This window comes from Dryobates pubescens, chromosome 31 (genome assembly GCF_014839835.1).
Source record: "Dryobates pubescens isolate bDryPub1 chromosome 31, bDryPub1.pri, whole genome shotgun sequence".
Classification (NCBI taxonomy): Eukaryota; Metazoa; Chordata; class Aves; order Piciformes; family Picidae; genus Dryobates; species Dryobates pubescens.
Window position 1 is genome coordinate 11,253,490 of NC_071642.1, and position 101,467 is coordinate 11,354,956.

Here is a 101,467-nt window from a genome sequence, read left to right on the forward strand (position 1 = left end):
GCTGGGAAGAGCTCAGCAGGGCAGGGAGCATCTGGAGGCACTGCAGGCAGAGCAAGACCCCAGAGCCTCACCAGCAGGTCCCAGATGAAGCCAGACTGAAGAGGACAGCTGCCCACAGCCACACATCAGCCAAGTGATACACACAAGGCACCATCCCCCCCCGCCCCAGTAACTGACAGCTGCCAGATCCCCCCTGGCACCAAGAGCTCACACCAAGGAGTGAAAACCAAGGCTGCCAGGGCCTCAGTTTTGCTGCATCAGTACAGACCTGGTGGAGGAAGAGCAGGATGGAGATGGGGCACAGCACCAAGAACCAGGGGAAGCAGCATCTGCCTGCCCTGGCACTGGGGCAGGGCTGTGCCCGCAGACAGGACCTGTGCTGGACTCTGCAGTGGAAGAAAAATGCCAGGTTTGATGTTGTACCAAGCATGCCAGTGCCTGGGGGTGGGGAGCAGGAGAAGCTGCCAGCCCCCTGCCATGGCTCATTGTGCTTCTGTGAGAGCATCTGGCCAGCTGTGCAGTCATCTGTGGCCAAACCCTTGCTCCCCTGGCCACAGAACTGGGCAAAGGCCAAAGGGTAAAGGGCAAACCACGGGAGCAGAAACAAAGCTTGATCAGCTCATTCATGCAAACCTTTTCAAGAGCTTTTGGGTGGCTGGACAGACAGACATGGGAGCGCAGGACCTGCTGCCCCTGTCTGAATCACCACAGGGACACACAGGCTGCCAGCTCCCCATGCAGCAGCTGAAAAGGAGCTGCAGGATCCTGCACTCACAGTGGGCTTTGAAGCAGAATGAGGCTGCAAGGACTGCTCCCAGCTCAAGGCAGAGCTCAGAAAAGCAGGGAGGAGAGTAAAAACCCAGCAGGAAAAGCAACTGCATCCTGCCCTGTTCCTGCCTACCTGCAGGGCAGCTCCCCAGCCTGCTGCAGGGACAGCCCAGCCCTCCCCAGTGCAGCATCAGCCCCTGTCTGCAGGGCCAGTGGAGGCAGCTGCCAGGGCTGGAGCATCTGCCAGGGCTGGGGCAGCTACAGATGGTGAAAGCCATCAGGTGAGGGCAGGGGGAATCACAGGAGAGCAAAGGCAGAAGGAAAGGAGGAGAGTCCCTGAGGGCATCCTCATCCCACTCTATGCTGATGGACACTGGGTGACATGGGGACCAGCCCCAAAGCAGCTCTGCCTCGGGGTGGGAAGGGAAGAGGCTGGGCACTCTCCCTCCACCCCTGCTGTACCCAGCTGGTGCCAGCTTCTGAGAGAGACTGGGAGACACTGCCCTGCAGTAGATTTCCTGGGGCACAACGGCCTCTGAGTTCCAGGTTTTTAATGGGCTGGCAGGGCACCCAGGAGGGAGGAGAGGGAAATAAGACTTTTCCTTCCTCCATAAAACCAAAACTTTATGGAAGATTTTAAGAGAGATTTAAAGAAGAGCCTCTGCCCTCCCTGCCCCCTCTCCAACTGTACTCTGCACGTGAAAGCCTTTGCGGAAGGGAATTAATTAAGGCAGGCAGCAGAGCCCAAAGCTCTGCAGCAGCCTCGTCCTCTGCACAATGCAGAGCCCACTTTTCCCTCCCTGGGCCTGAGAAACACAGCCCCAAAGTCCAACTGCATCAAGTTTTGCTTTTGTTTTGTTTTGTTTTCTTCCCTCTAACCCAACTCATTTTGGAGATTGATGGAGAAAAATCCATAGCAAATATTTATGGCTTCCCAATAAATAACCTTCCTCACAGGAGTCACAAAGAGCTCTGGCGAGTCTCAAGGTAACTTTCAGCGAGTTCCAGGGGTCAGGGCAGAGTGGGATACTGAGTCCACAGTGTTCCAGCCTCCAGCTCATCTGTTTTGAATTATTGGTATTACTCAGCTGAGCAGCACTCTCAATGGAGTAGCTGTGCTGGGAGTCCATGCCATATTTTATTTCTGTGGTGGGAGAGAGGCTTCATTAATTATTAGCTGTACTCTGTTGCAGCCAGCAAAAAGGGGGGAAAAAAGGCAAAACAGCCCCCAGTGAACAGGGGTTAGGCCTGCTGGAAAAGGAAGGTGTCCATGCCTGAGCAAGACCTGGGTGGGGTGGGATTTAGGGCTGGATGTTGTGCATTGTGCTGCCAGCTCAAATCTTAGAATTGTAGAATCTCAGAATCTAGGCTCACAGAATCATAGTGCCAGAGAATCACGGGGTCATGGAATCATAGAATTGGTTGGGGAAGCCCCCCGAGATCATCCAGCCCAACCATCAACCCAGCACCACCACGGCAAGAGCTGGGGTTGTGCAGCCTGGAGAAGGTCCCAGAGATGTCTCTGAGTCCTTAGAAGTGGCCTACAGGAAAGCTGGGGAGGGACTGCAGTGATAGGACGAGGGGTAACAGTTTCATACTGAGAGAGGGCAGATTGAGACTGGAGATTAAGGAGAAATTCCTTAGAGTGATGGTAGGGAGGCACTGGCACAGGCTGCCCAGGGAGGCCCTTGGAGGTGTTCAGGGCCAGGCTGGGTGAGGCCTTGAGCATCCTGGGCTGGAGAGAGGTGTCCCTGCCCGTGGCAGGGGGTTGGAACTTGGTGGGCTGTAAGTTCCCTTCCAACTCAACCCAACCCATTTGATGACTCCATGGCCACCACCCACCTCCAGCGTGGTCGGACAGAGCCGTGGCCAGCAGCCAGCCACGCTCGGGGCACCGCTGGGGCCAGCCGGGGGCAGCCGGAGGTGAGGCAGGACAGAGCCCGCCCTGGCGGCACCCTGTGCCCGCAGCACACAGCTCCAAGCCAGCGCCAAGCCAGCGCCCACCGCCCGGGAGCCAGGGGCAGGGCGCGCCCGGAGCGCAGCCATCCCTGCGCCCTCTCAGCCGGCTGGGGAGGGGGGAGCCGCGCAGCCGCCGGCGCTGGCTCCTTTCAGGGCTTTCAGCAGGCAGGGTCAGCTCTGTCTTCTGACCTGTGACCTGTCGCTTCCCTCCTCACCGTAATTATCTAACACAGCGTTCCCCCTGCCGGCTACAATGGAACAATTTGTCACTTCAATTGTCTGTCAGTCAACACTGGGGCCTTTTCAACGGGCCAACACATGTTTCTGGAGAGCTTGTCAGCAAGGGCTGTCTGGCCAGGCACATAAGCATGGAAAATGGAACCTTTGTTAATTCTGGTTCTTAGAAAAGTAAATCCATTCACTTGGGGGTTTTGGAGGGGGTTTGGGGTGGTGGGTTTTTTTTTTTCCAGGCCTTCAGTTTGGAATTTGCACAAGAAGCTGAATTGCCCCTGATCCCTAAATGATTGGCCAGAGGATTTGCATGAGGAAGCAGAAATTAATGATTCTTTTCTCTTTATTTTCTGTAATTGTGTGTTTAGAAATGAGATTACACTCTGCAGCAGCACGAGGGGCTGGGAGGGGAATTGCTTTGCATTTGTTTAGCTCCTGGAGAGTTAAGATCACCTAATCGTTCCAAGCATTTCCTAAGGTTCCCTCTCTCTCTTTTTTTTCCCCTGCTTTAATGACCAAACAAAGGTTGTGCTGCTTCCCGGGGAACTCTGCTGGCAGCTCAGCTCAGCAGTGGGAGCCAGGGGCTGATCCCCCTGCTGAAATGGTCTGCTCGCTGCTTTTGGCTTGCGGGGCACAGAATGCATCCCAGAGCTCACGGGCTTGGGAGCCATGGTGCATGCAGAAAGGAGGGCATGGATTCCCAGCAGCCCAGGAGGAAGATGCTGAGCAGCATGAGATGGAGCATGCCAGGGCTCCTGGCTCAGGCAAGTGCACCTCAGGGGGGTCCCTGCCCTGGGCTGGGCAGCAGCAGAGCTGGGAGAGTCACCCAACACGAGGGCTGCGTGGAAGGAAAGCCTGCGGTGTGGGGCACTGCCAGGCCACCTTTTGGCTGTGTGATCTGGTAGGGGTCTGGCTCTTGGGCAGTGGCTGCATGGCACAGAGGCAGGGGCAGCCAAAACACAGTCCCAGGACAAAGTGGCTGCACCCTGCACGTGGCCTGGGGGAAGCAGCTCCCCACTGGACCCTGTGCCCTGCCCAGCAAAGCTCCACTGGTGAGGTTTCCACAGCAGCTCCCTACAGCTTTCAGGTTTTGCAGAGCCACAGACAACAAAGCTGAGAACCTTCAGAGCACAAACTGCTGAAGAGAGGCTCTGGTTTTGGTGCTGTTTAGAGCTTCCTTCCTCTTGTTTTCCTTTTTATAGCAGCACCCTTTGAAACCCTCACTTTCTCTCTTGATACTCTTGTGGGATCTCAGTCCTAAATATTTCACAGGAGGCAGATGCCTCCCTCCTCAGGTATTCCTAATTTAGCAGCCATGTGGGAGCTCCTGTTTGGGGCAGACAGGGAATGGCTGGTTTGAAAGCACTGCAGAAAGGGTAGATGGCCTCTACTGGATTACAAATGCCCTGAGTGAAAAACCTCTCCAGATCCAGCTTCCCAGAACACCACTATCCAAACCTAATTCAAACCATGCAGGGAGCCCTGACTCAGAATCTTTCAAGCTTATAAAATGAAACAAATTGGCTTTGCAAGCATATCTCCCCATCTAAGCCATGCCTGTAAATTGGATTTGTCCTCTTGGATCCATACTGCAGGAGGTGGCCTGAAAGCCTCTTTGTTTCAAAGAGCTTCAGTCTCCTTGAGCCCCAAGTCTCCACCTTTGGTCAGGGCAAGCTGGAGAACTCTGCTCATTAACAGCAAGGACCTGGTGGCCCTCCAGCATCTCAGCCTGCAGGACCTTCACTGTGAGCATCAGAGCAGCTGCAGAGGGCACCTGGGAGCACCCAGCACGAATCCTCACGGGATCACTGAATGGTCTGGGTTGGAAGGGACCTTAAAGATCATCCAGTTCCAACCCCCCTGCCTTGATCAGGGACACCTCCCACCAGCCCAGGTTGCTCAAGGCCTCATCCAGCCTCTGGTCTTGAACACCTTCAGTGAGGGGACATCCACAACCTTTTCACTCTCTTCCCACCCTGTCAGGAATTTCTTCCTCCTCTGCATCTCCCCTCTTCCAGCTCAATGCTGTTCCTCCTCTTCCTATCTCTACAAGCCCTTGTAAAAAGCTCTTCCCCTGTGCAGGAGGAACCCCCACAGGAGCCAAGCTGAGGGCACAGAGGGACTGAACTGGGGGGCTGGGGCTCAGGTGGGCAACCCCTGCCCTACTCCCTGGCCTTCCCCCACACCAGCCATCAGCTGGGGGTTTCCTATGGCCTGTGCTGAGGTTGTTTGTTCAAGCAAACCCATTAGGTGTTTATTAGCCTTCATTATGGAGTGCTAGAGGGTTAATTAGTTCAGCCTGTTCCTGGAGGAGGGGGCAAGATCAGCAGCAGCTGAATACCCAGGTTCCTAGGGCAGCCACCACTTTGCCTGCTTTCCTTCTTTTCTTGCCTTCCCCCTCCCCCCCCCCGCCCTTATCTCTTCCCTAAGCAAATTAGGAATGTCATTATCACCTCTGCAAACTGCTCAACACAAGGCATTGTGCCTGGGGGAGAGCAGCCCGGGGTGCCCAGCTCCTCTGGAGGCAGCAGTTAGGGCATGGGGAGGCAGCTTGGCCAACAGGGGAGCAGATTCTGCCCCTCTCCTTACACCCCACCTACAGCACTGCATCCAGTTCTGGTGCCCCCAACACAGGGACATGGAACTGTTGGAGAAGATCCAGAGGAGACCACAAAGATCAAAGGCTGGTGCACCTCCCCTGATGGGAAAGGCTGAGAGAGTTGGGGAGAAGAGAGGGCTCCAGGGAGACCTTAGAGCAGCCTTCCAGTACCTGAAGGGGCTCCAAGAGAGCTGGGGAGGGACTTGTGACCATGGCTGGGAGTGACAGGATGAGGGACAATGGCTTTGAGCTGGAGGGGGGAGACTGAGACTGGAGATTAGGACTATACAGCCTGGGCTCACCCAGGGACAGCCAAAAGGGAGGCTGTAGAGCCATGGGGAGCCCTGTCACCCCAACCAGGGTCCCCTTGGTGACTGCTTGGTGACTTCCCTAGCTGTGGATTAAGTGTTAATGCTTCTTGCTGCTCAGCAGCATTGAATTCCTCTTGGCCATCAACAGCCCTCTCGCAGAGGAGGGACAATGCTGCAGCAGACCCTGGTGTGATGTGAATGAAGCAGCCTGGCTCTGTCAGGGTGTAAAGGGAAGTTGCTAATGCTGAAAGGCTTGGGCTGATGGAAGCCTTTACAAGCTCCCAGGCTGGGCCCCCAGCTCTCTCAAGCCGTGCTCAGCATACGAGCAGAGAGGGGTGGTGGAATCCCCCCGTGCTGGCTGCATCCCCTCCCTTCCCAGCCCCCCAGCCCCATTAGAGCAGTTTCCACTTCAAGAGGAAAAAGACAGAGGCTAAATGCAAATGGAAAAGGTATCTTTAAAAAGGTGTTGGGCTGCTTCCTTTCCACCCAGACAACCACACCCCCTGTCTGCCACCCCTCTGCATATTCACTCTCTGGCCTAGCAGCCACTCCTGGGATTCATTTGGCCACAAACTTCCACAGACTGACTTCAGGTGCAAGAGGGCCTCCTCTGAGAAGAGGTTTCTATACCCCCTGTGATGTGAGGAGCAAACCTTATCAGTGCTTCAGCAAAAGAAAACCAGAAACTCAGCAGAAGAGCACAATGAAGGAGCCCTGCCAGACTCAACTCTGGCAAGCAGGTACAAGATAACAATGGCTGTGGCCCTGCTTAATTGTTTCTGCTCCAGCTAATTGTGAAAAAGCAGTCATTTCCACTTTAAAGACACTCTGTGTGATCTTTAGGAGGAGGATTCCACTGTGGAGCTGCAGCCCCACGAGGGCTTTGAAGAGGATTCCCTGGGGGGTGGCCATGAGGAATTAGCATTTTCCACTTACTGTCTGCAGAAGGCCATCTCTGCCCCCCACATCCGACTGCCTCTGTCCCATATCTTGGGAGCTGCTGGCAGGAAGAGAGGATTGGATCTGGACACCACTGGGGCTGCACTCACTGTGTCCTTCCTCCCTCCCTGATGCTCATGCAGGTCCGGGGAGGCCTCCCAGCCAGCACAGCAGCCTCGGGCCCCGAGTGTGTGTGGGAAGCAGGTCAGGCCCTCTGGTCTGCTCTGACACTGACCCGCTGGAGGCAGAGCATGGCCCAAGCCAGAACGTCTGCACTTGAGTTCATTCCTCCTTGGGACGCCTGGGAACCCTCCTGCTGTAGGTCAGCTTCTAAGTGGAAGCCTCACCAGACTGAGATGGCACAGCTGCAGTAAACAAATGAACTAACTGTCCCAAATTCTTTGCCTCCCTTTGCTTTCTGCTCACCAAGTGTTGGTCTGCAGTAGCTGTTCAAATAAACATGTCACTGATTAGCTAACCTCTGCAGCCTGGCACAGTAACTTCTGGTCCTCCACTATTTCGCAACTTCCAGATGAAGGAAAGATTCCCAGGAATGCTGAGGGCTTCATCTGCACAAGACACAGAGTCAGGGGCAAGGATTACGCAGGCAGGATCCAACCAAGCCCTGTTCCCTCACTCTGGCTGACGGTGCAAGACTGCACTGCCAGAGGAGCTCAAGCTCCTGCAGCACTTCTGTGAAGTACTTCATTAATTAACACAGGCATACACTAAACAGCTCACTGACAGCTTGTGCAGAGAGCCTTGCTCCTTGGCTCTCCTGTGACCTCACAAAACACTCGCTGAGCACTGTGCTGGCTGCAGCCCAGGCTCAGTAATTGTGCCCATAATTAGTGTCTGCTTTTTTTTTTTTCCTCTTCTTTTTCATAATCCTGTGGGCACAGCTTGCCATAAAGCCCTCAGCAATCTTCAATTAGTTGTATCCTTCTCCAGTTGCCCTGGTTTCTGAATCAGCTGAAAGGGTGCTGTCATTTTTCAGCAGTTGTGTGGAGCCCATGGCACTTGTGAAGCTGAAACATTCCACCTCCCACAGTCCAGGGCGCTGGGAGCTGGAAGGGACCTCTGAAGGTCGAGGCAGGGGACAGCAGCAGCCCAGGGTGGCTGGTTGGCTCTGCAGGGTGCAGGGACCAGCAGCAGGGCCGTCCACAGCCGCCCAGGGGCTGTTTGCCCAGCCAGCTGCATCCCAGCTGACAGCATCCCCGGACGGGAGAGCAGGGCAGGCACAGAGCTCTGTTTGGCGACCGTCGGTGACTTCCCACACTGCTCCTCCTGCTCTGCCAACAACGGCTTGCAGCTCTTCCTTAACTGAATGGTCTTTGCCCTCGCTTACGCCTTGTAGCAGCTGGGCTCCTGAGGTCAAAGGCTGACGAGCCTGGAAACGATCCTAAGTTTATCAGCAGCAGGATCAGCTGGGATGACGCCGGCCGGACCACTGCTGCGCTCCCAGCGGCTCGAGTTCCTGAGAAAACATCGGGGAATAACACCGGGCAAAGGAGGCTGCTTTGCACAGACCCCCACGGGGCTCCTCGTGCCCACACCGCCGGTAGCACGGGCAGGCCGGGCACCGGCAAAGCCCCAGGGCCGCAAACTCCCGGGCAAGCAATGGAGAAGGCGGAACAGCGGCGCCCCGTAGAGGCGCGGGCAGCACCCCGGCAGCTGGGCACTGTCCCCAGCCGCTAGACTCGACCGGTGACCCGCCTGCAAGGCTCCGGGCTGCGCTGCTCGCCGGGGCGCTCAGGGCAGCTGCACCCCGGCGCGGGGCGCCCCGGGAGCGGGACCCTGGGCACGGCCGCAGCCAATGGCAGGCGAGCTGTGCGGGCGCATGCGCAGAACGTGCGGCGCGGCTTCCCTCACGCCCCTGCGCCTGCGCGGTGCTGTTCCCCGTGGCGCGGCGCGTGCGCCAGACGCCACTTCCGCCCTCTCCGCAGCCCGGAGCCTTTACGGCGTTTTTGCGACAGCCGTAAGTGAGCGGCGGCGCCCGGCGCAGCGGAGCGGTGTGGGCGGCGGCGGCGCGATGAGGCCGCAGCAGGCGCCAGTGTCGGGAAAGGTGTTCATCCAGCGCGACTACAGCGGTGGGACGCGGTGTCAGTTCCAGAGCAAGTTTCCGGCTGAGCTGGAGAACAGGGTAAGGTGGGGCGGTCCCCCTCCGGGCAGCCCGGGACCGGTCCCTGCCGCCGCCTCGCCGCGGCCGCTGGGCCTGGGGGCTCGCTCTGTGCGTGGCAGTGGGGAAGAGCTGGACCCCGCGGACCATTGAGCGTGAGGGCCTGCGGGCAGCGACCGGCTGTCTCCTGGGTGGCGTTCCCGTGTGACTGGGCAGACTGGTGTGGCCTGGAGCCCTTTCTGTGTCTGGAGCAGGGGGCAAATCTCTTGCCCAAACCACGGCTCCTTACCGACAGCTGTCCGTTAAATGTAGAACCGTGCCCACCCTGGGAACAGTTTCCCCTCCGGCGCACCCCAAGGGTGCTAAGCTAAGGTCTCATCTCTGTCCGTTTGAGGCAGATAGGGCTCTGTAATCCTCTCTTTTGGTTGCAGCCCTATGAATAGTGTGAGGGGGGAATCATTTCGAAATTTAAAGGCATCTTCTCCTTTGGGATGTATTTTGCTTTGGTTCGATTTTTGTTTGCTCACAAGCATTGCTTGATGTCCAAGTGCCATTTTTGATCAGCTGTGGTAAGCAAATGCTTTCAGTTTGCAGTGAAAAGCCCCATGAAACAACAGTTAAAGTCATCTCTCGTTGATGTTTCTCAAATGCTGCTGTTTTGTGCTTTCATTAATCCTGAGGAAAACAGCTGCCTCCTGTAGCAGTGAACAGAATGTGTTCATTATGTCTGTGAGAATAAAGGCTGCCCTGTTGTGCTGCTGTGTAGGACCACTGTCCTCTCTCGTGGAGCCCAGCCAGCTCTGCTGAGCCTCTTCAGCAGCCTCACAAGTGCCATCTCAAGTACTTTTGTTTAATGCTGGCAGATGTAATATCTTCAGCTGATAGCACACCAAATGCTCTGTGCTAATGCCTTTTCTTTTACTCATTGCAATTCCCTTCCTGTTTCTTTGTTTTGATTTGTATTGTTTTGATGGGAGCTTGTCTGACCAGCACTGCAGCAGCAGCAAGGTACTGCTGGTATGAAGAGTTAGCTCTGTCAAGCCACTGCCAAATGGTTCTTTTCAATCTAGCAGATCTCTTTCTGTGTGATCTGAGGCTTTTGTTTTTCCCCCCAGATGAATTGCACATTGCTTTAGTTATGTTGCTTCAACCATTTTCTGTTCACCTTGTGCTGGAATTGAGGCCTGGCGACGAACTGCAAGGGTGTGTGATTCAAAGTGTCCTTCAGACTTTGGCTCTAAACACAGTGGCTGCCAAGTGTGAAAGTGCAGACAAGCCCCAGCTGAAGGTAGATGTGTGAGGCTATTGGTCAGTTCTGAAAGGTGCAGGGTGTGACAGCTGAACTTGGCTTCTCTTGCAGATTGATAGGCAGCAGTTTGAAGAGACTGTCCGGACGCTCAACAACCTCTATGCAGAAGCTGAAAAGCTTGGGGGCCAATCCTACCTGGAAGGGTGTCTTGCCTGTCTGACTGCCTATACCATCTTCTTGTGCATGGAAACACATTATGAAAAGGTACCCTGCTTGTGTTTACCTCGTTGCTTGGAAGGCAGGAAGCCTCACAGGCTTCACCCAAAGCCTGGATCTGTAGATCCAGATCTGCAGACTGGACCTCACTGCAGAGGGGTTTCACACATACATCAGACTTGTCTGCAGTTAGTTGGAGGAACATAATGATTGCCTGTACTTCACAGGACCCATGGGAGTTCTCTCTCTAGTTGTATGCTAGGTCCTCCTAATGTTGCTGCATGTGATATTCCTGGGGCTCTGTCCCTAGTGCAGGGAGACCTGTTGCAAGAAATGGAACTTCTGTGCTGCTCTCTTAACAGGTTCTAAAGAAAATTGCCAAGTTCATTCAGGAACAGAACGAGAAGATCTATGCTCCTCAGGGCCTCCTTCTGACAGACCCCATTGAAAGAGGACTAAGAGTTGTATCCTTCTGAGGTTTCTTAGATTCTCTTGTGGTTTGTCCATCTGTGATGTGCTACCTCTTTATCTTAGTGGGGCACCCTCTGGTTGTGCTTGGTCTGTAACGTGGCAGGCCTGTTCCTGTCCCTCTGCTCAGGTTTTAGTAGGTTAAGATTTGTCACATCAAAAGACAATGAAGATGCAGTGTCTGGAATCCATCCTTTGACACTTCCTGGAAAAGGCAGCGTGTCTGAACAGTACTCACACCACTTCAGATGCCTCTCTGTTTCACTGACCTCTGAAAATGCAGTTGGTGTGATCAGGGAAGAGTCACCACCTTTAGAGGATAGGAGTTGATGATGTGAAAGCAAGAGATGGATGCTGTTTAGTTTGCAAGCCTCAGTTCAGGTTCTGGTGAAGATTTCCCCGCTGTAAGTGGATCCCAGCCTAGCTCTTGGCTCTGGGATGGCTTTTTTCAACTGATCTGGCCTGCAGTACATCATCTCCTAGCTGTGCTGCTGAATCTAGCCTTGAAACAGCAGCTGTGAAGCAAAAAGACCAAAGGCTCCAGTATCTTCATGGGGTTTTTCTGCCTTCTGATTGTCTTCATGGTGTTTTTGCAGTGTGTTTCCCTAACAGCTTTCCTGTGCAGATCGAAATTACCATTTATGAAGACAGAGGTATGACCAGCGGGAGATAAAACTGTGGACTCTCAGGTACCTGTTAACCTTAGACCACACCAGTCTCAACCTCTTTTGTGTGCTCTGAGGGCTAGATTCTCTCATACTGAAACAGAACATTGATCCCACCACTGTATCAAAGTGGTTCACACTGAAGTCTGTTCATGTAAGTCTCCTCTGCAGTCACTTTTCTAGGTAGAACTATCACAGAATGATCTGCAGTAAGCAGGAGCAACCTCAACTAGAGCAGGTTGCCCAGAGCCCTGTCCAGCCTCACCATGAATATCTCCAGGGCTGGGGCCTCAACCACCTCCCTGGGCAACCTGTTCCAGTGTTGCACTGCCCTCGTGGTGCAGAACTTGTTCCTAACATCCAATCTAAATCTGCTCTGTGCAGGTTTGAAGCCGTTGCCCCTGCTCCTGTCACTGCAGGCCTTTGCAAACAGTCTCTCTCCATCCTTCTTGTAGCCCCTTTCAGGTACTGGAAGGCTGCTATTAGGTCTCTCCAGAGCCTTGCCTTCTCCAGGCTGAACAACCCCCACTCCTATTGCCTGTCTTCATACTGGAAGTGTTCCAACCCCCTGATCATTTTCGTGGCCCTCCTCTGGACCAGTCAATACTTGGCATGATGCCACTGAATGTTCACCCAGGTCAGGGAATAGCAGCGTTCCCTGTAGGGAAAGCCAGGTCCTGATGGTGTAAATGTGCATGAACTTAGCCCTGTGAAGCTTTCTGCAGGGCTTTGCACTTAGCCCTGTGAAGCTTTCTGCAGGGCTTTGCTGGGTTTGTTTCTAATCATGTGAAACTTCTTTTCTAGCAGACAGCTCACCAGTGGACTTGCTGTATCAAAGTTCCCCTACCTCCTACTTTAGAGCATCATTCCTCTCTCTGCTGCCAGATCCACAGTGCCATCTACAACAAGGACTAATTCCTAAAATTGCTCCCCATGGGGTGACCTAGCTGGCCAGCATCCATTTTGTGGCAAACTCCTAAGCAGTGAGAACACTTCTTAGGTTTTGAGTTTTTTCCAGGAAGAGCAGAAGCGCTGAAGCTGCGTGACAGAAACGGAGCGCCTCGCCCAGCTGAAGTCTAGGTTTAGTCACAGCAGTGCAGTGCTGTTCCTGCCCAGATCTTAAACACCTCTCTCCAGCCTTGGGGCTTTGGAAGGCTGCGAGTCAGAGTTGGGAGTTTTCCAGGAATGAGACCTTCCCTCTAGGTCAGTGCTGGAGTGAGGGGATGCAGTGCCCCTGCCTTGTGAGAGGGGCTCCAGGCAAGGAGCAGATTCTGTGTGAAATTGAGAAGGCAAAGTGCTCCTTCTTTTAGTGTTGTGGTTGTTCCTGGAAGAGGCAGGAAGAGCTGGACTTGAATACCGGTGTGTTTTTCCTACTACTGTGTCTGTGCTGTTGTTGCATCTGTCAGTGCTCACCAGGAGAGGGGAGTCTGCTCATTCATAAACCAGAACAAGAGTACAATAAAATGGATGCTGAACCCATAAACATAGCAATCCCTGTCCTACTCTGATTAATATGTGAAGTGTAAAACTGTTTCTTTATGGATTTGTTATATATAATTTATAGGGAAAAAGAAAACCAAACCACATTGATGAGACAAACTGTTGGGTGTTGTGTAAGATGGTTTCTGAATTCTCTCTGCTGGCACACTGTTGAAGAGTAGAACTGTGCATTAATTTCTATCCCCCCCCCATGCATCAACATTCCTCAGCAACACCTGCAAAAGTAAAGTTCCTACAAACCACACTGGCTTAATATTTTCCTCTTGTATCCTTTTCCCTCCTCAAAGCAAGGATGTCCTGGGCTGGCTCAGGTTTTGAGCATCACTGTCCAGTCGTGGAAGGAAGTTGAGAGTGAAGAGTGGCACAGAAGGCTGCTGTTCTGGCTGCTGTTCTGGCTGCTGGGGGTGCTGCAGGTGCTGCAGGTGCTGATCCTGCAGCTCGGATTCCAGGCTTCTGACTCAGCCAACAGATGCTTCCTTTTTTTGTTCTTCTTTTCTGGGAGACTTTAATTGTATAAAACTTGTCTTGGTTTTTGTTTGATTCTTGGGGGTTTTGTTGTAGTTTTGTTTTTCCTAAGCTGTAACAGTGTTTCCCTTCCCACTCTGTTGCAATATTGCCACAAGTACTAACGGACCAGTAAATCTTTTCCTAAACCCTTGTCTGTGTTGGATTTGCCAGCCCTGCCTTGCACAGCTGGATTGATTCCCCAGCCCTGCCATGCACAGCTGGATCAATTCCCCAGCCCTGCCATGGACAGCTGGATGGATTCCCTAGCTGTGCCCATGCACAGCTGTATTGATTCACCAGCCCTGCCATGCACAGCTGGATGCATTCCCTAGCCCTGCCATGCACAGCTGGATCAATTCACCAGCCCTGCCATGCACAGCTGGATGCATTCCCTAGCCCTGCCATGCACAGCTGGATGCATTCCCTAGCCCTGCCATGCACAGCTGGAGGGATTCCCTAACCCTGCCCATAAACAGCTGGAGGGATTCCCTAGCCCTGCTATGCACAGCTGTATTGATTCGCCAGCCCTGCCATGCACAGATGGATGCATTCCCTACACCTGCCTTGCACAGCTGGATCAATTCCCCAGCCCTGCCATGCACAGCTGGATGGATTCCCTAGCCCTGCCCATGCACAGCTGTATTGATTCACCAGCCCTGCCATGCACAGCTGGATGCATTCCCTAGCCCTGCCCATGCACAGCTGTATTGATTCACCAGCCCTGCCATGCACAGCTGGATGCATTCCCTAGCCCTGCCATGCACAGCTGGATGCATTCCCTAGCCCTGCCCATACACAGCTGGATGCATTCCCTAGCCCTGCCCATACACAGCTGAAGGGATTCCCTAGCCCTGCCCATAAACAGCTGGATGGAGTCCCTAGCCCTGCCGTGCACAGCTGGATGGATTCGCCAGCCCTGCCATGCACAGCTGGACGGAGTCCCTAGCCCTGCCATGGACAGCTGGATGGATTCGCCAGCCCCGCCATACACAGCTGGACGGAGTCCCTAGCCCTGCCATGCACAGCTGGATGGATTCCCTAGCCCTGCCATGCACAGCTGGATGGATTCGCCAGCCCTGCCATGCACAGCTGGATGGAGTCCCTAGCCCTGCCATGCACAGCTGGATGGAGTCCCTAGCCCTGCCATGCACAGCTGTATTGATTCGCCAGCCCCGCCATACACAGCTGGACGGAGTCCCTAGCCCTGGCATGCACTGCTGGATGGATTCCCTAGCCCTGCCATGCACAGCTGGATGGATTCTCCAGCCCTGCCTGGCACCCAGCAGCGCTGCCGCTGGTGTTTTTAACTGCTGCCGCGGCAGGCTCTTGGCCGGGAACAGAGCTAAGCACCGTCCCAAGTCGGTTCCTGGAGCCGCACCCCGTTTATTCGCTTTAAAGTTTCGTTTTTCCGCGGCTCCTCACAGCTCCGCGCACACGGAGCCCGCCCGGGCCCCGCCGCCGCCATTTCCCAGGGCCGCGGCGCCGGGGCGGGGCGGGGCGCGGGCGGGGCTGCGGCGCGCGGGCGGGGCTGCGGCGCATGCGCGGCGGGGCGGAGCCGCCCGGCGCAGGCGCAGTGAGGCACCCGCGGCCGGTGGCGGGAGGCTGAGGCGGGATGGCAGCGGCGGGCGCCGAGGGGAGGGCGGAGGAGGATTCGGATGGGGGAAGCGAGGAGTTGGTGCTCACCCCGGCGGAGCTCATCCGCAGCCTGGAGCAGGTAGTGGGGCAGGGAAACGCGGCTGAGGGTCGGACGGGTGGGGAGATCTGAGGGGAGAGAGAGCTGGGCCTGGGCTTTCCAGGCGGGGTGAGGGGCGGCGGGGGCCAGGCTGCTAGGCTCGCTGGAGGAGGTGGGGAGGGCTGCTGCTGTCCTCTGTAGGGGCTGGGGAGTATAGCAGATATGTTCTTCATTTCTATTTATAGTGTGCTTCCTTTCAGGCCTGGCTGAATGAGAAGTTTGCTCCAGAGCTGCTGGAGAGCAAACCTGAGATCATTGAGTGTGTGGTGGAGCAGCTGGACCACATGGTAGGTGCTGCAGGGCTGAGGTGGTGGTGGTACAGGCAGGCCCCTGGAGGCAGCTGTGCTTGAGTCCCTCTAGGACTGCCAGGATTGTCTGTTTCTCAGTCCCTGAGCTCAGTCTCTTCTCAGTACCTTCCCTGAGCTTCTCTCAGAGAGGGAACAGGGAGACACAAGGAAGGAGCATCCTTGTGTCACCAAAAGCAGCTGCAAGCTGGTTTTGTTTTCCCTCTGTGCATACCCCCTCTTCATTTCTTCTTGTTTGACATTTCAGCTGGTTAGTTTCTCTTTCCCTCTACCTCTCAGGAGGCAAACCTGAAGCGAGCAAAGAGAGGAGACCTGAAGGTCAGCATCCACCGGATGGAGATCGAAAGGATCCGTTACGTGCTCAGCAGCTACTTGAGGTGTAGGCTCGTGAAGGTAATGCTTGCTGTGCTGCCCAGGGCATGAGGAAGGCTGACTTCAGGGGTGAGCTTTACCCATACAATGCCTCCTTGCTTCAACAAAACAGTTAAAGCTTGTGCTCTGTGTCCTCTAAAATATGACCCAAAGGCATTCACTCCTTGGGCATGCCTTTCGTTGGGAGGAAGGAGGATCATGCACAAATGGTTGTGCAGCTTGCAGACCCCAGCTGCAGCCCTGCCCGCAGGGGAAGCTTGGGGAGCGGGGATTGTATGCACAGAAGTGTGGGAGAGGTGTGTCATAGTCTTTGGGGTTTTGTTCCAATATCAGATAGAGAAGTTTTTCCCCCATGTCCTGGAGAAGGAGAAGTCTCGATCTGAAGGGGAGCCTTCCATTCTGTCACCAGAGGAGTTTGCCTTTGCTAAAGAGTGAGTATGTTTGGATGCATCTCCTTCCCTTCTCCTAGCTTACAGAACTCACCCAGGTGTTACTCTGAGCAGTTCTGGAGGCTGTTTGCCTTAGGCAAGTTTGCAGTACGAATCACAGCTTTCACAAGGAGGTTTCTTAATGGACAAGGAAAAGAGCTGCAATAAAATCACTCTAAGCTGTTACTGGGACAAGCCATCAGGCTCCTGTGGGACCAGGAGATACTGCTTGCTAGCATTTTGAGTCCATACTGGTCCCTCAAATCTGTACTGGATTAAACCAATAAATGCTTAATGGTTTGTTTCAGGTACATGGCAAACACAGAGACTTACCTGAAGAACGTGGCCCTAAAGCACATGCCACCCAACCTGCAGAAAGTGTCTCTCCTGAAATCAGGTGAGCACCCCCAGCCTGCAGGCTGAGCTACAGATCACAGCAGCAGGGGGTGGGGAAGGCCCTGGAGTAGCACCGAGTGTAAAGGGCCAGCTGGTCTCCAGCTGCTGTTGGAGGATGCTGCTGTTCTCATGTTCCCTTGGGGCAGTGCAGGCTCCCTCTGGTCAGAAGTGTTGTGTTCCCTTCACTGGCCTTGTGTTTGTGGTCCCTCATGCCCCCATGAGCTTGCTGACTCCTGCTCTGCACCTGTTGTCTGCAGTGCCCAAGCCCAACCTGGACTCCTTTGTGTTCCTCCGCGTGCTGGAGCCGCAGGAGAACATCCTGGTGGACCCAGACATGGATGAGCAGAGGTGGGTGGGCACTTCCCCATGTGCCACAAGATGAAAAGGGGGTGTCAGGGGTGGTGTGTGGCAGGGTGGGGAAGCAGCTAAGGTGATGTCTCTCGTGCCTGCAGGGAGTACACCATCGACCTAGAGCTGGGCTCCCAGCACCTCATCCGCTACAGGACCATTGCCCCACTGGTGGCCTCGGGAGCTGTGCAGCTCATCTGAGGGCAAGCAGTGAGTGTGGGCACCAGGCATGGTGATGGAGTGGGGCTGGTGGGTAGGGCTGGCAGGGGGGCCCAGTGTTGTGTCCCAGGCCCTCAAGCCCCTAACTGGAGCAGAGCCCTTGTCCTCTCCCTTGAGCTCCCAGGTGAGGGCAGCTGTGTCTCAGCATGGCTGTGCAGCAGCCCGTGGGAGTCCCCAGGGAGGGACCAGTGCAGGTCCTGCCTCCCAGATCCTGGACTGGTTGGACAGCAGACATGGGCAGAGCACATCTATCCCCCAGCCCTTGCAAATAGCAGGGTGCTCTCTAAACCCACAGCTGTGTGTTCATCCCTGCTCTAGCTGAGCACTGTTCTTTAAATTAGCCCCTTGGGTGTGCACTGGCTGGCCTGGTGGTGTGGCAACCAGCTGTGTAGACTCCACCTTCCCCCAGCAGCTTTGATCTCATCACAGGGGCTGTGCAACCTGGGATGTTGTGCAAGTGGCCAGCTGCTCAGAGGTGGCCTGGGGTGTGTGGGGGTTACTTTTGCACCATCTTTGCCACATGATCTATTGAGTAAAAACTACCACACTTACAGATACTTGCTGGCAGAGCAAATTCTGCCTCTTGCAGAAGGAGCAGGAGGGACAGTGTGAGGAACAGCCTGCTGTTTCTCTTGACACTCCCTTCTGCCTGGCAGGAGGTGACACAGGACATCTTGCAGTGTGACTGGCTTGGCATGTGTGGCTAATGAATCCAGTTAGGTAAAGAAGATTCCTTTAAGTACAGACGTTAAGAGGAGGCTTAGGAATCAGTAGCACATAGCCCTGGTACAGCCCCCCAGGAGGGCTGTGCATTGTGTCCTGCCCATGTCTGCATCCCAGGCAGCTCTGCAGAGGTGACTGAAGCTCCCAGCCAAAGTCATTGCTAATCTGCTGCTGCAGGAACGTGCTGCAGAAGAGCTGTTGGGGCAGTGTCTAGGTGGCTTGTCTGGAGGACTTTCTCCTTGGCCTTATTAAGTCTGAACAACTGTCCAGGCAGCAGGGATTCAGCTGACTGCTGCATCGCACATGGCTGCAGCACTGGAAGCCTAAGGGGCTCCTGTCCTCTTGCAGCAGCTGGACCTTACCTGGATGTCTTTCCAGAGTGCCTTCAGTACAGCTTCTCTCTGGAGGCTGGCAGCTAGCACCTTGGCAGCATCACCACAGGCCATGCAGGGTTTCTGGAGATGCTTGGCAGTCAGGCTCAGAGTGAGAGTCAGCTTTGCCATACCAGGAAATGCTGCTTCTGTCCTTCCATGCCTAAATACTGGGACTAGGAGCAGCCTCTCTGCTAACACTGCCTCTGTTCTGCCTGTGGTGGGGGAAGGGGAGGTGTTCACAGTTTTGCTAAGTGGTGCTTTGGGCTTGTACCCATCCACATCAATCTGTGCCTCTTGATGGGTGGGAATGAGCAGGGTGGGAATGAGCAGGGTGGGAATGAGCAGGGTGGGAATGAGCAGGGTGGGAATGAGCAGGGTGGGAATGAGCAGGGTGGGAATGAGCAGGGTGGGAATGAGCAGGGTGGGAGCAGCTTTGCCAGCTTCCATAGGCTCTGCTGTAAAGTTTGGTCTCAAATACATCCCCTGTTCTCTGCTCCCTCCAAGGTGGAGATAGCTTTGGTTTACTGAGTGATTAGCTCTAAGCCCAAAGCAGGTGCATGGTGAAAGAGGTCACAAGCAGGGCACTGGTCATGAGCTGTGATTTCCCAGCCTGAGCCGGATCTGCTCTCCTGGGCACAGGAGGAAGGTGGGGCAAGGCTTTCCTTGCTAGGAAGACTCTTTGGTGTCTGTGTGGTCTCTCCTGAGTCCCTGGGGTGAGGGAACAGGCAGTGTAAGCCCAAGAGGAGGTGATGAAAGGCTGCTTCTCAGGAAGCCAGTGCATCCAGCTCGTGGTCACCCACAGATGGCTGTCCTGCCCCTCCCCAGGCAGGAGTGTCTGGCCAGCAGTGACACCAGTGCTGTGTCCTTCTGGGGCATGGTGCTGCTCTGTCTGTCCTGCTCTTGTTCTGATGGTCTTGCTGGCTGAGGCTGGGGCTGAACCCCACCTTTGTGCCAGCCCCATGCTGGGTACAAGCTCACTCCTGGCCGTCCTGTCAGAGCTGCCTTGCCTTGCACTGGAGACATTGGGACAGAGTGGTGGTGGAAAGCGATGTGAAACCACTGATGGGTTGTGTCCTGAGCTGATGGAAATCTGTGCTGTCAGCAGGAGCCATCAGGGCTGCTTAAGGTAAATGGCTAGACAGCCCCGGGGAGATTAGCCGGCAGGGCAGGGCAGCGCTGGTCTGATCTGGGTGCCAGCCGTGCCTGTCAAGGAGTCACATGTGAGCTGAGCAGTGAAGGTGATGCTGAACGGAGGTGTCAGGGGCACCGCGGGGCGCCTTGCCTGCTCCGCCGGGAGTTTCCTCGGCTTTTCCGTGCTGCTCCTCCTGGCTCCGCCCGTTTCGCAGCCAGGCTCCGGAGGGCGCGGCCGCAGCCGGGAGCGTTACCGGTAGAGAGAGGAGGGTCCCGGTCCCCGGGGCTGGCTTGGTCCTTGTGGCCGTTTCCCGCGGGGGCTGCGGCAGGGGTGAAGGGGACCGGGGGCGGGGCGGCTCCGGGGCGTGTCCCAGGCACGGATTGGCTGCCGCCGCGGCCGCGGAGTGTCCCGGCCGGCGGCGCTCCCACGGTCCCCATTCCCCGCGGAGCGGGCGGGACACGATGAGCCGCGGCGAGTGAAGCAGGCGGGACGGCCGAGGGGAAGCCCGGTCCGGCGAGCGGGGTGCGCCACCTTGACCCCCTCTTCACCTCCAGGTGCACGGCGGCAGGCCGGTGCCCCTCCAGCCATGCCGGTGGACCTGGCCGTGCGGCTCTGCCTGAGCCACTCGCCCCCCATCTGCAAGCTGCTCAACTCCTACGAGGAGCTGCGGGGCGGCCGGGGGCGCAAACCCCTCCGGTCCTGCCTCAACCAGAAGCCGCAAGCGGAGCCCGAGCGGCGAGACAACAGCAAGGGCTGCAAGGGGCAGAAGAAGAAGAGAGTTGTGTTTGCTGACATGAAGGGGCTCTCGCTGACGGCCGTCCGCTTCTTCTCCAAGATCGAGGAGGACCTCTGTGACTTGCAGCACGCCCTGTCCGGCCTGGCCTCCCTGCGACCCGGGCCGCGGGACTCGCGCCCAGAAGCCTGCAGGTACGTGCTGGACTTCCCACAGCCCTCTGCAGACTACAAGACTTTCCGCAGCCGCCTGCAGAGCAACCTGGTGTGCCTGGAGAGCTGCCTGCTCCAGGACCGAGCCCTGTCCGGGACGGTGAAGGTCAGGAACATCGAGTACGAGAAGCGGGTGGCGGTTCGCATCAGCTCCGACGGCTGGAAGAGCTTCCGCGACGTCTGCTGCCAGTACATGCACAGCACCTACGGCTCGGCCGACACAGACATCTTCTCTTTCGAGCTGCTGCTGCCTAAGCCCTCCTGCTCCCACAGAGCCACCGAGTTCTGCATCTCCTTCCAGTGCGGACAGAAGATCCACTGGGACAACAACCAAGGGAGGAACTACAGGATCTGCCCCGTGGGCGTGACCCGCCCTCCCTCTCACGCTGTGAAGCGTGCCAATGGGGCCTGGGACCAGCTTGGCACCTCTCGGGCTGCTGCCCTGGTCCTGTCTCGCCTGCAGACCTGGCGGCAGTCTGAGGCCCAGGCTCCCTATTGGTAGGCAAGCAGCCTGTAGAAGAGGTGTAGGTCCCTTGCACACCCTGGCTGTGGTACAGGGGTTTTCGAGGAGGGGTCAGCTGCAGAAGATGCTGCTCAGAGCTTCTTTAGCTCCTCTGGTGGCTGCTGCTGTGCCAGCAGCTGCTCGCCTCTGCTGCAGCCTCCTCACTGCTGTTGCAAGGCGCAGGCTGGAAGCTGCCACAAGGTGTAACTCCTGCCTGTAGGTTCTCAAGGCGGTGCTATCACGATAGTAGGGGAGGGAGAGAGGAACGGTTGGGACCCGTGGACCGCGTCCATAGCCGTTGGCTGCACCGGGTGGGAGCTGCCGCGTGAGGCGCGGGTCCCCGGTGCTGGCCGCCCCGGTGCTGGCCAAGTGCCTTGTGTGAAGCTGCCGCGGCAGGGCCCTGCTCCCCAGGGGGATGCGGCAGGGGCGTGGCAGAGCCACCGGCGGTGTCGCTGCCCCTCCGGCGTCCCGAGGAGGGCTTACGGCGGGGGAAGGGGGCGCGCAGGCGCTGGGCGCAGCGGGGGCGCCTCCGACCGTTCGTGCTGTGACGGAGTGAATAAAGTGTCGGCACTCAGCGGCTGCTGTCTCTGCCTGCGCCGGGCGGGGCGGGCGCCCTCTGCCGGCGGCGTGGGGAAGCGAAGAGCCGCTGCGGGCGCGGCCCCGCGGCCGGCGTGATGACGTCAGGCCACGCAGCGCGGAGGGGGGGCGCGCACGGCACGTGGCGGGGGCGGAGCCGGGGCCCGGCGGAGGCGGCGGCGGCGGCGGCAGCGGCAGGTGAGTGCGTGACCGGCCCGGTTCGGCCCGGCCCGGCTCGGCCCCGCGCCCCCAGCTGCCGGCTGTCCCGGGCGCGCCTCGGGCTGCTGCGTGCGCGCGGCGGGGGCGCGGGGCAGTGCGCGCCCGCGGACCGTTACCCGGCGCCCGCCCCGGGGATCGCGGCCTCCTCGCCTGCGGCGGGGCGCGCCGCAGCGCCCTCCCGCGCCGGGTACGATTCGGCCCGGTCGGACTCCCTGCGCGGCTGCGCGGTGCCGCCGCCCCCGGTGCCGCCGCCCGGCCCTTCGGGGCACCCCCGCGCACTCCCCGGTACCGCGCCCCGCCGAGCATTCGCTCTCCGGCGCTTGCACAGCGGCCGAAAGTCGCCGGTCCGACCGGCGGCCCCGCCGTGACTCGCCGCGCCCCGCTCCCCCTGAATAAAGCTGAGCACAGCGCTCGCCGCTGCCGCCGCGCTCGGCCCCGTTGGCAGCGGTTTCCCCGCGACCGGAGGGCGCTGAGCCTGAATGCACAGCCCCGAGGCAGCCAGCGCGGGGTGCGATCGCCGCTCCTGCCCCTGGGCGGCCCGGCGGTCGGGCCCTGCCGGGCGTCCTGCCAGCCCGGGGGCGGCGGCAGCTGCGTCCTGGCCGAGCCGCAGCGGCCGTAGGCAGCAGGCAGCGCTGCTTGCGCTCGCCCGGGGCTCGGCTCTGGCGGCTGCTAGCCCTGAGTGCGGCGCGGTGCTTGTCCCCACGGGCCACCGGCGGGTGACACAGCGAAGGAATGCGGTGACCGGGCCCCTCTCCGGTGGCCGGTCTGACCAGTTTGCCACCACGAGGCCTGGCTTTGCTGGGTGACAGCTCTGACACAAGGCACAGTCACACGTGCGGCTCGGAGCAGCCTCTCCCAGGACGTGCTTTGTGCCGGCGGGCGCCTGCCTCTGAAGCACTGACGATGTTCTTGGCGTTAGCGGTGCGGCAGTGCCGAGCCGGCAGCGGGCACACGCCGTGCAGGGCGGCCAGAGGACCTTCCCAGGCTCTGTTCCTGTGTGCCGTGAGGTAGCTGCTGAACCCCATCCTCGGGTTGGCAGTCGGTGGCCAGGTGAAGGTGGCATCTGGAGGGAATTCTCCCCTGAGCAGACTCATCTCTTCCCAAGAGCCTTGTTTGACCTTGTGCTTGCCCTCGCCGTGGTGCCAGGTGCCTGACCTTTGCCTGGTCCCAGTGCCCCAGCACATGCCACCACCGTGGATCATCAGCACTCATTCTGCCCCGGGGCTGATTTCCTTCCTGACCTGCTTGTGACGCTGCCTGTGACTGGGGATGAGGTGTTGCACAGGAGCAGAGGAAGTGATGCCTGCCCAGGAATCTGGGTACCTGGCTGGCTCAGGGCTCTCGAATGCCTCTGGAGTGAGAGAGGTGGTCAGGTCTTTGTCATGAGGAAAGGTTCTCTGCCACTTCATTGGCTCCCTTCCGGTACTTTGGACCTGATTGCAGTCCTGTGCTCTAGGTGTGGTTCCACACCAGGCCATCTGAGGTGTGACTGATAGGAAAACACGGGACAAGTGGCAGCAGGGGGTGATTCCCAAGTCTGTGGCAGTGCCAGGCAGTAGCTGGAGCACCAGTGTGAGTCTGCTGTGTCTCAGGAGCTGCATTCCAGGCTCCGGAGCCCACTGTCCCTGACCTCTTGCCACCCTCTCTGGGCTGACGTCTCTCCGAGCTGCATGACTTGCCTGACTTGGGTTTCTCTTTGCTCCAGTAGTGCTGGTGACATGTGAGTGCCTCGCCTGCCAAGAAGCCTCCTCGCTGTTTGAAGAGCTCTGCTGGTGTCTGTACCCACCCCTCAGCATGAGTGGGTGCCAGGGGCATCCAGAATTAAACTGGCTGCAGGCGTCATGCCAGGAGCTGCGCTAGCGCCTGTGCCCTCCCGGAGACAGCAATAACAGCCCCTGCGAGGGCCGGCTCCCTCCATCTCCTCCAATGCAGGCTCAGGGATGGACTCCTCCTTGTCCCCGTGAAGAGACTCTGCATGCTCCCAGCAGCCAGGAGGGGATTCTGCTGCCAGCTTCTTCACAAGCTGCCCCACAGCAGGACTTGCTCAGCGGTGCCTTGGGAGGATCTCCGGTCACACACTCGTGTCCCAGCGGCGCCCACTGCCTGCCTATGGAGCAGCCGCTCTGTGTGTTCTGTCTTCTCTGAGCTGCTCAGCCCACGCCGTCCAAGCTCACCTGGGCTTCTGGCAGACTGCTTGTTTGTTGTCCCAGCTGCTCTCCCTGCTCCTGTTGCGTTCCCTCTCTCGCAGAGCCCCAGGAGGATGTGAACTTTGGCATGGGGTCTGCGAGCGGGCGGTGGACTCGGCGCGCCTGTGGGACTGCTGCTAAATAACAGGAGGGGTGGGGACGCTGTGGGCAGCCCTTCTGACTGGCTGCAGGGCACCAGCCTTGCCTGGGCCCTTCACCATGTTCCTCCTGCTCCCCTTTGACAGCCTGGTTGTTAATCTCTTGGGGATTTCCATAACTGTCCTCTTCACCCTGCTGCTGGTCTTCATCATCGTGCCGGCGATCTTTGGAGTCTCTTTCGGCATCCGCAAGGTTTACATGAAAACGCTGCTGAAGGTGTTCCAGGTGAGTCCTCTGTTCAGAAGCTGCTGTGCTGACAGGGCCCTTGTCAGGCCTGGTCGTGCTTGAGGAGAGGGGTTTGCCCCTCAGCAGAGGGTGGCAGGTGGCTGGGGTGGGTGATTGGTTTGCTGGTGCCAGTGGTCTCTTTGGGTCAGTTTCACAGAACCACAGAAAGGTTTGGGCTGGAAGGTCCCTTCCAACCCCCCTGCCATGGGCAGGGACACTTCTCACCAGCCCAGGTTGCTTAAGGCCTCATCCAGCCTGGCCTTGAACGCCTCCAGGGAGGGGGCATCCACAGCCTCCCTGGGCAGCCTGTGCCAGAGTCTCCCTTCCTGCACTGCCAAGAATGTCTTCCTCATCTCCAGTCTAAACCTCCCCTCTTCCAGTCTGCCAGACCTCTCTTTCTGGATGGTTTTTCCCTCTGATTAATCCAGTGAGACTTCAAGTGAAGGACTGGAATATTGCAAGTAGGAGCTGTGGGTGTGCTGGGAAGTGTGTGCTGGATGGGTTAATGTCCCAGGCCAGGCAGTGCAGTTACAGTTTGATGTGGAAAGAAGCCAAATGGGGTGTAGGGTGTGATGGGGAGGGACCAGGCTGCTCCTCCCCAGGACATGTTTGAGCAAAGCAAAAAAGCAGGGGATAAGGCAGGACTTTTTGTCCTGCAGGTCCCAAGTGGTCTGTGGCTAGAACCCAGAGCTCTCAACACTGTTGTGTCCCAGAGTGCCACCTGCTTATCTGCTGAGCCCAGCAGCCATGTCAGGGCCTGCAGCCTCCGAGGACAGCAGCAGCCTTTGCTGACCCTCTTGGCATAGGGAGGCCAAGTGGAATTTTCCAGCTTGGGGCCATGCTGTTCTCTTGCCTGCCTTTGGCAGAGTGATTCTGTGGACAGCCAACAGCTCTCCTTGAAGCAAGTCCCTGGTGAGAGCAGAAGTTTTGCAGCTCTTAGTAGGTAAATCCTACAGCACCAGAGAGAAGCAGAAGGGGTGCCCTGTGCTTGGTAGAGAGCTTTTAGGGTCTTAGATGTGGAGTTGGAGCTGCTAAAGGATTTCTGATGCAGTTGCTGCTGCTTGAGCAGGGCTGGTGCTCCCCAGGAGTATCTCTGTACTGTCTGACTTGGGAAAGCAGCCTTGGAGCTCTTCAAACTCCCTCCAAAAGCCTGAGGTGTGGTGAGGGAGGCCTGCCCAGTGCCTCACTTGAAGGAGTCTGGGTTTGCTGCCACCCCAGACAGGGTAAGGGCATGCTGGGCTTGCCAGGGATGCCTTCTCCCTAGGCTGCCCAGCTCCTGCTAGGTCAGAGCTCCTCTTCTGACCTATGGAATGGCAGCATCTAGACATCTTCTGCAGTCCTGCAGTTCCTTCTGCTGGCAGAGGAGGCTGTGGGGTGAGCTGAACACTTGTAATGCAGAAGAGTGTGAGGCTGAGAGGGTTACTTGGAGGGCAAGGAAGAATGGCCAGAAACCTAGGCTGCAGTTTCTGTGGTGCCCTTGAGAGCTATTTCTGTGGAGAACAGGTAGGCTGGGCATGGGATTTGGCAGCCAGCTGCCAGGGAGCTGTCTGAGGGTGCTGGCTGCTGCTGTTTTAGATGGATTGGTGAGCTGAGAAGCAGCAGCAGCTGTCAGCTGAGCTGGGGAGGGAAGGATCCCATCCCATCATAAGCCTGATGTTTTTAGCAGATACCTGGAATAACAGTCTCTGCTCTGAGCTTGGAAGAAATGAGGGCTGACAAACAGGACCAGTCCCATGGCTGGCTTCCTGTGCTGTGGACCCCCCCAGCAGGAGGCAGGGTCCACCCCAAAGCTGTGCACCCAAGGGCCTGGTGCAGCAGAGCCTGCAGAAAACCTGCACCACTGAGCACTCTGACACTGCCTGCTTCCTGCTGGGGCTGTGCTGTGCAGGGTGGCACACACCATGTGCACCCCATGGCTGTCCTGTGCCCACGCTGGTCACCTCCCCTCCCGTCCTCTTGCCCCCCTGCAGGCAGATCTCTGCTGCAGAAACCTCCCTCCTAGGCCAGCCTCTGCTTCCACCTCAGTTCAGTGGTGTTCATCACTCAGTCTTTCAGTTCTTGACAGAACCCTCCTGCTCTAGCTCCATCTTCTGCCCTTGACCACGGTCTTCCAGCTGTCAAGCTGGGCTGGGCTGAGGGGAGCTGCAGGCCTCCCCAGCCTCGTTTGCCTGTGTGTCTCTTGCAGTGGGCGACGCTGAGGATAGAGCGCGGTGCCAAGGAGAAGAACCACCCCTTGTACAAGCCCTATGCCAATGGTGAGGCCCTGCCCTGCATGGGTGCATGGGGAGTTCAAAACCCAGCCTGGCAGGTGTGGTGAAGGTGGTGCTCTCCAAGCAGCTGAGGCACACCGTGTGGATGGGCTGGAGGGAGCTGCGGAGAGCACCCAGGAAGTGCTTCGTCCGAGGGAGCTGGGAGGGCTGGAGAAAGGAGGGGACCCTGTGGAGGGAGGGAGGGAGGGTGAGTGAAGGCTCTGGCTGTTGGCTGTCACAGCAGGCTGAGCTCAGGGCTGCCGGCACGTTGCAGGCATCATTGCCAAGGAGCCAACGTCGCTGGAGGAGGAGATCAAGGAGCTGCGGCGCAGCGGCAGCAGCAGGGCCCTGGACACGCCGGAGTTTGAGCTCTCAGACATCTTCTACTTCTGCCGCAAAGGCATCGAGACCATCATGGACGATGAAGTGACCAAGAGGTTCTCAGCTGAGGAGCTGGAGTCCTGGAACCTGCTCAGCAGGACCAACTACAACTTCCAGTACATCAGCCTGCGCCTCACCGTGCTCTGGGGCCTGGGTGTGCTCATCCGCTACTGCTTCCTGCTGCCCCTCCGGTGAGCGCTGCTGCAGGAAGCCCCCTGCCCGGCTCTGCCGGCAGCCTCTGCCCGCTGCAGCTGCTCCCTGAGCCCCACAGGCCCTGCTCTGCCTGCTGCAGAGGGCCTGTGACCTGCTGCTGCTAGCTCCTAGCTTCCCTCTCTCTGCAGGATAGCCCTGGCCTTCACTGGCATCAGCTTGTTGGTGACTGGTACTACAGTGCTGGGGTATTTGCCAGCTGGAAGGTGAGTTCATCTTGGAGGGGACAGGGGATGGGCACCACCCTGTGCAGACCTGATAATGCTGAAGTCTTCCTGCAAGGCCTGTCTGTTCTGCCCACTGGAGACAGGGCAGGTGGTTCTGGCACCTGTAGCCCCTCAGGAGGAGACGCTGTGTCTTATGAAACAAAGGGCCTAGGTGTGGGCTCCAAGCCCATGCTTGGCTATGGGCTCTGAAAGGGAAGATAAGAGAAAAGGAAGAAGGACATGGAACTGTTGGAGTGGGTCCAGAAGAGGCCACAAAGATGATCAGAGGGCTGGAGAACCTCCTCTATGGGGCAGGCTGAGAGAGTTGGGGCTGTTCAGCCTGGAGAAGAGAAGGCTCCAGGGGAGACCTTAGAGCAGCTTTCCAGTACCCGAAGGGCTCCAGGAGAGCCAGGGCCAGAGTTTGGTTCTCCTGAGTTCAGAATCATTGGTCACAGGCTGACAACAAAAGCCAGGACGAGACATGTCTGCAGGAGAGGTGTGATGCCCTGGTTGGATCTGGTGGCCTGGGGCAGTGGGGCTGGGTGGCAGCACTGCTGGGGCACGATGGTTTGTGTGCTGGGCTGCAGGTGCAAGGAGTTCCTGAGCAAGCACGTGCACCTGATGTGCTACCGGATCTGCGTGCGAGCCCTCACCGCCATCATCACCTACCACCACCGGTAAGGAGGCTCTGCTGCACGTGGCCCTGCCACAGCTGCTTCCTGCTCTGCCCCTGGGCTCCTCTGTCCTCACTGCCACCTTTGTTTTGCATTTAGAGAGAACAGACCCCGCAATGGAGGCATCTGTGTGGCCAACCACACATCCCCCATCGATGTGATCATCCTGGCCAGCGATGGCTACTACGCCATGGTAAGGGCTGCACCCGGCCCTGCTGCCAGGGCCTGGCCACCTCTCTGGGGGGAGTGACAGGCATGTTGCCTGGGACAGGGAGTAGGCAGCAAGAGGCTTTTCAGCATGCAGAGCTGCATGTCCTTGCATGACATCCCAGGGCACTCTCAGGCGCTGTACCCTGCTGTGTGTGGCTTCCCAGCACCAGAACCTTGGAGCACCAGAGGTCTCTGGGCACTGCTTTGCCAGTAGATCTCTGAGCTTTGCTATCCATGGAAGAGCAAAGGACCTTCCAGCAGTGTGGAAGGCACTTGGGGCTTGCTACTTCTGTTCTCCCGAGCCTGAGCCTGGGACTTCTCCTCTCAGCCTTTCCAGGGCAGTGGTAGAAAGATGAACCTCACCTTGGCAGTGAAGCTGGGAGCTGCGTTGGCTTTGCTGTGTCCTCAGCTCTGTAACTTGTGTCTCTTGTGCTGCTCAGGTGGGCCAGATCCACGGGGGGCTGATGGGGGTGATTCAGAGAGCCATGGTCAAGGCCTGCCCCCACGTCTGGTTCGAGCGCTCCGAGGTCAAGGATCGGCATCTCGTCGCCAAGAGGTGTGGCAGCCGGTGGGCAGGGGGCTGCAGCCTGGGGAGGGGGTGCCCACTGCTCAGGGCTGAGGACACTGGGTGTTGGGAGACTGCCACTCTTGCTGGCACCCAGACAGTCCCTGCTGACTGCAGGACAAGGGCTGTGTGCTGTGTGGCTGGGCAGTGGCGGTCTCTGTGCCCTGACTGGTGCCACTCCTCTGTTTAGGCTCACAGAGCACGTCCAGGACAAGAGCAAGCTGCCCATTCTTATCTTTCCTGAAGGTGAGTTGTGGAGGAGGTGCCAGGCAGGCACACTGGGGCTCTGTTCCTTCCCTTCTTGTGCAACCAAGGGCCTTGAGACCCTTCCCTGAGGCAAAGGGGACACTGCCTGTTCAGTGCTGGCTGAGCCCAGGGTGTGTCAGTCAGGTCTGTGGTGTCCTGGTGACACATCCATGAGGAATTAGTTGGGGACCTGCTGAGCCACTTGGACACTCACAAGTCCATGGGACCGGATGGGATCCATCCTAGGGTGCTGAGAGAGCTGGCAGATGAGCTGCCAAGTGCTCTCCATCATTTTCCTCCAGTCCTGGCTCCCTGGAGAGGTCCCAGGTGACTGAAACTGGCCAAGGTGGTCCCCAGCCACAAGAAGGGTCGGATGGAGGAACCTGGAAACTCCAGGCCTGGCAGCCTGACCTCAGTGCCAGGGAAAGTGATGGAGCAGATTATCCTGGGGGCAATAACTGCACCTGAAGGATGGCCAAGGGCTCAGGTCCAGCCAACATGGGTTCAGGAAGGGCAGGTCCTGCCTGACCAACCTGATCTCCTTCTATGGTCAGGTGACTGCCTGGTGGATGTGGGGAGGCCTGTGGGTGTGGTCTGCCTGGACTTCAGCAAGGCCTTTGACACCGTCCCCCACAGCAAACTGCTGGCTAAGCTGTCAGCTCGTGGCTTGGACAGCAGCACTCTGAGCTGGGTTAGGAACTGGCTGGAGGCTGAGCCCAGAGAGTGGTGGTGAATGGTGCCACAGCCAGCTGGCAGCCAGGCACCAGTGGTGTGCCCCAGGGATCAGTGCTGGGCCCCATCCTCTTTAACATCTTCATTGATGATCTGGATGAGGGGTTGAGTCAGTCATCAGCAAGTTTGCAGGTGACACCAAGCTGGGAGCAGATGTTGGTCAGTTAGAGGGCAGAAAGGCTCTGCAGAGGGACCTCGACTGACTGGGCAGATGGGCAGAGGCCAACAGGATGGCATTCAACAAGGCCCAGTGCCAGGGGCTGCACTTTGGCCACGGCAACCCCAGGCAGAGCTACAGGCTGGGGGCAGAGTGGCTGAGAGCTCCCAAACAGAGAGGGACCTGGGGGTGCTGATTGACACCTGCCTAAACATGAGCCAGCAGTGTGCCCAGGGGGCCAAGAAGGCCAATGGCATCCTGGCCTGCATTAGGAATAGTGTGGCCAGCAGGAGCAGGGAGGTCATTGTGCCCTGTACTCAGCACTGGTTAGGCCACACCTTGAGTCCTGTGTCCAGTTCTGGGCCCCTCAGTTTAGGAAGGACATTGAGAGACTTGAAGGTGTCCAGAGAAGGGCAACAAGGCTGGGGAGAGGCCTTGAGCACAGCCCTGTGAGGAGAGGCTGAGGGAGCTGGGGTTGCTTAGCCTGGAGAAGAGGAGGCTCAGGGGAGACCTCATTGCCCTCTACAACTACCTGAAAGGTGGTTGTAGCCAGGTGAGGGTTGGTCTCTTCTCCCAGGCAACCAGCATCAGAACAAGGGGACACAGTCTCAAGCTGTGCCAGGGGAAGTTTAGGCTGGAGGTGAGGAGAAAGTTCTTCACTGAGAGAGTCATTCGTCATTGGGATGTGCTGCCCAGGGAGGTGGTGGAGTCGCCGTCCCTGGAGGTGTTCAAGAGAGGATTGGATGTGGCACTTGGTGCCATGGTCTAGTCATGAGGTCTGTGGTGCCAGGTTGAACTGGATGATCTTTGAGGCCTCTTCCAACCTTGGTGAGACTGTGACCCCCTGCACACGGCAGTGAGTGCCAGGGGTGGCTGCTGGGTGCCTGTGGCCCAGCCCTGAGGTGTACAGCTTGGACTTCTGAACCACCTTGCAAAGGGAAGTTGAGAAGATTGTCCTTGCTTCCTGCAGGTACCTGCATCAACAACACCTCTGTGATGATGTTCAAAAAGGGAAGCTTTGAGATTGGAGCCACAGTTTACCCTGTAGCTATCAAGGTATGACAGGGCAAACGTGGCCATGAGAGCTGGCAGCTCAGTCTTGGCACTGCTGGGCCAACAGCCTGCTCTGAGGGCATGGGGGAGCTGAGCCCACTGCATGCTCTGGGAGGCCTGGCCTGTAGCTGGGCTTGGGGTGGGACTTGGAGCCTCAGGGGAGGGTACAACCACTGCCAGGCCTCCAGGAGCTCTTCTGCCTCTGCAGTATGACCCACAGTTTGGAGATGCCTTCTGGAACAGCAGCAAGTACGGCATGGTAACCTACCTCCTGAGGATGATGACGAGCTGGGCCATTGTCTGCAGCGTCTGGTACTTGCCCCCAATGACCAGGCAGGTGAGTGAGGAGCACCTGGCTGCCCTGGCCCTCTGCCTGTGTGTCCCTGTGCTCCTGCTGAGCACTGTCATCTTGTCACAGCCTGAAGAGGACGCTGTCCAGTTTGCCAATCGAGTGAAGTCAGCCATTGCCAGGCAGGGAGGCCTTGTGGATCTGCTCTGGTGAGTCCAGGCAGGCTTTTCTCCTGCTGGTGCCAGGGTTCCTTGTTCCTGGGTCCTGCTGTGTGCTTGTGGGCAGCAGAGCTGAGCTCTGTCCTGTGCTGGGCAGAGCAGGCCTGTGCAGAAATGGAGTACACTTGGCCTGTGGCCTCTAAGGCTGCTCTTCTGTAGCAGGGACTGAAGCCTTTGCTTCTGCTGTGTGTGTTGGGCTCCAGGCCTTCGTTCTGTGATGCCAGCTTGCACTGGGATGCCCTGGCTCTGACTTAGGGCTGCTCAGCAGAATGGATTGAGCTTGGGCACCTCCTTCTTCAGGCACTGAGGACTTCAGAGCCTGGGAAGCAGAGGGCCTTGGGAGGCAGCCTGCTGTAGTGGTATCAGAGCAGCTGATCTTTCAGGCCTGCAGCTCCTCTGACAGTATGACTCTCTCCCCAGGGATGGAGGACTGAAGAGGGAGAAGGTGAAAGACACATTCAAGGAGGAGCAACAGAAACTCTACAGCAAAATGATTGTAGGCAACCATGAAGACCGGAGCCGCTCCTGAGCCCTCTGCCTCCAGCACTGGGCCTGGGCCTGGCCAGGGCCTTGTCCCCCACACAAGCCAGGGCTTGTCTGCAGCAGCTGTGAATCTTTGGACTTTGGCTGCTCCAGAGCTACTTGGACTTGCTCCTTCATCCTCTGGCTGTTCTTTCCCAGAGGCTCTGTTGCTGCCCAGAGCGTGCAGGCCCTGGGCAGCTCGTGGCAGAGGCCTTCTCGTTACTGTTACAGTGAAGCCCCTTGCAGGGGCAATATTAAATGAAACACTTCTGGTGTCAGATGCTTCCATGTGGTGTTTACAGGCCCAGGAGTGGGCTGTTGATGTCTCTGTGTGCCATGGCACAGGAACTGGTGAGCTGCACTCAAATTGGCTGCCTTGACAACCAGGGGAGGCTTCATCAGCCTGTGCCTCTCACGCCTGCAGCACCAGCCCTTTGGGAGCTGTGTGTGGTCTCAGGCCGTTTCCAGCTTTACTTGCAGAAGGAGAAACCTTTCCTTTTCATTTCACCACCCTCCTGCCATAGCCTGACTCAGACCATTGCTTCTCCAGCATCTGAGGAGCAGCCTCTTTGCTGGGGTTCCTCCAGCAGCTGGGATCATCCTTCCTGCAGGCCTCCTTCTGGCTCCTGCAACTGCAAGCTGCCAGGCAGTTGTCGCTGGTGTGGCAGGTGGAGCTCTTGTGGGATCCATTTGTGCTGTGTTGGGAGCCCAGGGTGGGAAGGAGAGCCAGAGACTCCATGGCTGGGGCAGGAGATCCTCTTTTAAATGTCTTCTGAGGCACATGGGTGGATCTGGTCCTGTTGTGCACCAGTAGGCACAGAGATACCTCAGGTTGTGGTGAGGAAACTGCAGTCCTGTGCTATAGCTGGTAGCCCTTTCCCTTTCAGTAAACCAGCTTGGGTTTGAGCATTCATCCCAGGTACTTCCCAGTTTTCCTTATGCTCCTGTGGCCTGTGGGACGGGGACTCATCACCTCCCTGGGCAGCCTGAGCCAGTGCCTGACCACCCTTGCAGGAAAGTCTGGGCTGGAGCCATGGGCATTGCTGCCTGCCTGGGCAGGGTCTCCAGGCTCTGCTTCACCTTTCCTAGCCAGCAGCACATTCCCAAGCACATTTTCCATCCTCCTGGGCCATGCACCCAGAGCTCTCATATCTGGAGGGCATTACAGTCCCTGCAGAGCATGGGCAGGAGCTCAGCCCAGCACAGGCATCACCCCTGGGCATTCAATCACAGGAGGGGTTGGGTTGGAAGGAGACTTAAAGCTCCTCCAGTTCCAACCCCATGTCATGGGCAGGGACACCTCCCACCAGCCCAGGCTGCTCAAGGCTTCATCCAACCTGGCCTTGAACACCTCCAAGCAGGGGGCATCCACAGCCCCCCTGGGCACCCTGTGCCAGTGTCTCCCCAACCTCACTGTCAAGAGTCTCTTCCTGCTATCCAGGCCTGGCTGCAAGCACTCACAGCTCCCTCTCCCAGCCCTCATCCCCAATGCTGTGCTGACATGCAGGAGCTCTCCCTGCCGGCCTGCCCAGCTCTGCAGGACTTCCAACCGCCCTGCCCTGCCCGGGGACCGTCCCTGGCAGCGGCTGTGCTGCCAGGCTGCTCGGCACAGGCAGGGAGCCGGCTCGGCCGGGTTAGGAGGCACACATCCATCTCTGCTCAGCTCCCCCTCCCCATGCCCCTAGTCAATATGTCTCTCTTCGATGAGAAAGTTAATAAATTTAGCTCTAGATTAAAAGTATCGATCATTTCATTTGTAAACCATAAATAACGGGGGGGGGCAGCGGGCGGCCCGCGGGGCAGGGGCTGCCGGCTCCGGCTGCAGCAGCCATGCAGCCCGCTGGGGCCGGGGGCCCTCATATGCATTCTGCCCGGCTGCTGGCATTGATTTGCTATTAGTCTCCACGCACCACCCAGTAGCACATCATTCCCGGGGCTGCTATTAATGGCCTTTTGATAAATAATCACTTGTAAGTCAATAAATTTTTATTAAACAGTGTGGCTCTTTGATTTATGGAAATCCGCGGGGGGTTGGCTGGGAGGAAAGGGATGCGGAATTGAAGCGGAGCCGCGATCCATCTGCCTGCCAGCCTTCCCGGCCCGGCCCGGCCCGGCCCTGCCTGCCAGCCCCGGACAGCCAGCACCCCGGGCAGCTAGCAACCGGGCAGGCAGCAACCGGGCAGGCAGCACCCCCGGACAGGCAGCACCCCGGGCAGCTAGCAACCGGGCAGGCAGCAACCGGGCAGGCAGCACCCCCGGACAGGCAGCACCCCGGGCAGCCAGCACCCCGGACAGCTAGCAACCGGGCAGGCAGCAACCGGGCAGGCAGCAACCGGGCAGGCAGCACCCCGGGCAGGTAGCGCCCCGGGCAGCCAGCACCCCGGACAGCTAGCAACCGGGCAGCTAGCAACTGGGCAGGCAGCAACCGGGCAGGCAGCAACCGGGCAGGCAGCACCCCGGGCAGCCAGCACCCTGGGCAGGCAGCACCCTGGGCAGGTAGCGCCCCGGGCAGGCAGCACCCCGGACAGCTAGCAACCGGGCAGGCAGCAACCGGGCAGGCAGCACCCCGGGCAGCTAGCAACCGGGCAGGCAGCAACCGGGCAGGCAGCACCCCCGGACAGGCAGCACCCCGGACAGGCAGCACCCCGGGCAGCCAGCACCCCGGACAGCTAGCAACCGGGCAGGCAGCAACCGGGCAGGCAGCACCCCGGGCAGCCAGCACCCTGGGCAGGCAGCGCCCCGGGCAGGCAGCACCCCCGGACAGGCAGCACCCCGGGCAGCCAGCACCCCGGACAGGCAGCACCCCGGGCAGGCAGCACCCCGGACAGCCAGCACCCCGGACAGCCAGCTCGCTGGGCAGGCAGCACCCCGGGCAGCCAGCACCCCGGGCAGGCAGCACCCCGGGCAGGCAGCAACCGGGCAGGCAGCACCCCGGGCAGGCAGCACCCCGGGCAGGCAGCGCCCCGGGCAGGCAGCACCCCCGGACAGGCAGCACCCCGGGCAGGCAGCACCCCGGGCAGCCAGCACCCCGGGCAGGCAGCACCCCAGACAGCCAGCTCCCCGGGCCGGCAGCACCCCGGGCAGCCAGCACCCCGGGCAGGCAGCACCCCAGACAGCCAGCTCCCCGGGCCGGCAGCACCCCGGGCAGCCAGCTCCCCGGGCAGGCAGCACCCCGGACAGCCAGCACCCCGGGCAGGCAGCACCCCAGACAGCCAGCACCCCGGGCAGGCAGCGCCCCGGACAGCCAGCTCCCTGGGCAGGCAGCACCCCGGGCAGGCAGCGCCCCCGGCAGGCAGCACCCCGGGCAGGCAGCGCCCTGGACAGCCAGCGCCCCGGACAGCCAGCACCCCGGGCAGGCAGCGCCCCGGACAGGCAGCACCCCAGACAGCCAGCGCCCCGGGCAGGCAGCGCCCCCGGCAGGCAGCACCCCGGACAGCCAGCTCCCCGGGCCGGCAGCACCCCCGGACAGGCAGCGCCCCCGGCAGGCAGCATTCCCGGACAGGCAGCACCCCAGACAGCCAGCACCCCCAGTAGGCAGCACCCCGGGCAGGCAGCACCCCGGGCAGCCAGCTCCCTGGGCAGGCAGCACCCCGGGCAGGCAGCACCCCGGGCAGCCAGCTCCCTGGGCAGGCAGCACCCCAGCCACGCTGCTGTGGGCATAGAACTGTTTGGTTTGGCAAAGCCCTCGAAGCTCATCCAGGCCAACCATCAACCCAGCACCCCCCTGGCCATTAAACTGTGCCCCCAGGTGCCATGGCCACGGCCTAGGGGCTAAGCTGCCTGGGGATGGGCAGCCCTGGGCACTGTGAGGTGTGGTTTAATGGCTGTGGTGGTCTTAGGCTGAAGGTTGGGCTCAATGGTCTTAGAGGGCTTTGCCAAACCAAACAATTCTGTGATTTTTATGGAAACAGGAGCCCTGGAGCAGGCTGCCCAGGGGGTGGGGGAGTCTTCATCTCTGGAGGCTCTCTGCCTGGATGCTTTCCTGGGTGATCCTGTTCTGCTGCTGGTGGTGATGCTGGACTGGATGATCTTTGAGGTCTCTTCCAACCTTGGTGATTCTGTGTGATTCTGTGTGTTCTCCAGAGCTCCCTTCCAACCCTTACCAGGCTATGATCCTGTGAAGGCAGCTTTGGGGAGCACAGAGCTGCTGCTCCCCACTGAGCAGGCTCCACACACCCTGATGGGACCCCAGCGCTGGCACAGCCGAAGTGGCTGCTGCTGTGTGCATGGGGAGCAGGGCAGCAGGAGGAACGGCAGTGGGCAGAGCAGGGTGGTCCTGGCTGCTGCCCCAGGCCCTGCATGGAGCAGCAGTGCTGCAGGAGGCATCCAGCTGCGGGGATGCAGGGAGCAGCCAGGCTGCTGCTGCGATTTGTCACTCTCCCCAGCTGCAGCAGGCCCTTTGCCACCTGCTTTATTTGTCTCCCAGCCCTGACGTGGCATCAGACAGGTGTTAAACTACTTAATCACTTTAAAATTGTTTTAATTTTCTGTTTTGTATTGATCTCCACAGCACCAATTAATCAGCTCACTGGACCAGGCAGTTAGTACATTAAAAATTGTCAGCCAGGCTGGGCAGCTTAGAAAATGTCAAAAAAATATCCTGACAGCAGCCCCTCACTTGTGCTCTGCTGGCTCTGCCCACGGGCAGTGACGTGGCTCTCCCAGCCCTGCCACGGGGCTGGGGCATGCAGCCTCCACCCCAGCCCCAGGCACCCTCCCTGGGACCTGCCCTTGCCCAGGCCCTGCACCTCCGCCACCCATCACCATGTGTCCCCTCCCGGCAGCAGAAGGACTGCAGAGGGGGAAGAGTTGTGAGCCCCACACTCTCTGTGGGACCAGACAGGGCTCTGTGGGGGGAGATCAGTTCCTGAACCCTGGGAAAGTGCTGCTGAGCAGTCAGGGCTCCTTGTCAAGCCCCCTCAAGCCCAGTGCATGGCAGAAAGTGGCAGATTGGAGAGAGCTTGAAGCCAGATGTGGGGCCTGGGGCAGGAATGGTCTGCAGCCCCATATCCTCAGACTGCTGCTTCAGGGGTTTAGGCCATCCCCAGGGGTGCCCTGGGCTGTCAGCCTGTCCTCAGAGGCTGCCTGCAGCCACAGGGAGAGGCCACCTGGCTTGCAGCCCCCAGCACCTCCTCAGTGCCTGTGCCATGCTGCTGCCAGCCCGTGCCAGCAGCACCTTATCTGCTATCGATTTCCTGCTGAGGGCTGTTTGCTCACGCCTGCCTGGCACTGAGCTGGCTCTGGGTGAACAATGGCCGAGTGTGCCAGGCCCCAGCAGCCTGCTCATGCCAGCAGGAGCCCCTGCAGCCTCCCGCGTGCCTGGGGACCCTCTGTGGCCCCCACCACGCTGCAAGGGCTGAGCCAGGAGAAGCCAGGGCAGGGGGAGGCAGAGCTGTGTGCACACACGTGTGGGGGCGCAGCGCGGGGGGCCCCACCGGGCTGGCAGGCAAACACCGCGGGGCCATTGATGCCACATTAATCCTGCAGCCCCGACAGCTGAATGGGCTCTCACTCACACCGTTAAGATAAATGGTATTTATTTGCTGCTGCTAAGAGCTTCCACCAAGAGGCCCCAACGAGTGACTTTTGATCCAGCACCTCTGGCTGCCGGTGCACGCCCAACCCCGGGCAAAGCCTGGGAAACGTCCCCAGGGCTGCCCGGCTCCTGCAGGCTCTTTCTGCCTCCTGTATAGCACCACCGCCACGGCCCCTTCCACTGCCTGGCACGCAGACCCTGCCCCAGAGGTGCCATCCCAGCCCCTTCTCCGGCCCAGCCTCAGGAAGGCACCCGGGACCGCACGCCCACGAAGCAAGCGCTGGGACTTGGCTGGGGCTGGGACCTTTATTTCATCAATGCCGAGGGCACGGCCGTGCCTGCTGCTGCCCATGCCTGCTGCCCCCAGCCCCGTGAGCCACGATCCCTGGGCAGGAGCGTGCCCCATCCCCACAGCCGGGCACCTGCCGGGGGGTCGCTGCCCTGGCAGGGAGCGGGAGGCTGTGCCGAGTGCCCGGGGCCCGGAGGGCTGTGCTGTGCTGGCACTCAGCCGCTGTGCGTGCCCAAGCCCAGCACCGAGAAGGCTGCGCGGTGCTTCCTCAGCAGCAGCCGGATCTTCTCGTCGTCCGAGTCGGGGTCCAGGGGCTTGTTGTATTCGTCGTCCTCGGCCTCAGAGGCTGCCCGCTCTCCGCCAGAGCCCCCCACCCGCTGTGAGGATGAGGAGGGCTCCAGGGCGCTCTTCTTCCTCCATTTGGTCCGTCGGTTCTGGAACCAGACCTGCCGCCCCGCGGGCCCGGCCCCGTTAGTAGGCACCGTGCCACGCACCCCGGCCCGTGCGGACACCGACACTCACCTTCACCTGGGACTCCGTCATGCCGAGGGAGTAGGCCAGCCGAGCTCTCTCGGGCCCCGCCAGGTACTTGGTCTGCTCAAAAGTCTTCTCCAGAGCGAAGATCTGGTGGCCTGTGAAGGTCGGGCGTGTGTGCTTCTTCTTGTGGATGCTGTCGGCCAGGTGAGCAGGGGCTGCAGAAGGGCAGGGAGGGGGGTGAATGCCTGGCAGCTCTGCAGTTCCCGAGCACAGCACCATGTGCCCACCAGCCCTCAGCACCCACACAGTTCCTCCACGCCGCTTCCCCTCCAAATTAAAGCTGTAGCTTGGCATCAAGGCTTCAGCTCCATCCCAGGAGGGCTGAGCTGCTCCCTGTGCCAGCCCCACAGAGCCAGAGCTGGGCTTAGTGCCTCCTGCTCTGGGACAGCAGAGAGGACACATCATTAGCAGCAGTGCATGAGCCCAGAGCCATGCAGCACTGCCTGCACCGTGCCCCACATCTTGCAGGATGCATGCCGGGGAGGCAGGCAGAGCTGGTTGGCTCATGGCTATGCCCAGAGTGAGCAGCCAAGCTGCCTGCCCTGTCTGCCCCAAGAGCATCACCTGGAGAAGGGGAAAGGGGACTGAGGCTGCCAGCGCTGAGCAGCTGCTCTCATCCCCATGGGACAGAGGATGCTCCCCTCCCACCCACCCTCTGGCACAGCAGCAACACCCTCTACAATCCTCCTGCCAGCTCCCCATCAGGCAGACATTGCTGCCAACCCAGAGCTGGCCATCCTGCCTCTCTGCCCTGAGCTGGGCTGGGCACTGCCCCCAGTGAGGCTGCCAGAGGGATGCGTGATCTCTGGGACAAGGAGCTCTGCCTGTCCTTGCCAGCTGTGGCTTGCTTGGGGGCCAAGCAGAGCTCGTCTCTGCCATTGGAGCCACCCCTGCTCTTCAGCCAAAACCTCTATGGCAGGTTGGCAGCTCTGGTGCAAGCGCCATTCCCACTGTCCTGGGGCAGTGCCCAACCGTGCCTCACACAGGGCGATGGAGAAGATGAGTCCCTGCCCTAATGCTGATGGGTTGGGGCTCTGCTGGGCACCCCCCACCTGCAGTACCCCCTCACCACCCACCCTGCCCGGCCCCGCTGTACTTACGGCCACCGCACTGCCGCCCACCACGCCAGTCTGGGGCTGCCTCTGCCCAGCAGCTGCGGCCCCGTGGGAGGAACTCGCCACCAGCCTTGGGGAGGGTCCCCACCTGGGCTCCGTAATAGACGCCCGGGGAGCTCAGTCCGTTAAATCCGCCTGCGTGGGGGTAGCCGGGGAGCAGGCTGCTGTTCGGCGTCGCTGCAGGCCGGTTGAGGATGTCAGAGATGCCATGGGGGGTGCCAGCCGCCAGCTGGGCACCAAGCCCAGGGGGGCCCAGCTTGTAGAAGGAGCTCTGCACCGAGTACTGGCAGACGGGTGCCTTGGCCTCAGGGAAGGGGCCCAGCGAGGGGCCGTTGAGCAGGAAGGTGCCTGGCAGGTTGGTGTCCATGGCTCTGATGCCAAGGTGGACCTCAGAGCCCAGCTCCTTGGAGGTGCGATGGCCAGCCCATGCCCACCAGCCCAAGGGCTACTGGAGCCCTGCCTGCCCTGTCCAGCGGGCACCTGGCTGGCCCTGGCAGGCTGGCCAGGGGGCCACGGCCTGGGCAGAAGGGTGGCCAAGGGCAGGGCCTGGGCAGCAGCCCTGGCTGACCCCACCGAGGTGGCACCAGCACCGGACCCTCAACTTGGGCTTGGGAAGAGCCAACATTTCTCTGATAAAGACGAGAGCTATTAGAATACGCGGCCCCCATTGGCCGGGGGGCTGCAGCGGGCGCTCCCATTGGCCGAGGCTCCCCGGCCTCGGCCGCCATTGGCTGCGCCACGGAGCCAGCCCGGGATTGGCCCGGCCCAGACAAATTGCACTTTGAAAGCCGGCGGCGGGGGGACGCGGAGCTGGACCGGGTGGGCATGGGATGGGATGGGATGGGATGGGATAGGATAGGACGGACCGGACCGGACCGGACCGGACCCTACCCTACCGGGACGGGACGGACCGGGGTGGGGGCAGCGCCGGACAGCGCTGGGCGCGGCGGGACCCCGCGAGTAGGGACACAGCAGTGCCACTGCCCCCCGGTGCGGCCGGGACATCTCCCGCTGCACCCCCCCCCCGTCGCAGCGGCACCAGACCCCCGGCGGTACCGGCGGGGCGGCCGCTTCCTTCCCTGTCCGCCCGTGCAGAGGCTGCTGCAGAGGGAACCGGGGCCGTGCGGGTTCCCTGCCGGCTTTGGCCGCCACCGCGAACGGCAGAGCAAACTGCCGCCAGCCCCCGGGACTGCCCCTGCACTCCCGGCAGCGGGGTAGGGGCAGGGGGGACCCCAGAGCCTCCCCACCCCCCTGGGAAAGCAGAGAGGAGCCATGGTCTGTGTCGGTTTCTTTATTAATTCATAGTCCGATAGCTGGTGTACAGGGAAATGATTCTATACATCAAGGGCTAAGACAGGGAGATCCAAAAGGCTTCTTTCCATAACAATTAAAAAAAGGAAATAAAAGTAATTATTTATTTATTTTTAAAACTTCTAAAAAGCTTCTAGTGTGCAGACTGCAGCATTCCCTAGGCTCAATGTCAGGTGCAGCCTCCTCCTACCAGCCCTAAGAGCAATCTGAGCGCGAAGCGATGTCACTGCAGGTGCCTGGCAGGGTTGCAGCACAGCACATTCCCTAAGGTGTATACAAGGCCAAAGCACAGGACCCACACACAACTCTACGGTGATGCTACGGAGTCAGCTGTCACAGTGGGTCTAGGGAGGTTATTGTACACAGCAGGGGTGATGGATGGAGAGTCTCTGCCTATATGGCTCAACTTCGGGGTGGGGAAGGGGTTGCTTTGCTCTCCAAAGGCTAAGCTGGGTCGTTTGCTTGGCTACAGCTTGGCTTCTTCCTGGCTGCAGGCTTTCCCAGCAGATGGGCACCCACTGAGGGACAGGGCTGCCCTGCCAGGGCCACCGTGGCATGGCCTGAAGCTGGAGGAGGGCTTGTTCTGCAAGTGGCCATAGAAAGCAAAGTCAGGCCCTGCAAAACAGCTCCACAGCCACCTCCAGAGGAAAGAGCAGGGGATCCCTACACCACTGTGCTACAAAGGCCAGCCCCCCCCCGCCCAGGAAAACGACAGTCAGGGACATGGGACCTACTGCCACCACCTGCATCCTTCCTTCCTGGGTCAAGTACGGGAGCAGAGTCAGCCCAGTGCACAGCTCAGCGCTGCCCTCCTGCTGCACAGCTGGCCCCAGGGCTGCCCTCACTCCAGGTGACTGCTTGGCACAGGAGTGTTCTGCCCAGCCAAGGTGCAGCCACGGGGGAAGCAGCTCTCTGCCCCTGTCCCTGGGACTGGTCCTGGGAGGGGCAGCATCCATGAGGGTATCAGCAGGCTCTCCTCATTTGTGCCCTTGCAGGGAGGCCAGGGGACCCTGCAAAGCCCTTGTGTGGGGTGTGTAGTGCAGGGCTGCTGGCTCCTGCCAGCTCCTGGCTCATAGATATTGTGCTGAGTAGAGCTAGGCACAGCCCTGTGTGTGGCACAAGCGTCCCCTGCTCTCACTGCTCATATTCCCTGGGCCCCAAGCACCTCAGTGCAGGCTTACAGCTTCACCCCAGCTGGAGCCAACACAAACTGGGGCTTGCACCATAGACAGGCCCATGGGACTGCACCTGTGGTACCCTCTCTCCAGGCCAGGAAGGGACCAGGCTCAGCTGGAGGGGAGCAGGGCAGGGGTAGTCTGCTGCCTGTTCACTCCTATAGCCTCCCAGCTCTGTTCACCAGAGCTGCTCACATACTCCAAAGGTTTTGCCTGTCCTGCAGCCTGAAGAGGTATTTGGAAGCAGAGCTGTTAGTGCTTTGTACATACTGCTAGAGTGTCCCTAGGGGTTTGCATAGTATTTATTGGTTCATATACACAAGGCTGATTGCTGTACAGTTTACACTTTCAACACAAGCAACGAGCTCAGTGCTCAGCCCAGAGCCCTGCCCTGGTGGGAGACGTTGCACGTGCTGGGGAGAGGAAGGGCAGCCCTGCACCAGCCCCTCTGCCCAGGGCAGCTGTGCCCTCCTCTCACACACCCCCTGGCAACTGCTGCCCTCCCCCTATCCCAGCACTCACTCAGAAGGATGAGAAGCTTGAGTCCAGCAGAGGCAGCACAGGCAACGGGGGGGTGTGTGTCAAATCCCTCTCCTTCCGAGGTGAGCAGCGCCCTGCCCCCCGGCTTCCCTCTCTCGCAGCCTGGGCACGAGGTTACACACGCCGCTGTGCCAGGGTGGAGTCTCCTTGCCTCTCATTTTCTGCCAGCCCAGCTCTTGCCTCCCAGAGGAGCTAAGAGGGTGCCCCTGGTGCATGCTGCTGTCTGCAGGCTGCGGGCAGCAGCGGGGCAGGAGGTCAGCTGTAAGTTCTGTAGCTCATGCGTCTTGCAGTCAGTCAGTCATGCGGATAGGAAGGTAAGGAGGTCTCATACAGAAGTCATGCCATAGCCTATAGAAACATGTACAGCCAGCCCTGCTCCCCTCCACTCTGCTTTCCTCTCCTCTCTTCTCAGCTGTGTGTCAGAACATGTGTGGAGTTCAGTGGTTTGGTGTTGAGGTGAGATCCTGGAGAGACACAGAGACAGAGCCGGAGTTACAAGGTGGCACAGCCAGGAGAAAGGGTGGGGGCAGCCAGGTACATGGCAATCTCAGCCCCTTCTGCTTTCTGTGCTTGTCCCACATGTACCTATCCTGCCCAGCTATCACAAGAGAAGTTTTAGGGGTGGGGGGTGTCAGAGAGATAGCAACAGAGAACCCCTAAGTGTCCTCCCTGGAGCTGGGAGCAATGACAGAGGTGGTGTTGGTGCAGGGAGCAGCAATGCATGGGAGCTGAGCTGCACCAAAGGCAGTAGCACTGCAAAGGAGCTGGGGGGGCTGCTGTAGGCTCTGAGGTAGAGAAGGCCAGCCCATAGCCCCCAGCCTCAACTAGGATGACCATCTGCACCTCACCATCACAGCAATGGGGAAGACCCCACACATTCCTACTGCACACCCTGGGCCACCTTGGCACACTGGAAAACAGCCAGAGCAAAGCAGCAGGGCACTGCCCCAGAGGGAGGTAAACCCAGGGCCTGTCTGGGCAGTGGGGCAGGCATAGGTGTGGGGACACAGCCTGCACAGACAGCAGCCCAGAAGCACAAAGCCCACAAAGCCTCTCGACTGCCATGCGCCCCCCCGACAGCCTCTAACAGCAGAGAGAGGAGGGTGACTGACAGACACAGCCATGCACATAGAGCAGAGGCCACAGGACTGCCCCCCTCCTGCCCCGACTGGCAGCCTCTCTCCTGGCTCAGGCAGTGCCTGGCAGCCGGGGAGCATGCATGCAGCACTGCCCCCCCCCCACTGCCAACCCTGCAGCCAGCAACGATGCAGCTGGGTCCAAGTATGCCGTGCTGAGCACTCTGCCTTAGGCCTGGGCTAGTCCCAGCCAGCAGGGAGGGCAGGGAGCAGGGAATGCACAGGACTCAAAGGATGATGCAGTGTTTCACACTGGGAAAAAAATATCCTGGGCCAAAGACAGGTCCTCTGCCCTCAACCTCCTCCAGCATTACGTTCCTGCACCCTCCTGCATCCCCCAGCAGCAGCCCACCACGGCCGGCACCCCCTTTGCCGGCCACGGGAGCTCCAGCAGCCCTCACTGCTGCCCTCTCGTGCCACGATGCGTGGCTGGCAGTGGCAGCTGCTTGCCTCTCCCAGAAGGAGCACTGGGAGCAGTGGCAGCAGAATGTGACACCTCATCCTGCTCACGGCAGTAGCAGCCCCTGGCATGAGGGGCACCCCGTGGTGCTGAGAACCGAGGCTGACCCAGCACTGGCAGCTTCAGGGCAGGGAACTCCACCCCCACTGCACTCAGGTCCTGGGCCCAGGAGCAGGTTAGCAGCAGGGGCAGGCTGCTGCCCACCCTCAGAGCTTTGCTGCACCACAGCAATTCGCCTCTGGAGGCTGAGAGCTGGGCACAGCCCTACACAACTTCCCCATGAGGATGTGCATGACCAGCAGCTCCGTGCAGGCAGCAGCATGGGAAGCTGGAACAGAAGGAAGAGCAAAAGTAGGGTTACCTCAAAAGAGGCCATTGGAGGGGTCACTGCTTCCCCCTTTTCAGGCTGGCTCGTTTCACTATCTGAGCCCCCATCCTGCCCCCGGAGACCTCTGGTTTTGGGACGCGCACTCCCACCTCCTCCTGAGGAAGCCACAGGGGCAGGAAGCAGGACAGCACCCAGGTGAACAGACAGACACACAGAAGAGGACAGGAGAGGGAAAAGCAGAGTCAGTTGGCAGAAGACACCAAGCAAGAAGTCTGGTAGAGTGGGCAAGAGCTGCCCATGGAAGCCTTATAGGGCAAATGGGAAAGGAGCCCAAGGTAGAGGAGAGGACAGAGCGTGGCAGAGTCCCAAAGCCTGCAAGTCCTGCAGAAGCAGTGCTGGGCAGAGAGCAAGGCAGGGCTGTGAGCCACACTGTACCTTGGCCCCCAGACCATCCCGCTGCAGGATGGAGTAATTAATGAAGTGATCATCCTCAGCTGCCAGGTCCTGGGGGTCCTGCAGGGAGCCTGCCAGAATCAGCTCCTCCTGCTCCTGCCTGTGATCCATGTCACCAGGGCCCAGCTGATGCACCACTTTCCGGATGACCTGTGGAGACCACACCGCTGAGCACCACGGCCAGCCCCAGCATGCTGTGCCCCCTCCTTGCCCAGGCTGGCTCTGGGCTGCACTGCTGCAGCCTGTTCCACACACAGGGCTGGCCGGAGAGGTGTGGTGACTGTAACCCAAGATGGCAGCAGGTGCCCTGCAGGGGCCCCTGGGCTGCGGGGAGCAGGGCAGCTGGGCAGAGGGGAGAGGAGAAAGGCTGCAGCGTGCCCCTGCCCACACCGTGCCCCTGCCCACACCGTGCCCCTGCCCACACCGTGCCCCTGCCCACTCACCTTCTTGGTGATGATATTGCCTTGGTCATCTGTGAACTGCTCCTCGGTTACCTGCTCTCCAGGGAGATGAAGCACTTCGTTCCCCTGCGGGGACAGGAGGGAGATCAGGGCGCTTCAGGGGGGCGAGGGGAGCCCCTCTGCAGGCAGAGCTCTGCAGCTGCCACGCAGCCCACGGCCTCCCGCCCTGCCCTGAGCCTTCACGGCTCTCCGCTGGCACTGGCCTCGGCCGCCGGTCCCTCAGCTCCCCGCCCGTTACCTTTACACGGACGCGCCGGCGGACGACCCAAGTGGAGGGAACCTCCTCGTCGTCCGCCAGCCCCTGGCTCTCCCCGAGCTCCTTGTCCAGCTCTTGGTGGGCGTGTTTGAGCAGGAAGCTCACGGAGCCCCTGACGATGTGCATGACGTTCTGGCAGCTGACCAGGAAGAAGGCCAGCAGCGCCAGGGCGACCAGCAGCTGTGCCAGGAAAGCCCACATGGTGCCCGGGCGCGGGCAGCCCTGTCCCAGCCCCGCGGCTCCGAGCCCGGCGCTCAGAGCCCAGCCATGCTGCCTGCCTGGGGTGGGCAAAGCCCCGGGGCGGGAGCGGCCCTGCGGGTCTGCAGCCTGCCCGGCGCGGTGCCCTGGCTCTGCGGGAGCGCTGCTGTAACCCAAGCTGGCACAACTCAGCTGGCTGTGGGCGGCGAGAAGGGCGCAGGCAGCTGGGGTGTGCTCTGCGCTCACAGCCTCTGCCAAAGTCATGGGGCCGGCAGGGTGACAGCACAACCTGTCCCCAGCCAGACCATAACCGGGACAGCCCTGTCCCCTGCTTCCTGGCTGCGGTGCGAGGGTCTGTCACGGGACAAACGAAGTCCCGGGCAGGAGCCAGGGGTCACTGTTGCATGTGACTGAGGGACACTGCAGGGCTGAGCAGTCCCCCCGAACACGGCCCTGCTGCTGGGATGGCTCTGCGTGCCCTGGCTAGGGAAGGGCACTTGCCCTCACCTTGTACCTGTGGGCTCCATGTGGCCATGGCAGGATGCCCACCGCCCAGCCTGGCCCCCAGACCAGCTCTATTTCTAGCTCCAGCAGGCTGCTGGGCCAGCAGCCAGGGCAGATACTCAGTAAGGAAGCAGGCAGGGAGGCTGCCCGGGTCACAAATGGAGAGCAGGAGCTCAGGTAACAAGCGCACCAGGCTATTCTGGGCTGAGAGGCACCCCCAGGGGCACAGGGCAGGCAGTGTGCCAAGGAGATTTGTGCCTCTGTAAGCACCCAGGCTGCGGGGCTGGCCCCGTGGCAGGCTGAGGAAAGGGCTGTCCATGGGGTCTCCACCTTCTGCGGGCCGGGCTCCCCTGCTCTTCCCCTCACCTGCCCAAAGAAGCGGCTGTCTGCCTCCTGCTGCCAGTTGCTGTCCTCTGCAGAGCTGACCCGAATCAGCTCCACGGCTGGCACCAGGACCTGCTCTTGCTCCTGGCCCTGTGGCCCGGAGGCTATGGTGTGTGTCTGCAGCAGCCTTCGGGTGACCCCCTCCTGCCAGGAGCCCGCTGTCAGGTCCTGTAGGCAGGAGACAAAGGAGCCTTCTGCATTCCAGTCCCTCAGCCTGGGCACCGGAGAGGGACAGGGAGAGAGAGACAGAGAGAGAGAGGCAGTCAGCTTTGCCATGGAGTGCTGCACCCCGAGCACCAGCCCACCTCCGGCGGGCACAGCCTGCACCCCGCCAGGCACCAGGCTCCCCAGCTCACGGCGCTGCCAGGCACCTGGCACAAGCAGCACAAAAGGCACAAAGGGCACAGGCCTCCTCCCTGGCATGCTCCCTGCCCTCCTCACAGCCTTGCAGCCTGGCTGTGAGGGTCTAAGGCAATGCTGTGGAGCATCGCTGGGCTCTGGCCAGGGACCTCACAGGGCTGGTGCCGTGGGGAATGAGGGAGGATGCAGCACAGGCTGTCTGCCTGGGATACTTCCCAGCTGCTCTCCAAGAAGCCCCCCAGAGCATCTCAGGAGAGGGGCAAGCACTTGCCCAAGCCATTGCTCTGTGTCCTAGGGATGCTCTTGCTAGGGAGCTGGAGCCCGGCAGAGAAGCAAGCAAAGCCAGGAGGTCACTGAAGCTGGCCCAGCACAGGGCAACAGCTGGCAAAGCCATTCTGCTCCCCTCCCACTGCCACCCTGGTGCCCCAGGCCACGGTACCTGTCTGTGCTCTTCTCCATGACGTGGCTAATGGTGGGGGATGCTGTGATCCTGGCTTGCACCTTCTGCTGAACTGAAACAAAAGAGACTTCACTCTCCGGGTCCTGCTCCCCAGTCCCTGGCTGGTGATCACCGGCTGGCATCTTCCCCTCTGGCCTCTGCCCCTCCTCCTGCTCTAGAAGGTCAATCAGGCCATTCATGGCATCTGAGTCCACTGTGTCATCCTCAACCAGGTCCATAGAGCCCATGTGGTCTGGGCCATGCGCATCTGCCAGCAGCTGCCCTGGGAAGCGACCTTCGCTCGTGGCGTCCGAGTCCTCGGCCTTGCTGCACTCCAGAGAGGAGTCTTCAGCAGTCACCAGCGAGGGTGTGAGCCCCGAGGACCACACCTGCATGTCAGACATCTCCATCAGGGCGTCCTGCTCGGTGGCAGCCATGGGGATAGCATCCATGATGGCCACCTCATTCCAGTACTGGTCGGCACGCAGCGGGGATGGCAGCGTGTAATGCAGGGAGGCAGGGGACAGCAGCTCGTCCTGCAGCGAAGCGTAACCTGGGTGGGCAAACAGAGGGCACAACTCCAGCGGCCGTCCCGCGCAAGCACGCCGGGGCGAGAAGGGAACCAGCCTCCGGGAAGGTGCCTGCCCCAAGGGCAGCAGTGGGCATGCCACAGTCCCCAGCGGCTGGGCAGAGCAGGGCTGTGCCCGCGGCAGCTGCTGGGCATGGCTCCTGGCAGCGCTGCCATGCCTCCCTTCAAAGTCCTGGGGCTGGTTTGGGCAGGCCCTGGAGCTGTCAGCTCCCAGAGGGAAGGACTGGCCTGGGGTCCACATGATGCCCCATCCACACTGCAGGGCACAGTGCCCTATTTGCTACCCTGCTCCGCCAGCCCCTGGTTCCTTGCCCACAGCCCCCATCCAGCATCAGTTGCCCGACAGTCAGCCTGAAGTTTAGGTGGCTAGGTCTGGCAAGCACCATCTCCCAAAGTCCACAGAGAAGCAGGCTGGAAGTAGTACCATGAGCAGGGAAGGATGGCCCTGACACATGTCATGCAACCCTGAAGCCCTGTGGGACGCAGCCAGCGCCCACAGCCCTGTTGGTGTCTCCAGAGTTACAAGCAGTTGCCAGGTCCTCATTGCCCAGGGCCACATGCACAACCCTGGCACACTGACACAGGATGCAGCCAAGCCAGGCACTCCCACCCACGCAGGTGGCTTTGCTCAGCCTTCTTCAGCTGTGAGCCAGCAGCCCATTTCCCACCCCTGGAGACCAGCAGAGAACCCTTTGTGGCCCCCAGGCAGCCAGGGATTGCCAGCCACAGTTGAGGCACAGAGCCCTCGGCACAGGAAGGGCTCCTCTGCCCCGTGCGGGTGCCTGGCCAGGGCAAGCAGTGCAGGGCCAGGGAGGGAAGGAGCGCAGGGCAGTGCAGGAGGAGGCAGCAGCCTGGGGCAGCTGCCTGCAAGCACGGAAGCCATCGGGGGCGGTCTCTGTGCCATGCAGTCGCTGGAGCAGGACGTGGCTCCCGGAGCGCTCGGCTGAGGTGGAGACAGTGGAGACAGGCAGTGGAGGAAGATGAAAGAAGGAGAGGCCAGGATGAGCTCAGAGGAGAGAGGTGACAAGAAGTGACCCACAGGAGTGCCCGCACCTGACAGCACTAGGTGGCATGTTTGAGAGAGCAGAACAAGGGGAGAGACAGAGAGGGAGAGAGCGATGAGCCGGTGCTGCACGGGCACACCAGAGTGCAGGGCTGCAGCACACGGAGCCCTGTCCCTGCCCGGTGTGCCAGCTCCCCAGTGGCACACGCTGCAGCAGACCCCACACCTAGGCACGCTCCCAGCCCAGCCCAGGTGCACTGCCACAGGCGGGCAGCCAGGACCCTGAGCTCCACGGCCAGCGTTCAGCTCGCACAAGCCAGAGGCACCTCTCACTGGCAGGCTGGCACAAGGAACGCGAGCACATCCCCCACGGGGAGCTTCTGAAGAGGCAGCATGGGAGAGCCAAGCTTCCTGCAGCATAAGCCCCAGTGAAGAGGCCACGTCTGCTGGCAATGCCTTGTGCCCACTGAGCTCCCAGTGGACCACCGGCACACCGTGGCCCGGCAGGGTACCATCCCCGATCTGTCTGCATGGGCTCTGCCCCCGCTGTCCTCCTGTGCCCGGCAGGGGCTGGCACTCACCATTCATCTGGGAGGGCGAGAGGGAGTAGTCCCTGTCGGTGTATCGCCAGCTCCCCTTCAGGCTGCGGCTCTGCCTGCCGGAGCCCTCCAGCGTGCTGACGATCTCGCCGCGGTCGATGTTCCTCAGCGCTGCGTACAGGCTCTCCACTGCAGCGGCAAGCCAGAGCCAGTCACGGGGGGGACACGGCCGTGGCCAGACACCCCCGAGGCCGGCAAACGTGCAGGAACCAGACACAGCCCTGCTCTGTGCAGCCAGCCCTGCCACCCCCACACCTGCAGCAGGGCACCACAGATACTCACTCTTGACACCCTTGCCCTCACGGCTGACCCAGAGGTTGAGTAAGGCTACGCTCTGCTCCAGCAGGGAGTTGGGGTTCTCCACACGTATCCTGTTGATGTCCTCCACCCCAAACTGCAGCTCACGTGCCAGCTCTGGGGAGACACCATCTGTCAGCATCACAGACTCCAGTGCCCGCTGCCAGCCCCCAAGAGGAAAAGCCCAGGGGTGTTGTGAGGGGCTCGGACAGATCCAGCACAGGGTCCCCACCACCACACACAGCTGAGCACAGCAGGACCTGCAGGAGCAGCAGCTGGGACAGGGCAGAGATCTGAAGTCCCTCTGCCCAGACTGGCTGTGACCATGCTAAAGAGAAGGGCAGGTACTACTGCTAGGTGTGTCGCCCTCCATGAGCAAGAGAGCAACATGGATGGGTGGGAACAAAACCCCAGGCCGGGTGCCTGCAGCCCTGTGTGAATGCAGGCAGCACTGCAGGAAGGTTCTTTTTGGTGCCAGGAGTGCTCCCAGCTCAGCAGAAGTGCTGGAGGCAGGGCCAGCTGGCCAGAGGAGCTGGTGCAGGCCACATGCACACCATGCAGCAGGGCCCAGCTCACGGGCAGCGGGAAGCTCATCCCCTCCTCCCTGCAGCATGTTTCCAGCCCTTTCTAGTGCCAGCTTCCCAAGGAGTGCTGCCAGGGGGGGACTCACCAGCCCAGCTGAGGCCCAGCTGTTCTGCTATGTCAACCATCTTCTGATCTGCCTTGTCTGTGCTGCTCAGAGAGCCTGGAGGAGAAGAGGGAGCCACAGCTTCAGCTGCACAGGGCCCTACACCAGGGTGGGGAGGGGCAAGGGTTGCTGGCTGCAGGGGTCCCACAGCCCTGTAGGGATGGCACTGCCTTCAGGCAGGACCAGGGAAACTCTCAGCAGAAGGGAAGCTGCCACCAGCAGGAGTGTGACAGGGTCAGCCCAGCCTTCCTGCCAGGCTTGGGCACCCAAGCAAGGGTGGTGGGGAGCAGCTGGAGCAGGGGCAGCAGGCTGCCTACCGAAGCTGGTCTCACTCAGGATGCTGTATCGCTCCCGCAGCGACAGCGGCGTCAGCGTCCTCCTCCTCTCCTCGCTGCCACTTCCCTGTGACAGTGGGCACAAAGCAAGGGGTCACCAGCTTGGAAAGATGGCAGCAGTTCTGCCCTGGCACCGCTGCTTTTCCTGTAGCCCCGGAGCAGCATGGCATGGCCATAGAATCAGAAAGGTTGGAAAAGCTCTCCAAGGCCATCGAGTCCAACCTTCTGCCCAGCTCCTCCACGACCATTAGCCCGTGGCACAGCCACTGCTCTGACCTTGCTGCAGGGTGGGATGCTGATGTTGAGGTGGCAGAGCACATGCTGGAGGTCCTCATATTTCATGGCCTTGCGCAAGAACGACAGGGAGCCGCTGGCCTCCTTGCTGCTGTCCCGAACCTGAGCACCAAGAGCCTGGTTACTGGTCTGGCAAGGGGGCAGGCACAGGGGCTGCAGCCAGCCCTGCCCCTGGGCGTTACCTTGATGGGGATGGCCAGGCGGTTCTCCCGGAAGGACTGGAAGAGGAAGCTGCGGGGCTGAGTGGCCTTCTTGACAGGCACCAGGTTCCCTGAGAGCTCAACGTGCAAAGGCATCCCCTCCACCACCTGGCAGGGAGCAGAAAACAGGCTCAGAACCTCTGCAAAAACACTTCTCCTGCCCCTAGGCAGGGCAGGTAACCTCCGCTCTTCTCCCAGGGCCAGCACCAAGCCCCTCTGACCGACTGGCATCAGTCTCCCCTTGCTTGGGAAGCCCTCTCCCTGCCACCCCCCGACACATGCTGCTGGGCCAAACCTCAATGTCCCTGCTGCGGGCCACCTCGGTGAAGTTCTCGTGCTGCTCTAGAGTCTTGTCAACCTTGTCGTCAGTCATGCAGTAGCAGCGCAGGCGACCCTCCCGGGCATCGTTCATCTTGGCAAACACCACGAACTTGGCCATGTAGGGCACCGCTGTCAGCTCCTTGTACAGCAGCGTGGCGAAGTGCACCGCCTCGGCCGTGCGCGGGCAGTCCGCCAGCCAGAACCTGCGGGAGGGCAGGGTCGGGGCACTGCCAGGCAAGTCCCCCAGCGCCACCGGTACAGCTGACCCCCTCCCTGCACGCCCTGCCAGCAAACTGCACTGCAGGGGGGGCCACAAGAGCGCCAGGTACAGGAGCAGCCCCATCTGTGATGGGGAATCCTCCACGCACAAAGAGTGGCCCCTTCCCTCTGCACAGCCGGCCGTGCTCCCAGCACGGGCCAGGGCAGCCTGGAGGTGGCAAGGCTGGAGGCAACTGCCCTGCATCTGGGAACGGGGCAGCACCACAATGAGCACAGGGGCAGGAAGCTCCTCCACACACCTCAAGAGGGCCCAAGGAGCAGCAGATGTCTCACAACCTCGCACAGGACTCACCTGGCAGACACGTTGGTGGTGAAGTTTGCACACTCATTTTCATAGACCAGCTTTGTGGTCCCCGTTATGTCTTCCCACTGGGCTTGTGCTGTCCCCCCTGCAGCAGAAAGCAGGAGTGAGCACAGCTGCCTTGCCTGAGGTCTGCATCCCCCCAGACTTTGGATTTCTCCACCCGGATGACCCATCCACGGCTACCAGGAGCTGCATCCCACTGAGGCAGCCCAGCTCGCCCCCACCACAGAGCGCAGCCCTGGCCGCCTCACCGATGACGCTGCAGAGCAGGCGCAGGCTGGTGGTGTCGCCCTCGCCGCTGTCCCGGGGGTTGTCCTTCCAGGATGGCGGCAGAGGGATGCGGAGGCCGATGGGGCGGTGGAACTTCCTCCGGCGCGGCTCCACCGTGACAATGGGGCTGAAGGTGGCCTGGTTGCCCAGCAGCTTGGTCACCAGCTCGTCGGGCACGGGCTGTGCCTGCAGGGAGCACAAGCACGGCCATCAGGGCTGGTTGCACCCAGGGTTGGAGCACAGCCTGGATCTGCTGCCTGCTCCTGCCTGCGGCAGCCCAGCCGAGTGCCAGGCCAGACTCTCCGGGGCTCACCTGCAGGGCCAGCCTCACTTTCTTGGTGACAGCGTTGTCCGGGAAGGTGGCCTGCACCATGGGCACCAGTGTGCTCTTCAGACAGCCTCCCTCGGGGCCGATCATGTCACAGTCCTGGCAAATCCGGGACATGACCACGAAGTAGAGAGGGAAGTCGTTGGTGATGATGCGGCAGACTCGCTTCTTGTCCAGCTCCTCCAGGCTCTCCAGCTCTGCAGGGGCAGCACAGCCCTCAGCGCTCACACCCCTGACCCACAGCTACCACCCAGCGCCCCCCGCAGCCGCACCAACCACGCCGTGCCCAGCCCCAGTCCCGCCCCACCACCCCTGCCCGCGGGGAGCTGCCTGTGCCGTGCCCGGTCCTGCCTGGCAGCTCACCCTCGTCCATGCCGCTGAGCAGCTGGTCCATGTAGCTGTCGTCGTGGCGGTTGCGGTGCTCCTTCCACACGGAGCCATTCTCGCTGCGCAGCACCACCAGCTCCCGGTCCCCGCGCCCCGAGGAGGCGAAGTGTGGGATCTCCACGATCACAGGGCTGCGGGCGGCACAGGGAGGCTGTTTGCATCCCCACGCTGCTGCCCGGGCACACAGGCAGCAGGGAGGCCGCGGACAGAGAGCTGCCCTTGCTGTGCAGCCGTGGAGCAGGGGCACAGGGCTGCTCACACCCCTGTCTCTGGGACACAGCTCTGCACCCACCAGGACAGAGCTGGTCAGGGCTCTTCCTACCAGAGCACAGCCACCGCTCCACCGTGCTGGGATGACCACCCAGCAGCTTGCTGCACCCGGCCGGAGGTGGTCTGGCCGAACTACCAGGAGCGGTGCCGGCAGCCCTATCCGAGCTATCCCCAGCCGTGCCCACCTGAGGAACTGGGCACCGGCAGGCCCCAGGGCGATGATCCTGCTGGCCAGCCCCTCCTCCTCAGCCAGCGTCGGGGGCGCAGGCAGCTTCTGGGGCTTCACCAGGCGGCAGGTGATGCGGGTGGGCGCGGCGCAGGCGCGGGGCGGGATGACCACACGCAGCCCGTGGTGCCGGCTGCCACGCATGGAGCCTCCGCGGGCGTCCACCATGAAGCTCACCAGGAACCTGGGGCGGGCAGAGACACGGAGAGGTGGGCACCTCGCAGCCTGCACAGAGCCCAGCCGCGGCACAGGGCTGCACATGGCACCGGGGCTGGGTGGGTACTCACCCTGTGTGCACAGGGCTGGCCACGGGGCTGATGTTGTCGGAGGTCTCGGTGGCAGGGCTGCTGGGGATCAGCGAGTCCTCGTCGAACTCCTTGGAGGGCTGTGTGAGGCAGGGAAGAGCCCCCGTGGGCACATGGTCCCATTTGGGACCTGCCTGCTCCTCCAGAGTCTCACAGCCCTCCCTGGGGCCCATCCCCTCCCCCCACCGCGTTTTGGCTCTGTGGTGATGCGGGCAGGGGCTCCCCGTGGCAGGGAATGCCTGGGGTGCCATTCCAGGCTGTGCCTCACGTTCCCCTCCTGTGGGGACACCGAGGGTGCATGCAACAGGCTGAGTTGCTCAGCTTCTGTCTCCACAGGTCCTACCTGCTCAGTCTCCTCTGCTCTGGTCACCACAGTCTCAGGTGGGACGCAGGGGACGTGCAGCACAGCTGGAGACTCCATCCTGGCAGGAGAAGGTAGTGACAACCACTGGAGTGGCAGGGATGGGCTCCCCAGCCCCCAGCCCCCATCCCCCATCCCCCTCCTCCCCCCGGGAACCTCAGGGCCACTGGACAAGGGCAGACAGCACAAGAGCCCTGTCCTGGTGCAGAAACACCATTGACTGGCTTCACCTGCTGTGCTAGCCAGTGGGGGCTCAGGGATCCATTCCTTGCCCAAGCTGTCCTTGCCCCACTGCCATCCCAGCTCAGCACCAGGCTGGCCCAGCACCCTGTACCAGCTCCCTCCCCACCATCCAGTGCCTCTTACGTTGGCTCCAGTGTTGTTGTAGTCACAAACTCCACCATCTCCCTCCTGCCCTCCAGGTCCCTGGGATCAGGTGTCCTGGGCTTTGGTGCAATCAGCTCCTCCTCTGAAACCAAGAGCTGGCTCAGCAGATGGAGAGGCAGCAGGACAAGGGAGCACAGACATCCAGCCCTTGTCCCTGTCCCTCCTCAGGGCTGGAGCCAAGGTCCCACTGCTGGCCACACACACTCATCTCCTGGGTCTCAGCCAGCCATGGGGCAGCTTTGCCCTCTGCCGGGTGGGGTCTGCTGGCAGGGGCAAGACCTACTCTGTGGGTCAGCAGCACAGCAGCTGTGGGAGCTGCCAGAAGGCTCGACTGCTGGCCAGCTCCTTTCCCACAGCAGCAAGCACAGAGCAATGCCTGCCAGGCACACTTTGACATTTGACGCTTGGGACAGAGGTGTAGGCAGGGCTGGGGATGTGGGAAGGCTGCCCCAACACTGCCGAGTGCGGGGCACAACCCCAGCCAGCGCTGCTTGCTGGCTCACTTAACCCTCGCTAAGGAGTTCACCGAGGCTCTGTGGGAGGGACTCTGGCACCTCCCAAAGCAGGGAGAGAGCCCCAGTGATGGGGAGGGCACTGCAGCAGTGCAGAGACCTTGGATCACTCAGGTTCATCCCTGTCCTAGCCAGGTTGGCATGGGGCGGTTATGGGGGGGTCCTGGAGTTGGTCAGAGAACGTGGCCCTTCTGCCTACCAGGGCCAGGGCCTGGGGCTGAGAGGGGGCCAGGGCTGCCCCGCAGCGGGGGGGCAGCCCCGTTCATGCAGTCACACCACAGCAAGCAGCACGGACACAGATGGGCAGGGCAGGATGGCACCCGCCCGGCGGCGAGGCTCAGCGGATGGAGGTGGCGCGCGGATGGTTAGTGGCCATGGGGTGAAATGGGCCATTGAGCTGGGGCGGGGGGACACAGTTCATACCCATTACTGTGACATGAGCAGTGCCTGCAAAGTAAGAAGAGGCAAAAGTGAGGTCTTGGTGGGAAGGAGCAGGAGCAGACCAGCTGCAGCTGGGCTGGAAGCTGGTACTACCCCACAGAGCAGGGCACAGTGTGGGGCTCTGCATGCCCAAGGGCTCTCTGCACAATGTCCTGGGCCGTGGGACTATGGAGAAGCCCAGGCACATCCCCCTGCACAGCACAGGGAGGCACCTGCACCAGGAGATGCCACCCCAGGAGTCCCTTCATGCTTGCCACAAGACCACTGTGCCACACAGCTCCCCCACCCTGGCTGGCAGGAACGCTAGTGCCCATCCCCGGGGTGGCTGCCAGCCCGGCTGGCTCAGCTGGCAGATCTCTGGGATGCTGTGAGCCAGCTCTGTCCCCTCACCTTCATCCTCTGACACGTCCAGAATCTCGTCCACAGTCTCCGGGAAGCTCATGCGGTGCTTGTCACCGACTGCCTGCAGGAGCAGAGCAGGGTCAGGGGAGCCCAGCCCCGTGCTGCGCCCCCACCCACGCCTCCCCCCTCCCATCCTCAGCCCGGAGGGGCTCCCGGCTGTGCTCAGCCCCAGCCCTCCTGAGCAGGGCTCTGGCCGCGGTCCCCAGGGGCTCACCGGGAGGTCTGTTTCCTCGGTGACGATCTTGAGCACGTCTGTGACAGAAATGTAGCCCAGCCGCCGTGCGATGGCCAGGGGAGTGGTGCCGTTCTGTGCCAGGAAGGAGGGCTGGGGTCAGCAGCGGCCGCAGGAAGCCCGGGCAGGTGCTCGAGCTTGCCATGGTGCTGGGGGCGGGGGGAAGGGGTTGGCGAGCCCCCTACTCACGGTGCTGATCTCGTTGGGAGAGGCTCCGTGCTTCAGCAGCAATGTCACCACGTCTGTGTGGCCCTGCTGCGCTGCCTGGTGCAGGGGGGTGTAACCCAGCTGCAAAGGAGGGCACAGGGCACTGCCATCAGGGCTGGGAGCCCGCTGCCCCTGAAGTGCCCCCAGGCCTCACACTGTGCTCCATGCCCAGAGTGTGAGGGCAGCTGCAGAACCCAGCACCTGCCCAGGCTTGGAGCTGGGCTACAGCAGCTTCAGCCATGGAGACAGGAGGGTTTGGAGCAACACTGGGGGGTGGAAGTGGAAGCAGGGGGGGGAGGCTAAGCCATCCCTAAGCTGTTGCCCAGGGCAAAAGGGTACTTGGAGCACAGGACACCTCTGTACCTTAGTCTTGGCATTGACATCAGCCTGGTGCTGCAGCAAAAACTTCACCAGCTTGATGTTCCCATAGTGGCTGGCCACATGCAGCGGGGTGTAGCCCATCTGAAAGATGAGATAGGTCTCAGCCTGCCCTCAGCAGTGCCTCCTGCCCTCTGGCTTGGTTATGCTCATCTCATGGGCAAACCCCCATGAAGGAAGGATGGGACACAGGTGAGGGTGCTGCCTGAGAGCCTAGAACCAGGGCAGAGGGCACACAACAAACCACACTCTGTGGTGCCTTGAGGTACAGGGGGGAGCTGTAGGAGCAGGCAAGAATCATCCCTCCTGTGATGGGAAGGGAGAAGGGGAAGAGTCCCCAAGATACAAACAAGATGGCAGAGACATTTGCAAGAGGAGCAACTCTTGCACAAAGGAAAGCAAAAGCAATGCCCCTTCTGGAGCAAGCCTAGAGGTCATTTCCACAGCCGTGGCCCAGGCACAACTTTACCCTGGTTGTTGCATCCACCGTGACTCCATGCTTCACCAGAACATCAGCCACCAGCACATGCCCCTCTTGGGCCACGAGGTGGAGAGGAGTGAGGCCACTCTGCAAACAGAGGAGGTCTGAGCACCCTGGCAATGCCATGGCTGCAGCTCTACCAGCAGAGACTCTAAGTCTCCAAGCTGGCAAACTGAGCAGCAGTGGGCTGCTGACCCACCTGCTGATGCCACTGGGCTGCCACTGCCTGCTGCTGCCTGCCAGGGTGTTCACCCCCAGCCTGGCAGGGCGTGCCAGGACAACTCACCTTGTTGCCCAGGTCACCGTTGGCTTGTTTGGAGAACAGCAGTGCCACCATGTCTGCATGGCCCTCCTGGGATGCCAGGTGCAGGGGGGTGACTCCCTGCACGGACTCAGCGTTTGCAGAAGCTCCATACTGCAGCAGGCTGCTGGCCACCTCCATCTGGTTCTGCTTGGCAGCGATGTGCAGGGGGGTGTACCCATTCTGCAGGGCAGAGAGGCTTGCTGCAGGGCCAGCCTGGACAGAAGGTGCCACCTTGCCTCTCCAGGCCAGGCCTGCCCTTCCTCATCACCCCCAGGGCTCAGGGCTCAGGGGTGCAGGCTCACACCCGAACCATCTCCCTGGCAGCATCTAGCCCTGGCACTGAGGCCAAGCCCTGTAACCCCAGCAGAGCACTTTCAAAGAGCACTTGGTGCAGCTCTGGCTGGCATTGGCCACCCTGGATTTTTCCAGCCATGGATCTCTGCAGCAGCACTGGAGCCGTGGGAGGCCAGGGCAGACACGCATCCTCTGCAAGGTGTCTGGCTGAGGTGTGGAGCAAAGCTCTCACTACGGAGGCTCAGCACTCAGGCAGAGCGCTGCCTTTGCTGCTACGCTGCAGGAGCCCAGCAGCTGGCAGGCAGCCTCTGCCCAGGGTGACGCGCGGGCTGCCGGTGACGCAGAGCGACAGGGGACTGGCACCGGTGCCGGCGGCTCCGCTGCACGCCCGGCACGGCTGCTGGCAGCCTGTGCGGGGAGAGAGGCGAGGGCCAGATGGGGAGGGCCGGCACCAGCCGCCGCTCGTCTGTTCCGAGGATGCAGCTTCTGCAAACCATGTGGAAGGCAAAGCTGCTCCGTGGGGAGATGCTGCCCGTGCCGAGGCGGCGCGGGGTGGCTCTCCAGCCTCCTGAGCTTTCTGACTCACAGCTTCCCAGCTGCACGCAAACAGCCCTGAGCGGCTTCCCAAGCTGCCAGACCGCAGCGCTGCTCCTCAGGGCTTGCCATGGAAACACGTCCCCAGGCAACAGCCCCTGTGCTGCCAGCTGGGACTGCCCCTGGCAGAGCCGTGTCTGCTGGAACAGGACCACCACTCAGCACCCCTGCCTGCCCCACCAAGCTAGGAGCTGGTGGTGATCAGTCATAGAGGCATTAAATGGGTTGGGTTGGAAGGGAGCTTCAGGATCATCTAGTGCCACCCCCCTGCCATGGGCAGGGACACCTCCCACCGGCCCAGGTTGCTCAAGGCCTCATCCAGCCTGGCCTTGAACACCTCCAGGGAGGGAGCAGCCACAGCCTCCCTGGGCAGCCTGTGCCGGAGTCTCCCCACCCTCACTCAAAAGAATTTCTTCCTGATCTCCAGTCTCAATCTCCTCTCTCCCAGCTCAAAGCCATTGTCCCTCACCCTGGCACTCCCAGCCCTTGTCCAAAGTCCCTGCCCAGCTCTCCTGTAGCCTCTTTAGGTACTGGAAGGCTGCTTTAAGGTCTCCCTGGAGCCTTCTCTTCTCCAGGCTGAACAGCCCCAACCCTCCCAGCCTGTCCCCACAGGGGATGTTCTCGAGCCCTCTGATCATCTTGGTGGCCTCCTCTGGACCTGCTCCAACAGTTCCAGGTCCTCCTTTTGGTGGGGACACCAAACTGGATGCTTGTCCAGACCCTTGCACACAGCCTGTGAGTCGGGGTTGAGGGACAATGCTGCCCCCAGGCTGGCAGGCACTGGACACATGGCACATGCCCAGGCACAGCCAGTGCAGCCGTACCCAGGCTGAGCTGTGTGGGGAGCTGCCCTTGGGAAGCAGCAGCTTGACGATCTCCAGGTTGTTGTGGTGCACAGCCACGTGCAGCGGGGTCAGCCCGTTCTGGGGAGAGGGAGAGAGCACAGAGAGGTGAGACACAGCCTCTCCCCACACCACACCACTCCTCCCACTGCCGTGGGAGCAGCACTCACCTTCCCTGCTGCGTTGGGGTGGGCATCGCGTTCCAGCAGCAGCTCTGCCACATCCACCTTCCCGTACTTGGCTGCAACGTGGAGAGGGGTAAATCCTTTCTGGGGAGAAAGGCAGCCCATCACAGGGTGTACAGGGATGAGGAGGAGAGCACTGGCACCTACTGTGGCACAGGGGGAGACTGCCCCTCCTGTGACAGGGACACTGGGCCACCAGCCTGCCCCAGCTGGGTGATGCCTTCAGCAGCAGCAGCCACAGCAGCCTACCTTGGTCATGCAGGTCTGTGAGGCTCCCTTCTCCAGCAGGGCCAGGGCTGTGTCCACGTGCCCCTCTCTGGCAGTGATGTGCAGGGGTGTGTGCCCTGCTGTGGTGGCCAGGTTGGGGTTGGCATTGTTCTCCAGCAGGAGTCTGACCATGCCCGTGTGGCCGATGCGTGCGGCACAGTGCAGAGGAGTCTGATCATCCTGCCGGGGGCACAGGAGCTGTCTTGGCAGGTCTGGACCAGCCCCTTGCTTGCCATGACAAAGGGGCTCCAGTCCCTGGCACAGCCCCTGGCAGGCTGGGCTCTGGGCAGGTGAGAGCAAAGGAACCAGCAGTGGCTGCTCCCAGAGCTGGACTCTCACACAGGTTCTCTGTGCCTACCTTGGCCTTGGCATTGGCTTTGGCTTTGTTCTGCAGCAGGTACTTTGCCACATCCATGTGCCCAGCTCTGGCTGCCATGTGTAGGGGTGTCTCCACTTTCTGCACCAAGAACAGGACAAAGTGGTGAGGCCACAGCAGTAGACAAACCTTCCTGCAGTCATTCCTCCAGTCTGAGCACAGGAGAGCAGTGCCCACAACCTCTTCTGGCTCCTACTGCTTCCTCCCCCCAGCATAAAGCTCCAGGGATCGCTCATGAAAGCAGAGAGCAGGGCATTGGCAATCCCCATCTCATGCCGAGTTCCCACAGCCCCAGCCAGCATGGGACTCACCACATTGGACACATTAGGAGAGGCTCCACGCTGCAGCAGGGTCTTGACAATGGGCAGGTGCCCCATGAAGGCAGCCACATGCAAGGGAGTCAGGCCAGACTGTGGAGAGAAAGGGGCCAGGAGTCAAGATGAGGGCTGATGGCATTGCCAGCATCTCTTCCTGTCCCCTCCTCCTCCTCCCTGGGAGGCAAACTCTGGGTCCCCAGGCTGGCCCCAGCAGCCTGGCAGCAGGTTTGAGAGGAACGCAGAGAGCTGCTGCCTCCCCTCCACGCCCCGTGCCCTGCAGGGAGCAGAGCCTTAAAGAGCTCTGAGCCACAGTGAAGAAGGTGCCTGGGGACTGGCAGAGGCATCAGGGCCATGACCTCCTGCACCACTGCCTGCGCTGCACAGGCAGCAGGAGCCCCGGGGCCGGGCTGCAACCTACCTACCTCTGTGACAGCATCGATGGAGGCTCCTGTCTTGAGCAGCAGCTCCATCACCCGGATGTGGTTCTTCTTGCAGGCGATGTGCAGGGGCGTGAAGCCGTTCTGCAGACAGACAGACGGACAGAGTCGCTCTCCAGACGGCTCTCCCTCTGCCCAGCCCCAGCCCTGCCTGCCCCCTGCTGACTCACCAGGGCCCGGGAGTTGGGCTTGGCTCCCTTCTCCAGCAGCAGCTTGGCCACGCGGTGGTGGCCGCAGTGTGCAGCCACGTGCAGGGGCGTGAGGTGGTCCAGGGTGATGTCGTCGATGTCTGCGCTGTACTGCAGCAGCAGCCGCACGCAGTCCAGGTGGTCTCCCTGCGCTGCCATGTGGATGGGCGACAGCCCGTTCTGCCACACGGGGCAGGGCTCAGGGCCAGCATGGGCACCAGGTGGCACACCCAGCCCCTGCCCCACCCCCCTGGACACAGCTCTGTGGGCCTGTTCCCCGGGGTGCTGCTGGACAGCAGCCCCGAGAGCCCTCAATGAGTTCTCTACAAGGAGGGTGGTGAGGTACTGGAACAGCTTCCCTGGGGCTGTGGCTCACAGGATCACAGATCACAGCATGTTAGGGGTTGCAAGGGACCTCTGAAGGTCATCGAGTCCAACCCCCCTGCCAGAGCAGGGAACCTGTCCCAGGAGACATTCAAGATCAGACTTGATGTGGCCCTGAGCAGCCTGCTCTAGTTGGAGGTGTCCCTGCTGACTGCAGGGGAGTTGGACAAGATGCTCTTTGGAGGTCCCTTCCAATCTGATGCAATCTGTGAATCTGTGACTTCCAGGGGAGCGATGCTGCGCAGAAGGCAGGGCCTGAAGGGCTGCTGCCATGTGGCAGCCTGTCCCTGGGCCATCCCCTTCTCAGGGCTGGTCCCTCTGAAGCAGGCAAAGAGCTTCAGCTAAGGCAAATGAGGAGGTCAGGAAGCTCCTCACACATTGGCAGGCCAAAATCTCAGCCCCAGCCCAGTTATGGGATGGCATCCAGCAACTGTGCACAACTTGTCACTCCTCTATGCTGCCCTGGGACCTGGCACCAAGCACAACCCCACAGAGTCCCATGGGTACCTTGGTTTTGGCTTGAATGGGAGCCCCATGGTCCAGCAGGATCTCTGCAATTCGCACGTGTCCATTGCGAGCTGCACAGTGCAGAGGAGTCAGCTCATCCTGGGGAGAGAGAAGAGCCCAAGGGCTCAGCACAGGCAAGGAAGGGCAGGAGAGTGGCAGGAGAGTGGCAGGAGAGTGGCAGGAGAGTGGCAGGAGAGTGGCAGGAGCTTTGGATTTGTTTGCCAAATGAGGCAAACCTGAGCCTGCCCTCAGCCCCCAGCACACTCCCTAATGCACCCAGCAAGCTGTTGAGAGGGCATGGACTGGGCAGGGCGGTGTGGCAGTGCTCTCTGGACGCAAGGAGCTGGGGGAGGGAGGGGGCTCATGGACTTGCTGGTGATTCAGAGGTGGTCTCACCTTGGTCCTTGTCTCGATCTGGGCCCCGCGGTCCAGCAGCAGCCGCACCATGATGATGTTGCCCCGGCGAGAGGCTATGTGCAGGGGAGTGATCCCATTCTGGCAGGAGGAACAGCATCTGTTAGAGGCAGCAAATCCTTCTCTTTCCCCTGTGGAGCTGCAAGGAGGCACGGGGCAAACAAAGCATGGAGGGCAGAAGACACCTAAGGCCCTGCCCAGGGGGCTGGGATAGAGGCTGGGCAGCTGCTCCTGCCTGCAGCTAGAGCCTATGGAGAGAAGCGGCACAGAGCTCAGAGGAAAGCAGCACCTCAGGGATGTGGCTGCACCCATGGGACTGGGAGGGACTCTAAGCTCTTCAGGGACTGTAAGCTGTGCCCTGCAGTGGCCACAGCAGCTTTTTTTCAGCCTGAACACAAGGTCCCAAAGAGCTTCCAGGGATACAGCTGACAGAGAAGAAAGGGCCCAAGCTGATCATCAATGGCAACTCCCCAGACGTGCCTCAGAGCACCACCTTCTGCAGGGTCCCCCCTCGCCTGCGTGCCCTGGCACCTGCTGCTGCACCTGCATAGACAGCAGGCACAGCATCCTCCGCCGGTGCTGGAGCGGCACCAGCCCCAGCAGCCTTCCTGCTTCGCACTGACCTGAGGAGTGAAGTTGACGCTGGCTCCGCGGTTGAGCAGCAGCTGCGCCACGCTGAGGTTCTCGTAGTGAGCTGCGATGTGCAAGGGAGTGAACCCCGTCTGGGGGAGAGAGGGAGGGATGGGCACCGTCAGGCACCGCCTGCTGCCAGGCTGAGCGCCCGCAGCGTGCCAGGCTGCTGCTCTCCCGGGGAAGCTGCCAGGGGGCAGGGCGGGACGGGCACACACCTTGGAGAGGACGTCTGCGTTGGGGTCGTTCTGCAGCAGCACGGCGGCCGTGCGAGTGTCGTCGTTGCGGGCGGCGATGTGCAGCGCGGGCAGCCGCACCTTGCCCTTCGTGCCGTAGTTGATGAGGTGTGCCACCACGTTCTCGTGGCCTTGCTGCAGGGCCACGGCCAGCGGCGTGAAGCCGTCCTGCCAAGGACAGGGAGGTGACACAGGGGGAGCCAAGGAGCCCTGGCAGCGCTCGGTGCGGCCGGCGGCAGCTCCAGCAGGCAGGGGCCGGCCCCACGGAGCTCACCTCGGTGGCTACGTTCTGGTTGGCTCCGTTTTCCAGCAAGAACTTGACGACTTCCAGGTGGTTTTCCTGTGCTGCCATGTAGAGGGGTGTGAAGCCTTTCTGCAAACACAAGGCCATGCACATCAACACAGCTCTTGCTCGAGTTTCCAAAGCTCCCTGCAGACCTACATCCCATCCACAGCCACTCCCCCGGCTCACTGAACTGGGGCAAAAGCAGGCACAGTGTGGGTGGGGACAAAGGAGAGAACTGGCAATGGTGGAGCAAGCACACAGAGCTGGAGCCAGTGCTCCCCACATCCAGAAAGACATAAGAATGCTTCACAAGGGTCAGCTCAGGAGACTGCCTTCCACTCACTGCCACCACGGTGCTATCCTTCAGGAGCCGTCAGGCAAAAGTTAAAGAGCTTGCAGGCCAAGCAGGCCCCGGAGCCACAGAACGAAGGAGGCACAGCCTGCAGAGCTGCAGAGGCTGCTGGAGACCTCATGGCTGTGCCAGGGAGCTGTTGGTCACGAGTCCTCCCAGGATGACTTCAGTGTGCTTGTGTGTGCTGCCATGGACTCCCTCCAAGAGCCCATGCTGGTCTCCTCAGCACCCCTCAAGACACCCCACCCCTCAACACCCCACCACTCACACACTCTTCTTTCCAGAGCCTGGCAGAGCAGCCCTTGCCCCTGAACAGCACTAGGGAGAAACTGCTAAGGGCTGCCGAAATGCCCATGCCGGGCACACTTCCCACCATGAGGACACCACCATGATGCCTGCTGGGTGCTTTCCCCACCCCAGCCCCGGGGACTCTACCTGTGACTGTGCATTGACGTTGGCTCCATAGTTCACCAGCTCCCGGACCACGTCCTGCTGCCCAGCCAGGGCAGCGATGTGCAGGGCTGTGTTTCCCTTCTGAAATACACCACAGGCAGTGCTCAGGGGCTGCAGCAGCCCAGGATGCTGGGGAAGGATGGACCTGGCGTGGGCTGATGCATGCAAACAGAGCAGGCCAGGGACAGCCTGTGGGGCAATGCAGCCCTTGCTCCATGCTGTACACCAGGCAAGCAGGGCACACACCAGGGGACCAGCCAGACCCTTCCCATTTGCTGGCCAGAGAAGAGAGTGATTTCATCTTTCCCATGAAGTCCCTGGCAGCAAAAGCTGGAGGCATTGTCAGACTCTGTGTATCTCCAGCACTGAGGGATGAAGAGGGGAGGGAGTATGGGGGAGCTGAGCTGGCAAAGCTGCAGTCTGTGTCCTGGTAGCCCTGGCACCCTGGCAGAGCTCAGGGATGAGAAGCAGGCTGGAAAATGCAGACATAGGCTTCTTCTGATTTGTGCCTTTGGGTGGTGTGGCAGAATGCCAGACTCTGCTCCTCGCCTTCCAGAGCTCTGGGGAGGTGGCAAGCCAGGCCCCCTCCTGCTCTCACAGCCCTTCAGACGGTGCTGGAGGCTGCTCCTTTGCCAGCCCTGCCTGCCTGCGCCCTTGGCCTGCTTGTCACTGAGCCCCGCCCCGCAGTGGTGATGCAAGGAGAGGATGAGATGTTGTTGACAGAGCACCAGGGCTCTCCAGGCTTGTGACAGCGGCACCGAGGCCATCTCAGTGCTGCAGTACAAGAGGCTGCCCTGAGCTAGCAGCCAGTGCTGGGAGATGAGAGTAACGACAGCTCTGGCACACAGTGTGGCTTCTGATACTCCCCTCTTGAGCTCACCGAGGTCCCCACGTGTGGAGAGGCACATCCCTCCCTCCCTCCCTTCCTCCCTCTCACCTGGAGGAGCCCAACACTGCTTCAGCTGGTCCCCAGGTTTCAGCCCAGCAGCAGTGCCCCCAGCACAGCCTTTCCAGAGCCTGATTCCCTGCTCAGCTCCTGCTGCTCTATCTGGCAGCAGTGGCAGGGTGCAGAGTTGTGGCTAAGGTGACCACAGCTCTCTCGTGCTCACCTTGGTCGTTGTCTCCAAAACGATCTCCTTGTGCAGCAGCTCCACCACCATTTTCACGTGGCCCTCCTTGGAGGCCAGGTGCAAGGCATTCAGCCCATTCTGGAGGAGGCAAAGGTGGGAGAGGGGCATGAGTCACCTGCTGGGGCTCTCTGGCAACCCCTGTGCTCCGAGCTCTGGTGCAGACACCGCTGTGGGCACTTGGGTAAATGCAGGCTGGTGGGAGCAGGATGCTGTCACCTTGCTCTCAAGCCCTGTGCTGGCATCCAGCATGGCAGTCGTGGTCAGCTCCATGCTGCCAGGGCAACTGCAGGCAGCTGAATGCTGAGCTGCTGACTAGTGCTGGAGGTTTCTCCATGCAGCCCCCGTGGGTGAGTTTCTGTGGATGGATGGCACCACAGGCACCGTCTCAGCCCTCCCTGCTCCTGACACACACCTGGTGTCAGCTCTGTCTTTGCCCAAGTGACTTTCCTTGGGATGTCCCTCCCCACAGTCAGGTCTTTCAAGCCCAAAGCACAGAGCTGAGCTTTGTGCACTGCCCAGGCTGAGGATGCAGAGAACTGCAGAGAGCTTAAACTCTAACCCTCCACAGACAGAAGTGCAGTGAGAATTCTGCCTGGGACAGTCACTTTATCAAGCAGCAGCCACATTTAACTGAGAACAGCTCAGGAGCTTCCAGTCCAGCTGTTGGCTTCTTCCTGGCTTTGCAGACAGCACAACAGCAGCTCCACCCTGCAGCCCATGCTCAGCACAGGGTCAGCTTTGCTTCCTCCTGCAGCCAAGGGTGCAGAAAGAGTGTTTGGCTGTGCCACTGCTAAGCTCTACCTGTCCTCAGGAACATCTCAGTTTGCTACACATGGAACCTGAGTAATAGGAGCAAGGGGCTGGCCAGTGCCCTTTTTGCATCCCTGGGCTGTCCTAAGGAGATGCCAGGCCAGACAGCTCCCAAGATAGCTTCTGCTGCATTACTCTTGACCCCCTCTTGCACTCCCCAGATGTGAGCAAAAGGGCTGAGGTGTTTGCTGGCACAGAGGTTAAACACTCTCAGGTCATTTCAGATATCACTTTCACCCCACAAGGCAAACTTGCCTTGTCCCTCACTTCTCCCAGGTGGATGCACCACGTTTGCCCACCCCTACGCAGTGCTGCCATGTGGCAGAGAGATGCCAGCTCCCTGGGAACCACAGTCCTGCCCAAGTACTCCACCTCCCAACCATCTGTTTCAGCTCCTGTAGAGTGCTGGAAGGTCACTTCACAGAATTGCTTCATCCCCACCTGAATAGAAGTAGGGGAGCAGAAAATGCCCAGGGAGGCTCCAGTTCCACCCCTCGATGCCCCAGTTAAACTCAGAACAGCTTAAAGAATGTTACCATGCTGGAAAAAGCTTTTCCCCTGCCTCAAAGCTCCACTTCTCCAGGATCATAGCTGGAGTCACAGATTCTTTTGCTCAACTCTGATTACAGCACAAAGAGAAAAACCCTCAAAGCCCTCAGGCTTCTTCAGCACCCCAACTCCAAAGCTCCCTAAAGCCCCAAGCACTAAAGACTGGCTTCCAAGGGCAGATGAAGTGGGAACGATGCAACAGAGCAGAGCATCTGAAAGGAGATGGAGGAAAGGAAGTGTGTGGGATGGGGGTGAAATGCAGGGGTGTCATGGGGTCCCTTGAACAGTCTGGCCAAGCACTGAAAATGCTCTGGCTGAGGCACATGAGGTGACACAGCCAGCAGTGAAGCCACAGGAGGCTAAAGGAGGACACCTCAATGTGTCTGTTCCCCGCACAAAGTCCCTCCCCAGTTCTTCTGCAGCCCCCTTCAGGCACTGGCAGGCTGCTCTAAGGCCTTCTTGGAGCCTTCTCTTCTCCAGGCTGAACAGCTCCAGCTCTCCCAGACTGTCCCCATAGGGGAGGTTCTCCATCCCTCTGATCATCTTCATGGCCTCCTCAAGGCCCTCTCCAGCATCTCCAGGTCCTTCTTGTGCTGGGGGCACCAGGGCTGGATGCAGTTCTCCAGGCAGGGTCTCAGCAGAACAGAGAGGCTCCCTGCAGCCCAGGCCACGGCTGCCTGCTGGGCTGCCAGCACATCCTGAGTCCTTCCTCTCCCGACATAATTAACCCTTTGGGTGCTGAGGAGCTGTGAGCAGCCACTGCCCTCTGGCCTTACAGCAGCAGGCAGTGTTTGCAGAGGATGGTTTCCCAGCAGCCCATCGACATTTCTGCTCCAGGATGCTCTGCAGAGTGCTGCCAATGCTTCCCAGCAACCCCAGTTAGTGGCTGTCAGTGCATCCAAAGCAGCCTTGCAGACAAACACCCTGGGTGGGGCTTTGCACTCAGCCTGCACCACGACAAAGCAGGGCCCTGCCCTGGGCTGCCCACCAGGACTGGCATTGGCCACCCCGACAGAGACTAGCTCCTGGCACAGGCTGTGCCCTCCTGCTGCTGGTCCTGGCAGCAAGGTCTGCTCATCCTCAGGCCTCCAGCACCTCATGGGTGAGAAGGGAGCATGCAGGAGCTGGAGACACAAGAGGTGGATGATGAAGACTCTGGAGGTGGATGATGAAGGCACTGATGCGGATGGCAGCAATGAGGAGGATGCCGTCGGTGGGATGAAGGTCAGATGGCATCTCAAGGTCTCTGCACTTGAGTAAGAATACAGGGCCTGTGGGATAGGTCTGACCACATATATCCCTCTTCATTCTATACAGGACATGTGAGGTTGGACCTTTCCCACAGGTCTGATATTCCTCAGAAGGAAACCCCAAAGTGCCATCTAACCTCAGGGAGATGGCAGGAACCAGTGGGAAGATGTCACTGGGAGGAGTGCCTCATACTGCTGTAGCCACGTGCTCCTCATCAGGGCCTTAAATCCCCTCACCAGCACCAGAAGTCTGGCTGGGAGCAGGACTTGCAGCTGGTCACTGAAGACAGTTGATGACTGCCCATCCCTCTGGGTGAGGAAGAAGTTCAGGGTCCTCATCTTTAGCTTGTGGCTGGGTGGCTTGTGGCTGTCATTCCTTGCAGAGCCCTCTCCAGAGCCATGCATTGCTCTGCCCTAGAGTGGTGCAGTGCTCTCCAGAGCTGCACAGTGCTCCCCAGAGCTGCACAGTGCTCCAGGTGGGGTCTCACCAGAGCAGAGCAAAGGGGCAGAATCACCTCCCTCATCCTGCTGGCCACATGGTCTCTCCTCTTTTCAAACCCTGCACAACTCCAAATGGTGATGGGGTTAGAGGCTCTAAGCCACCAGCAGATCCCCATGGAAAAGCAGATCTTCAAAGGACTCTGAAGCTGAACATTCTTTACCTCTTCTCTCTCTGATCTAAATCCCACATGACCCCCACAGCCCCAGGACAGAAGTCTTTGAGAGTATCTGGATGCTGATTATGAGCTAATGATCCAGATAACAGAGTGCTGAACTAAATGAGCATCTCCTGAGCTTTCCTCAACCCTCATCTAGTGTCTCAGAGAGGAGCATGCAAGCTGCAGGGTGCCCCAGGGACCTGCAGAAGCTCAGCTTCCCTGCACAGAACCAGCAGACAGGAAAGACAAGGAGCTGGTGGCATGTCCTGGGGGCACCATCTGCAGCAGTCCCTGGGTCTGAACCACGCTGGGCTTGGGGGCTTGCTGCTGAACCAGGGACTGTGCACTTGTGCTACCTGTTGAGCAGCACAGCACCCTCCCAGCACCACTACTGCCCTAGAAAGCAGTCCACAGTGCAGTCTGTCTGTCCCTGCAGCTCAGCCCAACCCCCCTGAGCCTCTTCCTACAGCCTCTGCCCCAGTTCAGGCTGAGCTGCTTGCATCTGGCAGCAGCGCAGACACAAAAGGCACTGTGCAGACAACTCCTGTGTGCAGCTCCCCTTCCAGGGGCAGACCTCTCTCTGCTCTGGGCTGGGAGAGGCTCCACCTGCCCCCACCTACAAACACCCAGACTGGCATTTTGCAGACATCCTCTGCTTGTGTTAAGCTGCAGCTGCTGGGAATGTGAGAGGCTGTGTGCAGCAGGCACGAGGAACATCCCCAGAGTGATTCCTGTGACATCCCAGCCACAGCCCTGCCTGCTCTGCTCTCTGATAAGCACCTGAGCCCCTTCCAGCTGTTCCAGTTGTTGCCACCTTAAAGGAGCCTCAAATTTCCCTCTCTGCTTACCTGTTAATGTCCTCTGCTACGCTCCAGCCAGCACTGCCGAGCTCCCCAGGTCTTCACAGCTACTGTTGCCCTCCCTGCCCCCAAAAACCACTGCTCCAGATCTGCCTTCTGGTCAGACACAGGATCTACTTCCACCCCTCTCAGCTGTGGAAGCCTTCCCAGCAAGAGATGGCTCTTGTGCTGCAGTCTGCCCTGCATGGTCTCTCCCTGAGCTGAGTTCTGGTTAGGACCTCCCATGCCAGCTGCCTGTCACAGGCAGGGGCAAGGGGCTGCAGGCTGCTTGGAACCTGGCAGGGGCTGGTGCAGGAGAGAGGAGGATGAGGTCTGTCAGGACACTCAGCTCCATATCACAAGGACCCCCCCACTGCACTGGCTCTGTGCTCTGCCAGGGTGCTGCACACCTATCCCTCAGCCTGGCATAGCACAGCTCTGGAGACACCTCTGGAGACTGCACAATGCCTTTGCAGAGCAGATCAGCTCCACCCAGAGCTGCCCTTGCACTCCACCTAACCCAGGACCTCATCTGTCTCACCCCCACATGCTTCATCAGTAGCCAGGTGCACTGGGGGGCAGTGGGGACAGGACAGGTCTCTCCCACCGAGTATTTAAACTTCCTCTGCCAGGCATTTGATTAGCAGCCAAGTCCTGCTCTGCTCCCTGGCAGGCAGGACCGTGGGCCCAGGGCAGTGGTGCAGTGAAGACATCGTGCAGCTCATTGTCACATCAGCTAGAGCTGTGCCAGAAGCCTTGAGAGTTTCACCTACCTGGTTACAGGTGTTAATATCTACCCCATTCCTGAGGTGATCCAAGGCTTTGTCCAGATTCCCAGATCTTGCAGCTCTCAGGAAACTGGTTGCAGCATCAGCCTTGGGGAAAGAAAACAAAAGCATGAGCCTCAGAGTCCCCTGCTCCCCCCATCACCAGCACAGGGCCAGCTCCTCGCTTGCCTGGAGAGAATATGACCAGAGGGAGCAGGCAGAAAAACCAGAGGCTGGGCAGGTCAAGGTGGGAACTGCTGGGACTGAAGTGCCCAGAGTCAGACAGGAAAAAGCAGAGCTTGGACCTGCACTCGGAGTGAAGAGCATCCAGATGATAGGGCAGGAGGGAGCCACACGAGGTCTGCAGCTCAGCCCAGCACCGTGGGCAGGGTAGGGAGGAAGCTCTAAGAGCACTCTGCAAGCATGGCAGCCTCCCTTGGCCCAAGATGTGCCTCTGTGCCCTGGGTGAGAGACTGAAGGGATGGATGAGGCCACGCTGCAGCTGTGCTGAGCCCTCTTGTGCTGTCCTGCAGAAGCTGCTGGGCAGGGTGAGCTGAGTAGCAGCACCAGGGACAACGACCCCGGCTGAGCACCCTGCAGCCAGCAGCTCTCCGTTGTGACAGAGAGGAGGCTGTGCCCCTGCACCATGAGAACACAGCCACCCTGGGCAGGGCTCAGCAGTACTTCCAGCAGCACCATCCAGCAGTGTAAGGCAGCAAATGAAGGCCATGGGATGACTCACCAGAAGCTGGAAAACAGGGTGGAAATGCAGTGATGTGGTGCTCTAAGGCTGGGACCTTGGACTGCTAACTACAAGCCAGTGCCTGTTAGGTCCAGCCCAAAGGGTTCTCTGCAGCCAGGAGCTGTGAGACATCCCTGGCAAGGGGGCAGGATGCACTCCTCTCCTCCAGCTCCAACAGAAAAGCAGAACCCCTCTTGTACCACTCATGTTGGGACTGACCAAGGCATCTCCTGTGCTGAGAGCCTACATCCTCCTATCCCAGACCATCCTGTAGTGACCACATCCTGGTTGTGGAGCAGCATCCAGCACTAGGAAGCGCCTGGCCAGGAGCTGGAAGCGGCGTGGCCGGAGAGGACAGCACCGGAAGCAGACCAAGGCAGGGGAACACCACATGGGTTTGGGTCTCCTCACTTCCCTTCTCCCTGCAGCCTCAGCCATTCAAATTTGGATTCTGCGGCAGCAGAACTCGGCTGCCTCCCCCCAGCCCACCCTTCCTGCCCGACCCTCCTACCCCAGAGAAGTGCAGCCATGCTCTGGGCCACTGTCTTGCTATCCCCTGAAGAAGGAAGGCTCACAGGCAGGCTGTCCTGCCCCTCACTGTGCCAGGCACACCCTGCAGAACTCAGCCTGGGTGCCATGGCCCTTCCTGAGGCAGCCCACGGGGTCAGAGGACAGGGACAGGTGGCGGAGGGCAGCAGCACCATGCCCGCTCCCATCGCGCAGCCTCCGCCTGCAGGGGGAACATGCGCTGATGGCACAGCCTCCTGTGCCAGCTGGCTCCACTTGCTGCCACCTCAGAGGAGAGCCCTGTCCAGCTGGGAAGAGCCCCCAGATCCACAGCGGAGCTGCTGGCATCGTGGAGGGCTGTGGGCATCGTGGCGATGGGACAGCCCCCAGTGCTCTGCTGGTCCAGGACGGTCTGCTGCGGGAGGCAGGGGCAGCACCGGCGCCGTGCTCGGCACATCGGTGCTCTGAGCCCCGAGAGCTGTCTGGGGTCCAGCGAGGAGACACGGACAGCTTCAAGCAACAGGTTGAGTGCAAAGAGCTTTTCCAAGCCCAGACCTTGCTAGAAGCCTCAGCATCTCAGGTCAGGTTCGACACCAGGGCAGCAGCTCAGCTGTGTTGCCGGCACGGCAGCCACGGCACAGCCCTGCGGCAGCAGCCCCCTCGGGAAGCCAAAGCACAGCTCGGCCAGGCTCTCCCACCCATGGGACACACGTGGGGCTGCGAGGATCAGAACGGCAAAGCTCCACAGGCTCCAGCAGCAAAGGCGCTCCCGAAGCGCCAGCACGGCCAGCAGCAGGGACTCCAGACAGCAAGCAGGTAGAAAAGCAAAGCAGAGCTGCTCCGTGGGCACGAAGGAGCAGGGCATGGTTATACTCACAGCCACGTCTGGACCAGACCTGCCCTTTCGTGCTGCCATAGTCGGGCACTTCAGCTGAAACCTGAGCCCGGTGTCCCCTCTCTCCCTCCTTGGTGATCTACTCCCTGGCTTTCAGAGAGCCACTAAGTTACATTGCATCCTAGCTAAAAATACAGCCTGCCTGCTCGCTCCGGCGCAGACCCTGCAGGGATCGCCAGCCACTAATGGAATTTGTTCATTTTCTCTCCATTACTGTGTCAGACAGGATATTTAATACCCAGCTGCCTCCGGGAAGCAGATGACTGCTGCCAAGCGCAGGCAGCAGGGCAGAGCTGCAAGTACCACCTCAGGAACAGCAGCCCGCAGACGTGCCGCGGAGCCTGGGATCTCACAGGTAACACCAGGCAGAGAGGAGAGGGCTTGGGGGCGTCCCTGCTGGCCCTCTGGATGCTGGGGGGTTCTCCAGGGTGTGCTGAGGTCTGAGTGCTTCAAAGGGGCTGCTCTTCTGCACCCCCCCCGCCCCCAGCTCAGTGTGCACCTTTTGGAGATGCACAGAGAGGTGGAGGACATCACACATCAGCAGGCAGGCACCACATGGAAGCCAGAGAAGAGAGGACAGCTGAGGCTGAAATGGCAAAAGCAGAGGAAATAGATGTGCAGTCACTCTGCCCTGCTGATATCAGCCTGCATGCTGGCACTGCCCTGGGCACACTGGCCCACAACAGCTCACTTTGCTCTGGGGTGGCACAGAGATCAGGGCAGCACTGGATTAGCCACGGATATGAAGTGTGGAATGGGTCACTGCCAGCTCCTGAGAGTCAGCAGAAGGGAGCAGTGACAGCCAGAAATGCAGAGAGCCCATGGGCAGAGGCAGATGTGCAGATCAGACACACACAGACCCCCCAGGGGTCTGCTGCCCACTCACAAGCACAGAGCGTGGCATGGGCACGGCACCTGCCCCCCTCTGGATCTGTGCACCCAGGCACAGGCAGTCACTTTGCTATCCATGTGCCCCACAAGCTTCCAGGTGCAGCCTGGTTTTCCTTCCCCAGGAGTTTGTGAAGTTTCTTTCTGTTCCTTCCCCTCCCTAGCAATTTTCCAGGGAGGAGCTATTCCAGGGGAGAAGGCAAAGTGCCTGACCTGCCCCTGTGTGCATCTCACACACTGACAGCACTGCTACATCCCCCACAGACTTGTGGGCATTCAGGCTGTGAAGTGCCAGCAGGCTGCTGCCAGCAGTTCCCCGAGGGAGAGGCCTCAGAACTGAACCTTTGCAAAGTGCTCCAAGACCTTCTAAAGCAAACCCCACAGCACATCAGAGTGTGTCCCTTCTCCCCTCCTTCCCTTTCCTTCCTCTTGTCTGCTGACAGTCTAAAGTTTTCCCTTTCTCTCTCATGGTCCTGATTAGTGCTTCCTCTGTTCCTCCTCATCAGCCTTACCTCATGGAGCATAACTCCTGCCTGCTGCTGTCTGAGCATCCTATAGCCCTCAGCCCAGCTCAGGAAGCCTGGGCCTGACCAAGTCCGTTGCACTGTAGCCATGGCTAAGGCAGTAGGCAAAGGGGAAGTTCTGCCAAGCCAGAGGCTCAGGCTGGATTGCAAGGGCTGCAGACAGAGCTTCAGGAATCCTGCTCTGTCTTCTGGCTGTGCTCAGAGTCCTGCTCTAATCTCTTCTGGCAGTGCCTCACTCTCACTCCCACCCAGGGAGGAGCTCCCACCAGCTCCTTCTGCACATCACTGATAAAGCAAGGGAGGGCCTCAGCATTGCCTCCTCCTGCCAAACGTGGCCACCTTTGTCAGGAGCCTGCTCTGTGCAAGCTGCTCGATGCTGCAAGGAGATGATCCCAAATGCAAATGAGTTCAGGGGCTTGTGATGATCTCACAGTGTTTTCTGGGACACAAAGGCAGGCAAGAAGCAAATCACCAGGCTGTTCCAGACTGGCAAAAGGCACACATGCATCCTGCTACACTGCCCTCTTTATCCTGTCTGCCCACCTGTCTGCTCTGTCTGCAGGGCCTCTGCTGGAGCCACAAGGCAGCCTGAGCAGAGACTGCAGCTCCTTTGTGGTTTGTACAGCACCCAGCAGGAGGAAGCTTCTTGTGGAGGAGCTATAGAGGAGCTGGGTCCTCCTCACTGCAGGGATGTGCAGACAGGTCTGTGGGACTGCTCAGGAACGTGTCCTGCTACGGACAGGGTCAAAGATGCCAAGGAAAGGGACTGGGTGCCCTTCCCAACGAGTCTGTGACTCCAGCAGTCAGTGGAAGGCAGCCCTGACTGTGTCACACCACCACCCCCAGGCCACAGCACAGGCAGGGGATGGGCAGCACACCCAGTCAGAGGCTGCCAGCATCCTCTGCACCTTCCCACCTCCTGCAGAAGCAAAATGCCTTGAAGCTTGAAACCATTCCCTGCTCCAGAGGAAGGGTCACAGGGGCCAGGCACAGAGAGGCAAGAGTGGCCCCTAGCAGGGGTTTTTGAGGAGCAGCATGGGCCACCCCTTCTCTGGGACACTTCAGGAGCAAAGTCAGCCAAGACACTTTGCAAACTGAGATGTGCAAGCTGTGAGGATCCCAGAGAAACAGCAAGAGGATGGCAGGATCCCTTCCAAGGCCAAGTGCTGCTGCTGCAGAGAAGGCAGAGTTTCACCATCAGCCCTACCTGGGGGAGGCAGCAGTGGCTTTCAGCCCTGCCAAGCAGGCACTCTTCTTCCTGCCCATGCCAGTGGCCACGTGGAAACAGCACCAGCCTGTGTGGGCTCACAGGGCAGAGGACAGAGGAGGTCCAGCAAGAAAACACCTGGCAGGCTGGGCAGCCCACAATACCCCAACAGCCAAAGAGCCCCAGGACCAGCTGTGAGACATGAACCTGAATCCTGGCACCACAGCCACAAAGTGCTGTGGGTGTCCTACCTAGGCAGCGTGGAGCTGTTCAACTCATCTCATCCAGTCACTTCCAGGTGCTGGTGCCAGGGTGCTGGAACCCAAGGTCAGTGCTACCAGCTGGGGAGGCAGTGCAATGAAGCTTGCAACAACTCCTGGTGTTTGCTTCGCCATTTCTTTGCTCATGGAAGTTAGTCTCCAGTTGTGGACACAATCCTTCCCTTTGGGACATTGTTTCCAGCAGGGACAGCAAAACCTTACAGCAGTGCAGTGCTTCACTTTGAAGCAATTGCCCAGCCTAGGGACTGCTCTGGCACCAGAGCTCTTTGGGACCTCCCTGCCTCGCATTCATCAAGTGCCCAGGTCTGAAGGTGATAACCTGGATCCTTTCTCAGCAGGTGAGAAGAACAGACTTGTCCTGGGAACACATTAAGAGCAGAGAGAGCACCTAGGGTCTCTAAGATCACCAGGGAAGATCAGGCAAATGGAATGGGAGGTTCAGCTCAGAATGTCCAGAGAAAGAAATTCACTGTCCCCCCCTCTCCTATCTGTATGCACAGAGACTTGACGTGCCCAGGGGTCCCAGCAGTGGAAACAAAACCTACTGGCAGGTTTCTGCCTTCTGAGTAGAAGACAGCATTCAGCAGAGCACAGCATCTCCAGAGAGGCCACAGTAGCAAAGCTGCAGGCAGGCAGCCAGCAGAGGATGGAAAATGGGCTACCAGGCACCTACTGCAAAGCCAGAGGAAAGCAAAAGCATCAGGAAAATTCATCAGATGAAACAACAACTCCACATGGCCAAATTCTGTCCTCTCATCATCCTCAGCCCTGCCCACAGGATTCAGGACAAAGAAATCCATATGCTCAAATTCTATTCCTTCACCATCCTCTCCTCTGCCCTTGTGGCTTAGCACAGGCCTGCAGAGCTCGCTAGGGCTGGTGAGAGCCAAGGCACCGGAGGTCATGTCTGGAAGGCATCCACCATGTGAGTTTGTTCTCATTTCATGCACCAGGCTGAGTAAACCCTTTGCCCATGATCCTTCCTGCTGAGTGGGGATTTCACAGCACCCCAAGCCCCACCCCCAGGCATGTACCATGGAGGCTGATGGTTTACAAGCTCAAGGGAGATCCCCAGACCAGAATGCCAGGCAGGTGATTGGAGCATGCAGGAGATGAAGGCTCTGCCCACGGTCCTGCAGCAAAGGGCTGCCAGAGCTGGAAGAGAGCTCAGCACAGCTGGCAGAGGAGAGATCCCCCAGCAAAAGCAGGGCCCCTGAGAGGTTTGTGGGAGGGGAGGAAACTTGTCAGTTAGCATTTTGATCGTGCTGAAGAGGGGACAAGCTTTCAGGCACAGGTACCAGGCTGGTCCCTCCAAGAGCAACCTGCTTTTGGAATGCCCATCTGCAGCCACTCGTAGCCAGAGGGGCAGCTCTGGTCTGTCACTGGTGGTACAGTTCGGGGCCAAGGTTAAGGTGGTTCCTGCTGAGCATACTCACAGACAACATCTGTGTTGCCATTTTTCCTTCCTTTCCACACCCCTGCCCCCAGGTCCTCTCTGCTGGCTGCTGAACCTGGAACAGGTTCAGGACTGTGAGGAGGGTGGGTGTCAGAAACAGCTTAATCTGCACCGAGCAAGGACTTGGGAGCTGTCCCTACACACCAGTCTGATCCTTCTGATAAAGACCCCCCCGGTGCCACAGCCTGCAGCTTGCCTCTGGCAGTTCCTACCTGCTACTACTGGAGTTCCTAAGTAGTAGCATGGAGATCTTGTTGCATCATTTGCAAACCATCACTGCCCCAGTGAAGCACAGTGCTGGGTCCAACAGCAGCGGCTGGAGAGAGGAACAGGGGGCTGGAGCCCAGGACGTTGTTCCTCTCACACGGAGCCAAAGCAAGGCAAGGATTAACACAGCTCCTGCTCCTGCCAGCTGGGGCCACGCACACCCAGGGGAAAGCTGTCACTCTCCTTTGATGTTAGCAGGAGCCTCTGCTCTCTGCACATCCTGAAAAAGAAAAGCTATTTTTACCTCTCCAGAAAATATACAGACTGTGACTGAAGACAATACAGGAGAGGTTTTTGCTCAGGCACTACACCTCTGCTCACCACACACCAGGGCTTCCAGCTGCTGAGAGACTGCTTTTGAGCTCCTGCTTCCCTGACGTGCTTCTTTCCTTGGACCGCGACACGGCTCAGGCTGGGCAGCTGAAAGGGCTTGAGAAGGTTGCTAGTGCGAGGCAAAGAGCAGAGCCGTGCTCTGAGCCTGCCTGATGGACCTCAGGCAGCAGGGACTAAGGCACAGCCCGCAGCGAGGGCTCTGGACAGCGCCTTTGTGCTCGGGGAATGCACTGGAGCCCCCACGGCGCCACCAGGCTCTGTCCCGGTTCCTGATGCAGGAACCACCTTCCCTTTCCTAGTGATGCTTATGAACTGCTCCAGATTTCTGCAGTCTGTTCTGACTCATTCCCTACCTCTGCTCCAACAGGGCTGCTCCACACCTGCTCTGCCTGCCTGCACCAGCAGCAGCACTGCCAGGGGCTTTCTGCTGGGATCTGCACGCCGCGAGCAGTCGCAGTGCCTGCACCACGGCTGCGATGTGTTCCCTGCCAGCAGCGCTCAGCCTGCTCTGGCCAGAGCTCAAGGTGCAGCCTCCGGAAGCCATGCAGGGAAGGAAGCACTGGCAGGAAAGCACCTGAAGCACAGGCCTGGCAAGGTGTCCCTGCCAGCTGCTCCCTGGTGAGGGGACGTGCAGGCAAAGCCGGAGCCGCACAGCCGCCTGCTCCCCGGCAGGGCCCGAGCAGCGCTGTGCCTACAGACCTCCTGCACCTGTCCCACAGCTTCGGGTGGGTAAAGCACCAAAGATGAGGGCACAGAAATCAACATTTACCATTACAATAGCACAAAAAAAGTCAACACTTGGTGGCACCTCCCTTCTGCCAGTAGAGCTGTGGGGAGAAGGACAAGGCAAGTACAGCACCAGGGGAACCTTGCCGCTCTGAGTTCCACACCAGGCTCTGCCACTGCATGACCTCAGGCAACTTCCCAGTGACCCAAGAAGGGCAGCAAACCCTTCCTGCCATTCTGGGGTTGTTTATCTCTGGGCCAGACTGAAGCCCAGGAGACACCTAACCTCTCATGTGCAAACCAAGACCAAAAGAACTGACCTGATCACTCCCCTCTCAGTGCTGCCCACTGAGCCCCTACCATGCCCAGGTACTCACCCTCAAGTAATGCAGGCATGGCATGGCTGCAGGAGAAAGTCAGCTCCCCCTGGACAGCCAGGGTCTGCAGCTCTGATCAGCCCACTGCCACTGAATGCTGCAGCCAGACCAAGTGTGAGCAGCTGGAAGAGGTTTATCAGCAGCGGGGCTGCACCCTATCAGCACTCACAGTCCCTGCCTGCATGCAGGCTCGGCGGGGAGGCTCCTGCCTGGCGTCTGCAGATTACAGGTTGTCCCACGTCAGGAGCTTAGGGAGAGCTGCCAGGCTGGACAGGAGTGGATGTCATGCCTGGGGAACACTTCATAAACATATCTGTGAGCTGTAAACAGGGAGCAGCCCATGTGTGTGACCCCTGTCCTGCCAACAGCACAGAGGAGGAGGAAGCTTCAGAACCACAAAGCGCAATGAAACTGCTGCCTCCCGGCGGGTGCTGCACAACGCAGGCTGGGCCAGCAGAAGACCCAAGATCGCTCCCTGGTCTCTGCAGAGCTTGGCTGGGCACAGTCCCAGATGAAGGACACGGAGATGGAGCTGAAGTGGCAAATGAGATGTAGTGACAGCAGCTGCAGGTCCGCCCCAGGGCCCGGAGCCTGCCGCACTACCATGAACCGCCCCTGCGCCCCTTCCCCCCTTCTACCTGCGCATCAGACTCCTGCTCCAGCAGCCCTTCAGGAGATCCTTGCTTGCAGCAAGAAGGCAAGGGGTCCACACTGGATGGTGCATGCCCTCTCTGAAAGACACGCAAGGGAGTCACACCAGTTGTTCAGAGGAACAGAGCTCCTGGAGACCGCTCCCGTCCCACCCTCTCCTGCGCTCGGGGCACTGCAGGGCGATGCTGCCCTGGCACTCCTCTCCTGCTAGCCCCAGCCTGGATCCAGGAGCTCAGCTGGGGCCATCTTGATAGAGCACTGGGGGACTGCAGGGAGCTGCACAGCTTGGTTTCTACCTAGAGCTGCCATTGGCCTGGCCCTTTTTGCTAATTACAGGTTCCAGAGGCCAAGGCACTTCCTCCCAGGGCCAAAGCATGGCCAGGAGGTGATCACACCTGGAGAGGCCTGGGCAGCACACAGACAAACATGGCTTGTGACTCCTGACTCCTGCAGCTTCAGAGAGAACAGACAACAGCTCTGCCAGCTCTAGCTCCCTCTAAAAGAGCCCAGCCCACCATTGGGAAAGCTTTTATCTGCTGAGAGGCAGGAAGAGTAGATCGATCAAGAGGACCTGTTGGGGTGGAAAAACGCTTTGCATTACACAGAAACTGAGTTTTACACTGAGCAAAGGCCACGTTGAAGCATTAGAGCAAAGCAGAGTCCTTACCTCAGTCTAAGGAAAACACCTTCCCCTTGTCCAGTGCCACTCAGCACTTCCCTGGGAGCCTGGGATTCCTCTGGGATTTGAGCTATGGTAGACTCCTCCTCCAGTCCAGGAAGAGCTCAGATGTTAATTGTCAAAAGGATGAGCACTACAGCTGCTGGCACATTGCATTTGCTCTGAAAAGTGCTGCTGCTCTCCATCTACAGAGCAACATCACCAAAGCCTCAGGTCCTGCTGCCCTTGTTTGCTGTTCCCCTGCATAACTGCATGGCATGAATGCAATATGAGTCCTCTGCACCCTCAAAACAGGACCTCACCAGAGCCTACTCAGAGTTGCTGCCTCTGCATGATCCAAACTTTCCCCAGGTCCTGCAGCCCCCAGGCTAACAGACACTCTTGGCAAATCCCTGGGAACAGGACCTGTGCCCTCCAATCCACGTGGGGCTACCTCCCATCACAGCTAAGGGAAAAGCAGTGCTCAAGTGCCCGTGAGATTGCTCCACCCGTTCACTGAAGGGTGCCTCCCCTCTTCCACTGCACTCCCTCAGGAAGGGACTGAGCTGTGATCTGTGCAGCCTCTGGCACCAGAGCCCCAACATTGTCTGAAGTGCTCTTTCCTGGATGCTTTAACATCTCTCACACCCACAGGGAAAAAACATTTCTCCTCCTGCTGTCCTGAGATGGCTCCTGGGATGGACTCAGCAGTGCCACACATCCCAGGTTTCCACAGCAAGTGCAGAGCCCAGGGGACAGAAAGAAGCTTGCTGCCAGCAAGTGAGAAGGAAGAGGAGGTCTCTGAACACTGCTCCTGCAGTTCCAGAGAGCTTTGGGTTTTGAAGATACAAAGTTCTGCCTCTGACCTTTGGAGAACTCCTCAGCTGCACTATGAGGTAGCTGTGAAGGAATGCAAGGCTCCTTTCTCTGCCTTGTTATCTGCCCTGTAACCAGAGAAGTGAGCTCCCAGCACCTCGCTGGCTGCTGCCAGCCTGTGCTCAGCTGCTCTCCTTTCGGTTAAGGCACTGCAGAGACCCTTGAACAACCTTAAACACCTTGGAGGAGAGCAAGGAACTTGCTAGAACTTTTCAGACGAGCAACAAAGCTGGTGAAGGGCCTTGAATGAATGAAAGGGCTTAGGAGGAATGGCTGAGGGACCTGAGGGTGTTTAGCCTTCAGAAGAGGAGGCTGAGTGGAGACCTCATTACCCTCTGCAACTACCCCAAAGCAGGCTGGAGCTGGGTGGGGTTGGCCTCTTGCATGCAACAAGTGACAGGACAAGAGGAAAAAGCCTCAAGTTGTGCCAGGGAAGGTTCAGGTTGGGCATTAGGAACAATTTCTTCCCAGGAAGGTTCCCAGGCACTGGCACAGGCTGCCCAGGTTGGTGGTGGAGTCCCCATCCCTGGAGGGGTTTCAAAGCCCCCTGGATGTGGTGCTGAGGGATGTGGCTCAGTGGCAGTGGCTCAGCAGCAGGGGTGGCACTGTGAGCTCTGGGTGGTTGGACCTGGTGATCTCAAAGGTCTCTCCTAGCCCAGACAGTTCTCTGGTTCTATTCCTTACCAGTGGGCTTCAACATTTTGAGGAAACTGCGTGCCTTTGCTGAGGGAACGGAGTGAAGCCCTTCCTGCACTCAGCAAGCTGAGAAATGATGCCAGGATGGGTCCAGGGCTGAAGTGACAGGAGAGAGCTGCTCCTCTCCAAGTGCTCACTGTGCCCTCCTGGTGCAAGGACGAGGGCAAGCCAGGGCTTCTCCTTACTCCAGCATGTCCCTTTTCTGCTTACCAAGGAACACTGCCTCTGCTCCTGTCACCTGCTTGGGCTCCCAGGAGCAGCCAGGCTCCCTGGTTCTGGTCAACAAGCTGTTATCTTAGGAAACACGAATGCAGTTTTCAAGCTGAGTCAGCACCAGAAGCTGAATAATTTAAATCCTTGGCAGTTCTGCCTCTGCTGCCCAGCCATGGAAAACAGAAGGTTCTCAGATTCAGGCAAGGAGGGAGCTGGGATGAAAACCAGTGGCACTGTCAGACTGCTTCCTCCCGTTAGGAGAGGACAGCAGTGATGTAGGCATAAATAAGCAGATAAGAACACTCTGCAGTGCTGAGCCAGGCTGCTGTTCAGAGCAGGCAGTCCTCTGAGCTCAGCAAGGCTGAGCCTTGCCTTCCGCTGGCGTTTGTGGTTCCTGGCACAGCGGTTCACAGTCTCACAGGAACTCCACAGGAGCTGCTGGTGCTTCACCTCTCAGGCAGCTCATCCCTCCACTTCCAGAGTGCTGGAATCATCAGCAACATGAAAGCAGCCATGTGTGAAAGCTCCCCACTGACAGCAGCTCCTCTGTTTTCTGTCATTGCTGTGCAATGTTAGGTGGTGGGAAGGAAGCAAAGGTTTGCTGGGCTTGGATTTCTTAGCTTGGGTATTAGGAAACAATTCTTCCCAGCAAGGGGTTCCAGGCACTGGCACAGGCTGCCCAGGGAGGTGCTGGAGTCACCATCCCTGGAGGGGTTTCAAAGCCACCTAGATGTGGCTCAGTGGCTCAGCAGCAGTGGTGGCACTGTGAGCTCCAGGCCAGTGGTTGGACTTGAAGATTCATGGCTCCTTGTTTCTACTCTGCCTCAGTTCTGTGCTATGCTGGCTGCAAAGTTTCCTGCACAGGTAGAAAGTGTTCAGCAGTCTCTGCACCCAGCTCTCCTGCCCAGCACACCAGGAGACACCCAGCACCAGGGTTAAGGTCCACTGGTTAGAGACCAGGCAGCTGTGAGAGCAAAAAGCATCACCCAATGCAGCCTGAATGTGAGCAATCCCTGCCCTGGGAACTCAGAGTTTGGCAAGGTGCCCACAGCATGGGCCAAGGGCAAATCACTCCTTAATTACTGCTGGGGTGCAGATTTCTGCTTCCACCCAGGCAGGTACCACCTGAAAGGTGTAAGAAGACTCTTAACAGGCTGCACTTCATCCACCCCAGCTACTGATCCTTTGGGATCAAGCAGTCCTGCTGTAACTGCAAGATCACAGATCCACTCAGACGTCTAAATATGATGCCTCTGGGGATCTCGAGATGGAGAGAGATCCAGCACTTGGCTGCAGTGCATGCCTGGAGGCAAGGCAGACTGACCTCCTGTGAGAGCAGATGAATGCAGCCTCCAGCTGGTAGGCTGCACTCTGCTCCTCTTAGAAAGCTGAGCAGCAAGCAAGAGAGGAAGAACTCAGCTCTCACCCCACACTTAGCTGAGCAGCAAGCAAGAGAGGAAGAACTCAGCTCTCACCCCACACTTTCAGTATGCCCTTTTTTCTCAGCAGCCATCTGATCTTTGAGGTCTGCAACCTGCCAAGATAACCACAGTCTGCATCAAGATCTTCTTGCTCAGGCAGTGTGACAAGAACTCAGGAGCCACTGCTGTTATTCTTTGCAGATTTCCCAAAATATCTTCTGGGCTTGGAGCAGGAAGCAGCTGCAGGTTCCTACTCCTTCCCAGTCTGGTCACCTAAGTGCCTGGAAGCTTTGCCTTTGGTCATCACCTTGCTGAGCAAGGAAAGGAGCCAAATGCTTTCCTGGATGCAAATCCATCCATGTTCTGATGCCTGCTGGGACTTGGTTTAGTGGCCATGGTGCTCTTGGGTTGAAGGTTGGACTCAATGATCTTGGAGGACTCTTCCAGCTGAAACCATTCTGTGACCCTATGTCTACAAGCAGCTCTTGCTCCCCATCAGCTCTCCCACGCAGCACTGATTCATTTATCTCTTGAGCACCCTTGGCACACCTGGGCAAGCTGCTGTGAACATTACAGCAGGAACACCAGCCCAGCCCTGCACCCTGCTCCCAGCACAAGAGCCTGCACCTCCCTCCAGCTACTGCAACGCTCTGAAGAATGGTTTGGCAGATCTGCAGAGCATCTCCTTGAAGTCCTGAAGCCCAGGAGTTCCATTTAAGGGTAATTAATGAATGATTCAGAGGAGACATGCACATTCCTGTCGTATGCCCACAGCCCTGCTCTCACAGATCAGTGTTCAGGATGATTTCATCACACAGAAGCTTCTCCTAAGGTCTCACTCAGTTACATAAGATGCCTCTGGATGAGGGAAGCAGAGTCCCAGGACCTCAGCAACGCTCCCTCGGACCCTGCAATTCTGCAGAGCAGCAGTGAGGACAGAGCTCCAGTGACCTGGCAGAGCTGATGGCAGCCTCTATTCTGCTGAAATTGAAGGCAATCAACTATTTTATTTCTCCCTGTGGACCTTTCTCACTGAATGTCTGCAGTGTCAGCACTTTTCCCTGGCCTCAGCAGTAAAAATGTGGGAACCAAGTCTCCGTGTAACCTGCCCCTCAAAGCTCTGCCAGCGACCACACAGGAGCTGTAGGGGTGGCCTGCTCTGGGCATGAGCTTGAGGAAGTCCTTGGCACCTTCTAAACACCAATGGAACTGCTCCTCTTCACAATCCTTCTCTGGAGAAGAGAGGCTTAACAAACCACACTCCCTTGCAACCCTCTGAAGGGTGGGGGTCAGCAGGCACTGGCTGGAGATGCCAGGATCACCCAAAGGGAAAATGCTCCCAAACCAGCACTGAACTCCTGGGGGCAAGTTCACAGCACACAAGCAGGAGGGCTGGGGGCATTTTGCCAAGGAACCACAGCCTGCTGGTGAGGGCCAGCAGCAGACCCCTTGGCCATGCTGCTGCAGTGTGCTGACCAACCAGAGCAAGGTCCTCTGTGAAAAGAGTTTAAAGCTCAGCTTTAAATTCACTCCTGGAAATCCACTGCACCCAGCATGAGTCACAGTCCCTGGAGGGACTGGGGAGGCTGGGGATGTGGTGCTGAGGGACACAGCTCAGGGGTGACCTTTCAGGGTTGGACATAATGATCTTAAAGGTCTCCTCCAACCCAAATGATTCAGTGGTTCTATGTGAAGAGCTGCAGGGCTCAGGAGGGGCACCCGAGGCCGACGTCCCGAGGGCAGGCTCAGCAAGACAGAGTTAGCACCTACAGAGTCAACACTGGCAGCAGGGTTTGCTGCCTTGGGTCCCCTGAGAGCCAGTGCAGAGCAGCCAGCATTTCTGAGGGTATAATTCAGCTGACCTACTTCCCTGTGTGGTGCAGCATGGGAAGGATCCCTGCTTCTTTCCTAGGCTAGAGGGAGCCGAGGTGAGCAGTTCAGATGCAGAGGTCTGCATCACAGCCCCCCTGAGCCGGGGCAGACCATCCCACAGCCCAGCAAGGCACCCACATGCCACTGGCAGCAGCAGGCATGCTCCTGGCCGCGATCACGCTGGACAGCAGGACGTGGAGAGCAGCCCTGCTCTGCCCCAACACACCCAGCCACAGAATCCCACCCCAGAAACATCCAAATCCTCTCAGCTGCTGCTGCCATGGCAACGCCAGAGAGAGGATCCGCCAGCCTTTGATGTGCTGATCTGTTTAAAGCATGCAAAATGCCAGTCAGGAGCTGGGGAGCTGCATGGAGGAGCACCTGACTGCCCTGAAGATGGAAGAAGACTCTCCAAGGAGCAGGGATTAATGCACGCTGGCAGGCACCGCTGCCTCCTCCTGCCACTGCGAGTCACTCCCAGCCTGCTGCTGGTCCAGCTCCTGCTCACCACTTAGTGCAGTTTAATATTTAACACCAGACAAGCTGCTGTTTTACAGAGTAATTTGGGTTATTAATAAAAAATCCTCCTTCCCCCCTGCAACCACTGGAAGATGAGATCCTCCAGCTCACAGGAGCTGGCAGCAAGTGCTGGGAGCTGAGCACCACAGGAGTGGTTAATGGGGAGCTGGGAAGGGCTGGCACAGGCCACAGGAAAGCCAAGCAGCATGCAGCACAATGCTGTCCCCATCTCCCACTGCATCCCAGGCAGAGGAGGTAATTCCAAATGACAAATGGGCTGTGCAGACCTCAGCTAGAGCAGGCTGCCTGATCCCCTCTCCATCAGCTCACACAGATCCCCTGCCTCACAAGGACACCTCCAGGCTCAGAGGGCCTGCACCACTGCTTGCCTTCCAAGGTGCACTCCTGTAGCACTTAGCACCAGGAGTCCCTGGGGCTGTGCCCAAAGCAGTGCTGGCAGTGGCAGGCAGTGGACACCAAGCTCTGTGCAGGTGCCCTCACTGGGCCGCCAGGCTGGGGTGCTTCAGTGCCACCCAAGCAGCTCTCAGCTGTGAGGGCACAGAGGAGGCTGTGAAACCTTTGAGGGGGTTTGATGCCAGACTTCTGACAGAATTGGCTTCACAACATCAAACACAGAAACATGAAGTAGTCTCCTACGGAGAGATGAGCTCCAGCTCACACTCTGCCGTCTCCAACGCTTTAATTTCAAGACTCAGCCTACTCCACAGCTGCAAAGTTTCTCCTACCTTCATCCACCCTCTCCCTAGGGTTCCCACACCCAGAGTAAGAGGAGGCAGCCTTCAGGTGGCCACAGAAATGCTACAGAGAACTCCAGGAACTGGGGAAACAAAGGACTTGGAGGGGGCAGAGTGCAGTTATTTGAGGAGGACTTTGGCTGAGCAGAGGAGTTCCATCCTCACACGTGCCCAGAGGAGCACACACACAACCCCCTCCTTGGGAAGGGTATCACAGGACCTGGGACAGTAACTACAGAGGATGCTCTTTGCAAACACAGCCAAAATGAGGTCCTTGTTTTCATGGCTGGGGACCCAAAAGAGCTTTCCTGGCAGCTCCCTCTCACATCAGTGGCAGGGCAGAAACCTCTGCATTTAAACATCAAAACAATAGCTGCACGTTTCCCAGCACTTTGCATCCTTAAGCAAGCCTGACGTTACCCCGGGAAGGTGCTGGCAAGGCTTGGCAGTAAACAGCAGACAGCTCGAGGGTGGGGAGCTAACTGCAGTGGCTGCAGCTCCAGAAGGAGGACAAAAAGTGTGTTACTTGCTTTGTTTGGGTTCTTGGCTTGGGTTTTTTCCATACACATCACAAGAACAATACAAGAAACTCTGAAGCCTTCTCCTTTGCTGAGCTCTGGTTGTTTGGGTTTTTATCTCCTACTCTGTTACAACAGCTTCTAGCTGTCAAAAACCCCCTCCAGGTTCATCTGTTCTCACTGGGCAGCTGCTGTTCCGCTCCCCTGTGCAAGGTTGCAATTTCTTTCCAGCCAAGTGGACAAAACTCAGCACCCTGCAGAGGCAAAGGCTGTCCAGAGTCAAACTCCCCACGTGCAATGCCCCTTCCTTGCCAGTGGACCTCATCTCCAAGCTGCAGGAGGACTGGAGAAGGGTCTGGAGAACAGAGCTGGTGAGGAGCAGCTGAGGGAGCTGGGGGTGGCTTAGTCTGGAGCAGAGGAGGCTGAGGGAGACCTCATTGCTCTCCACAGCTCCCTGAAAGGAGGTTGCAGTGAGGTAGGGGTTGGTGATAGGAGAGGAAATAGCCTGAAATTGTGCCAGGGAAGGGTTAGGTTGGGGATGAGGAAAAATTTCCTTTGCTGCCAGAGTGGTCAGGGATTGGCACAGGCTGCCCAGGGAGGTGGTGGAGTCCCCAGCCCTGGAGGTGTTCAAGAAACCTGTGGCCATGGCACTTGGGGCCATGCTTTGGTGGCCATGGTGGGGCTGGGTTGATTCTTGGACTGGATGATCTTGGAGGCCTTTTCCAACCCAAACAATTCCATCATTCTATTGCAGCTGTGAGCAGAGCCTCTGGGTCAGCTCTCTGTGTCCTCCCAGCACTCCTAGCTCCAAAGCCTGACTTTAGAGCAAAGGGACTCAGTGAAAGGTGCCACCTCCTCTGCCCAAACATCTGCAATCTACCCCCAGTGCCTGTGGCAGAATCAATGTCCCTGGCACGACCCCCACTGCTGCTGCTGCTGGGGGTCACAGTGTGCCGAGAGGCCTCCTGGTGAGGTGCTGCTGATCCGGCAGGAGCCAATGGCTGCTGCTGCCTCACCCTTTGGGTCAAGAGAGGCTGATCCTGTCTGTGCCTTACTGAGCTGCTGCTGGCCTCAGAGACCTCCTCCAGCAGGTCCAAGAGGCATGGCTCAGCCTTCAGGAGCTCCGAGCAGCAGTGCTGCTGATGCAGTACTGATGGGCAGCAGATATTTTATACATTTGTCCTGTGACACTGCAGCTCCTCTCTCTTTCTGCAGCCTCAGCTCCACAGCCACCTGACAGCCAGGCTTGACAGGCAGCACTTTGCCCGGGCAGGGGCTGAGCCTGCTGACCATCATGTCGCTCCTCAGCGGGAGCGCCTCGCTCGGCATCGGGGCTGTGGCATCTCCAAGCTGCGTGTGCAGAGAGCTGCCATGCCGTGCCACGCTCCACTGAGCAATCCTTGCTTGGACCAAATCTGCTGTCACTGGGAGTTGAGAAGATCCTGCCAGGAAAAGAGCTGAAGAATGAATAAGCTGAGAAAATGACAGCCTGCAGGGCAAGCTACAGACCCCATGCAGGCAGCCGAAATGCCCCTGTGCCAAAGACGGTGCCCACAGATAGAGCTTCTGCTCCGGCATTGGAGAGGGAAAGCAGAGCCCACAGGGCTCCCCGCTGCAAGCCCAGCATCATTCAGGAAAGTCTTCCCTTCCTGAGAACTCTCCAGCACAGCAAAGCCTCACACTGCATCCCCCGTGCCCACTGCCAGCCACCAAGAGGTAAATGGGGAAGGACAGAAAGAAAAGGAAAGGGAAAAGAAAAGGGGAAAGAAACCAGACTGGTAGCTTCTGAATCTTTCCCCTTGCTGACACCACTCCAGCTTTGTTTTTAAAAGATTACAGAGAGCAAAGGAGTGGAGGGGACTGGCTGGTTTTGGACCCTCCAGCACCAACAGCAAAGTCAGTCATGGTCAGCACCCATCCGAGCCCAGCAATTGCCTCAATGCTAGGACACAGCTCTCAGGCCTGAGAGGCAGCTGGGGACAGAGGAAGGGTAGCAAGCTGCTGAAGTATTTGAGGAGACACTGACTTTAACAGCAGCACATTTGGAGATGGTAGGGTGAAATGCTTGGAAAGCTGAGTGCAGCATTTCCCACGGCAGCCACCCCAGGAAGGGCTCCCAGGTGCCCACAGCCTGCTTCAGTCCATCAGAGAGCTGAGCAGGCAGCTCAGTCCCCATGAGGTGACAGCACAGACTCTGCCCTCTTTCATTCCCAGTACGTCCATGAAAACAGCTGACAGACCCTCAGAGCACGTCCCAGCCACTGCCTTAGGATGCCAGGATGCCAGGCAGCTGCACCGCCTCGAGGTCCATGCAGGCGCCAGATGACGTGGGGGTGGAACTGGAAGGAGATGTGGATGGAGCAGTCACTGACAGGTCACTGTCTCTGCTACCCAGGGCCAGCAGTCAGACATCTGCACAGTGCTCCTGGGGGTGTGCACAGAAAGGGGCAGGAGCTGCCCTGTGATTCCCTGATCACAGGAACAGAGACTTGTTTGGGTTGGAAAAGCCCTCCAAGAGCACCCAGTCCAACCCTCAACCCAGCACCACCATGGCCACAGTCACACATTCTCCAGGCTGAACACCCCCAGCTCCCTCAGCTGCTCCTCACCAGCCCTGTTCCCCAGACCCTTCCCCAGCTTGGTTGTGCTCTGGACCCTCAATGCCCTTCTTGGAGTGAGGAGCCAAAGACTGAAGCAGCTTCTCTGTTCTCTCTGCTAAAGCTGCACTGTCCTGAGCTCACCCCACACCTGTCTGTCTCACCCACCACAGCAGCACATTCTCACAGCATTTATCTTATTCTTTGCTTTCTGCTGTAATCAGCAAGTCCTGGGGAAGAGACAATGCTGCCCGTGGCATCGTGACAGAACTAAATGGGCTCTGGATGCTCGATGCATTTCCTGCAGGGCAACTGGAAACCTTGGCTCCCTGGGCAAAGGAGGCTGTAAAGAGGTAAGAGCCTTTAGGATCAATTTGCAGGGACCGTAAGATTAGTTAGTAAGCAAACTTAGTTTGCACTCTGCCAAGGCTTTCAGCACTCTGCACTCCCCACTGGGAAGGTCCCACACGTGCCCATGGATGCACCCTCCAAGCCCTGAGGAGCCCTGCCACCACAGTGCAGGGCAGGACTCAGCTTGCTGTCTTGGTGCAGCACCTTTTTTGCTTCCAGAGGAGACTTCTCAGTGCCCTGGACACAGCCACAGCCATGTGCACAGGCACAGGCTCTCTCCTCCTCCCCTCAGCCCTGTCCAAATATAGAAAGCTGCTCTGTTTTCTAAACGCTCTCCTGCTGCTGCATTCTCTCCCTCCGCCTCCCAAGGCACGTTGGTGAATACCTGCTGCTTTGTTCCTCCTGGAGAGGCTTTTGGGTTGGGTTTTTGGGCTCACTACGTTCTGAAGCTGTAGGTTTAGCATCATCCCTCACGTTTTGCAGCCCCTCCACCAGGAATGGATGGCTCTGGCTTATTGCTTTCACCCAGTCAGCAACATTTGCTTTGCAAATAGGAAGGGAGCTGGAATTTTGCTGCTGTTTGCAGTGTTGTGGCTCAAAGCATGATGACATAATTCAGCTGGGAAAGGGGAGGTGGATTCTCAGGTGGTTGTGCCACGCTGAGCAGTCCCTTGGATAGAGAAGGTGTTAAGAACTTCCCTACACCCAGGAGGTTGCCCTCTACTCCTCTCAGATTTGGTCTCTCCGATCCAGAGGCAACGTTCTCAGGATCCACCCTGATGGCACTGTGAGAGCTGGAGGTGAGGAGTGCTGGAGAGCTCTAAGTAGGGCAAGGGACCCAGAGATCTGCAGTCCTTGACCCACGCTTGCCTCACACCCCCAGCCACGCTGCACCTCTCCAGGCCAGCACAGGGAGGGTACGTTCCTGAAGAACCTTGACATACTTAGACAATTAACACAAATTAGCATAATTCAGACTAAACTTCTAATTTTAGCACTCTGTAAAGCTGCTTTCCTGTGAGCTCAGCTCCAGCTCGCTGTACATCAGCTTCAGCTCACTACAGGCAGCTTCACCCCTTGGGTGCAGGACTGCCACAAGCTTCCCTTGCTCCTGAGGGCTCCGGCCCCAGTCAGGGCTCATCCCCTGCACACAGCCACTGCCCTTCTCGGGCAGGCACTTGGGCCAAGGGGCTGGGCACCCAGGAGAGGGCACAGTTGGAAAGGACTTGCTTCCCAAGCAGATTTCTGGAGGCTGCAGGGTTCCAAATGCTGCTCAGCTCATTCCAATACCTCGATCGCCGGTGTGGTCACCAAGCACTTAGAGACAGCTGAATAATTGAAGAGCAGCAGTGCAGAGCGGCACCAGCTTCCCCCCTCAGAGAGGCCCTGCAGCAGCAGAGGCTGCTCTGCCCTGCATCCTCACATCCAGATGCCTGTATTCTGCTCATGTTCTCCCTGCCAGCCGCTCCTCCTCCCACCACAGCACTTCCCTCCTGCCTGGAAATGTCAGGGAAGGACGCAGACACAGGCTCCGAAGTGCCTTGCTGGCTGAGTACTGTACAAGCTGTTCCTCTCTTACAACTGACTCCAGTGTTTGTGGACAACTATTTACTGGGGAAAGGGATGGACATCCCAAGTCAAACACGGTTCAGTATATATTAGCTCACATTATCTGAGAGACTCTTGGCACCACATTTTGCAAAGGGCAAGGCAGACACTGGCAGGAGACAAAGGTAAACACCAGGGAGGAACTGCTCCTGTAGAAGAGCTCTGATTTTCCTGCCTGGGCCACCTGAGACAGCTCTTGATCTGGGCCCATTCCTACAGCCCAGAAAGTCCTGAGCCTGCCCAGCACTGAGATCAGTGCCACTTCTGCACTGCCCTTCTCCTTCCTGCACACACACACGTGCCAGGCACCATCCTCTGCCGTCCCCCCCTGACACTTAATGCAAATGCTGGGAAGAGAACACCAGTGCTGGGAGGGGGCACAGCTGCTCCCATGATAATCAGAGCCTGCTGCACTGCAACCTAACAGAAGAAACGCTGGAGGGTGGCTGTGAGCAGCGGTGAGTGAAATTGGACAGAGCTTAGCCAAAGGTAAGTTCGAAACAGCCTCTCCTTCCTGCTGACTGCTGACCAGGGAGACACTGAGAGGTGGAGAGGAAGCCTTAGTGGGTTCTGAGAACAGAAAGCCTCCTTAAGGGCCCCAGACAGCAGCCCAGCACAGCCCTGATGCTTTTCTAGATCCTGGCAGTGCCTCCATTTGTGCAGGGCTCCAGAGGCAGGTCAGATAAACAGCATCAGAGGAAGGCAGCGTCACACACAGCCCTGTGCTTCCCAGCCCAGCCTCAAGCAACAACTAAATATTTATTAAGCATCTATGAATCAGAGGCCTGAATCTCCTGACAGTGCAGCCAGCTGACGTAATCCTCCCCAAATCCTGATGGGCCTTGCTTCCCCAACAACCTTGACAGAGCTGGCAGGGTCACAGCTACCTTGTGGGCACACAGAGCAGCTCCATGTTGGCACAGTGGGCAGAGGTGGGGTGCTGCACCCCTCAGTGCAGCAGAGCACCTGTAAAGAAGCTCAGGCTCTGCCCCAGTCTGCCAGCAGCTGTGCACCCAGGACACCTCCCCAGCTTCACACATCGGATGTTTACAGCAGAAAAGATTCAGCACTCCACTGCTGCTCTGAGCCCAGCACACACAGAGCCCACAGAATGATTTAAGATGAACTTTTGAGCTGCAGAAGCCTTCTGAAAGCCTCTGTGATGGCTCATGAAGGAGCCCACTGCCACAGCTTTGTTCTTTGTCTACACTGAGTGCATCCAGGGTGGCAAAAGCCAGGGCTCCCTCCAGTCCCAGAGGCTTTGGCTGCTCCGCTGTCCCATGTCCTTCCTCCCTGTCACTGCACAGCAGCAGCACGACCAGGCAGCAGATCCCAGCTTGTTTGCAGAAGTGCCTCAGACACAGAGTGCTGGAGCCCAGGCACCCAGCCCTAGCTGCCCAGGGCTGCTGCTGGAGCCTGCTTGGAGCTTCCAGTCTCATGGCCTCCCCTAGAGCTGCTCTCACGTGCTCCTCAAGGTGCCTTCTTCAGTGCTGTGCCACGAGGGTTTAACTTCTCAGGAAGGTGCCTGCATGGTCACTGCTCTTGCAGAGCAAGGGGAGGCAGCAGTTGTGGCTGATGGAACTGACAAAACTTGCAGTGGCAGCCAGCAGGAGCTGCAGCTGGAGCTGTTGTTGCTCTAGGAGCAGGCAGAGCAAGGAGGCAAAGCAGCTCTGTGCTCCCAGGCTGTGCAGGTGGCATCAGCCTTTCTCTTGCTGATACCAGCTTGCAGGTTAGATACCAACACAGCCCCCAGCAGCCAGGGAAGCCCTGGGTAGCTGACAGCTGTGTCACCTCTGGCTGGATCTCCTGCCACTCACTGCAAGAACCCAGGCAGCCCAATCCAGCTGCCGCACCAGGCCAGACCTCCATGGCAGCAGTGCACAACGGTGCTCCAGGTCCAGGTATCCTGGGGACATTCAGGGCCATCTGCAGCCCAGGTCTGCTGAAATCCTTTGCCCTCATCCTGTCCATCAGTCTCTTCTCTGCAGCCCCCCTAAATCCAGCACAAGCTGAAGGCTGCTGCTTGGTGACAAGCCTTGGGAAGGATGGCAGACAGCTAAGGGAAGGGCCCCAGTGGCCTCTCCTTGACAGCACTCCAGCAGCAGTTTCTCACCCCACTTTCTCATGTGCTCATGGCATAACTCTGACAGAGGTGTCTGGATTTTCCCTCTCAGGGACCCTGAGATTGGCCTTAAGTTCCACCCTGATGCAGCTCACCAGTGACCAGCAGCTGAGGGAGCTCTGCTTGTCACGCAGGCAGCACAGCTCTGCTCACCTCGTGTGACCACTTGGTTGTCCTACTAAGAATCATAGAATTCTCTCCTGCTCTCCAGTCTAACCAGCTCAAAGCCATTGCCCTGAGTCCTGTCACTTGCCACATGCCCACTTACCTGCCTCCTCACACTCTTCTGCCCCTCCTCCCCCCTGACTGGATATTTGGCTGCATTTGGTACCACAATAAGCACACTTCGATAGGAAGAATTCTTTTCATCCCAGTATTGACTTGGTTTTATTTGTTAGTCTCAGTCAAAGCTTGCCAGCTCAGAAGGCACTGCAGGCACCAAGCAACCTGACCTGGGGGCACTTGGGGCCTGCATGCAGCAAGCAGCTGCCATTGGAGGAGGCGGCAGCTGGCAGCCCCCACACCCAACTTCCTAGCTCCTGTTTGCAGACCTCGCATCTGTCCTGAACATGCTCACTGAGCTCCCCTTGAGCCGCTCTGGACACTGGCTTGGCACTAAGCAAGCAAGCATCCTTAGACCCAGCTTTGGCCCTGAGAGGAACAGGAGGGTGAGCAGGGGCTTTGCCCACCCTGGGCATTGCCATGGAGCCAAGAGGCAGGCAGGAGTCCCTTGCCAGCACGTCCCCACCACTCAGGAGGGGATAGCTGAAGATCAGCTCCTGCTCAGCTCACCACAGCCCTGCTGATTTCTGCAAGGACACCTTGCTCTGTGCTCCCCATGCTGTGCCAATCCCAAATGTACACCACAACAACTCCTTGCTTGCAGCACAGTCTGTCTTGGCAGCAAGTGCAACTCAAGCCTCTCACAAGGAGCTGGGGAGAAGGTGCCCTCTCTAGCACCTTCCACATGAAGCCCAGACACTGTGCAGGTATGCCCCAGCCCATCACCCAGACACAAGTACACTCTGCTTCTGGGAGGAGAGGAGGTGGTGTTGCAGAAGGGAAGAGGATGGCTTTCACAGACTCAGGGAGTAAGCCTGCCCCAGAAACAGGGATGAATGAAATCTAGGAACTCCAGTGTCCATGACTAGCCCAGACAGCCTGAAGCAGCTGTTTGGCAGGAAGATTGAAAGCCTGAGGACTGCTTAGTGGTGCCTGCCCCCAGCACCTCAGCAAAACTCTTCTTCAGACTCTTGGGGCACAACTATTGAAATGCTCCAAGCAGCAGAGCTCTGCTGTGAGGCTCTTGCTCAGAGGGGGCACATGGAAGTCCTCCAAGTCTTTTGCTAAAGGCAGAGGATAAGGCCACCTAAGACATCTCTGTATTGCAACCTCCTCTCACAAACATCCTTCACTATCCTTGGTTTCACCTCTCCCCTCTCTGCCTCTGCATTGGTGCATGGCACACACACCACCCTGCCCTGCTGGGAGAAGAACATTCAGCTCAAGAGGTCTTCAAGGGCCAGGAAGCAACCTTAGCAGCACACCTGGCCTGCAGGAAGCTGGCAGCAAAGGAAAACCTGCCAGCAGTGACTTTCCAGAGAAGAAATACAGCTTGGAACAGTTGGAGGACCCAAGGCTGCAGCAGGCTGGGGCCAGCAGAGGTGAAAGACATCTGCAGCTCCCCCTGCTCCAGCCCCCAGACTCACCTGCTGCCAGCAGCACCATGCCTTTGCTGGGGGGGGGGGGTCACAAATGTCTGCTGCCCCGAGCAGCAGCAGAGCTCACAGCCCCCTGCTCTGAAGTGCTTTCTCTGCCAGTGGTCTGCTCCCACTGCCCCCTGGTCTCGGTGCTCTGGCAGGGATCCAGCAGGGCACGAGGGGGACACCAGAACTGCTCCTTCACTGGAGAAAGGATGAGGGGGCTCCTGCCCCCCTGCTCTGCAGACACAGAGCAACTCTGGGGAACTGCATGAAGCCAGAAGTCAGCAATTGAGTCTTAGAGATCCAATCTGCTACTCCAGCTGCCTCGACAAGCCCCTCACTCCCTTTCCCCCTTCTCATGGCTTTCTTACATCCCTGTCCCTAAGCTGTCAGGGCAAACGGAAGGCTTCTGGCCCTAAAAGTTGTCCTCTGCTCGGCAGACTGTTTGTTGTGCTGACTGCACATAGCCTGGCACAGGGAGCAGACTGCCCCTCTGCCATCTCCCCCCACCCCCAACACGCAAGCAGCCCCCACTGCCAGCAGCACAGGCACCTGGGCAGGGGCCGCTCGCCCCAGCGCCACTGACCTTCTTCTTCCGGTCCCGAGAGCGGTTCCTGCGCTTGCGGTTGGATTCCTCCTTCTCCTTCTGCTCCTGCAGAGCCTGAGCCTCAATATCTTTGATTTTCTTCAGCTGCTTCGCTGCTTGAGCCATGGCTGGTCAGGCTGCAGTCCCCTCCTGAGCTCACCTGCGCTTCCCACGCAGCACCCTCCAGCTCCCGGCCAAGTCCCTTCCCCTTGCTCAGACGCTGCCGACCCAGGTGAGTGTGAAAGCAGCAACGAGAGGAAAGCAGAAAGCAGTCAGCAAGCCCCCCAAGGGCAGCCGGTGTCTCCAGCTAGCTGCTAGATGGAGCCTGGGACACCTTTATCAAGCATCAATAATCCTAAATCCAGCTGTTCCAGAGGTTCCATGCACCATTGCAGCAGCCCCGGACCGCACTGGCACATCCTGCAGAGCCCTTTGTGGGACAGGACACCCGGCTGGTGCTGCGCTCTCTCCCTGCCAGCCTCTCCTGCAGTGGGAGATGAGACGCAGGCAGTCAGCCACAGGAAGGAAAATAACTCTCAGCAATTAATGCGTGATGAGGCTGGAGCGGCCGCGAAGGCAAAGGCTGCTGCTCTCCATCCCGACCCTCTCTGTAGCAGTGCACAGCCCCCAGAAAGCTGCCCGTAGTCAGGCAGCGGCTTCACCACTGCAGTGCTGCTGAGGCAGGCAGAGCTCTCAGCCTCTCCGGTTCCCTTCCTCTCAGTCACTCTCCGTGCGGCAGCCCCATCGCTCGCTGCCTCTCCGGGTTAGGATTCCAGCTCCCTTCCCGGGGAGCAGGAGGGAATGGCTGCCTCGGCTGGGGGCAGGCAGCCTCTCTGCTCAGCAAACAGCCTCTGCTGCGAGGGATGTGCCAGGGACGGGAGCAAAGTGCAGCTCAGCAGCATCCTTTAAAGTGCAGCTCAGCAGCATCCCTTCCTCCTCGCAGCTCTCCACCGAGTGAGCTGCAAGGGGAGGGGAGGGATCTCAGCTGTGAATGGGAGACAGAAACCAAGGGCTCAGTTTGCTCTTTGACTGCTCAGCATCAGAGAAGTACAACCACAGCCACCAGCTCCAGCCCACCCAGGTACCACCAGGGCTCAGGTCCTCTCTGAGGACACCCAGCCAAGGCTCCTGGAGAGTCAGCCACCCCTTCCCCACAAACATCCTCATATTTCACCTGCAGCTGCCTCCCAAAAGCACAGGGAGGCAATTCCATGCTGGAGGCCAGGGGTCAGGCCTGGAGCTGTGACTTTGGTTTCCGTACCTGGCACCAGAGTGTGAGTGGGCCAGGATAAAACTGGGGTGGACTCTCTGGTGGTGACCACAAGAAGACCTGCAGCAAAGCCAGCTTTACTTTTCAGGTGGTTGTGAGCAGCCCCTGCCTTTTCCAGATCAATTCCTGAACCCCAGAACAAACCCTGTCCCCTCTGTGCAAACCCAGGGGCAAAGCACTGGGAAAAAAGATCTGCCCAGGTGGAAGCCTTGCACACATTGCACTGTCCTGGCACAGTCCTCCCAGCTCTAGACAGGGTTCCTTTTGTGTCCCCAGATGGTGAAGCAGGGCCTGATGTGCATTTCACATCAACTGCTGGGCAGTCACAGGTTATTCAGACAGAGAGGACCCCAGGATGCCTTTGGCCCTCTTGTCCACAAGGCACATTGCTGGCTGGTGCTCACCCTGTTGTCCCCCAGGAGCAGAGGTCACTCTTCCATCTGAGTTGAGTTTTCCTCCATTTCTTTCCCTTTTGACATTCCTCCAACTCCTTTGCTTCCCCCACAGACAAGGCAGGGTGCTTAAACCAGGCACAAGACTGGCACAGGACAGCATTTAAAAGAATATGGTCACTGGGAATGGAGAGGAGGTCCCAGCAAACAGTGAGGAAGAGGAAATCTTCTCGTTTTGCAAGGACAGCTTTGGTTCTGAGCAGTGCACCCACATGGAGACACTCAAGTCTAGATACAGCTGCAGCTCTTTATATAGCAATGTCCTAGGAACACCCAAGGGAAACAACTTGCAACACTCAATAGAAGCCGAATGCTGAAGGGCTTCACAGATGGGGAGTGCCAGGAGCAGGGCTGCACTCAGCCCCCAGGCTGTGCCTCTTCCACAGGAGCCCTTTGCAGAGCAAATGAGGCAGGGGTCAAACAAAAAAATGACCTGTGGTCAGCAACAGGGACACAGGGGACAGAGGAGAGGAAGTGGCCTGGAGCTGTGCCAGGGCAGAGTTGGGTTGGAGATAAAGAAAAATGTCTTTGTTGAAGGTGAGGTCAGGGACTGGCACAGGCTGCCCAGGGAGGTGGTGGAGTCCTCATCCCTGGAGGTGTCCCAGAAACCTGTGGCCATGGCACTTGGGACCATGGTTTGGTGGCCATGGTGGTGCTGGGTTGATGGTTGGGCTGGATGATCCTAGAGGCCTTTTCCAACTAAGGCAATTCTAAGGTTCTGTGACTTCAGGCAGCCCCAAGTTCAGACTGTGTCTGTAAATCAGAGGCACTATTGATCTGATACCCTCCAGGTACACCCTGCAGGGCACTGGAGGCATCATCTGCCATGCCCAGAGAGGGAGGGTGCCCTGCTTCTAGCAGTGCAGCTGAGAGGGAGACCTCTGCTTTGCCAAGGTCAGGAATGTCTCCCTGTTCAAGCCAATTTTCCTCACCACTGTATCCAGAGAAATTTTGTGTTCCTCAGAGCCTGACTACAGCCCAGTGACCACAGCTGCAGGTGCACTGTCAGAGCCCCCAGACAGTGTCACCCCCTGACACCACCCTCCTCTCTCTGCCCTCCTCCTGTACCGACATTTGCTGCTTGGCCTCAGCAAGCCCTGCACAGTATTTGTGCTGAAGGTTCTTGAGGACAGTGGTCATGTTTCCCAGCAGCCCAGAATGCTCACAGCTGGATACAGAGATGATCAAGGGTGTCTAAAGGCACTGTTCCTCCACTGTCTCCCTTTGTCCCCACTCTTTTAAGCATCACCTGCTGACCCCTTGCTGTACCTGCCCGGGCAGTTCTGAACGCTTCCTGGGGACAGAGCTCTGGGGTTTGCTTTGATCCTAAGAGCATGCTCAGTGCCAAAGGAGGACAAGGACACTCCTAAAGCAACTGCAGTCTTGCCTCCTTCAGATTGCAGAAGGTTTGTATCAGAAGGCAACACAAAGCATTTGAACCTGCTGCTCTGGAGAACATCTCCTGCCAGCAGACCTGCCTGAAGCCCTGGGTCAGGAAATCTGCTGTGCAGCACAGTTCAGTTCTTCCTATGTGACACCCTTTGGCCTTCCCCCTCAAGATCCAGGGAGGCTCTCACCCCTCTGAACCTCTCGATCCAGAGCTATTGTCCTGGTACAGCCCCAGCTGCTAGCAGCTGAAGCTATATTTAGCTCTGAAACTGGAGGGGGAGTGCTGTGCCTAGTCAATGGTTTTTGAAGTCATTGGTGGTTGGTTTTGAAACATCTGCCCTGAATTCTGACAGCTTGATTTAGAAGTCTGAGCTAGCTGGAATTAGGTATCTCTGCCATACACATAAGATTGGCCTCAGCAGGAGCTTACAATCAAGATATTCTAAGCTAGGAAGCATTTGGCCTGCAATTGATACCAAGTTTTTGTGCTCTGTAATTGTGTGGTTGGTAGAGAGAGGCCCTGAGAGCTGCTGTGCATGAAGAACAGCTCAGCTGCTTCACCATCCTTGCTGTTCATGGAATTGTCTGGGTTGGAAAAGACCTCTGAGATCACCCAGTCCAAGCAGCAACCCAGCACCACCATGGCCACTAAACCATGGCCCCAAATGCCATGGCCACAGGTTTCTGGAATACCTCCAGGGCTGGGGACTCCACCACCTCCCTGGGCAGCCTGTGCCAGTCCCTGACCACTCTGGCAGCAAAGATATTTTTCTTCAGCTCCAACCTAACCCTCCCCTGGCACAATTTCAGGCCATTTCCTCTCATTCTATAACCTGAGAAGAGTCCAACCCCCAGCTCACTGCAGGGAGCTGTAGAGAGCAATGAAGTCTCCCTTCAGCCTCCTCTTCTCCAGACTAAGCAACCCCAGGTCCCTCAAGAAGCACTCAGGTCAGGACAAGTGGCAAATGGGTTCTGCAGTAATTTCACTTCCCTCACCACATAATTTTTATTCTCCTGCAGTATTTTTTCTCCTCTTTGGAGAAGTTGTTTGGGAAGTGTCTGGAACAGCTGATGTGTCATAGCTTGGTGCTGCTGGGTGACAGAATGGCAGCACCCAGACCTCCTCCTGCAGCTCAAAGCTACAGTGTGCATGGGAGCAGCCAACAGGAGAGGAGCTTTCCTGGAACCTTAGTTATTTGTCACAGAGGGCCACTCTGAGGACCTTTCCCTTGAAAACAGATTGCTTGTACTGTGACAACTCCCTGGTGCCTCCAGCCCAGACTGGGATTCTGGCATGTGAGGCCCATAGCAAACACCCTGGTAACAGAGCCCCTGTCACAAAGAGTTCACAGGGTAGAGCATTTGGCAGGGGACAACAAATAGATCCTGACAGGGAAGCCCACAGCGAAATCACCACACCAGATGGACAAGGTCAGGATGTGCCAGTTCCACACACAGGGCTGGCCTCAGGCCTCAGCCTCCTGCAAGGGAAGGCTCCAGCGGGAAGCACAGCAACAGATTCCTGCCCCTGTCTGCAAGGTGCTGCAGCTGCCTCAAGAGACTGAGCAGGCAGCTGAAGGCCTGCCCTGCTGGAGGTGCTTGGGGAAGTCGGTCTCTGGTAGGGGCAAAAGGATTTTGCATTCAAAGCTCAACCTCAGGCAGCTATTTTTAGGTGAATTATTCTGGCTGACAAGCTGTGAAGATAAAAGATGCTGCAGGCCCCACCTTAGCTGCTGTAAACTTTGTCTGCCTCAGACTATCTGCATTCCTCTGGCTGCAGAGTTAGGATCTCAGTGAGGAGCTCTCCCTGAGTTGGGAACCTAATTAAGATGGTTTTGTTCTTTTTAGCATTTTCTTACTTATCTCACTGATGAGCTTTCAGAGCTGTCAGATCCCTTTAAGATCATCCTTTCAGTTATCCCCTACACCACTCTCCCAGCTCTGAAGTCTCCCTGAAGCCTTCTCTTCCCCAGGCTGAACAGCCCCAACTCTCTCAGCCTGTCCCCACAGCAGAGGTGCTCCAGCTCTCTGATCTTTTCCTCTTCTGGACCCTCTCCAGCAGGTCCAGGTCCTTCTTGTGTTGAGGGTCCCACAGCTGACACAGCACTGCAGGCGACGTCTCCCCAGAGCAGAGTAGAGGGGCAGGATCCCCTCTCTCCATCTCTGGCCATGCTGCTTTGGATGCATCCCAGGCTGCCATTGAGCTTGTGGGCTGCAAGTGTGCTTTGTCGGCTCTCCAGCTTCTCGTGCACCAACTGCTCCAAGTCCTGTTCTG

At 58.9% G+C, this 101,467-nt stretch overlaps 6 protein-coding genes across 15 annotated transcripts; 4 read left to right on the plus strand and 2 right to left on the minus strand.

The window, feature by feature from the left end:
• The first annotated feature begins 8,774 nt into the window (after positions 1-8,774).
• GOLGA7 (golgin A7) lies at positions 8,775-13,511 on the plus strand. 2 transcript variants are annotated; one of them, XM_009901612.2, is made up of 5 exons: positions 8,775-8,950; positions 10,287-10,439; positions 10,754-10,855; positions 11,485-11,548; positions 12,332-13,511. In XM_009901612.2, exons 1-4 carry the CDS (start codon positions 8,840-8,842, stop codon positions 11,530-11,532), a joined length of 414 nt encoding a protein of 137 aa, XP_009899914.2. In that variant the 5' UTR covers positions 8,775-8,839; the 3' UTR covers positions 11,533-11,548; positions 12,332-13,511. The 2 variants fall into 2 exon arrangements, with proteins under 2 accessions (XP_009899914.2, XP_009899913.2); XM_009901611.2 differs by having other exon boundaries at positions 8,776-8,950; positions 12,329-13,511.
• A 1,608-nt stretch (positions 13,512-15,119) lies between these two features.
• GINS4 (GINS complex subunit 4) lies at positions 15,120-17,353 on the plus strand. Its single transcript, XM_054175138.1, has 7 exons — positions 15,120-15,245; positions 15,464-15,550; positions 15,848-15,961; positions 16,274-16,371; positions 16,677-16,765; positions 17,022-17,112; positions 17,217-17,353. Exons 1-7 carry the CDS (start codon positions 15,144-15,146, stop codon positions 17,311-17,313), a joined length of 678 nt encoding a protein of 225 aa, XP_054031113.1. The 5' UTR covers positions 15,120-15,143; the 3' UTR covers positions 17,314-17,353.
• A 2,655-nt stretch (positions 17,354-20,008) lies between these two features.
• On the plus strand, positions 20,009-21,203 carry LOC104301266 (protein phosphatase 1 regulatory subunit 3C-B-like). Its single transcript, XM_009901634.2, has one exon. The coding sequence runs from the start codon at positions 20,147-20,149 to the stop codon at positions 21,005-21,007; it is 861 nt and encodes a 286-aa protein (XP_009899936.2). The 5' UTR covers positions 20,009-20,146; the 3' UTR covers positions 21,008-21,203.
• A 2,250-nt stretch (positions 21,204-23,453) lies between these two features.
• Positions 23,454-32,388, plus strand: GPAT4 (glycerol-3-phosphate acyltransferase 4). The gene is made up of 12 exons (XM_009901609.2): positions 23,454-24,372; positions 26,558-26,627; positions 26,896-27,193; positions 27,344-27,418; positions 28,006-28,095; positions 28,192-28,285; positions 28,743-28,858; positions 29,058-29,113; positions 30,973-31,058; positions 31,264-31,392; positions 31,474-31,553; positions 31,983-32,388. Exons 1-12 carry the CDS (start codon positions 24,208-24,210, stop codon positions 32,089-32,091), a joined length of 1,368 nt encoding a protein of 455 aa, XP_009899911.1. The 5' UTR covers positions 23,454-24,207; the 3' UTR covers positions 32,092-32,388.
• A 5,736-nt stretch (positions 32,389-38,124) lies between these two features.
• Positions 38,125-39,959, minus strand: NKX6-3 (NK6 homeobox 3). Its single transcript, XM_009901608.2, has 3 exons — positions 39,547-39,959; positions 38,432-38,601; positions 38,125-38,355 (listed from the first exon to the last, which is right to left on the minus strand). Exons 1-3 carry the CDS (start codon positions 39,926-39,928, stop codon positions 38,125-38,127), a joined length of 783 nt encoding a protein of 260 aa, XP_009899910.2. The 5' UTR covers positions 39,929-39,959.
• An 884-nt stretch (positions 39,960-40,843) lies between these two features.
• Positions 40,844-97,018, minus strand: ANK1 (ankyrin 1). Of its 9 annotated transcripts, none has more exons than XM_054174935.1 (44): positions 96,082-97,017; positions 70,739-70,840; positions 65,838-65,936; positions 64,711-64,809; positions 63,912-64,010; positions 63,620-63,805; positions 63,395-63,493; positions 62,754-62,852; positions 62,358-62,456; positions 61,449-61,646; positions 61,264-61,362; positions 60,836-60,934; positions 60,507-60,605; positions 60,131-60,328; positions 59,867-59,965; positions 59,679-59,777; positions 57,949-58,146; positions 57,651-57,749; positions 57,167-57,265; positions 56,786-56,884; positions 56,579-56,671; positions 56,353-56,425; positions 55,945-55,968; positions 54,989-55,091; positions 54,605-54,683; positions 54,244-54,341; positions 53,916-54,140; positions 53,437-53,591; positions 53,059-53,270; positions 52,727-52,931; positions 52,464-52,560; positions 51,867-52,095; positions 51,554-51,679; positions 51,354-51,473; positions 51,060-51,144; positions 50,725-50,799; positions 50,040-50,171; positions 49,740-49,886; positions 47,567-48,119; positions 46,750-46,981; positions 45,408-45,491; positions 44,947-45,114; positions 44,545-44,666; positions 40,844-43,051 (listed from the first exon to the last, which is right to left on the minus strand). In XM_054174935.1, exons 1-43 carry the CDS (start codon positions 96,205-96,207, stop codon positions 44,568-44,570), a joined length of 5,808 nt encoding a protein of 1,935 aa, XP_054030910.1. In that variant the 5' UTR covers positions 96,208-97,017; the 3' UTR covers positions 40,844-43,051; positions 44,545-44,567. The 9 variants fall into 9 exon arrangements, with proteins under 9 accessions (XP_054030910.1, XP_054030914.1, XP_054030915.1 ...); XM_054174939.1 differs by lacking the exon at positions 96,082-97,017 and adding an exon at positions 78,936-79,046; XM_054174940.1 differs by lacking the exon at positions 96,082-97,017 and adding an exon at positions 77,445-77,687.
• Between the last annotated feature and the right edge of the window lie 4,449 nt (positions 97,019-101,467).

Excerpts from the sequence above, each read along its gene's own strand:
- GOLGA7 (XM_009901612.2), top strand. The coding sequence starts at position 8,840 with ATGAGGCCGCAGCAGGCGCCAGTGTCGGGAAAGGTGTTCATCCAGCGC. Across the intron at positions 10,440-10,753 it reads TGGAAACACATTATGAAAAG|GTTCTAAAGAAAATTGCCAA; the intron begins GTACCCTGCTTG and ends CTCTCTTAACAG. Across the intron at positions 10,856-11,484 it reads TTGAAAGAGGACTAAGAGTT|ATCGAAATTACCATTTATGA; the intron begins GTATCCTTCTGA and ends TTTCCTGTGCAG.
- NKX6-3 (XM_009901608.2), bottom strand. The coding sequence starts at position 39,928 with ATGGACACCAACCTGCCAGGCACCTTCCTGCTCAACGGCCCCTCGCTG. Across the intron at positions 38,602-39,546 it reads TGGGCGGCAGTGCGGTGGCC|CCCCTGCTCACCTGGCCGAC; the intron begins GTAAGTACAGCG and ends GCCCTTCTGCAG. Across the intron at positions 38,356-38,431 it reads TGACGGAGTCCCAGGTGAAG|GTCTGGTTCCAGAACCGACG; the intron begins GTGAGTGTCGGT and ends GCGGGGCGGCAG.
- GINS4 (XM_054175138.1), top strand. The coding sequence starts at position 15,144 with ATGGCAGCGGCGGGCGCCGAGGGGAGGGCGGAGGAGGATTCGGATGGG. Across the intron at positions 15,246-15,463 it reads TCATCCGCAGCCTGGAGCAG|GCCTGGCTGAATGAGAAGTT; the intron begins GTAGTGGGGCAG and ends GCTTCCTTTCAG. Across the intron at positions 16,766-17,021 it reads AGTGTCTCTCCTGAAATCAG|TGCCCAAGCCCAACCTGGAC; the intron begins GTGAGCACCCCC and ends TGTTGTCTGCAG.
- GPAT4 (XM_009901609.2), top strand. The coding sequence starts at position 24,208 with ATGTTCCTCCTGCTCCCCTTTGACAGCCTGGTTGTTAATCTCTTGGGG. Across the intron at positions 27,194-27,343 it reads TGCTTCCTGCTGCCCCTCCG|GATAGCCCTGGCCTTCACTG; the intron begins GTGAGCGCTGCT and ends CTCTCTCTGCAG. Across the intron at positions 31,554-31,982 it reads GGCCTTGTGGATCTGCTCTG|GGATGGAGGACTGAAGAGGG; the intron begins GTGAGTCCAGGC and ends CTCTCTCCCCAG.
- LOC104301266 (XM_009901634.2), top strand. The coding sequence starts at position 20,147 with ATGCCGGTGGACCTGGCCGTGCGGCTCTGCCTGAGCCACTCGCCCCCC.
- ANK1 (XM_054174935.1), bottom strand. The coding sequence starts at position 96,207 with ATGGCTCAAGCAGCGAAGCAGCTGAAGAAAATCAAAGATATTGAGGCT. Across the intron at positions 62,457-62,753 it reads AGATCGAGACAAGGACCAAG|GATGAGCTGACTCCTCTGCA; the intron begins GTGAGACCACCT and ends CTCTCTCCCCAG. Across the intron at positions 61,363-61,448 it reads AGCCCAACTCCCGGGCCCTG|AACGGCTTCACGCCCCTGCA; the intron begins GTGAGTCAGCAG and ends GTCTGTCTGCAG.